A 143,415-nucleotide genomic window follows, 5' to 3' on the forward strand; every position below is an offset into this window, starting at 1 on the left:
GTCATCTCTGTGGTGCAACCCTCAAAGCGAGTGCCCATTTCCCGGCAATGACTATTTGTGTGCTCTTTCTGCAGCTGGTTGGAAAGTGAGGGCTCCTTTATTTATTTTAACCTAATCTCACTTTGGTTTTAAAAAAATAACTATGAGCATTAAAAAAAATAACTATGAGCAATCACACATTTTCCTTCTTCTTCTTCCTCTTCTTCTCCTCCTCCTCCTCTTCCTCCTCCTTCTTTTTTAGCAATCACATATTTTCACTTTTGCATTACCTTCCATGCCAGATCAAAATCAGGATTTGTCCAATTTTCAGGTAAAAATGGAAGTAAGGAATTTTTTTTAAAAAAATGACTGACAGCTGTTTTATGCATCTCGAGTAGTATAAAAAGTTTACAAATTGACTAAGGAATCTGTGTCAAATGTGATATAACATGCAAAGCTAGGTCAACTCTAATCATGGTTGCAAGTATGCAAAAGAAAAACACAGTCTTTCTCTAAAAAGTTCAGACTTGGGGCACATGGGTGGTTCAAGCTTCTGACTTCTGATTTCGGCTCTGGTCATGATCTCAGTGCCATGAGGATCATGCCCCCATCAGGCTCCCAGAGTCAGCTTGAGATTCTTTATCACCCTCTGCCCCTCCCCACATTTGGGTTCATGTGCGCTCTCTCTCTCAAATAAATAAATCTTTAAAAACATATATAGAAAGGCAAGGGGTACCTGGGTGGCTCAGTCAGTTGGGCATCTGCCTTCGGCTTGGGTCAAGATCCCCAGATCCTGGGATCACTGCTCAGCAGGGAGCCTGCTTCCTCCTCTCTCTCTGCCTGCCTCTCTGCCTACTTGTGATCTCTCTCTGTCAAATAAATAAATAAAGTCTTTAAAAAAAAATGCTGGTATCTGGATGTCATTGCCTGAAATGGGCCAGATCAATTTTGTGCTGTAGGATATTTGTAGCTTTGTCCCTGAAATCCATTGCCTGCCTTGTTGGCTGTTTGGCCCAAAATAAAACAAGACAAAAACAAACAAAAACACTGTGACAAATACCTAGGTTAGAACAAGTCACTTCTACCTGGTGAGATTTACTCCTAATACAGATTGCCCTAAATCCCATCTAACCCACCCAACCTTTGGAAAGGGATAAACCTTAAATGGCTATGATCAAAACAGGTAATCCTGTGCCAGAATGCTAAGAAACATCCTAAAGGCATATTACTTACCCTAAAAGTCAACAAAACCAGTTGTTCCATATCATTGCCTAAATAAGCATTGTGTTTCTCATTTTAGCCCTTTCAGTGGGTATACAGCAACTGGAACTCTCAATCAGTGCTGGTGGGAATGTAGAACAAAGCAGTTGCCCTGACACCCGGCAGGCTCAGTCAGTACAGCATGCTACTCTTGATCTCAGGGTTGGGCGTTGGAGCCCCATGTTGGGTACAGAGATTACTTAAAAATAAAATCTTAAAAAACAAAACAAAAACCACAGCAGCCACTTTAGAAAACCAGTTTGGTAGGTCTTCATCCTGTACTCAGTTTACAATCCAGCCATTCCACCTCAAGGTATTCCCAAGAAAAGTTAATAAACCCACAGATTTACACATGAATATTCATAGCAGCTTGACATGAATATTCATAATGGCTCCAAACTGGAGCTAACCTGCCCATCCACAGGTAAATGAAGAGGGGCGCCTGCGTGGCTGGTTGGTGAAGCGTCCAGCTTTTGGGTTTCAGCTCAGGTCATACGTTCAGGGTTGTGGGATCGAGCCCTGTGTGGGATTCTGTGCTGAAAGGAGTTTGCTTGAGATTGTTTCCTCCTCCTTTCCCCCTCCTTCCCGGACCCCCCCCCTGCCCTGCCCAATAGCACTCTCAAATAAATAAATAAATAATAAAATCTTTAAAAAAAAACAGTTAACTGAAGGAACAAAAAGGGAACAAATTATGGGTACATGTACATAAAATCTACATATACATAAAATCTCAAAAACATGTTGAGCCAAGGAAGCAAGACACAAGACTATTGTACTGTATGATTAGCTATAATTTCGTTTATAGTGAAACTACAGAGAAAACTCTAGAAACCACAAATCCACAGTAATAGAAGTCAGACAGTAGTTGCCCAGGGCAAGGGGCTGGGGACAAGAATTGACTGGGAAGTGGTACAAGGGACCCCTTGAGTGATGGAAATGTTCTGTACCTTCCTCGTGGTGATTATTTTTTTTAATATTTTATTTATTTATTTGTCAGAGAGAGAGAGGGAGAGAGAGCAAGCACAGGCAGACAGAATGGCAAGCAGAGGCAGAGGGAGAAGCAGGCTCCCTGATGAGCAAGGAGCCCGATGTGGGACTCGATCCCAGGACGCTGGGATCATGACCTGAGCCAAAGGCAGCTGCTTAACCAACTGAGCCACCCAGGCGTCCCCCTCGTGGTGATTATTACATGGGTGCTACATTTATCAAAATTTATCCAGTTTTGTAGCTAAAAACTATATTTTATAATAAGAGAATTATCATCTGTGAATTAAACTTAATACAGTTTATTTTATTTATGTATTTATTTATATTTTTAAAGATTTTATTTATTCATTTATTCAATTTATTTATTCATTTATTCAATAAAGATTTTATTTATTCATTTGATACAGAGAGAGCACATGAGCAGGGGGAGATGTGGAGGGAGAGGGAGAAGCAGACTCCCTGATGGGCTGGGAGCCGGAGGTGGGGTTCGATTCCAGGACCTAGAGATATGACCTGAGCCGAAGGCAGATGCTTAACCATCTGAGCCACCCACCCAGGTGCCCCAGTTTATTTTTTTTTAAACACCTATAGAATTTATCCCTGTTTTGATCACTTCCCCAGATTCACTGGTGATTATAATGGGTTCCATTCCCTATTCGGAGAGTGAGAGTCCTATGGACAGTATGTATGCATGTATGTATGTATGTATGTATGTATTTTTAAGATTTTTTCATTTATTTGTCAGAAAGAGAGAGCACAAGTGGTGGGGGGGCAGCAGGCAGAGGGAGAGGCAGAGTCCCCACTGAGCAGAGAGCACAATGTGGGACTCAATCCCAGGACCCTGAGATCTTGACCTGAGCTGAAGGTAGACATTTAACCAGCTGAGCCGCCCAGGCGCCCCTCATTGACAGTATTTATTGAGCCATTGCTATGGGCACTGCTCCAAGAGCTTTGTGTGTATAAGCTATTTAACCCACCAACAAGCTCATGGGATGTTGATATCCCCACATTGGAGACAAGGGACCTGAGGCACAGAGAAGTTACTTGCATAAAAACACATGATTTGTAAATGACAAAGAGGAAATTGAACCTACATAGTCAGACTTGAGTTAGGTTGTAGCAACTGCAGTATATTGTTTCCTCCTGGTTTTATTCTATTTTTTTAAAGATTTTATTTATTTATTTGACAGAGAGAGAGATCACAAGTAGGCAGAGAGGCAGGCGGGGTGGGGGGGGGGAGCAAGCTCCCCGCTGAGCAGAGAGCCCGATGCAGGGCTCGATTCCAGGACCCTGAGATCATGACCTGAGCTGAAGGCAGAGAGGCTTAACCCACTGAGCCACCCAGGTGCCCCTCTCCTGATTTTACTTTTTATTTTTTTTTTAAAGATTTTATTTATTTATTTGACAGACGGAGATCACAAATAGGCAGGCAGGCAGGCAGAGAGAGACGGAGAAGCAGGCTCCCTGCTGAACAGAGAGGCCGATGTGGGACTCGATCCTAGGACCCTGGGATCATGACCTGAGCCAAAAGCAGAGGCTCTAACTCACTGAGCCACCCAGGAGCCCCTGATTTTATTTTTTAAAGTAGGCTCTACACCCAACATGGGCTTGAACTCCCCACCCCAAATCAGGAGTCACGTGCACCACTGACGGAGCCAGTCAGGTGCCCCTGTCTCCTACTGAATTTGCTGGTAGGCACTGAAGAGCTAGTAAACTGCGGAAATCAAAGTTTTAATAGGAAACACCAGATAAAGGAGGAACATGGAAAAAGACTAAGAGCAGAACAAGGTTCCCAAATTAGGCAAAGGCCCCCTAGACCTGTTTTTCCTCTTGTAAAATGAACTACTCCACCTAGCAAACTCATTTATTTAGCTGCCTCACTGAAAGGAAGAATTTCATGGGCATACAGTATCTGAAAGTCATAAAGGAACAGCAGTCGCTGCTTTCCTTCTGCCCAGCCCCAAGCCCTCTCTGAGAAGCAAACACCCTCAACCCTTCTACCTGTTTCTTCTATTATTATCCAAATATTCCCAATGAGAGCTAATATGCCTTCTAATTTGTCAGTATCATATATCATTTCTAGACTTCTTGCCCCAGTAGGTAAGGAGTTAGCTCTCCTCTACTCCCTCTCTCATTTCTCCCTTTATCCAACAAAACCGTCCCACAATTCTTTTTCTTAATGTATTCTTTTTTTGAAGACTTTGTTTATTCTTCTAAAGAAAGAGAAAGAGAGAGCACAAGCAGGGGAGGGGAGGGAAAGGGATAAGCAGACTCAGGCTGAGCGCAGAGCCAGATCCCAGCTCCCATGACCCTGAGATCAATGACCTGAGCTGAAACACTCAACTGACTGACTAAACCACCCAGGCGCTCCTCCCACAATTTTTTGATTAAATCAACAGTTGCCATGTAAAGTGCTAGGACAACGCAAACATTGCACACTACTGAACTAGGAAGTCCACTAAAACCACAAGTCTTTCCTTATACAATCTTTCATTTTTCGTGGGGTTAATAATTGCCTCCCCCGCCCCATCATCCTGGTTTCCCATCAGTCTGTCACTATTTTTTCCTAAATTACCAACATCTTTGTCTATCAACAGTATTCCCCATATGCTTAAATGTAGCAATTCAAGTTTCTTCCCGGGGATCTTCCTCCCTATCTTCCTACCCTATCTGGACTGGGAGTTCCCTGGGGACACTGCATAGCAGTTCTCCTGGACTTTCACTGGGCCTTTTGTATTGGACTACCCTTTTCCTGTATGGTTGTTAGTACATGAAAATACGGTAGTGATGGTCACTGTGATAATGCTGTTCACTATGAAAGCTCGTGGCAGGAGTCACTCTATGTTATTTATGGGAAAAGTATTCTATAAGCATAAGTTAAGTTTACAAATCTAATCAGGTATAATTTATACATAGTGATTTCATGGAAAAACAAAGCTGGAGGTAACAAAATTCCAGATTTCAAATTATATTACAGAGCTGCAATGATCAAAACTGTATGGTACTGGCACAGAAGTAGACACGTAGATCAACAGAACAGGAGAGAAATCCCAGAAACAAACCCACAAGTGTATGGTCAATTAATCTTCAACAAAAGAGGCAAGAATATACAACAGGGAAAAGATAGTCCCTTCAACAAATGCTGTTGGGAAAACTGGACAGCCACATGCAAAAGAAGGAAACTATACCATTTCTTACACCATATGCAAAATAAACTCAAAATGGATTAAGGAACTAAATGTGAGACCTGAAACCATAAAAATCCTAGAAGAGAGCACAGAAAGTAATTCTTCTGACACAGCCATAGAAATATTTTTTCTAGATATGTCTCCTGAGCCAAGGGAAATAAAAGCAAAAAAAAAAAAAAAAGGCAAAAACAAATAGCCAAAAAACTACTGGGACGATATAAAAAATAAAAAGCTTCTGCACAGCAAAGGAAACAATCAACAAAATTAAAGGACAACCTAGTGAATGGGAGAATATATTTGCCAATGACATTTCCAATAAAGGCTTAATACCCAAAGTATATAAAGAACTTCTACAAATAAACACCCAAAATCAGAATAGATGTAAAAACAAGATCCATCTATATGCTGCCTATAAGAGACTGATTTTATTTTTTATTTTTTTGGAAAGATTTTATTTATTTGACAGGGAGAGACACAGGGAGAGAGGGAACACAAGCAGGGGAAGTGAGAGAGGGAGAAGCAGGCTTCCCGCTGAGCAGGGAGCCTGATGCAGGGCTTGATCCCAGGACACTGGGATCATGACCCAAGCCAAAGGCAGATGCTTAACAAATGAGCCACCCAAGCACCCCAAGAGACTCATTTTAGATGTAAAGACACCTGCAGATTGAAAAGTGAGGGAATGGAGAACCATTTATCATGCTAGTGGACATCAAAAGAAAGCTGGAATAGCCATACTTATATCAGACAAACCAAATTTTATACCAAACACTGTAACAAGAAATGAAAAAGGGCCTTACATCATAATTATGGGGTCTACCCATCAATACGATCTAACAATGAAAAATATTTATGTCTCCAACTTGGGTACAATTAAATATATAAATCAATTAGTAACAAACATAAAGAAACTCACTGATAATAATAAAATAATAGTAGGGCACTTTAACAACACCCCACTTACAGCAATGGACAGATCATCTAAGTGGAAAATCAACAAGGAATCAATGGCTTTGAATGACACACTAGACCAGATGGACTTCACAGATATATACTGAGCATTCCATCCTAAAGCAAGAGAATACTCATTCTTCTCAAGTGCACATGGAACATTCACCAGGATAGATCATATACTGGGTCACAAAGCAGCCCTCAACAAGTACCAAAAGATTGAGCTCATACATGCATATTTTCAGATCACAACACTAGGAAACCAAGTCAACCACAAGAAAAAATTTGAACTGCGGCACCTGAGTGGCTCAGTGGGTTAAAGCCTCTGCCTTCGGCTTAGGTCATGATCCTAAGGTCCTGGGATCAAGCCCCACATAGGGCTCTCTGCTCAGTGGGGAGCCTGCTTTCCCTTCTCTCTCTGCCTGCATCTCTGCCTACTTGTGATCTCTTTCTCTCTGTCAAATAAATAAGTAAATAAAATCTTAAAAAAAAAGAAAAGAAAAAATTTGGACAGATCACAAATACATGGAAGTTAAAGAATATCGTACAAAAGAATGAATGGGTCAATCAGGAAATTAAAAAATAAACAGAGGCAAATGAAAGTGAAAACATGACAGTCCAAAACCTTTGGGATGCAATAAAGGCAGACTGAAGAGGCAAATGTATTGCAATATAGACCTACCTCAAAAAGCAAGAAAGTGTCAAATATACAACATAACCTCACACCTAAAAAGCTTGAAAAGGAACAGCAAATAAAGCCTAAAGCCAGCAGAAGAAGAGAAATAAAAATTAGAACAACAACAACAACAAAAAAAAAACAATACTGGGGCGCCTGGGTGGCTCAGTGGATTGGGCCTCTGCCTTTCGCTCAGGTCATGATCTCAGGGTCCTGGGATCAAGCCCCTACACTGGGCTCTCTGCTCAGCGGGGAGCCTGCTTCCCCCCTCTCTCTCTGCCTCTCTGCCTACGTGTGGTCTCTGTCTGTCAAATAAATAAATAAAATCTTTAAAAAAAAAAAAAAACCAATATAGAAACAAACAAACAAAAAACCAACACAGAAACAAAAACAGTAGGACAGATCAACAAAACTAGAACTTCTTTGAAAGAATTAATAAAATTGATAAGCCCCTAGCAAGATCTATCAAGAAGGAGAGAGAAAGAACCCAAATAAATAAAATGGTGAATGAAATGAAAAGATCACAACTAACACCACAGAAATACAAACAATTATAAGAGAATATTATGAAAAATTATATACTGAAAACTGGGCAATCTGGAAGAAATGGACAAATTCCTAGAAAAATACAAACTACCAAAATTGAAACAGGAAGAAGTAGAAAATTTGAACAGACCCATAACCAGCAAAGGAATTGAATCAGTAATCAAAAATCCCCCAACAACCCAAAGTCCAGGGCCAGATGGCTTCCCAGTAGAATTCCACCAGACATTTAAAAAACAGTAAATACCTATTCTTCTCAAACTGTTCCAAAAAATAGAAATGGAAGGAGACCTTCCAAACTTCTTCTACAAGGCCAGCATTACTTTGATTCCAAAACCAGAAAAAAAAAAACACTAAAACGAGAACTCCAGGCCAATATTTCCAATGAACACGGATGCAAAAATTTTCAACAAGATACCAGCAAACTGAATCCAACAATACAGTGGAAGAATTATTCACCACCATCAAGTGGGAATTATTACTAGGCTGCGGGTGGTTCAATATTCATAAATCAATCAATGTGATATACCACATTAATAAAAAAAAAAAGGATAAGAACCATATGATCCTCTCAGTAGATGCAGAAAAAGCATTTGCCAAAATACAGCATCCTTTCTTGATTAAAACCCTCAATGAAGTAGGGATAGATAGAATATCAGAAATGAACATTATAAAGGCCATATACGAGAGACCCACAGCAAATATGATCCTCAATGGGGAAAAATTGAGAAATTTTCCTCTACAATTAGGAACAAGACAAGGACGACCACCCTTCCCATTACTATTTACATAGTACAGGGAATCTTAGCCTCAGCAACCAGACAACAAAAAGAAGTAAATGGCATCCAGATCAGCAAGGAAGAAGTCAAACATTACTATTTGCAGATGACAGGATACTCTATGTAGAAAACCCGAGAAACTCCACCAAAAAATTCCTAAAGCTAATATATAAATTCAGCAAAATTGCAGGATATAAAATCAACATACAGAAATCTGTTGCATTTCTATACACCAATAATGAAGCAGCAGAAAAAGAAATCAAGGAATTGATCCCATTTGCAATTGCACCAAAAATAAGATACCTAGGAATAAACCTAACCAAAGAGGTGAAAGATCTGTATTCTGAAACCAATAGAACACTTATGAAGGAAATTGAGGAAGACACAAAGAAATGGAAAAACATTCCATGCTCATGGATTAAAAGAAAGACATTGTTAAAATGTCTATACTACCCAAAGCAACCTACACATTTAATGCAATCCGTATCAAAATACCACCTGCATTTTTCACAGAGCTAGAACAAACACTCCTAAAATTTGTATGGAACCACAAAAGACCCCAAATAGCCAAAGCAATTCTGAAAATGAAAAGCAAAGCTGGAGGCATTATCATTCCAGATTTTCAGCTATCTTACAAAGCTATAGTCATCGAGACAGAATGGTACTGGCACAAAAACAGACACACAGATCAGTGGAACAGAATAGAGAGCCCAGCGGCGCCTGGGTGGCTCAGTGGGTTGAGGCCTCTGCTTTCGGCTCAGGTCATGATCCCAGGGTCCTGGGATCGAGCCCCGCATCGGGCTCTCTGCTTAGCAGGGAGCCTGCTTCTTCCTCTCGCTCTGCCTGCCTCTCTGCCTGCTTGTGATCTGTCAAATAAATAAATAAAATCTTAAAAAAAAAAAAAAAAAAAGAATAGAGAGCCCAGATATGGACACGCAACTCTTTGGCCAACTAATCTTCAACAAAGCAGGAAAAAATGTCCAATGGAAAAAGACAGTCCCTTCAACAAATGGTGCTGGGAAAACTGGACAGCCACATGCAGAAAAATGAAAGTGGACCATTTCCTTTCACCTTATACGAAAATAAATTCAAAATGGATGAAAGACCCAAATGTGAATCAAGAAACCATCAAAATCCTAGAGGAGAAAATAGGCGGCAACCTCTTTGACCTTGGCCGTAGCAACTTCTTCCTAGACACATCACCAAAGGCAAGGGAAACAAAAGCAGAAGTGAACTATTGGATCTTCATCAAGATAAAAATCTTCTTCACAGTGAAGGAAACAAACAACAAAACTAAAAGGCAGACTATACAATGGCAGAAGATATTTGCAAATGACATATCTCATAGTATCCAAAATCTATAAATAACTTATCAAACTCACCCTCAAACCCAAATAATCCAGGTAAGAAATGGGCAAAAGACACAAACACTTTTCCAAAGAAGACATCCAGATGGCTAACAGACACATGAAAAGATGTTCAACATCTCTCATCATCAGGGAAATACAAATCAAAAACCACCATGAGATACCACCTCACACCAGAATGGCTAAAATTAACAACACAAGAAATAACAGATGTTGGCGAGGATGCGGGAAAAGGGGAACCCTCCTACACTGCTGGTGGGAATGCAAGCTGGTGCAGCCACTCTGGAAAACAGCATGGAGGTTCCTCAAAAAACTCAAAAGGTTCAGAATAGAGCTACCCTATGACCCAGCAAATGCACTACTATTTACCCAAAGGACACAAAAACACAGATTCATGGGTGCCTGGGTGGCTCAGTGGGTTAAAGCCTCTGCCTTCGGCTCAGGTCATGGTGTCAGGGTCCTGGGATTGAGCCCCGCATCAGGCTCTCTGCTCAGCAAGGAGTCTGTTTCCCCCTGCCCCCCGAGCCTGCCTCTCTGCCTACTCTGTCAAATAAATAAAATCTTAAAAAAAAAAAAAAAACAGATTCAAGGGGAATACGCACCCTGATGTTTATAGCAGCAGTATCAACAGTAGCCAAACTATGGAAAGAAACCAAATATTCATAGAATGATCAATGGATAAAGATGTGGTGTGCATATATATATTGGATTAGTACTCAGCCACCAAAAAGAATGAAATCTTACCATTTGCAATGACGTGGATGGTGCTAGAGTATTATGCTAAGCAAAGTCAGTCAGTCAAAGACAAATACTGTATGATTTCACTCATCTGTGGAATTTAAGAAACAAAACAGATGAACATACGGGGCAGGGGCGCAGAGAAAGAAGGAAACAAACCGTAAGACTCTTAATGACAGTGAACAAACTGAGGGTTGATGGAGAGACGTGGGTGGGGGATGGGCCAGGTGGATGATGGGGATTAAAGAGGGGACTTATGATGAGTACCGCGTGTTGTAAGTGATGAATCACTGAATTCTACTCCTGAAGCCAATACTGCACAGGATGTTAACTAACTAGAATTTAAATAATTTAAAAAACAAAACAAAACAGAGGCACCTGAGTAGCTCAGCTTTTTAAGTGGCCAACTCTTGATTTCGGCTCAGATCATGACTTCCGGGTCTTGGGATTGAGCCCGTCACCTCTGTGCTCAGCAGGAAGTCTGTTTGAGGCTAGCTGGCTCTCTCGCTCTCAAATAAAAAATAAATCTTTAAAAATAAAAACGGGGGGCACCTGGGTGGCTCAGTGGATTAAGCCTCTGCCTTTGGCTCAGGTCATGATCTCAGGGTCCTGGGATCAAGCCCTGCATCGGGCTCTCTGCTCAGCATGGAGCCTGCTTCCTCCTCTCTCTCTGCCTGCCTCTCTGCCTACTTGTGATCTCTGTCAAGTGGATGGATAAAATCTTAAGATTCTCTTCCCTCTCCACAACTCCCTTTCTCTCTCTGGGGGGAAAGATAGATAAATCTTAGCATTTAGTCTTTTTTTAATAGATTTTATTTTTTATTTAAGATTTTATTCATTAACTTGACAGAGACAGACACACAGAGAGAGGGAGAACAAGCAGGGGGAGTGGGAAAGGGAGAAGCAAGCTTCCCACTGAGCAGAGAGCCCGACGTAGGGCTTGATCCCAGGACCCTGGGATCATGACCTGAGCTGAAGGCAGACGCTTAACGAATGAGCCACCCAGGTGCCCCTTTTTAAGATTTTATTTACCCACTTGAGAGAGAGAGAGAGAGGTCGTGCAAGCACGAGCAGGGGTAGAAGCAGAGGGAGAGAGAAAGGGAGAAGCAGACTCTCCGCTGAGCACAGAGCCCAATGTGGGACTCGATGCCAGGACCCCAGGATCATGACCTGAACCACAGGCAGATGCTTAACCGACTGACCCACCCATGCATCTCCCAAAACCAGGGGCACCTGGCTGGCTCAATCAGTGGAGTCTGTGACTCTTGATCTTGGGTTTGTGAGTTCGAGCCCCATGCTGGGTGTAGAAATAGTTAAAAAAATTTTTTTAAAAAGTAACCTCTCCCAAAACCAGATAAGCAAATTATGTAAGAAAGTGATTTTTTTTTTAGTGTAATTATGTACAAACCTTATTTTAATACCAACGTCAAGATTAATTCCTTCAACAGAGCATCCTGCCAGGTACTAAGGTATTGGGTACTAAGGACCTTGGATACTAAGCATCTACAAAGAACAAGAACTCAGAAGGAAGTTAGAACACAAAGAAGTTATCTTACATACATTATTTCATTTAGTCCTTATAACAGTTCTGCAAGACAGCTACGAATAGGTCCAAATGAGAACAGTAATGTTCAGAGAGGAGTCACCACCCCAAGTAGCTAATGGGTGAACCAGAACCCTAAACAAGTCAGCCTGCCCCTGGGGCTCTTCCACTACACACTGCCTCAAGCCCCCCCGCCCCCCGACTTGGCAGATGACATCATGCTGCCAGCCACATTCAAACACTGCCTGTGTGTCCCCCTGACCCAGTGACCCTTCAGATCCCTTTGGAAAGAACTTCTTTAGAGAACCCAATGCAGGCTGGACCCCCTTCCCCTGGGCATCTACACTGACCTTTCATAGCACTTAGACCACGTGGTAACTGCTGGATCATTGGCCCGCATCCCCACCAGTTCTGAGAGAGCAAAAAGTCTACCTCACACATTTTCCATACCTTCCTACCCGCCCACGTGCCCTTGCCACGTAAAGGGCAGTCTGCAAAGATGATAAAAAGAGAAACCCCAGGGGCACCTGGGTGGCTCGGTCAGTTAAACAGCTGCCTTCAGCTCAGGTCATGATCCCAGGATCCTGGCAAAGAGCCCCAAATCCAGCTCCCTGCCTAACAGAAAGCCTGCTTTGCTTCTCCCTCTCCCTCTGCCTGCCACTCTGCCTACTTGTGCTCTTTGTCAAATAAATAAAATCTTAAAAAAAAAAAAAAGAGAAACCCCAAAACTTTCCGTAAGACATCCTTTCACTTTCATTTTTTCTCTCAGACTTGCATAGCAGACAATCATACTTTAAAAAAGTGTTTTTAAAATGTGTTTCATGGGCGCCTGGGTGGCTCAGTGGGTTAAAGCCTCTGCCTTTGGCTCGGGTCATGATCCCAGGGTCATGGGATCGAGCCCCACATTGGGCTCTCTGCTCAGCGGGGAGCCTGCTTCCTCCTCTCTGCCTGCCTCCTCCTCTCTCTCTGCCTGCCTCTCTGCCTACTTGTGATCTCTGTCAAATAAATAAATAAAATCTTAAAAATAAATAAATAATAAATAAATAAATAAATAAATAAATAAATAAAATGTGTTTCAGGGGTGCCTGGGTGGCTCAGTGGGTTAAACCTCTGCCTTCGGCTCAGGTCATGATCCCAGGGTCCTGCAATCGAGCCCCGCATCAGGCTCTCTGCTTGGCAGGGAGCCTGCTTCCCTCTTCCCCTCTGCATGCCTCTCTACTTGTGATCTGTCAAATAAATAAAAAAGAAAAAGAAAATAGAAGTGTTTCATGATGCAGACAAGATGTGCTCCCAATTTTTAGAGGATAAAAGAAATGATACTCGGTGCAAAAGTATATAGAAAGTGTAGTCTGAAGGAAGAATAAAACTTGAGTTTCTGTGGTTTCAGCAGGAGGAAATGACAGGGGAGCTGTCAGGGCTGAGGACAGAGCATCTGTCAGCCAAAACAATTCTTAGCCCAGTCTCCATAAAATGTCAATCAAGGGATGCCTGGCTGGCTCAGTGGGAAAAACACGTGACTCCTATTTATTTGACAGAGAAACAGCAAGAAAGGGAACACAAGCAGGGGGAGTGGGAGAGAGGGAGGCAGGCTTCCCGCCAAGCAGGGAGCCTGATGTAGTGCTCGATCCCAGGATCCTGAGATTGTGTGAGCCGAAGACAGACACTTAACGACTGAACCACCCAGGCGCCCCTATTTTCTCTAGATTTTTATTTATTTGAGATAGAGAGGGGCCATGAGTAGGGGAGAAGGGCAGAGGGAGAAGCAGACTCCCCACTGAAATGCCTGACTCAGGATTCGATCCCAGGACCCTGGGATCATGACCTGAGCCGAAGGGAGCTGCTTAACCAACTGAGCCACCCAGACACCCCAAATATAATTAAAAATAAAACGTTTTGGGGGGGCATGAGTGGTGAGGGTCAGGGGGAGCGTAGCAGAGAGGGTGTGGTGAGGGTCGGGGGGAGCGTAGCAGAGAGGGAGAGCAGACTCCCCACTGAGCATAGAGCCCAACTCAGGGCTCGATCCCGGGACCATGACCAGAGCCAAAGGCAGACGCTTAACCAACTGAGCCACCCAAGTGCCCCAAGAATCTTTTTTTTTTTTTTAATTTATTTATTTGGCAGAGAGAGATCACAAGTAGGCAGAGAGGCAGGCAGAGAGAGAGGAGGAAGCAGGCTCCCTGCCGAGCAGAGAGCCCAATGTGGGGCTCGATCCCAGGACCCTGGGATCATGACCTGAGCTGAAGGCAGAGGCTTTAACCCACTGAGCCACCCAGGCGCCCCAAGAATCTACATTCTAATGATCACATTCTAATGGCTCCTGAGTTAAGTATCCCCCCCACCCCCACACACACACCAGTTTTTCAATCTGAGTCAAGAGACTTGAACTCTGGTGCTAGTTCTGTCTTTAATGGCACAGTCGTTGAGTGTCTGCCTTCTACTAGACAGTTAAGTAAGAGACCTCATCTGGAACTAGTCTGTATCTGACACATGTGTTGTGCTTTCTAACCTTAAGTGCTACAGACTTTCTATGAATCGAGGGAAAAAAGCCCAGTCGCTAATTATATATAAAGTATTTATTTTTATGCACATATTTACCTACAAAATTTACAGACAATCAAACTGTGCCGAATACATAGCGTACCCTCTGATGACTTCGTAGGAGCAGAGAGGGTCTTATTGCTGCAGTTTTAAGAATAAAATCTCAAATACGTCAACGCCAAGATGGACAGTTAAGTTAAATGGCAGCCTTGTTAAAAAGGTTTTGTCCTGTGAGTGAATTTTCAGCTTCATGTTAAATGGAATTTAAAAGACTGCTCATGAAATAACTTAAACCTTTTCAAAATCATCTAATAAACAGGTAAAAGGCACCTCCAGTTCTTTAAAATACTTACAGCAATCCCAATAGTTTAAGAGTAGGGCAATTATAGTACAGGTGGCTAAAATGCATACACAGTATGTCATTAACACTCTCGGAACAGTGAGAATTGTAGACTCTAGTTTGGGGCGCCGCTCCCAAGTCACCCCGTGATGCAGCGGCTGATCAATTACACCCGTGCCAACACTAGTGTAAAAGCACGCCAACCGTGGCGTTAAGATCCAATGATCTAAAACAAGGACTATCAAATTCCCGGACAGTACATAATTTATAACTAAACTTGTATATTCAGAAGCCTTTGGAGTGTTCTTAAAATTATTAAAAAATATATAAAGTATATTTAGCATTGAAGGAAAACAACAAAGTGGAAATGGTTACCATGAGAGTGGTTGAAGTTCACTATCTAGTTTAACAAAAATGTTTTCTCAGAAGAACATCTATAATTTCTCACAACATAATGGAGATGAGTCTTTCTCAGTTTACACTCGATCCGATGTTTTTCTTGCATTATGATTAGAACAGAGGGGTGTAAGAATGAAAGGCACAGCTGTGCGCGATAGCTGGGTGTTCTTTTGAAGAGCCATGGGGCCAGCCAACGGATGCTCCCACGATACTGGTGCAGGAGAACAAAGTCCACGGAACGCTTCCCTCTTTGACACTGGCATTGATTTGCTATTTACAGTAGTTTGCAAAAATACATTATAAAAACTGGGATGAGGTTCTGTTTCTAAGTTTAACTTAGTAACATCTAGACATACTTCATCTGCAGAAGTCGCTGCAGGGTCTGAAGTACTAAAGTGACACTAACACTGTAACACAGATAATCAAAGGTACCAAGCACGGGGGAGGCGAGTCATCATCATCGAGATCATCTGGGTAAATATTGCACACTTCTTGTCAGTTGTTGCTATGACCTTCACATATCCAACTGTAAAAGGAATCCTTTATGGCTTTTTGCTGTATCACTCATTTGAAGAAAGGCTGTTTTAGGTCCCATAACAATGAGTGCACATTGTCACTGAACATGAGGTCTAGGTTTCAAAATGAGTTTTCCTGTCTGTAAAAATGAAAGAAAAAAGTTTTTCAATACACAGTTCCATTAAAAACATCACCACTTATCCATAAGCCTTGAAGTACATTTGAACGGTACCAGAACATCCTTTATATGAAGTTTAAATATTTTTTTAAAGATTTTATTTATTTGACAGAGAGAGATCACAAGTAGGCAGAGAGGCAGGCAGAGAAAAGAGAAAGGAGGAAGCAGGCTCCCTGCCAAGCAGAGAGCCCGATTCAGGACTTGATCCCAGGACCCAGAGATCATGACCCGAGCCGAAGGCAGAGGCTTTAACCCACTGAACCCACTTTAACCCAGGTGCCCCAATATGTAAAGTAAATATTAAGCAATGAACAGTTATGTTTTCCAAGTTTTGTGTGGAGTTTTCTTCCTAAAATCTTCATTATTAAGATTTTATTTGTTTATTTGACAGAGAGAAAGAGCACAAGCAGGAGAAGTGGCAGGCAGAGGGAGCAGTAGCTGTGGACCAGGGAGCCCCATGCAGAACTCGACCCCCGGACCCAGGATCATGACATGACCTGAGCCAGAGGCAGATGCTTAACGAACCCAGGCACCCCTAAAATCTTCATTACTTTAAAACAACCCATTTGGAGTGCCTGGGTGCCTCAGTCATTAAGCGTCTGCCTTTGGTCAGGTCATGATGCCAGGGTCCTGGGATCAAGCCCTGCATTGAGCTCGCTGCTCAGCGGGAAGCCTGCTTCTCCCTCTCCCACTCCCCTTCCTTTGTGTTCCCTCTCTAGCTGTCTCTCACTCTCTGTCAAATAAACAAATAAATGAATCTTATAAATATATAAATGCATAAATAAACAAAACAATCTATTTGATGAACTCCCTGTCCACTGGCTACCTAAAAATCTGCCAATCAATCCCATAAATAAAATCCCAACATGTATAAATTCATGCTCCTTGTCAAATGAAATTTATAAAACACAAGTATATGTATCTGAGCAGAAACATTTTTCCTTCACTAACATTAAATTTTTACTTTCAGGTGAAAATGTAAACCAATGATTGAGCACTAGACACACACTGCTGATGTTCAGTGTAAGTGGATGTTAACTCTTCTGTAAGGTCAACTGCCCCCCCCCCCCCACCAGCTTTTTCTTTTAACCGAGCTCTAGGGGTGGCTCCGTCGGTTAGGTATCTGTCTCTGGCTCCAGTCATGACCCCAGGAGTCTGGGACCAAGTCCCACATCGGGCTCCCTGCTCAGCAGGAAGCCGGCTTCTCTCTCTGCCTACTACTCGCCCTACTTGTGCTCTGACAAATATTTTTTTAAAAACTGAAGAAACAAATAAATAAATATAGTTCTAGGGGCACCTGGGTGGCTCAGTTGGTTAAGGGTCTGCCTTTGGCTTGGGTCATGATCCTGGGATTGAGCCCTTCTCCCTCTCCCTGCCACTCCCCCTGCCAGTGTTCATTCTCTGTCAAATAAATAAATAAATAAACCTTTAAAAATAAAGTCAGCTCTACGCCCAACATGGGGCTTGAACTCACGTTCCCAAGATCAAGAGTTAGATGCTCCACTGACTGGGCCAGCCAGGTGCCCTGGCCCAACTGTTATTTACCCAAAGAAAAGGTACATGCCATATAGTTCAAGTAACTCCACTTTTGGGAGTTTACCTGAAGGACACAAGCACAAAGCTGTACATAAAGATGTTACTAATTTGGGCACCTAGGCGACTCAGCTGGTTAAGCAATGGAATCTTGGTTTCAGGTCATGTCATGATCTCATGGGTTGTAAGATAAAACCCTGCATTGGGTTCTGAGCTCAGCAATGAGTCTGCTTGAAGAATCTCTCCCTCTGCCTCTACCCCACTTGTGCTTTCTTGTGCATACTCTAAAATAATCTTTAAAAAAATGTTACTAATTCTTTCATTCAACATTTACTGAGTGTCTGCTGTGGGCCAGGCCTTGTGGGAGATACTAGGGATCCAAGAATGAACTAGACACACTCCCTCATCCTCCTGCAGCTTAAGTTCTGGCAGAGAATATACAACATATGCAGTATGGAAACTGCAAACAACTGTATGACCAACAGGGCATTATATCATGAGGTATCCATAAAAGAGGGCAGTGTGTAATTAAACAAAATGGAAGACCCTCCCGCTTTCAAAACAAAACAAGGCTCCATGCCCAGCATGAAGCTCATCATGAGGCTTGAATTCATGAACCTGAGATCAAGACCTGGGCTGAAATCAAGAGCTGGACACCAAACTGACTAAGCCACACAGATGCCCCAAAACAGAAGACCTTAGCTGGTATAGTGTAGATAAAAAGCCCAAGACTTTGCACATGGTTCATGTCCAATAAATGGTGGCTCTTAAAGCCTAATACTGGATCAAAGAAGCAGATCTGAAAAGTCCGTAATACCTAAGAAGCAAATGAGAATGGGCAAAGCAACATAAAACATCTTTGGTTGGTGAGACTCTAGCTGGTTTCATTAATATTTTGTTACTGTGATTCTTGGGTTAAAAGTGCTATCAAGATTCTGATCACAAGGGGCGCCTGGGTGGCTCAGTGGGTTAAAGGCTCTGCCTTCAGCTCGGGTCATGATCCCAGGGTCCTGGGATCGAGCCCCACATCGGGCTCCCTGCTCAGTGGGGAGCCTGCTTCCACCTCTCTCTCTCTCTGCCTGCCTCTCTGCCTACTTGTGATCTCTGTCAAATAAATAAATAAAATCTTTAAAAAAAAAAAAAGATTCTGATCACAAGATTCTCACTTTAACTTCATTTTTAGCCGTTTAACATTTGGTAATTCCCTGGTAATGTTGGTAGAACTTTGATGCTAATTTTTTCGGTTTGAAATACCTCAGTTGAGGTATAACTTATACAGTATATAACTTATATACTGCCTGGGCGGCTCAGCCAGTCAAGTGTCCAACTCTTGATTTTGGCTTAGGTCATCATCTGAGGGTCCTGAGATTGATTCCCGCATCAGGCTCAGTGCAGAATCCGCTTGAGATTCTCTCACTCTGCCTCTCCCCCTGCGTGTGTGCTAAGTAAAAATCTTCACACACACACACATATGCCCACATAGCCATCACCCCGTTCACACTAGAGTATCACCACCACCCAGCAAGTTCTTCCACATCCCTTTCTGGTCAATGGGAGCCCCACTCCTGAAATAGACGTAACTACTTCCCATAAATTTTGCCCACCTCTGGTCTTTAAACACATGCAATCAGAGAGTATGTGCTCTTTCGCATCTACTTTCACTCAATGTGCTTCTGCGATTCATCTATGTTATTATGTTCCAGCAGTATATGCTGTTTTATATTGTTACTACGATACACAATACACAGTATTCCACTGTGTAAACAGACCACTATTTGTTTTACCCAAATTTTTTTTTTCTTTAAAGATTTTATTAATTTGACAGAGAGAGATCACAAGTAGGCAGAGCAGCAGGCAGAGAGGGGGAAGCAGGCTCCCTGTTGAGCAGAGAGCCCAAAGCGGGGCTCGATCCCAGGACCCTGGGATCATGACCTGAGTTGAAGGCAGAGGCTTTAACCCACTGAGCCACCCAGGCGCTCCCCAAGGTCTTAATCTATTTTAAATTACATGAAAAGACATTAATGTAATTTATTAAAAAATCAAATACATAAAACCTGGATGACTCAGTCAGTGAAGCATGACTCTTGACCTTGGGGGTATGACTTTATTTATTTAGTTTTTAAAAGATTTATTTATTTATTTGACAGACAGAGATCACAAGTAGGCAGAGAGGCAGGCAGAGAGAGGGGGAAGCAGGCTCCCCGCTGGGCAGAGAGCCCGATTCGAGGCTTGATCCCATGACCCTGGGATCATGACCTGAGCCGAAGGCAGAGGCTTTAACCCACTGAGCCACCCAGCTGCCCCATGGGGATGTGACTTTAAACTCCATGTTGGGTATAGGGTTACTTTAAAAATAAGCAAACAATTTAAAATGTTTTCAAATATACATAAGCTGAAATTCTTCCTTCCATTTATCTCAAATTCTAGCCCTCTTAAGAGAAGAAACCAGTTTTAGCATGAACTCTTCCAGACCGGGTTCTATGATTTACATCCACATATATAAATAATAAAAATCTGATGTTTCTGAGCCATCCGGCTCAATCAGTTAATCATCCAACTCTTGGGTTTCGGCTTGGGTCATAATTCGGGGTCATGAGATCAAGCCCCTGTGTCAGGCTCTGTGCTCAGCAGGGAGTCTGCTTGAGATTCTCTCTCTCCCTCAGCCCCTCCTCCTTTCTCCCTAAAATAAAATAAATCTTTTTTTTTTTTTTTTTTAAAGATTTTATTTATAGGGTGCCTGGGTGGCTCAGTGGGTTAAGCCTCCGCCTTCGGTTCAGGTCATGATCTCAGGGTCCTGGGATCAAACCCCGCATTGGGCTCTCTGCTCAGCAAGAAGCCTGCCTCCCCCTCTCTGTTTACCTCTCCGCCTACCTGTGATCTTTGTCTATCAAATAAATGAGTAAAATTTAAAAAAGAAAAAATATTTTATTTATTCATTTGAGAGGCAGAGAGCACAAGTAGGCAGAGAGGCAGGCAGGGGGAGGGGGGAAGCAGGCTCCCCGCTGAGCAGAGAGCCCAATGCGGGGCTCGATCCCAGGATCCTGGGATCATGACCTGAGCCGAAGGAGAGGCTTTAACCCACTGAGCCACCCAGGCGCCCCATAAATAAATCAAACTTAAAAAAAAATTTGGTGTTTCTAACATGCTAAAATATTTGAAGGTAAAAAATACGACTTGGGATTTGTTTCAAAATAATCTGATGGAGGAAGGTGGGCAGGGGTACACATGAAATAATGGCCATGAGCTAATTATTGTTGACACTGACCAGTGGGGACACAGTTCATTATACTCTCCATTTTTTTGTCTGGAAATTTTCGTAATTAAAACTTTCTTACAGGGGGCACCTGGGTGGCTTAGTGGGTTAAAGCCTCTGCCTTGGAGCCCCACATGGGGCTCTCTGCTCAGCAGGGAGCCTACTTCCCCACCCCTGCCTGCCTCTCTGCCTACTTGTGATCTCTGTCAAATAAATAAATAAATAAAATCTTAAAAAAAAAAACCTTTCTTACAGATGAAGATGTGATACACACACACAAACCGCGTGCACGCTGGAGTATTATTCAGCCACAAAAAAGAATGAAATCTTGCTATTTGCACTACATAGACGGAGCTCAAGAGTATAATGCTAAGTGAAACAGAGAAAGACAAATACTGTGTAATTCACTCATTATGTGCAATTTAAGAAAAAACAAAAACAAGCAAAGAAAAAAAGACAAATCAAGAAAAAGACTCAATTACAGAGAACAAACTGATGGTTACAGGAGGGGAAGTGGGTGGGGGGATGGGGGAAATAGATGATGGGGATTAAGGGGTGCACTTGTCATAATGAGCACACGGTGATGTACAGAAGTGCTGAAATCACTCTATGGTACACCTGAAACTAATATAACATTGTATATTAACTATACTGGAATTAAAAAGAAAATGGTACTAGGGGGAAAAAAACTACAACAACAGGGGCGCCTGGGTGGCTCAGTGGGTTAAGCCGCTGCCTTTGGCTCAGGTCATGATCTCAGGGTCCTGGGATCGAGTCCCGCATCGGGATCTCTGCTCAGCAGGGGGCCTGCTTCCCTCTCTCTCTCTCTCTCTGCCTGCCTCTCTGTCTACTTGTGATCTCTCTCTGTCAAAGAAATAAATAAAATCTTAAAATAAAAAAAAAAAAACTACAACAACAACAACAAAAAAGAAGATACCAAACGGAGTGTACCATCCAGTAGTTTACTTCTTGCACTTCACGTTATGCCCTGCAGAGCCTTCCATGGCCATACGGACAGATTTACTTACAATTTCCTACAATGTGGCTACACCTCAGCCTGTTTTACCATCTCCTTGTTGGGAAATGTAAAGCTGGTTTCCATTTTTTCCCTACTGCAAAGCATGTTGCAATGACGACCTTGTACCTGCCTCCTCGTGTGCATGTGACTGATGGTCCCCACCAAGGGTAGATGGAGAGAAGTAGAATGGTTAGGTCATGAGACATGCCAATTTTACATTTTACAGGAATGATGAAAACTGCCCTCTAACAGGGCTATCCCAGTGTATATTCTCAACAAGCAGTGCATGGGTTCATCTACTTTACCACAGTACTGGACTTTCAATTTCTACCAATGTAAAGGTAGGTAAGACAAATGAAAACTCAATTTTAGGGGCACCTGGGTGGCTCAGTCGGTTAAGCATCTGCCTTGGGCTCAGGTAATAATTCAGGGTCCTGGGATCAAGCCCTGTGATGGGTTCCCTGCTCAGTGGGGAGTCTGCTTCTCCCTTTCCTTCTGCTTCACCCCATGACCCTCCACTCATGTTCACTCTCTCTCTCTCTCAAAAAGAAAAAAAGAAAAGAAAAAGATAACTCAGTTTTACTGTCCATTTCCCCAATTACAAATGAGGCTATCTGTAGTCCCACTTCTGTGAGATGACTTACCTCTTTCCACATTTCAAATGTACTATTTATCTTTTTTTATTGATTTTTAATAGGTCTTTATTTTATATTTTATCCTCTATTAGATATCTTGCCAATACTTTCTTTTTATATGTTTTTTTTTTTTTTCAGTAATCTCTACACCCAATGTGGGGCTCAAACTCACAACCCTGAGATGAAGAGTCACATGCTCACCGACTAAGCCAGCAAACAATTTCTTCTAATCACTGCTCATTTTCTTGCCTTTTGCTGTATAATATTTTCAAATGTTGGTGCAATTAAAGGTATCCAACCTCTTCCATGATGGTTTTTTGTTCTGAGTCTTAAAAAGTTTTTCTACACCAAGATCATAAACATATTCATCTCTGGGGCACCTGGGTGGCACAGTGGGTTAAACGTCCAACTCCTGGTTTCAAGTCAGGTCGTGATCTCGAGCTCCATGTTGGGCTCCATACCGAGCAGAGAGTCTGCTTGGGTTTCTCTCTTCCTCTACCCTTCCCCCAACTCAAGTGTACGTGCATGTTGTATTACTTATTACACTAATAAAGAAATCTTAAAAAAAAAAACCATTCATATGTACTTTCCTCTAAGGCTTATGAGATACGTATGTCTTTTTAAATATATTTAAGACTTTATCTGGACTTTAATCTTTTTAATTGATGTGAAAGAGATCTAAATTCATTTCTTTCTCAAATGAAAAGCCAATTACCTCAACACTATTAGCCCATTTCTCCCCGTTTGACTTGAAATACTATACTTATCCTCTAATTTAAAAAAAAAATCAAAGTGTTTAGTCTTTATTCTCTTCATTGATTTAGTGGCTTTCCTGGCTTAGTATCTTTTTTTTCCTCTTTATTCTTATTTTCTATACTGGATAAGTATTATTTGATAGTTTTTTTAACTTGAAGGTAAAAATACCTTTATAAATAAAATAAGAAATCAAACCTGTGAGATACTCTAGTATATCAATACATGATTAACTTTTAAAAACAGTCGGTTTGGGGGCGCCTGGGTGGCTCAGTGGTTAAGTGTCTGCTTTTGGCTCAGGTCATGATCCCAGGGTCCTGGATCAAGCCCCCATCTGGCTCCCTGCTTGGTGGGAGGCCTGCTTCTCCCTCTCCCACTGCCCTTGCTGTGTTCCCACTCTGTCTCTCTCTCTCTGCCAAATAAATAAATACATAAAATCTTAAAAACAAAACAAAACAAACAAAACCAGTCGGTTTGTTAAATTTGTATTCTGTCAATTAATTTGAGATCTAATTTAAAATCCTACATACAGGGCGCCTGGGTGGCTCAGACAGTTAAGTACCTGACTTCAGCTTAGGTCATTACCCTGGGGTCCTGGGATTGAGTCCTGCATCGGGCTCCTGGACATTCTGCTTCTCCCTTTGCCCCTCCTCCACTGCTTGTATTCCCCCCTTCTCAAAAATAAATAAATAAAATCTTATTTTTAAAAATCCTATATACAGAATATCATTAGATAAATAACAGTTTACAAATCCAACACCCAACAATCCATTTTTGGCCAATAATGACAACTGTGTATTGAATTTAAGACAGCTTCAATCATAAGACACATCATGATTTTATGTCATTAAGATTAAACTGGTGCCTGGATGGCTCAGTCAGTTAACCATCTGCCTTGGGCTCAGGTTGTGATCCCACGATCCTGGGATGGAGCCCCACAACAGGCTCCCCGCTCAGTGGGGAGCCTGCTTCCCCACTCCATCTGTTCCTCCCCCCTGCTTGTGCGCTCTAAATTAAAAAAAAAAAAAAAAAAAAAAAAAAAAAAGAAAAGAAATGAAAGATTAAACTGGGAGTACCTGGCTGGCTCAGTGGTACAGCATGTCACTCTAGATCTCAGGGTCATGAGTTCAAGCCCCATACTTGGCATACAGCTTACGTGTTTTAAAAAAAAAAAAAAAAAGGATACTGTCAACTCTACCAGTTGACCTGTATGATACTACAGATCATTAGATGCATCTCAATTTTTGAGATGTAAATATGGGTCTTAGGATCAATACTATAAGGAATATCTCCACTATTAATCCATGCAGACAATTTTTTTTAAAGATTTTATTTATTTATTTGAGAAAGAATGAGCACAAGCAGGGTGAGTGGGCCCAAGGGAGAAGCATACTCCCTGCTGAGCAGGAAGCCTGATGTAGGACTTGGGGATCCCTAGGCTCTGGGATCATGACCTGAGCCGAAGGCAGACGCTTAACTGACTGAGCCACCCAGGTGCCCCATGCAGACAATTTATTAATGTCTGCTTTATTTAAGCCAAAACATTTCAGTCCTTTCATGCACATCTACAATTTTCTAATGTAAACAATACTCACATCATCACAAGACATATTGTATTCTGCTAATACAGTTCGACATCGAGCAGCTATGCTGAAAAAATGTGGTCAAAGGAAAATTTATCATATGAAGAATAAGCTTTTAAAACAACACCTAGATGATCAAAAAGGTGCTTTAATTTCATTCAGAGAATAAAAGTCAATTTTGGTAAAGGATACATTGATGGTGCAACGACCCTCTTGTGTATTCCGGCAAAGAACAAGCCTATTAGAGTAATACAGCTAATAGTGAAAAATGGGTGATTCCATAAAGATGTGAAGAAGGACACCTGGAAAAGAAGAGTTTGAAATATAAAAATGTTCAGAATCTCAGAACAATACTAATTTTTACCTCCCCACTTATGTATGCATAAATATATGTAGGATTTTAATCATCTGAAATATGAGGATTTGAAGAACTTAAAATAATCCTAGTTGTTTTGCTGTGCCATGCAAATAAAACCAGTTATCTATTTTGTATCTTTAACGTAGTAAGATAATATAGCAATATTCCCTCCATCAACTTCAGACTTTAACCATTAAAAATTCATTCTTATAATCAAAAACCATCCTACCAAAATGTTTACTAAACTCTCTCTGGTAAAAAACAATTTAAAAAGCAGATGACGAGAGACATCTGACTGGCTCAGCTAGTAGAGCATGTCTCTTGACCTCAGTAGTCATGAGCTCAAACCCCATGTTGGACATAAAGATTACATACACACAGACACACACACATATATAGAAGCACAAGCGCCACAGGAGTAGACGTGGTCCTGTGCATCTCTGTTCTTCCAGTATGTGAAATAGTGCTTGGCAAACGTACATGCTCAATTAATACTGCTAAACGAGTGAAGATAAGGTCTCTGGTCTGAAGTCAATGAAAATACAAGTCAGCAGTGATATAGTTACTCTCCCCGTTGAAAAGCTTCCTTTCAGGACTGGGGCAGCCTCTATCATTCATAACCTGGTCCCAGGCCAACCATTTCCTGCTGCACCCACATACATGCTACTGTACTTCTCCTCTCCTACATGGCCCCAGAAGATTCAGCTCCAGTATAATCCTCCCCTTTCTGTGGAAGCAAAAAGTGAGTTTGGTTTTAAAGCTACTGAGACTTATTTATTTTTAAAGATTTTATTTATTTAGGGGCGCCTGGGTGGCTCAGTGGGTTAAAGCCTCTGCCTTCGGCTCAGGTCATGATCCCAGGGTCCTGGGATCAAGCCCCGCATCGGGCTCTCTGCTTGGCGGGGAGCCTCCCTCCCCCTCTTTCTCTTCCTGCCTCTCTGCCTACTTGTGATCCCTGTCTGTTAAATAAAATAAAATCTTTAAAGATTTTTTTTTTAAGATTTTAAAATCTTTGAAGATTTTTTAAAAAGATTTTGAAACCTTTAAAGATTTTTTTCCTTAAAGATTTTATTTATTTATTTGACAGAGAGAGATCACAAGCAGGCAGAGAGGCAGGAAGAGAGGAGGGGGGAGGCAGGCTCCCCACTGAGCAGAGAGCCCAATGCGGGGCAGGCTCCCACTGAGCAGGGCGCCTGACTTGGGGCACAATCCCAGGACGCTGGGATCATGATCTGAGTTGAAGGCAGATGCCTAACTGACTGGGCTACCCAGGCACCCCTGAAGCTACTGAGATTTAAATGGACAGAGGACACTCAAGCAGGGAAAGATGATTAGTAGCTACCTATAAAGAAGGTAGGTTTAGGGGCATCTGGCTGGGTCAGTCAGAAGAGCATGTGACTCCTGATCTTGGGGTTGTGAGTCTGAGCCCTATATGGGGTACAGAGATTACTTAGATAAAACTTAAAAAAAAAAAAAGGGTGGCAGCGCCTGGGTGGCACAGTCAGCTGAGCATACATCTCTTAGCTTTTATTCAGGTTGTATTTTCAGGGTTGTGAGATCAAGCCTTGTGTCGCCCTCAGTTGGGAATGTGCTTAAGATTCTCTCTCTCTCTCTCTCTGCCCTTCTCCCCCACCACTTGTCGTGCTCACGTTCCCTCTTTCTCAAATTAAAAAAAAAAGAAAGAAAGAAAAAAAGAATGAGCATTTAAGAGAAACAAAGAGCTAATTTCAGATCTGGGCATAAGAGAGGACAGCAGGAAATAAGACAACGGGAGTATGTAAGACAAGAGTCTAGGATCCAGGACTAAAACAAGAGGGGGCACTGAAGCCAGACTACTGGGGGATAGCACTATAGTTTGAAAGAGGAAAAAAGATGTGTTTAGAGTCTGGAAAAAGAAATCCAATGGACCAGGAACTAAATGGGAGCAACAGAACTAAGCCAAAGGCATCTATACTCCACTCATAACAAGAGATGCATACATATTTCAAGACCAAGAACTAAACTTACAAAAAAGACCAGGTAGCTGGCCTAGTATGCTACTGGTTAAATAAATTTGTCAAAAGAAGAAATGAGAGACTGACAACATCAGAAGCGAAGAAGCTCCCAGAAGGATGAAATTCTGAAAAGGTTAATGATCCAGAGGAATGTCTTCTTAAAACCTTCAAGGAGAGCTTAATTCCCACAGGCCAGCTAGATTTCACGTGGCCTGCACAATGTAAGCACGTGTAGTGTCTTATACGTCAATTTTAACTAGATCAGTCAACATCACCCTTCTTTCCTCCACAGCAATGATCAACTGCATCGAAATACCGGTTCCCCCTTTAGATCAGGCATTCATGTACTTTCTAGCTTGCTCTACTCCTTCTCTCCTTGGATTCTTCCAGAAAATCGCGCACTGGCTTTTGAGTCTGCAACTCCTGCTAGAGACAACTGCTGTTTAAAACTCCTATCAGCTTTGAGGTTATTAAATACTGAAATCTAAAGAGCTAACCCTTAGGCTAATAGTTATATTCTCACCTAATTTAGAAAATTACATTAACTACAGAGTTTTGGGTCTATTTCAAATTACATTTAATTCTGTGTTTTATTAAGATCTCAACTAGCTGAAATCAGCTTATATTTTTCCCAATTAGAAGTCAGATTCATTTCCCAAGATAGACCTTTTCAATCTTCTTGCCAGCCTCCTCACTCTTCCCCTGAAGATGAACACCAAGCAGAGCCTTAAGAGCAGACTTTTATAAATGAACACACAAGAGAGTTTCCTATCTGCCATAAAAACCCCTCTATTAATGTAAAATTCCATCACCAGTCTCCCCTACCTCCTATTCTTTTATATCTCCACCCCAATGGATAAAGGCAGGGAGACTACACGCTAAATAATCCCCTGGCTGCCTGAACTGCCATCTGGACTGCTGACAAAAGCTTTGCTATTAGGTTTTCCTTCTGTATAAACCAACAGGTTATAAATAAAGCTACTGGAAGCAGTCTACCTAATTACAGTTTAAAAAGGGATGTGGGCTTGAAATTTGAGAAAAATTAGACCACCACTATTACCTAAATAAAGCTGCACTGAGGCAAAAAAAAAAAAACTTCACTGAAATACTGGAGACTACTGCTTCTCTAATAAAAAAAAAACAAAACTCAGTTTGAAATTAAGGCACAAGTTAGTAGAAAGAAGCAGAATTTTGAGAAACATTCTATCAGGTTTGATCAAAAGGATGCTTCCAGAAATAACATTATGAAATCTTTTATTGCATTTGGTATAGGGATGTTCTTGTACAGTGCCCAATGGGAGTTCTCTCAGGGTTTCCTATATTAAATTTCAGGCAGGAAATTCTTTTGAAGATAAATGCGGAGAACAAAATCTTTGCTAGCTTACGGAACTCATACATGTGTTCTTTTCACAGAGAAGGAAAACCATGGAACCAACTGTGACTTTATGGATTAGGTAACTCAGAGTCTAATTTACAACTCAGTTCTGGCAAGTGTGGTGGCCCATATGACCTTGTCTGTGACCTGGTTTCCCTCCTTTGACCCTCTAGTCTAATCTTTTTTTTTCCCCCCTCGATCTTGATGTTTTATTACATTAAAATTTTGCTGTTTTATCATGTTTCCCGCAAAGACATTTCAAATGCTTTGTGGGATGATGAAAGGTACTACCAAATTTAAGTCACAGAAGAAAATGAAATTTTATACTTTTTAAAAGCTGGCACAGATGATATTAAATGAACAAAAGAGAAGACAATTTTTATACTGAAATATGTACAAACTGTGAATATGAAATGTAAAAAGATACGTAAGAAGTTCAGAAATGAGTAAGTAGTGTAAGTGGGGTATTTCTTAGGTCTTTTTCCCTGTAAAAGATACTTAATCTACAACACACAACCGAAGTTTTTCTTAACCAAATTAATATAAGGCATATATTTAATATAATGATTAATGTCACTACTAGCAATAATAGGTAGCATTTGGGTAATACTTTACAATGAACAAAGCACTGCTACATTATCTCATTTAATCCAGTAAAGATTTTAAATCAAAACTTCTACCTTTTGTGTCTCAGGATCTATTAACCAGTTCCAGGCACCAGTAGCTGTGCAGACAGATACCACTATAAGAAGCACTGATGAAAGATAAACACGAAATTAGTAAGGAAATAAGCTGTTAATACATTTATACTAATACCACCAGTTCCTAATCAATGAGAGCGAAAGGACGCAGCACTTTATTAAATGGAAAATACATTGGACTGAGGAATTAGGAAACTTGCTATATGACTCTGAGGAATTCTCTTACATACTATGAACCTTAGTAATTGAGGATGATATTGTTCCCATTATTACATTACGCAGAACTTACCAAGATCAACAAATTAAAAGCAGTAGGAACTTTTGACATGCTTTGTGCTGATTTTGCAGATCCTACAAATTCAAATTAAAAAACAAAAACACCTCTCATTTTCTACGTAAACAAACCAAACAATGACTCCTTTATGAATGCACTGAGAATCCTGGCTAGAGGATTCTGCCTTTAAACAACGGCTGCTGAAACGGCTGCTATCTAGAATGTGGAGCTCACTGATCAGTGTCAGGTTTTCTTCAGAGACTTAAAGGAAGTTCAGGGTAGAAATTACTGATGGTAGAACTCAGAAAACCTTCTCCTCACTAAGCTAGAATTATTTTAGGAATTCTAAATAGATCCTAAACAAAACTCAAGAATGAATGATACAGAGGTGCCTGGGTAGCTTCACTGGTTGAATCTGTGACTCTTGATCTCAGGGCTGTAGGTTCGAGCCCCAAGGGAGATGTAGAGATTACTTAAAAATAAAATCTTAGGGATGCCTGGGTGTCTTAGTCGGTTAAGCAGCTGCCTTTGGCTCAGGTCATGATCCCAAGGTCCTGGGATCGAGTCCCAATTCTGGCTCCTTGTTTAGTGGGGAGCCTTCTTCTCCCTCTGCCTGCAGCTTCCCCTGCTTGTGCGTTCTCTCTCTCTCTCTCTGACAAATAAATAAATAAAATCTTCTAAAAAATGTTTAAAAAAATAAATAAAATCTTAAAGAAAAAAAGGAATTAAAAAAAAAGGAATAAATGGTACTACTAGAAAATAATAAAGGGGCACCATGACCTAGTTAATATTCTGGATATCAAGGTACTGTCCTTCAGTTAGGACACATACAGTTTTAAAATACAAAGACCAAGATTCAAAGAGCAATAGAAACATAAAACTTTACCTAGAATTCCTGGTGATTTACTTTTAGAAGTGGCAAATCACAGGAAAACAATCTCATTTTAGGTATTTAAGAACAGAATCAAAATTTCAGAATTACATTTTCAGAACAGATTAAAACTTTCTTATAATGCTATATTTCTAGTAAGAAATACATCATACTACACAGATTTTTCTTTTGAAAAATGAAGCAGGGGTGCCTGGGTGGCTCAGTGGGTTAAAGCCTCTGCCTTGGGCTCGGGTCATGATCCCAGGGTCCTGGGATCGAGCCCCACGTCGGGCTCTCTGCTCAGCGGGGAGCCTGCTTCCCCCCCACCTTCTCTGCCTGCCTCTCTGCCTACTTGTACTTGTGATCTGTCTCTCTGTCAAATAAATAAATAAAATCTTAAAAAAAAAAAAAAAGAAAAATGAAGCAAAAGCAAAATCAAACCCACTGGCAGGGACTCAAACACATACTTTTCGCTGGTACATTAACCAAGCTGATGTCATTTGTTTGTAAGCACTGAGACCATGAATCACAGAAAAAGTAAAGTATATTCACTATAAGATACCACAGCATCATATACATTTTAAAAGATTTTCAAGTAGCAGTGAAGTAAGGTTTTAGGGGTAATTTCTCCCTTAAGCCAAAGAACCTGAGAAAATCATTACTTGTAAATTCTGACCAATCAGAATTCTCACAGCATACAAACAGAACTTTGCAAATAGATCGAATAAAAATACCATGAAAAATCCAGACACAGAAAAAGGCTCCTATCTTCAACAGTGCTCTCTGGCCCCACAAACTGAATTACACTTTGAAATAAAACATGTTTTCAACATGTGCTGTTGTACTTCCCTATTGGCAGGAATTAAATTTCAGTAACACACGTCCAAGAAACTAAAACTGGTCCCAACATAAGTTAGCAAAGCATTTTGTTTGCTGAGGTCATCATTTACATATTTATCTGCATTTCCTAAGTATTTCCATGGGGCAATAACCATTTTTTCAAACCCTATTTTACAGTACTCATGACATTTTGAAAAGCCAGTTGCAAGGTGAATTTGTTTGCCATGACAGGCTGCAAAGCAACACATTCCTTGTCTGCTAAAATTGACCCAAGCTGATTTCATAACCTTTGCAGGTGTATGTTAAATACAATTTTCCTCAACAGAATTTTATTTCGATAGTTTGTAGGCAAACTATAAAAATGGTAAAGATCCTCCTGAAGTTTTTGTGTGTGTCGTTTACCAATAGTTAGTATTTAATAAAAAGAAGTGCATGTATTTTGATGGAAAAATGAAAATCCAACCATATGAAATATTGTCCTTTTAGTAGAGCCACTTCCTTTTCTTAAAGATTTCTTTGGTGGGGGTGCCTGCTGGCTCTGACGGTAGAGCCTCCCACTCTCGATCTTAAGGTTGTGAGGTCGAGCCCCACAAAGGCTGTAGAGATGACTTAAAAATAAAATCTTAAAAACTTTTTTCTTTAGGATGCGTTGTTTACTAAGTTAAAAAAATTCAAAAACTGTCAAAACACCAAGGAAATCTTATGGTTTAGTAAAAGCATTTGTTAGTAAAAGAGTTTACACAAAAGCAAATCATTGCCAGGCAGAGATAAAAGTACCGATTGTCAGTTTATTTTCCAAAGAAACGTTCAAGAACTTACTTCTCCAACGTCCAGTGGCAGGTTGCAAACAATGAATATATTCTGTAAGTCTCCTCTCAAAAGCCTTGAGATCTAGGTAAAAAGATTTCAATTTTCCAATTGAGCCACTCTTACTAGTTTGCATCCATTAAGATGAAATTTTAAGATACTCTAACTGCTTCAGGTCTTACACACCAACTTACATGTATCACTGCACTGTTTACTTCGTTTACTAGGACAGCTTTAAGCACTTGACAGAAACATTACGTTTCTTTAATTCCAATTTCACATATAAGGAAACTGGCTGGTTCACTTTTAGGAGCTTCGTAAAATGGTATGTGGAAAATCAGCAGCAGCCTCAGCCGGCGCCAAAAGCTAGAATTTTGGGGGTTGCAAATAAAAGGATCAGAATCAGGTCGGGTTTTAATTCTGCCGGAACCAAGAACCTTCTACTAGAACAACGTATTCCCTAACATCAAAGTCTTCGAGGTCTCTTTGACCGCAACGACCCGATTCCGATTTCTAGCCCTTCTGTGTAATTAATTAATGGCTACGCTTCGCGTCCGGTCTCACTGGATTTCTGATTCGGCTAACGGGTGGGTGTGGAGACACTCCCCTTTCCTCCCACAGAATGGGTTACAGGTGACCCACCGGGCACTCTCAGAGCTCAAGCTCGGAGGCCTTCTGAAAGGGGCGTCCAAAGTGCTCCTGAGTGAGCAAGGTGGGCTAGCTTTCCCCAATCGAGTCTTTTTAAAGTTTAAAAGGAGATCAAGCCACTCCCTTCCTGTGACAGTAAACCAGAAACCACAGCAGGAATTACGGGTCCATTTCCCGGGGCTATCGAAATAAAACTGGGTGAATTAGCATTCACAAACCGCAAAATGCGAAATGCTTGTTAAGGAATAAAAAACAAAAGTTGCCCAGACTAGGGGCTCCCGGTCTGAGCTGGGGAGATGGGAGAGCTGACGCAACGTCCCCCAGCGCCCGCGCAGGCCACGCGCGCGGGAACCAGAATCCGGCCGCCTCTGGCCGCCCCGAGGCCCCCGCGGCCCCGGCCCCTTCAGTCCATCCTTCACGGCCTCCTCTCCCCGGGGCGGGGTCTCCGTGACTCTAGCCCCTCCAGCTTCCGGGAGGAGCCCGGGACCTGCCCGGGTGACCCAGGAAGCCCACTCTACCTTCCGCCTGCTCCAGCGAGTTCATGTCGGGCGGCAGCTCGGGTCACCGCCGCGGCCCCGTCCGCATCGCAGCTCCGCGGCCCCCGCCCGGCCCGCAACGCCAACTCCCACCTCTAACCGCTTCCCTCCGCCCCTCACCGTCGCACCGCCCCTTGCCTACACCCGCTGCGGTCATTGGGCATCTCTGCCAGACCCGACAACTAAGACGGCTTTCTATTGGTTAGCTCCCTCACGGGCCTCGGGGCCTAGCGTTGGACGGTCTGCCGGAGGGACCAAGACCTGCCGGCGGCCGGGCTGGTGTAACGCTGGCGCCGCCTCCTGCCCCGGGGAGGAACTGCAGCCTGTCGGAGCCAATACGCTTGTAAGTGTGTATTCTTAGTTTCCTGCCTGGTTCTTTCATTCCTCAAATATTTATTGAGCGCCCTTTACCTTCTGGGCAGTGTTCTGTTCACTGACGAGGCGTAAAGAAATAAAGGAGCTAGCTCTTCCCTCTAGGATTCGAGGGGATACAAAACTAATGAAAACCCAAATGATGGATTTAGGTTAGAGTACCTCTTTCCTTGAAAGCCCAACATCTTTTTTTTTTTTTTTAAGATTTTATTTATTTATTTGACAGAGAGAGATCACAAGTAGATGGAGAGGCAGGCAGAGAGAGAGAGGGGGAAGCAGGCTCCCTGCCAAGCAGAGAGCCTGATGCAAGACTCGATCCTAGGACCCCGAGATCATGACCTGAGCCAAAGGCAGCAGCTTAACCCACTGAGCCACCCAGGCGCCCTGAAAACCCAACATCTTAAGGAAGCATTTCTCCCTTGGTTACTTTTTTCTCATGTTACCCAATTTTCCCAAAGTTTACCAACTTTCATAAATCATAAAGAAGGCAAAGAAAGTATGACTACGTTTATATTTAGTTAAAATGTTTCTTGCTAATTTCCTTGTGGTCATTCATTCATTCAAGAACTATTTATTGGGAGATGTTCTAGGCACTGTGTTTTAGCAGGATACACTTATGAGGGGCGCCTGGGTGGCTCAGTGGGTTAAAGCCTCTGCCTTCCGCTCAGATCATGGTCCCAGGCTCCTGCGATTGAGCCCCGAATCCAGCTCTCTGCTCAGCAGAGAGCCTGCTTCCCCATCTCTCTCTGCTTGCTTCTCTGCCTACTTGTGATCTCTCTCTCTCTCTGTCAAATAAATAAATAAATAAATAAAATCTTAAAAAAAAAAAAAGATACACTTATGACCAAGACAGAGGAGATTCCTGTCTTATTAGAGCAAGATAGAGGAGATTGTTGTCCCATTACAGCAGGTGATAAATATGCAATAAGTAATGTGACTCTTGATCTTGGGGTCCTGAGTTGGAGTGTGCCCCTAGGTGTTAGGCTTACGGTTTACTTAAACACACACACACACACATGCAAATAAGTAATTGATTTCAGATAAAGATAGTTGTATGAGGGAACTAACAGAGTAATTCCATATGATGAGCCAAAGGAGGGGTAAATAAGTAAACAAACAAATTTAAGCCATAAGGCAAACTCTCCATTTTCACTTCTTGATCAATGTTCCATTTCTCCATCAGCAAGTCTTGTTAATCACCCTTCCCTTTGGGACCCAGCAGTGTTAGAGAATGGTTATTGAATATCTGTTATATTACAGACTCTCCTGGGCAAGATCTCGGGGAGGTGAGGAGTGAGACAGACGGCTGAATAGGACAGTCCAAAGCACTGTGATAATGGGAGATTTGCTAACTTGCCTTCAAAGGAGACCTGATGGGGCACATGGTGGGTTCTGTAGGTGGAGCCTGTGACTCTTGATCTCAGCTTGTGATTTTGAGCCCCATATGGGGTATAGAGATTACTTAAATAAATTATTTAAAAAAAAAAAAAAAAAGCAAGACCTGCTAATTGCAGGTTAGCCTGTTTGCCTGATGGGGTAAGCAAGTTTCTATTTCTAGCAAGATCTTGGGACAACAGAAGGAAGACCAAGAACTACCTCCTGGGTACTCCCTGTCCTCTCATTTTCAACTGTGCTCAAATAAATGTTGAACGTGTCTTTGAAAGAGTATACATTCTTAGTGTGTCACCAGCATCTGCATGTATGGGTTCTGGGTGTTCAGAGGCAGTAAGGGAGGAGAGCAGCAAAATGGGCCTCATAGGTTAGGAAATTTGGAACCCCAGGTATTGGGGAGACCAAAGGATATAGATTTGTAAAAGCATCGTGTCAATGAGATTTGGCAAGAACACAGTCAACAAGAAGTCGTAAATGTTCAGGCACTGGGACATAAACTGGGAATGCAAAGATATCTACAACTAATTCCTACCTTCTATAAGGGTAGAACTCAGTGTGAAAACAAAATGAAACACCAGCTGAAAACATCAGGGATGAGATGAAGATCCACTTTGAAGAGGGCAGTCCAGGACAATAGCTAACGATTGTTATATTTTTCCAGGGGGTTTGGCACGACACCTTTTATACTTCAGGACTGCTATAGCTCCTTTAAACCCTCCATCAACAGCTCTGAGTCCAAGAGTGTCTATCACACCCGTTGCGGAGATGAGTTTATAGATGAGCAGGTGAATTGATCAATTCCAACCCTGTGGCTGGAGTTACTATTGACCTTTCTCTCTCTCTTCTTCCACGAAGTACATCAGATCACTTGGCAAATCTTATTGGCTTTGCCCTCGGCATGCCTCTACCCTGAGATTATGACCTGATCCAAAGGCAGATGTTAACCAACTGAGCCACCCAGGCGCCCCTTCATGCATTTTTATTTATTTAAAAAATTTTGGGGTGGGGGGGTGCCTGGTGGCTCTGCTTGGCAGAGAGCCTGCTTGGCGCCCCTTTGATGGATTTCTATCTTTGTTGTTTTCCGTCGATGTCCTCTACTAACTACTTAAATTACAATATTTGGTAATTCCCCCCTTATAAAACTTTTCTATTATTTTCCATGGGTTAAAAGTGGCAGGGCCTTGGTGCCTGGGTGGCTCAGTGGGTTAAGCCTCTGCCTTCGGCTCCAGTCATGATCCCGGGGTCCCGGATCAAGCCCCACATCGGGCTCTCTGCTCAGCAGGGAGCCTGCTTCCCCCTCACTCTCTCTGCCTGCCTCTCTGCCTACTTGTGATCTCTGTCAAGTAGATAAATAAAATCTTAAAAAAAAAAAAAAAAACGTGGCAGGGCAGTAGGCAAACTTCAGGCCATATGACGGCTCAGCCCAGGTGGGGAATTTCAGTCCCTTCACTGGGCACCCATTCGCAGCCTAGGATGCGGTGGGGGAGGGGACGGACACAGGCATCCCTCCTATGGGGGCTTTTAGGGCAGGAATGGTGATCAATAGTGATTCTGAATCTTTGGGGGATTCCTCCAGTTGCTTTCGACACCCTGGGACCTCTGACCTGTCCTGAGTGGGACGCCACCCAGGACTTAGGGGTGGGATACGGTAATGAACCTTCTTTACTTTTCTGGGAGCATGGCCTCAATACTAGGCTTCTTCTTCGGTTCCCTTGGGGTAACATTTTTTAAGAGTGAAAGAGAGAGAGAGGAGGAAGAGAGGGAGAGGGATAAGCAGGCTCAGCGCAGAGCTGGACGCGGGCTTGATCTCATGACCCTGAGATCATGACCTGAGCTGAAATCAAGAGTCAGATGCTTAACGGGATGGGCCACCCAGGTGCCCCTTGGGATGTCTTTTAACTCACTGGAAACAACTCAGATTGCAAAATTTAGGAAAGGACTGATCTCCTGTAACCCTTCATGGCCACAGTGGGATTAGTCAGTTGCATCTCACCCGCAGGAAACAGGGCAGAAAGTATTTGCCGAAAGGTGTCTGGCTAGTAAACCCTTTCCTGAGATGCTGGAAGATAATCATCTAAACAGGCCTCCTCCAGATAAACCCAGGGTGCTGGAAACACAGGCCCTCCCTAGCGAAGGGGAACCGGACTCTCTTGTCAGTGTTCCTCCTGCTAATAGACATGGGGGCTTCTCCCTCACTTATTTCTTAGGTTAATGGCTATAATTGGAGTCAACTGTGGTTGGTCTCCCTCGGGATGGGGACTTTCAGGAATATTCTCAAGCAGCTGCTGGAAACTCCCTTTGTTTCAGGGAAATTCCATCTTCTCTGGCCCGACATGGACTGACTAACCCTTCCCCCCTTGCTGGTGGGAAAACATGGCGTCTGCTTCCCTGTTGGAGCTGATGAGCTCTAAAACCGGGAACCCTTTCTCAGCCTTCTGGTAACATTTTGCCTGTTCTGTCTCCCCCCACTCCTTCTCCTGTTTCTGCACCACTTCTGGCACGGCCTTCATAACTGGTTTCTAGACCATCCTCAGTGCCTCAGGCACCATGCCCCTTCTCCCCTCAGGGTTCCTTCTCCCCTTACTGTCAAGGAGCAAGAATAGCACCCCCTAGACCTAACACCACCCACTCCAGAGTTCCCCAGCAGTGTCTCTGGTAAAAACAACAATGGGGAAGATCCAGGTGGAGCAGAATTCAGTATGTAAACTAAGTTTAGTGGTTTAATTAAGATAAGTCTTTAAAGATACCAGGACTAAATGAGAAACTTTGATTTTATCAAGGTTTGCTGAAGGTCAAATAAGCTCATATTATCTGTTGCAATTTGTTAGCAAAAAGACAACTTAAAAGGATGGTTAATCTTGTCTGCCTCAAAGTTTTCAAAGGGTAATTAAGGTAGCTTTCAAAGTCTTTGGGAACCTGAAACTTAAAATAGTTTTGCTTGGACAATAAATGGGATTAAATTCACTGCACATCTAGGTCTTTTCCAGGTAGGATAAAGTGCTAACGCATCAATTACTGGATATAGGTTTATGCTTTTGACTTCTTCTTACAAAAAACAAAGGATATTTGGGTCTGTTGGTAAACATGCTTTGTGCTTAATGGGTTCATAAATTTGCCATCTAAAGAATTCTGGTGTGGGGCACCTGGGTGACTCAGTGGGTTAAGCTGCTGCCTTGGGCTCAGGTCATGTTCCCGGAGTCCCGGGATTGAGCCTTTCATTGGGCTCCCTGCTCAGCAGGGGAGCCTGCTTCTCCCTCTCCCTCTCTCTGCCCCTGTTCCTGTGCTCTCTCTGGCTGTGACATCTGTCACCCCAAAGATCGCCAGGGTTGATTCGGCTGATCTGGCTGGCTAATGTCCCCTTCCTCCCTCACCGCTCCATTTGCGTCCCTCCCGAAGCTACGCGCTCGGTCGAAGAGGACGACCTTCCCCGATAGGAGGAGAGGACCATTCTTCGGTCAAGGGTATATGAGTAGCTTTGCTCCCCTGCTAGAACCTCCAAACAAGCTCACTCACTCTCTCAAATAAATAAAATCTTTAAAAAATTATAAAGAATTTTGGTGTAACAGTTCACAATTGGTTAGTAGTTTGTCTTCACTGGAGATGAAGGTTTCTAAGAGTGCAAAATTCTACTAATGTAGAATGTAATTAAGACTGACGGGAATTAGGGAAACAACTCTATGTAGAAAAGTAGGAGATACGTAAGAAAGATACAAGGAAAGGGACTGCATTTTTGTTGAAGGTAAAAGAAGGTAATTTTGTCCTACATGAGACTGGTTGTTTGGAAAGAAATGACTTGGGACAAAATCCGAATACAAAGGAAAGTTGTACAAGCTTTCTGAAGGGAAATCCTTGGAGAGGAATTTTGGTGTGGTCAGGACAGACGAAGATTGAAATGAACAGATCTTAAAGTACACTGGTATAAGACTGAAAGTTTGCTTTCTCTCAGTTCAAAAAGACAAGTTTTCTTGAATTGTTGATCTGCTCTTGATAACAAAATGTCAACAGTTGTTTTCTCTTTGGCCGCCCAGAGAAACCAGTTTCTATCTGTTGCCTTTATAGTGTCTTTAACATTCCTAATTCTAGCTGGGCATGTCCTTTAAAACTTTGAGGTTTTAACGAACTTCCCAAGAATAAAATTATGATCAAAGTCTCATTGACTAATCAGGTTTGTTTGTTTGGTATGTTACCTTCTGGGATAAGGTCATCATCACTCGATATTCTGTCTTGAAGTGTTACGTGTCACAGAAATAACCAAGTTTCCTTGTCAATTGCATCATAACAAACTCTCAGATCATTAACAATGTCAATATATGAGTTTTTGTTATTTATAATTTTTCTCAGTCTCTTGCAGAATGAATTTCCTGGGGTGCCTGGGTGGCTCAGTCATTAAGCATCTGCCTTGGGCTTAGGTCATGATCAGTGGGAAGCCTGACTCTCCCTCTCTTACTCCCCCTGCTTGTGTTACCTCTCTCGCTGTTTCTCTGTCAAATAAATAAAATCTTAAAAAAAAAATAAGTTTCCTCTTGAAGAAGATTCATAAAAAGGACTGTTAGGACAAACAACAAGTAAAGATATTCAATATCTTTAAGATCAAAACTGAAATAGGTAAAAATTTCCAGAACTAACTAAACGTTGCATTTGAACTGAACGAGAATTAGTAACATGAGACTAAATGAACTAAAGGGATGATTATACTATCGTGACTCTTGTTTGAAACACTGCTAGTTCTCTAATGTTTGCTCTGCAAGATTAAAGAAACTTTGTCTTAAGATATCTATGACTTACAGAAACGTGATGAAGTATTTATTTGTGAACAAATCAAAGCATTTAACTTTCCTACCTGAACCCTCTGAAATTAAAAAGGTCTCAGTAAGTATTCTTTCCTCCATGGCAATCGCTGTCATTTGCATAAATTTGATGAGAATCTGTTCGCCTTGTAAGAGATGATCTCTTTAGTTCATTTAGTCCCATGTTACTAATTCTTGTTCAGTTTGGATGCAGCTTTTAGTTACTTCTGGAAATTCTTACCCATTTCAGTTTTGATCTTAAAGATACTGAATATCTTTACTTGTTGTTTGTCCTAACAGATCTTTTTATGAATCTTCTTCAAGAGGAAACTTACCATTTTTTTTTTTAAGATTTTATTTAGCTATTGGAAACGTTGGTTGTTTTACCAAGGCTTTGACTGGAGTGTCATTTTTTTTTTTAAGATGTTTATTTATTTATTTATTTATTTGACACACAGAGAGAGAGAGAGAGATCACAGGTAGGCAGAGAGGCAGGCAGAAAGAGGGGGAAGCAGGCTCCCCGCTGAGCAGAGAGACTGACGTGGGGCTCGATTCTAGGACCCTGAGATCATGACCTGAGCCGAAGGCAGAGGCTTAACCCACTGAGCCACCCAGGAGTCCCCTGGACTGTCTTATTTGAGAGAGACATGCATAGACTCAGATATGACCAAACAGCTTTAAGGAAGTGAGGTTGAATTTATGAAACCTGGAGCCAAAAAGCACCCTGGAACTGTTGGCCTGGTACCTTGCTTACAGGTTCCCAGCAGCCTCACCGGGTGAGTGAAGAATGTCATTTCCGGACAGGTGCAGGAACCTCGGAATACACTGGAGACTTCATGAAGAGGAATCTGCCCACATCGACCGGTATTGCCGACATCTCTGATGGCGAGTACTTGGCTTGCCTTCTGGCCTGGAGAGGCTACTAAAAATTCAACCTAGAGATCCCTTACAAAAGTTCCAGCAAAGCAGATTCTAAAAGATCTATATGATCAATCATTATTCTTGCTGACCTTATCTAAATTAGGCCAAGTCTGTCAAAACTGACCTTGTTTTTCAAATAAATTAGTCCTGGTTTGGCTATCTCTGATTAAAAATGAGGATTATTTTAGAGAGAAAAATTATGTTTCAATAACACACCTTTGTGGATGTCAAATTCTAGATCTGATTGTCTTTGAATGTTTGCTGTCTACTTAAGCTAGAGAACTTGAGGTAAACTTCAGAGAAATTACCACAGTAGCTCATGTATAGACAATCTTCTTGGTTGTTATTCTGTGGGGATAATAACAGGACCCCATGGGCATATGATTATTTGAACAACTGGGAAATGGGATCAATTCCCTAAGGATTGTATAACTCAACTGGCACCTTGAAGCATTCTAGGTGGCTGGGATGATGAATTTTTTTTTCCTAAAAGAGCATACCCAGTCTATCGGCTTAACTATGGACTTTGTGGAGATAATGATGACCCCACTTTCCCTATGATTGGACTTGATGATGCATCTGGGGATGCCCTTATCTCCTGAGACAAGTCTTCTCCCACTTGCCAGTGATTCCTCATAATTAACATACTGTTAAGGCTGGACCTCAAACAAAGAAGTCTTCTTGGTGGTATTATCCCTTAGTTATATTTATCCTAAAAGCCACCTCTCTTGACAATTGCAAACAAAGGCTTTAGCCAAGCATACAACAGTTCTCCTGGTTGGAGCTTCAAAGCTCACTATGGGACCATCCCTGATTGTAATGACTTCACATCAGGTCCAGAGTGTCTTAGAGACCAAAGGCCACCAATGGATGATGGGAGGCAGACTTATTAAATACCAGGCTACACTTACAGATATGCCTGAAATAATACTTGAAACCTGTCAAACTTTAAGCTCCACTACCCTTATGCCTGGACCTGACCATCGTCCTTCTATAGAGCATAAGTGTTCAGAGGTTACTGGTCTTGTTTTTGCTAGTCAACCAAATTTAAAAGATGCCCCTATTGAAAATACAGATGACAGTTGGTTTACTGATGGCAATGGTTTCATGGAAAAAGGAATAAGAAAAGCTGGGTATGCTGTAGTGTTCACTTGTGCTTTGCAATCACCAAAGCACTAAAAATTAATATTTATTCTGACTCCAAATATGCTTTCCTAGTCCTACATGCTCACAGAGCCATTTGGAAGAACAAGGGATTATTATCAAGCCATAACTCCCCAATCAAATAGGGGCCTGAAATTATTACTCTTCTTAAGGCTGTACACCTACCTAAGGACAGAGCTATAATTCACCTCAAAGAACATCAAAGGATAGGACCTTAGGATCTAGGGGAAACAATTTGGTAAACCGTGCAGCCAAGAACGTAGCACAGAATAAACAAATATTAAGTCTAAGAGAAATTGTCCCTATATTTGGACTACCAGTGTCCCTGCAAAGTAACAATGGACTGTCTTTTATTACACAAATTCAAAAGGTGGCCCTCCAAACTGACTAGCCCTTGACATCTTGACTGCAGTTAAAGGGGCCCAGAATTCTATGACTATCTCCTAATGGGACAATGGCTATGTGGCTCTAACTTGTGTTCATGGCTTCCCCCAGGCTGCACAGGCCCCTGTACCCTGGGTTTTGCCTAGAGGCACGGATGCATTATTAAGACCATTATCAACCTGGTTAACCATCCAAAGTGAAAATAATGTTGGACAAGTTCTATGTCTCATTGGTATGAACAACTAACATCCATTTTAGTTCCCTCTATGGGACTGGGGAATGTTGTTCGGCACATGGAAACTCTTAATAAGTACACAAAGCCCTCAGTGACGCTCAAAATAGCATTTCTCTACTAAATACTGAACTAACACAAATGTGTAAAGCAGTTTTACGGAATAGAACATTAGATATTTTAACTGCTACACAAGCTGAAACGTGTGCTGCTATCATAAACACTGAATGCTATGTGTATGTTCCAGATTAACACAAAATATTTCTGGGACTCTGACATGAATACTCAAGGTGTTGCTTTAAAGGTCCCTGGGTTGCTCTGTCGTTAAGTTCTGCTGTTGGCTCAGGTCAGGATCCCAGCATCCTGAGATAGAGTCCCACATCCGGCTCCCTGCTCAGCGGAAAGCCTGCTTCTCCCTCTCCCACTCCCCCTGCTTGTGTTCCCTCTCTTGCTATCTTTCTTTCTGTCAAATAAATAAATAAAATCTTTTAAAAAGTGGGTGCTTTGAACTATCCATCTCTTTCCTTTAATGATTGGTTAAACTCTTGGACTGGAAGAGGATTTTTGTCCGCTACCAAAGGACTTTTTTTTTTTTTTTTTTAAGATTTTTAACCCACCAAGACATCCATTGGTAATTATCTGGGGTCTCATGACTGAGGTTTTCTTAGACGATAACAAAATGACCCTTTCCCAGTAATAGCTAGCCCCTCAGGGTCCTGGAAACCTTGCTTCCAGAATTCCTTAGAGACTTACACTATCCCTAACCCCCTCCCAACTTGGAAGGATATAATGGGTCACTCTTTAATGACCCCAGTGTAGCTCTTTCTGCCCAGGGGTCCTGTCCCTGTGTTTCAATAAAACCAACTTTTTGCACCAAAGATGTCTCAAGAATTCTTTCTTGGCCATCGGCTTCGAACCCTAATGTGTTTCCTACATCAATAATCTATCATCAAAAAATATTTTATTGCTCTCTCACTAGATTAGGTCCTTCTTAGGACTGTAGCAACTTTCACTTCTGCAAAAGGATGTCTTACTCTGTCCTCAGACCCTCCCATCTCCTGAGTTTCTGGAAAGTATCAGAAATGTTTTAGCAAGAGTTATCAAACGAGAGCTAATTTTGTGTGGTCCTCTTTTACTTAGAGACAACTTGCTGAACCCAACACACTCAAAAAAAACAATTGGGAAACACTGTAATGTTAGTAAATTTAAACACATCTTTGCTAATTTTTTTTGCTAATAGTTTTTGTAAATAAAAAGGCTTTTATCTTATAACACAACTTAGGGGCACCTGGGTGGCTTAGTCTGTTAAATGTCTGCCATGTTGGCTCAGGTCATGGTCCTGGAGTCCCAGGACCAAGCCTGGGATCCCGCTCCCTGCTCAGCGGGCGGTCGGCTTCTCTCGCTTCTTCTGCCCCTCCCCCTGCTTCGGCAATCTCTCTCAAATAAGTAAGTGAAATCTTTTTTTTTTTTTTTTAAGATTTTATTTATTTATTTGAAAGACAGAGATCACAAGTAGGCAGAGAGGCTGGCAGAGAGAAAGAGGGGGAAACAGGCTCTCTGCTGAGCCTGATGTGGGGCTCGATCCCAGGACCCTGAGATCATGACCTGAGCCGAAGGCAGAGGCTTAACCCATTGAGCCACCCAGGCGCCCGAATTTATAGACATTCTTAACTGTCTACTCTAGTTGCCCAAATTGGTCCTCATTGTAAAACCAATCAACGAAATCACACTTTGTTTCTGCCAGAAACATTACTTTTTTTCAATGCAAATCCCTGAGAAAAACAACAGGAGCCAAAATTGCTTGTATCCAAAACTGTACTTCACTCTGAACAGAAATCTGTGCAAGATAAGAAACCCAGGAGTGTAGGATGGATTTAACGTGCCCTTTTTTTTTTTAATTTATTTATTTAACAGAAATCACAAATAGGCAGAGAGAAAGAGAGAGAGAGAGAGAGAGGAGGAAGCAGGCTCCCTGCTGAGCAGAGAGCCTGATGTGGAACTCCATCCCAGGACCCTGAGATCATGACCTGGGTCGAAGGCAGGGGCTTAACCCACTGAGCCACCCAGGCATCCTGACGTTCCTGGTTTTAAAGATTTTTATTTATTTATTTGACAGAGAGATCACAAGTAGGCAGAGAGAGAGGAAGCAGGCTCCCCGCCGAGCAGAGAGCCCGATGCGGGGCTCGATTCCAGGACCCTGGGACCACGACCTGAGCCGAAGGCAGAGGCTTTAACTCACTGAGCCACCCAGGCGCCCCAACGTTCCTTGTTTTAAGAGACTTCCGAGATGCCTCATTTTCAAACAAGGAGCCCTGGTAGCACCCAGCTGTCTCAGTTAGTGGTGTATATGACTTTTGATCTCAGGGTAGAGATTACTTAAAAATAAAATTAAAAAGAAAAGTCTTTAATTAAAAAAAAAAAAACCAAAAAACAAAGGTGCCCAGACTGGTTCCCCCGCCCCCGCCCCCGCCGCCCCCGTCTTTTCCACACCCAGCCCGCTCCATTGTAATTCAGAGTGGCTGGAGATGGGCCTTTCTTCTGTAAAGTGAGCTTTGGTGTGGGGGTGGGGAATCTCCGGAGAGGAGACTGCAGTCCCAGAATGAGGGAATGGGCGTTCAGGTTCTTTGGAGCCTCCCCTCCCTTGCTGTCTCAGTCTGGGCGCTGGGGGACTGCTTGGAGGACGTGCACTCACTTGGATTCTCCCCCAAACCTGCTGTTCATCCATCGTCACTGTTTTAGTAAACGGCCCAGCATCCGCCAGGTGTTCAGCCAAGAACCTGTGGGTCAGCTTTGGTATTTCTCTTTTCCCCTCCCCCAACACTCCTTAAAGCCCATCCATCATGTCCCATCACTTTTTTCCCAAACTGAATCCCAGATTTTCTCACTTCTCACCTTGACTTCTGCTGCCCAAGTCCGGGCCACCATCACCCTTGCCTGCAAGATTGCAAGATCCTCTCAACTGTTTCCCTTTCTCCTGCCTCCCATCCTGCTAGTCTTCCTCCAGATGTAGCCAGGGCTCCTGTCTCTCCCTTATGTAAAATTTTCCATTGTTTTCCTTTGCACTTAGCATAAATTTTGAATAATATTACTTATTAGGGTGACCAGTTTGTCTTGGGCCGAACCGGATAATTGATCACTCACAAGGCTTAGCTCAGTGGGTTCTGTCTCTGACAGCCTCTGTCACTGCTTCTTACAAGATTTTCCTGCCACCTATGTCTCCTCCCCCATTCCCTAAACTTCCCTCTTTGGTTTATTTGACTCCAATCACGTGGGCACTTTGTTGTTCTTGAGAGGCCCAGGTGTCTCAGGACCTTTACACTTGCTATTCCCCCGTCGTGGAGCTCTTTTGCTCTTGGCTTGCTCTTGCATATTGGCTTCGGCTCAATGTTCCCTCCTTCAGGAGTCCTTGGATCACTCCAGCTTTTACCATGATTGTCAGGCCCCCACGCCTTCCTACTTATTCATTGTGGAATTTGAGGCTCTCTGTGCTTCACTTCCCACAAAATAGAGACGGGCGTTATCCTCAAAGGGCTGGAATGGCGGACATAGTAAGATACCCCTTGCTCGGGCCTCAAATCGCTGCTGAAACAAAGTAAAGTCTTCATAGCAACGGTGATTATCGCCCTGTCCTGTTTTCTTCCTAGCTCTTGTCAATATTTGATCCAATTACATTTATATACTTACTAATTTCACGTTTATTGTCTGCCTTTAACTAGAATGTTGAGTTGCATCCTGGTGAAGATCAGGTTTACCTCCTCCAGTGCCTAGAATGGTTGCCTGGCACATATCAAAAGCTCAAGACGTGTTAAATGTGAATGAAGCTTGATGTTTGCTCACAATGGGAGTGTACCTAATGCTACCCAGTTGTACACTTAAAAATGGCTAAAATGATGTATTTTACCAAATAAGAAAATGTATAGTGCGGTGCTTGGGTGGCTCAGTCGATAAGCATCTGGCTTTGGCTTGGGTCATAATCCCGGGGTCCTGGGCTTGAGCCACGCGTCGGGCTTCCTGCTCAGCGGGAAGTCTGCTTCTCCCTCTCCCTCTGCCCCCATTTTTGTTCCCTCTCTGTGTTTCTCTGTCCAAATAAGTAAAAATTAAAAAAAATAGAAAATGTACACTAATGCCACGTAATACATACTTGATAGCTTTGATGGTTACAAAAAAAGAAAATGGAATGACAAAGCATCCCAGGAATGGTTAGCCCCTCCGAGAGGGGGACAGTTTGGGATTGCAGGTTTCAGGGACTTTTTTTTTTTTTTTTTAATTAACATAACACTCCTCCTTTTCATTTGTTCATCAGCATGCGTGCCCTCCTGGGGAGGTGAGCGGGAGGTGGGGACAGGAAATCCCAGGAGTCTTGCCTCCGAGGTTGAATTCTCCTAAAAGAACTTGGCTTTCTTCTTCCTCCTAGTGCTTTTGGAACCCCTCAGCCTGTCACTCACCGGTTTCGTCACTCTTCGATGGACAGAGTTTTTGCAGCCGAACGTGCCACTTACCGGCCGCTGGATCTCAGGTAAGTTCCTCTGCTGCTGTTTTTCCCTTTTAAATGTTAACAACAATAAGAAAAGCTCCCTTCCAGGATTGGTGTGAGGGCTGAGCACGATAAAGTATGCGAAAAGCTTAGAGAAGTCCCCACCTTCTTCATCGTTAGTGTTACGGAAATGTTTGCTGTTAATATTTTTATTATCCATCCAGATACTTAAGCCAAAAATCTAGGAGTTGTTCATACCCTTTCCGCCATTTCCAGTGTTCAGAATGGATCTTGGAACCATTCATTTTTCTTCTAAATATTCTCAAGTTTTGCCTTTCCTACTCGTCTTTATCCCGTTCAGAGACATATCCAATGTGTCTTCGTTTCCATGTGGTCTACCAGTTGTTCCAGCGCTATTTACTCCTAGTCAACCTCTTCCCTGTTGGTCTTCCTGGAGAGTGCTGTGATGTAAAAGTTTCTGTACGTGCAGGGGTCTGTTTTGGAGTCTGTTCCATTGGCCAGTGGTTAATGATTTTCCTTCCTCCTCATTCCTTATGGGCACTGCATCAGCAAGTCCGTGATACCTTCAAAACACATTTCAAATCTGTTTCTTTGTGCATTGCCACCCTGCCATCATTTCTCAGAAACAATCGCAATGGCTCCGATCTTACTGCCTACCTGCCCCTTTTTCCGGTGGAACTCCCCTATCTCTAGCCATTTTCCTTAGTGATGTAGGAAAGATGTTGGGGTTTGAAGCCCACGGCCAGGAAAGAATTCTTGAGATATTTTTGGTGCGAAAAGGCGGTTTTGTTAAAGCACAGGGACAGGACCCGTGGGCAGAAAGAGCTGTACTGAGGTCAGGAGGAGTGGCCCATTGTATCCTTACAAGTTAGGAGGGGGTTAGGGATAGTGTAAGTCTCTAAGGAATTTTGGAAGCGAGGTTTCCAGGACCTTGAGGGGGCCAGCTATGTTGAGAAAGGGTCATTTTGTTATCGTCTAAGAAAATCTTAGTCATGAGACCCTTCTTGTGCATATGGGTGGGTTCTATACTTGGGGGGAATGATTGCCAAGGTAAATCTTGGGGGAGGGTAGAGATGAAGGAAGATTCTAAAAGAAGTTTTTCTATGTTCAAGTAAACTTACAGGGTCCTGGGGGTAGGGCTAAGATTTCCTTTTGCCCTTAGAAAAGTATCAGTATCAGGCATTGAGTCTCTAGAGGAAAGTCACACTGCCTGCTTCAAGGACTTGTCAATGGGCAGTAAGGGAATTTAATAATTTTTCTTCTGCCTTTGTTTCCCACATCGCTTAGTGCAATCCAGGAGACCACATTCTTCTTTAAAATGACATAATGTTTGATATGTACAAAAATACAGAAGGATGCCGGTGAAGGTTAAGAAGCATGACCACAGAACAGTCTGTGAGCCCACCTCACCACCTAGGAAATGGAAGAGTAGTAAATTCTTTGATGTCCTGAATGACCTCAACACTACCTGGGACCTTGTTCTTTAAAAAAAAAAAAAAAAAAAAAAGGTTCTTTTAAAACTATTCCTTTGCTTTCTTTTATCTATCTGTCTATCATCATTAATCAAGTAATCTCTACACCCAATGTTGGGCTTGAAGTCATAACCCCGAGATCAAGAGTTGGTTGCTCTTATGACTGACCCAGCCAGGCTCCCCACCCATGCTTTCTTCTATAGTTTTACTACATGTATATATATTCCTAAGCAATTTATTATCTGTTTTTGCTTGTAAATTTTACAAAAATAGTGTCCCATTGTGAATACTCCTCTGAGAATTGGTTGACTTGTTTACTAGTACTGATAACTAAGATCCATTTGTGTTGGTGGATGTAGCTACTGGACAGTCATTTCTTTTCTTTCTTTCTTTCTTTCTTTCTTTCTTTTTTTTTTAAGATTTTATTTATTTGTCAGACAGAGAGAGTACAGGCAGGCAGAGGCAGAGGGAGAAGCAGGTTCCTGAGGAGCTAGGAGCCCAATGCGGGACTCGATCCCAGGACGGTGGGATCATGACCTGAGCCGAAGGCAGCCGCTCAACCAGCTGAGCCACCCAGGTGTCCCTGGACAGTCATTTCTGTTGCTACTTAGTAATCCAACGTAGGATCCATTATTTGCTGCTAATAGGCATTTGATTGCTACTTTGCTTTTCTGTCTTATTCCTGTTACGAACGATGCTTGTGCGTGTCTCCTGGTGCACTCCCATAGGGGTTTCTTCTAAGTACTGGCCTTCATCCCCCACATCCCCATTCCTCTCTGTGCTTTGTCAGGACCCAGTACACTAGACACATACATTTATCCTGCTTTTAGTGGTGCAACTTGGCATTTTCTATACTATTCTATTTCATTAAAAAAATTTTTTTTTTATTTTGGGGCGCCTGGGTGGCTCAGTGGGTTAAAGCCTCTGCCTTCTGCTCAGGTCATGATCCCAGGGTCCTGGAATCAAGCCCCACATAGGGATCTCTGCTCAGCAGGGAGCCTGTTTCCTCCTCTTTTGCTCTGCCTGCTTCTCTGCCTACTTGTGATCTCTGTCTGTCAAATAAATAACATCTTTAAAAAAAAATTTTTTTTTATTTTTTAAAAAGATTTTATTTATTTATTTGATTTGACACAGAAAGAGAGATCACAAGTAGGCAGAGAGGCAGGCAGAGAGAGAGAGGGAAACAGCTTCCTGCCAAGCAGAGAGCCCAATGCGGGGCTGGATCCCAGGACCCTGGGATCATGACCTGAGCCGAAGCAGAGGCTTTAACCCGCTGAGCCACCCAGGTGCCCCTCTATTTCATTTTTTTAAAAAAGATTTTGTTTATTTAAGAGCAAGAATGAGAGCATGAGCAGGGGAGAGACAGAGGGAGAGGGAGAAGCAGACTCCTGCTGAGCAGGGAGCCCAACGCAGGACTCGATCCCAGGACTCTGGGTTACTGACTCGAGCCAAAGGCAGATGATTAACCTACTGAACCACCCAGGTGCCTCTGTTCTAGTTCATTTTTAAAACAGAAGTTGAGGGATGCTGGCTCTGTCAGGTTTAAGCGTCTGACTTCCACTCAAGTTACGATCTAGGAGTCCCGGGATCCAGCCCCTCATGGGGCTCCCTGCTAAGCTTCTCCCTCTGCCACTCACCCTGTTCCTGTTCTCTCTCTCTCTGTGTCTCTCAAATAAACAAATAATTTTTTTTATTTTTTTATTTTTTTTATTTACACAGGTCACAAGTAGCCAGAGAGGCAGGCAGAGAGAGAGAGGAGGAAGCAGACTCCCTGGCAGAGACCCCCATGTGGGGCTGTGGGGCTCGATCCCAGGATCCTAGGATCATGACCTGAGCCGAAGGCAGAGGCTTTAACTCACTGAGCCACCCAGGCGCCCCTAAATACATAAAATCTTAAAAAAATAAATAGAGGGGCGCATGGGTGTCTCAGTGGGTTAAGCCTCTGCCTTCGGCTCAGGTCATGGTCTCAGGGTCCTGGGATCGAGCCCCGCATCGGGCTCTCTGCTCAGCGGGGAGCCTGCTTCCCTTCCTCTCTCTCTCTGCCTGCCTCTCTGCGTACTTGTGATCGCTGTCAAATAAATAAATAAAATCTTAAAAAAAAAATAAATAGAAAAGAAGATGATCCAGGGCGCCTGACTGACAACATCTGCAGAGCATGTGACTCTTGATCTCTGGGTTGTGAGTTGGGTCATGAGTTTGAGCCCCATGTTGGGCCTAGAGCTTACTTGAAATCAGGCAAGCAAGCAGGAGGATGGAGAGCATTTCGTTCTGAATGCCTAAAAAGATTTTTTTTTTAAATTTTAAAAAGCTGTTGATCTGCAAAATGATTAAATGACCAACCAATCCACAGTGTGGAAAATCCCCTAGTCTAGGGGAGCCTGGCTGGCGCAGTCACTAGAGCATACAACTCTTGATCTCGGGGTTTGGGGTTCAGGTCCCACGTTGGGAGTACAGCTTACCTAAGAAAAAAAAAGAAAGGAAGAAAAAGAAAAACCTGTGGTCGATTTTGGGTATGTACCTAGAGAGAGATGCTGGGTCAGGGAGCGTGAGCATAGTCAACTTTATCAGAACAAATTGCTCTCCTAAGTAGCTAAAATAATTGACCCCTCACCAGCCCCATACTAGAATTAAACATGGTAGTTTTATTTTATTTTTTTAGATTTTTATTTATTTATTTGACAGACAGATTGTAAGTTGGAAGAGAGGCAGGTGGTAGGGGCGGGGAAGCAGGCTCCCTGCTGATGCGGGGCTGGATCCCAGGACCCTGAGACCATGACCTGAGCTGAAGGCAGAGGCTTTAACCCACTGAGCCACCCAGGCACCCCTATAGTTCGTACTTTTTGAATTAAAAAAAAAAAAATTCTCTCTTCTGAACTCATAAAGATAGCCTCCAAAATTTTCTGCTTAACAAATTTTGAAAATTTAAATCTTTAGTCACCAAGAACTTGGGCAGTTTTTCTTTATTGCCCCTAGTAGTCCTATTTTTTCTTACAGATTTTAAAATGTATTTGAAAGAGAGTGCAGGGGGATGGGGCAGGAGGGGGGAGAAAATCCCAAGTGGACATGGGGCTTAATCCCATGACCCCAAGATCAGGAATAGGGCTGAAACCAAGAGTCGGATGCTCAACTGAGTCAGCCCCCAGGCACTCATGGTAGTTCTATTTTCAATTTTCTTTCCTTTTTTTTAGAGATTATTTATTTGACAGCCAGAGATCACAAGGAGGCAGAGAGGCAGGCAGAGAGAGAGAGAGAGAGGAGGAAGCAGGCTCCTTGCTGAGTGAGGCTCAGTCCCAGGACCCTGGGATCATGACCTGAGCTGAAGGCAGACACTTAACCACTGAGCCACCCAGGCACCCCCAAACCAACTGTTTTTAAAACTTAATCATGTATTGACATATTAAAGTATCTCACAGGTTTGATTCACTTATTTTATTTATAAAGGTATTTTTACCTTCAAGTTAAAAAAAAATCAAGTAATACTTACCCAATATAGAAAATCAGAATAAAGAGCAGCAGACAGAGAGGGAGAAGCAGGCTTCCTGCTAAGCAGGGAGCCCGATGTAGGGCTCAATCCCAGGACCCTGGGATCATGACCTGAGCCAAAGACAGATGCTTAACTGACTGAGCCACCCAGGTGCCCCCTTTTTTTCTTTTTTTAATTAAGTAGTTTCCATGCTCAGCGTGGAGCCCAGCTCAGGGATTGAACTCATGACCCTGAGATCAAGACTTGAGCTGAGATCAAGAGTTGGATGCTTAACTGACTTAGACACCCAGATGCCCCTCTGTACACTTTTTTTTTTAAAGATTTTATTTATTTATTTGACATAGATAGAGAGACACAGCAAGAGAGGGAATACAAGCAGGGAGAGGGAGAAGCAGGTTTCCTGCGGAGCAGGTAGCCTGATGCGGGCTCCATCCCAGGACCCTGGGATCATGACCTGAGCCAAAGCAGATGCTTAATGACTGAGCCACCCAGGCGCCCCCTCTATCCACTTTTTAACCAGTTTTTTTTTTTTTCCCCATTGAGTTGTGTGAGTTCTTACACATTTTGGATATTAACTGCTTATCAGATACATGATTTGCAGATATTTTCTCCCACTCCATAGGTTGCCTTTCCATTTTGTTGTTTTTCTTTGCTGTATGGAAGCTTTGTACTTTGATGTAGCCCCACTTCTTTCTTTTTGCTTTTATTGCCTTTGCTTTTGTCAACAACTCCCAAAAAATCATTGCCAGGACTGCGGTCAGGGACTTAACTCCTTATGTTTTCTTCCAGGAGTTTTATGGCTTCAAGTCTTAACATTCAAAGCTTTAATCTATTTTGAGTTGATTTTTGTGTAGCATAAAATAATGGCCCGGTTTCATTCTTTCACAGAGGCTTAACCCACTGAGCCACCCAGGCCCCCCCTCTGTAGGGTAGATTTAAGAGAGGGTTTAAAAAAATTGTAAGTTAGGGACTCCAAGGTGGCACAGTTGTTAAGCATCTTCCTTCGGCTCTGGTCATGATTCCAGGGTCCTGGGATCGAGTCCCACATCAGGCTCCCTGCTGAGTGGGGAGTCTGCTTCTACCTCTCTCACTTCCTCTGCTTGTGTTCCCTCTCTGGCTGTGTCTCCTCTCTCTGTCAAATAAATAGATAAAATCTTTTTTAAAAAAATGTAAATTAGATCTTCTCCCTTCCCTGGTTATAACTTGATAATCCTTTTCCATTGCCCTTCAAATAAAACCCAAATTCTTTACCTAAACACATACAACCTAGTCCTGTCTCTTCAGTTTTATCTTATAAAACGGGCACCCTCACCCAGAACTGGCCAGTGTCACAGTCTTCTGGTCAGTTCCTCTTGCTTACCTCAGCAATAGTCAGCCAGTGTTTCACTTCTGCTAGAAGACTTCCCATTGTCCCACTGTCCACCTTCTGCCTGGCTAGCATCCAGCTCAGATCTCTACTTCATAGATACCTTTTTTGAACCTCTTACTCAAAATCATTCAGTTAATGCCCTTTTTTTTCTCTCAAAGATTTTATTTATTTATTTGACAGAGATCACAAGTAGGCAGAGAGGCTGGTAGGGAGAGAGGGGGAAGCAGGCTCCCCGCCGAGCAGAGAGCCCGATGTGGGACTGGATCCCAGGACTCTGTGATCATGACCTGAGCCGAAGGCAGAGGCTTTAACCCACTGAGCCACCCCGGCGTACCAGTTAATGCCCTTTGATAGCCAAACAGAGTGCTCTGTTTTCCCTTCTAACTCTATTGTCTTTGGCAGTTGTTTGGTTCATTTGTCTCTGCCTGATGTCTGGTTTCTTGAACAGCCTACAAGCTCCCTGGGAGACCTTGGCTCTTTGGCTCACCATGGCACCTGGTGCATTGTTTAGTACATAATGCATACTCAAAAAATGATTGTCAAAGGACCAAAGGCAAGGAAAGAGGAAGGGAGAGAGGGACTTCTATCCTATAGCTTGGAAAGCAGAAGCAAAGCCAAATAAGGGATGCAAGGGGTCAGAAGTAAGTGGGCTGGGTTTCAAGAAGGTCGTAGAGGGGGCCCCTGGCTGGCTTTGTCGGTAGAGCATGAGACTCTTAATCTTGGGGTCCTGAGTTTGTGACCCATGTTGGGTGTAGAGTTTACTTTAAAAAAAGGCCTTGATGGTTTTATTTATTTATTTATTAAGATTTTATTTATTTATTTGACGAGAGAGATCACAAGCAGGCAGAGCAGCAGGCAGAGAGAGAGGGGGAAGCAGGCTCCCCGCTGAACAGAGAGCCCAGTGTGGGGCTCCATCCCAGGACCCTGAGATCATGACCTGAGCCGAAGGCAGAGGCTTAACCCACTGAGCCACCCTGGTGCCCCGGCCTTGATGGTTTTAAAAATCATGTCATTTATGCCGTATAGAATGTATTATAGTTGTCAAAGCTTCAAATGATACAGAACTGTAAGGAATATACTTTTAAGTTTATTTTTACCACCCACTCTTCAGACCCACGCCCCATCTCCAGGGTAACCACATTTATTGCTGGTTTGGTAAATATCTTTATTTTATCTACTTACACATTTTTGCATATATACCAAATACATTTATATACATACAGGGTTTTTCTTTTAAAGATTTTATCTATTTATTTGACAGAGAGATCACAAGTAGGCAGAGTGGCAGGCAGAGAGGGAGATGCAGGCTCCCTACTGGGCAGGGAGCCCAATGTGGGGCTCGATCCCAGGACCCCGGGATCATGACCTGAGTGGAAGGCAGAGACCCAACATACTGAGCCACCCAAGTGCCCCAGATTTGTTTTTCTTTTTTGCAGTCATGTATAGCATCCTTTATTGTGTGAGATGCTCGCTTCATTTAAAAATAAGACATGGAGGGGCGCCTGGGTGGCTCAGTGGGTCAATAAGCCTCTGCCTTCAGCTCAGGTCATGATCTCAGGGTCCTGGGATCGAGCCCCGCATCTGTCTCTCTGCCTGCTTGTGATCTCTCCCTTTGTGTCAAATAAATAAATAAAATCTTTAAAAATACGACATGGAAATCTTTCCATTTCAGTTCGGGTAGATATTTAACCAGCTCACAATTGGTGGACATTTAGTCTGTTGAAATAGCTCACAAGTATAAACAGGGTTCAAGTGAAAGTGCATTGTATCAGTCAGGCAGATGCTTAACAACTGAATCCACCCAGGTTCCCCAAGTTTCACCTTTATAAGAAGAAAAGTGTTCTTGGGGCACCTGGGTGGCTCAGTGGGTTAAGCCTCTGCTTTCGGCTCAGGTCATGATCCCAGGGTCCTGGGATCGAGCCCCGCATTGGGCTCCCTGCTCAGCTGGGAGCCTGCTTCCCTCTCCCTCTCTGCCTGCCTCTCTGCCTACTTGTGATCTCTCTGTGTCAAATAAATGAATAAAATCTTAAAAAAAAAAAAAGAAAAGAAAAGTGTTCTGGACGGTGGTAATGGTTGCACAATATTGTGTATAGGCTTCATGAGCCAGAACTGTATACTTAAAATCTGTCATAGATTTTATATTATGCATACTTTACTGTAAATAAAAATAGTAATTAAAAAACCCATACCAAGAGCATACAGATTCCCTTGTATTCAGAGTGTTGGAGGAAGAGAAGGTTAAACTTATAAAAAGAAAAAAATCCATACAGATGAATTTGAAATAGTTCTGGGAACATATAGTCCCAGACTTCCAGATCTGTATCAAAATTTTATTAAGATTTTCTTTTCTATTTATTATTTTTGAAAATATTTATTTATTTATTTTAAGGGGTAGAGGTATAGAGAGTCCTAAACACACTCTGCACTGAGCAGGGAGACCGACAGAGGGCTTAATCTCATGACCAGAGCTGAAACCAAGAATTGGACTCCTGTGCCACTCTGGTGCTCCTTTAAGAGTTGATTTGATCTGATTTTTTTTTTAAAGATTTTATTTATTTGACAGAAGGGAGACACAGACTCCCCACTGGGCAGAGAGCCTGATGAAGGGCTCAATCCCAGGATCCTGGGATCATGACCTGAGCTGAAGGCAGACGCTTAACCAAATGAGCCACCCAAGTGCCCCAAGATTCTATTTTTATGCGATCTCTATAACCATCGTGGTACTCGAACTTACAACCCCACGATCAGGAGTCATATGCTCCACCGACTGAGCCAGCCAGGCACCCCTAGATCTGTATCAATTGGTTCGTAGATTGGTTAGGTGCTTGGCTGCAAAAATTGAATAGAGGGGCGCTTGGGTGGCTCAGTGGGTTAAGCCTCTGCTTTGGCTCAGGTCATGGTTTCGGGGTCTTGGGATTGAGCCCTGCATCTGGCTCTCTGCTCAGCGGGGAGCCTGCTTCCCCCTCTTTCTCTCTGCCTACCTCTCTGCCTACGTGTCAGATCTACTTGACAGATCTCTGTCTGTCAAATAAATAAATAAAATCTTAAAAAAAAAAGTTACAGTAAAGAAGTCCCATTGTCTTAAAAAATGAAATTGTCATCAGTGATTTTACTAGCCAAAATGGACTTATTTGGGAATAGCAGGGAATTGCAATTCAGGACAAACAAAATAAAGCAAAAAAAAACAAAAACAAAAACAAAAACAAAACCTAGCCCAATAAATAAAGGAGAGAAATGTTATTTTATGGGGAAGTAGGAGTAAGTGGGGAGGAGTTGTTTTGAGTGAAATCCACTGGAGAAACCCACATGTTCAGGGTAACAGTGGTTTCTCATTGGTTGAGTTGCTGGGGTAGTCGATTTCTTGTGGGAGATGCAGTGTACATCTTCTTCCTTTGGGGGTTGATGATTCTTTCCTAAAATTGACACTGAGTGTATGGCTCCCTATTTTAGCCTCCTGAGTTTATTTTAGGGAGGAGTTTCTTTATTTTCACATTTCCTCCTTTTGATCCAGATACTTCTCTGAAAGCATCACTGATCAAGAGTCATGTTTTCTTAATTCCCTGGCCTTTTGTCTTTGGTGCCAAGAAGGGCCTTTCTTGGGTGTCATGTCCCAGGCTGGAGGGAAATTGTACAGATTAGAAACCTGCTGTCACCAGAGGTGCCTCGGTGGCTCAGTCAGTTAAGCTTCTTACTTGGGCTCAGGTCACGATCTCAGGATCCTGGGATCAAGTCCCACATCAGGCCCCTTGTTCAGTGGAGAGCCTGCTTCTCCCTCTGCCTGCTGCTCTGCCTGTTTGTGCTCTCTATCTCACACAGACAAGTGAATAAAATCATTAAAAAAAAAAAAGAAACAAGAAACCTACCATCACCTTTGTGCAACAAGGAGGGGTAGGGGGAGAAGTCAGGCACTTACCATGTATTGTCCATATTTATTAAGATCGTGAGCATTGGAGATCATCATCTTGGGCCCATCATTTGTACAAAGGTTTAATAGGCAATAAGTACAGAATGAAGATAACATGACAATTCCACATCATACTGTGGTTCTAAGCCAGGACCCAGGGTCTGAAAGTAGCCAATTGAAAATATTCATTGACACTTTTCCTGACTTAGAGGACAAAAGTTCTCCCTCTGACTCCAGGCAAACCTGGAGTCGACTTTGCCTTCTGGAAGTCCCTGTTTAAAGCAGCCATGGAGGCAGAACCATGGGTATTGCAGAAGCACAGCTGGAGAGTTGAGCAAGGGCAGTTGGGAAGACGCGGTGCAGGTGTGAACAGGCAGCATTAGCTGATGAACCTTTTGCAGAACATCAGCGCTTCACAGACATGTTAACAGCATTGTTAGCTCAAAATAACTGGAATCAAAGGTGGGATCAGTAATACAGCCTGTAACGTTGTAAATTTAGAAATCAGGAACTCAGATAAGAACCCCAAATCAGGAGGCACCTGGGTTGCACAGTCAGTTAAGCATCTGCCTTTGGCTTAGGTCATGATCTTGAGGTCTTGGGATGGAGCCCCATGTCGGGCTCCATGCTCAGTGTGGAGACTGCTTCTCCCTCTGCCTTTGCCCCTCACTGCCCCCTACTCTGACCTCATGCTCGCTCTCTCGAATAAATAAAATCATTTTTTCTTTATTAACATGTAATGTATTATTTGCCCCTGGAGTACAGGTCTGTGAATCGTCAGGCTAACAAATTTTTAACACTCACCATAGCACATACCCTCCCCAATGTGCATAACCCAGCCACCCTATCCCTCCCCCCTCCCCCAGCAACCCTCCGTTTGTTCATTGAGATTAAGAGTCTCTTATGGTTTGTCTCCCTCCAGAACCCATCTCTCTCTCTCTCTCTCTCTCTCTCTTTTTTTGAAGACCGTGTTTATTCATTTATTTGACAGAGAGAGAGGGCACACCAGCAGGGGGAGCAGCAGGGAGAGGGGGAGGGAGAAGCAGACTCCTTGCTGAGCAAGGAGCCCAGTGCAGGACTTGATCTCAAGATGTCAGGATCATGACCTTAGCCAAAAGAAGGCACTTAACCGACTGAGTCACCCAGGCGCCCCAACAAATGAATAAATAAAATCTTTAAAAAAAAACCCAAAATACAAAAAACCCCAAAAATGAACCCAGGATCAGCTAATAGTCCAGTTGAAAAAGACAGACTTCTTTGAGTCCTAAACCTTATAATCGGCCTGGCCTGGACGTTTTGGGAAAACTATTGTCAGATGTCCTCTTACAGATACCTTTTTTTTTTTAAAATTTATTTATTTGTTTGTTTGACAGAGACACAGAGAGAGAGGGAACACAAGCAGGGGGAGTGGGGGAGGGAGAAAGAGGGAGAAGCAGGTTTCCCACTGAGCAGGGGGCCTGATGCTGGGATCATGACCTGATCTGCCAAAGGCAGACGCTTAACAGCGGAGCCACCCAGGCTCAAGTAATCTGTACACCCAATGTGGGGCTCAAACCCAAAACCCCAAGATTAAGAGTTGCACACTCCACTGACTGAGCTGGCCGGGTGCCCCGTCATCAGATGTCTTCAATTCTGGAACATATACTTGAAGGTCACCAGATGGTGTGCAGGCCCAGTCAGGATTTGGTGCTTTCTTTAAATGTGTCATGCAAATCCCAGAGTCTAGTTCCTGGAATTTGGTCACATGGGATTGGTTAGCAGTACCTGATGGGGCCTTTCCAGTGAGGCTTAAGAGAGTCTTTTGGAAGTGTATGTGTGTGTTTTTTTTTAATAGATAAAATCTTCAGGTTGCAAGATGTGATGCTTTAAGATCTCCATCTTCTGAGCACACACTGTAAAAAGACTGCTCTACCAAAGCATTTTTTTTTAAAGGAGGCTTCACGACCCTAAGATCAAAAGTTGCATGCTCAAGGGGGCGCCTGGGTGGCTCAGTTGGTTAAGCATCCGACTCTTGATCTCTGCTCAGGTCTTGATCTCAGGGGCGTGAGTTCAAGCCCTGCATTGGGCTCCATGCTGGGCGTGAAGCCTACTTAAAAAAAAAAAAAAAAGTTTCATGCTCTACCGACTGAGCCAGCCAGGCATCCCAGCATGGCTATTTTTAATAGAAGCAATTAGGCCTTTACACTATTGAAGTATATCCTTTATCAGCTGTGGCTCAAAGGAGGCAGGGACCAAATGCAATGGGCGTCCTATGACTGTCTCAAAGGATGAGACTCGGTGAGTTAGAAAAAGGTGGATCTGAGATTGAGAAGGACCAACAGCAATGCTTGTGGTCAAAGTCGTTAGAGGATTTCTTTCTTCCTTCCTTCCTTTCTTTTTCTTTCTCTCTTTCTTTCTTTCTTAAAGATTTATTTATTTGAAAGAGGAAGAGGGCTGGCCAGTTGGGGGGGAGGGGCAGAGGAAGAAGTAGACTCCCCACTGAGCAGGGAGCTGGAGGTGGGGGATCCTGGGACTCTGTGACCATGATCCGAGGCGAAGGCAGATGCATAACCCAGGTGCCTCAAAAAGTATTTAGGATTTCTACAAATTTTGCCAATTGAATCTTAATGGTGCCATTAGCGCTCAACTGAAGGATTAAGGATGGGGTGCACGGTGAAAGTGTTGTTACTGGCTGAAGAGTACAGATTTATTGAAGCCCCTCACCGGGAAAATGGGTTCGTTGATCATTAGGAAGTCCAGGAAGGATTCCCCAGGTACGTATAATCTTTTTAAACAGAATTTTAGCCACACAAGAAGTAGTGGCCCATTTACAGATGAAAGCCTTAGACCACTGAGAAAACATACAAACCATGACTGAAACATATCCCATCCATGAGATGGGAGGAGCTGTATGAAACCGATTGGCCAGACCTCCAGTGGGCCATTGGCAGTTCACAGGGTCTGGGTGCAGACCGAGCACGGGTCCTTGGACTGGACTTTGGACAGGTGGGACACAAGAGGTAGGCACTTTGTAGCCTTATTAATATTCCTCCGCCATTATTTTTTCAGGAGTGCTGTCCCTTTGCTTTAAGGTACATACAGTAGTAAGTAGTTGGAATTTTAGAATTTCTGGAATGGCTGGAACAGTATTGGGTCCAAACCAGAGTTCTCTCTTTTTTATTGAACCAACATTTATTAGATTTCCAATATTGTTTTTCCTTTTCTGGGGCCAATTGTTCGGTGTCTTTGGTCAATTTTTTCAAATTGTCATTTGAGAGAACATCCCTCTGGACCATGACAGAGGTTTGACTATTGGTTTCCTTGAGAGAGAATTTTGGCTGGAAATAATCCGTGAGGTGGTTTCCGCTGGCCTCCAGGAGGTTGAGTCTGGAATGCCAAGGACATTTAATAGCCGGAGTAGCTGGCAAAATTAGGGCATCAATCAATTTTGGGTATAGAAGCCATTTTAAATTTCATTCCCATTAGAGGTAAGGAAACCTCACTGTTTCCATGCCATTCCCACGTTATGAGCTACTTCAAAGGGATATCAGTTATCTGTATGAATGTCTGCGGTTTTACCTCTGTCTGAGGTACAAGCCTGAGTAAAGGCGTATCACAGCCCATTGGGTGAAGGAACCAGAGGCAAACACCCTGCTTCACCGACACCAAACAGTTGCAGTAGCATGCCCAGCACAATATTTAACATTTTCATCCTTTAAATAACATCCACCAGGGGGCCCTGGCTGGTTCAGACAGTGGACTGTACGACTCTGGATCCCGAGGTTGTGAGTTCGAGCGCCATGTTCGTGTAGGGATTACTTAAAAAAAAAAAAAAAAAAAATCTTAAAAAAGGACCCATCAGTAAGCCATGAAAAATCTTCAGCTAGAGAAGTTTTCTATAAATAGTCACGGGGAGGCAAGATCAGTCAGTGTGAAGCAGTCATGAGGGGTCTCATCTGTGGAGGCAGGGGGGGCGGTGTGGTGGGTAGAATCCGAGCAGGGTGGAGGTTATTGCTTCAAGAAGTTATAGGAGGGGTGCATGAGTGGTTCAGAAGGTTGAGCATACGCTTTCCGCTCAGGTCATGATCCTGGAGTCCTGGGATTGAGCCCCGAGTTGGGCTCCTTTGCTCAGCAAGGAGCCTGCTTCTCCCTCTACCTCTGCTGCTCCCCCTGCTGTGCTCGCTTGCTCGCTCTGTCAAATAAATAAATAAAATCTTTAAAAAAAAGTTATAGGAGGAGCAGTTAGTGGAAGATGTCATAGGAGGTGAGGTGATTGGCAGCAAAGGATTGAGTGATGGAATTCAGGAGGGCTTTTGCTGCAGGATTTCCTTGGCAGTTTCTTCAGTCACCTTAACCGATAGGGCAGTGGCAGGAATGGCTCTAAGGCAAGGGGGATGTCCCCAAGCCCCAGAATCCACTTGTTTGCTATAATGCCCTATGGATTGTTGATGGTCTCTCTGTTTTGGGGCGAGCACTCCAAGGGATGTCCTTCCCTCTCACATACAAAAAGGAAATAGGAGCTGATAGGATGGCCAAGGGCAGGGGACTTTATTTTAGGCTTTTCTTTAAAGTCCCAAGAGCTATGTTACCCTGATCTTTCTAAATAATAGGGTCAGTTTTTTTTTTTTTTAAGATTTTATTTATTTATTTATTTATTTATTTATTTGTCGGAAACAGAGAGAGAGAGAGAGAGAGAGAGCACAAGCAGGCAGAGTGGCAGTCAGAGGCAGAGAGAGAAGCAGCAGGCTCCCCACTGAGCCAGGATCCAGATGTGGGGCTCGATCCCAGCCTGAGTCAAAGGCACCGGCTTAACCAACTGAACCACCCAGGCGTGGGTGTTGGTTGTTTCTTAGTAAAGTGCATAGAAGTTGAGCCATAAGAAAAGTTCGGAATCCAGTTTTGACAGTAGCTAGCTAGTCCAAGAGAAGCTTGTAATTACTGCTTAGTTTTAGGTTTGAGGAAGTTCAGGATGCCATGAAATCTACCTGGTCCCAAATGTAACTGTTGTTCTGAGATCAGGTGCTCTAAGTATCAAACCTGAGCTTGAGCAGGTTTTTTTTTTTTTGACTACGATTTTCTTTGAAGACTTTATGTGCTTTAATGTCCATTTATTTTTTTATATTTTAATTTTTAAAGAGTTATTTGTTTATTTTAGAGAGAGAGAGAACCAGAGAGACAGAGCATGAGCCAAGGGGAGGGGCAGAGGGAGAGGGAGAAAAGCAGATTCCCCCCTGAGCATGGAGCCCCATGCAGGGCTCAATACCAGGCCCCTGGGATCATGACCTGAGCTGAAATCAAGAGTCAGACGCTTGACCAACTGAGCCACCCATGCGTCCTAAGGCCCAAAGTTTAACAAGTGGACTGTCTTCCTGTGAAGAGGTTTGAAGAGTGGAGAAGAGAAGCAGTCTGTGCGTTGAACAAAGTAGAGGCTGCAGAAGGCTTTATATCCTGCAAATCAACTTGTAAGATTTGTGGAAAGTAAGGGCTCTCTGAAGCCTTGAGCCATCACTGTGTAGGTATGTTGCATTTCTTCCCAGGTGAAAGCAAAAAGAGGTTGACTGTACTTAACCAGAATACTAAAACATGTCCTGTGTCAACCAGTGACAGCAAAAAATTTGCTTTCAGTGGTAGTGGTTATCAATAGCAGATGGGGTGTAGGAACAATAAGGTGCCAAGGGATAACAGTGTTATTTATTCCTTGAAAGTCCTGGACAAAACTTCATCCTCAGTCATTGGGTTTTCTCATGGGTGAAGTTGGGGTATTAAAGGAATGAGTGCAGGGGATAATGAGGCCCTGAATCTTGTAATCCTCTATTATGGGCTTGATACTATGAAGGGCTTCTTTATTTATAGAATATTGACTAGTTCTGGGGAGGGGTTTTGAGTGATCTAGGGGAGATGCACTGTGGATTCTGCCAATATCAGTTAAAGATTTTGCTCCTAATGAGGTTGGTAGCTTATCCAGTAAGGATACACAATCAGTGTCCCCCACTCAAGTGTAGTGGTGTCAGAGATAGAGCAAATCAGAGTTATCGATGCGTCCTTTAATTCACCCAGTTGGCTAGTTTGATTACTGCTGTCAGTTTCTGGAATTATTTAACCCCTTTTGGGAAAAAGAAATTCCAGCATGATATTTTTCTAAGAAATCTCTGTCCAGTAAAAATAGGGAGGAAGGGGGGGGCGCCTAGGTGGCTTAGTGGGTTAAAGCCTCTGTCTTCAGCTCAGGTCATGACCTCAGGGTCCTGGGATCGATCCCTACAAAGTGCTCTCCGCTTAGCAGGGAACCTGCTTCCTCCTCTCTCCCTCTCTGCCTGCCTCTCTGCCTACCTGTGATCTCTGTCAAATAAATAAATAAATAAATCTTTAGGGGCGCCTGGGTGGCTCAGTGGGTTAAAACCTCTGCCTTCAGCTCGGGTCCTGATCCCAGCGTCCTGGGATCGAGCCCGGAGTCCGGCTCTCTGCTCGGCAGGGAGACTACTTCCTCCTTTCTCTCTGCCTGCTTCTCTGCCTACTTGTGATCTCTGTCAAAAAAAAAAAAAAAAAAGAGGGAGAAAGGAACTAAGGGCAAAAGGGTGGGTAAGTAAAGGGGCCTAAGCAAAATGGAATAGTTCAGAAATTGGAATCTGTTGAGGTTTGTTAGAGAACCACACTATTTGAACTATTTTAGTACTCTGAGCCAAGGCCTGCTTTATAGCAGTGGGATTAAGCGCTGATGGTGTAGCGCTGGTGTCAGTAAAGACACAGAGAGATTTCATTCCTAATCTGGAGAGTTTTTTCTCCAGGCTGAATAGAAGGGAGGATTGGGAAGATCCTCGATAGTTTCTTGGAATGCCATCTTTGGGAATTAAGAAGCCATTGGAAAAGGCTGGCTGGTGGGCCGAAGGTGCCTTAAGTTGGTAACGATCTTTTTCCCAGTGTTCTGGCTCTTTGCAGTAACAGCAGAGACCATGAGGTTTTGGGTTTTGTTTAGGAGCCTCCATTTGTCAGGATTCAAAATTAAGAATCTTAGTGGTTTGTCTTTTAGGTGACTCACCTAGCATGCAGGTGAGCTGGTTTGCCACATTAACTCAATGTGGAGCAGACAGAGTTTCCCATTTAATCCTTGTCCTTTATTATTTTTTTAAAGTTTTTTTTTTTAATTTACTTATTTTTAGGGGCGTCTGGGTGACTCAGTGGGTGAAGCCTCTGACTTTGGCTAAGGTCATGGTCTCAGGGTCCTGGGATCGAGCCCCGCATCGGGCTCTCTGCTCAGCAGGGAGCCTGCTTTCCCCCTCTCTGCCAGCTGCTCTGCCTGCTTGTGATCTGTCTCTCTGTCAAGTAAAAAAATAAAATCTTAAAACAATATATTTATTTGAGACAGAGAACACAAGCAGGAGGAGGGAGAGGAAGAAGCAGAGTCCCCGTTGAGCAAGGAGCCTGATGTAGGGCTTGATCCCAGGACCCCATTATCATGATCCAAGCCGAAGGCAGATGCTTAACCCGCTGAGCCACCGAGGCACCCCCATCCTTGTCCTTTAAAAGAGAAATTTCCTGGTTCAGGCCATTAACAAATACGGAGTTAAAGCCTACCCAAGTGGATTCAACATCTGAAGGAAGCCCAGAATTTTTTTTGAAAACAATCTGTAGTATAAGAGTCATAAACAAGTTCCTCAAATCTTTGTGTGCAAGCCTGAATTTGTTCCAGTCAACAGGCTGACCAGACGCTACCACAATTGCTCAGTGGAAGTTTTCCGCATGTGTTTTCAGCATTTACCAAAAGTTAGGGTTTTGTTTTTCTAAATCCTGTTCAGCATGCTCCCATGGACAGATGTCATCCAATGTTTGGCTTGGCTGTCACCAACAAGCATGTGGGCTCAGTGATACAGATCTGAGAAACCAGGTGGGTCATTTTGAATAACTGTTAAATTCATCAGCAAACCTATGGAGGTCCTCAGTCACTTTAGGAAATTCTTTTTTCTGTGGCTCACAATCTGGCTTTTGTGCTGGGAATGTAAGAAATTTCAGATTTATTTGGTCCCCCAGAAACCTGTTTGTCTTTTTCTAATTGTTTGCCTCACTTAGCCTGGAAATTGTAATTTGCAGAGGGGCAACTTTATTTTTTATTTTTATTATTTATTTTGAAAAAAGATTTTATCTATTTGTCAGAGAGCACGCACATAGGGGAAGCGGCAGGCAGAGGGAGAAGCAGGCTCCCTGCTGAGCAAGGAGCCCAGCACAAAGCTTGATCCCAGGACACCGGGTTCATGATCCCAGCAGAAGGCAGGTGCTCAAACGACTGAGCCACCCAGGCATCCCAGAGTGGCAATTTTAGATTCCTGATAATATTTGGAAGCTTCATAATACTTAACCAAAATAGGCATCCATTTCAGCTTTGACAACTCTAAAGCCATGGTTGTGCAATTTGGTTTTGAGAAAAGTACGTTTGGGGAGATTGAAAGTTCCCTATAATGGGCATTGGTGTTGGAATTATTTCTGGTTACGTCAGTCCATTTAGTTAGAAAATAGTTTCTAGTTATTTATTTATTTTTGTAGTTTATTTTTTTAAAAGATTTTATTTATTTGAGAGAGAGACAGAGTGAGCAGTAGGAGAGAAAGAGGGAAGCAGACTCCCTTCTGAGCAGGAAGTCTTATGTAGGACTTGATCCTAGGACCCAGAGAGATCATGACCCGAGCTGAGGGCAAATGCTGAACCAACTGAGCCATCCAGGCCCCCCCATATTTATTTATTTATTTATTTAAAAAGTTGGTTTATTTTTAAGTAATTTCCACACCCCACTGTGGGACTCGAACTCAAAACCTTGAGATCAAGAGTCACACACTCTCCTGATCGACCCAACTAGGCTCACCAAGGGATCAGAGTTTTTATTTTCATTCATTCATTCATTCATACATGCATTTATTTTTAAAGATTTTATTTGTTTATTAGAGACAGAGAGAGAGAGGTGGAGGGAGAAGCAGGCTCCCCACAGAGCAGGGAACCCATGTGGTACTTCATCCCAGGACTCTAGGATCATGACCTGAGCTGAAGGCAGACACTTAACAACCTGAGCCACCCAGGCATCCCAAAGTGTTTATTTTTATTTTTAGTCTTTTAAAATTCATTTTTTAAAATTTTATTTATTTATTTGACAGAGAGAGATCACAAGTAGGCAGAGAGGCAGGCAGAGAGAGGGGAGGAAGCAGGCTCCCTGCCAAGCAGAGAGCCCGATGTGGGGTTCAATCCCAGGTGGGATCATGACCTGAGCCAAAGGCAGAGGCCTAACCCACTGAGCCACCCAGGCGCCCTTTTAAATTCATTTTAAAAAGATTTTATTTATTTCAGAGAGTGCATGTGAGCAGGTGGAAGAGGGAGAGGGAGAGGGAGACGCTGACTCCCTGCTGACCAGGGAGCCTGTCCTGGGGGCCTGATTCCAAGCGCCTGGGATCATGGTCTGAGCTGAAGGCAGATGCTTAACCGACTGAGCCACCCTGGCACCCCAAGACCACAGTTTTTAAACATAAAACTGGCAGGAGTCCCAGAAATAGTGTGTGTGGGGGGTGACTCAAAACATTTTGATGACTGGAATCCCATTTCTTAGAGGTTTTTTTTTTTTCTTTTTTTTTTAGGATTTTTTTTTTTTAAGATTTTATTTATTTATTTGACAGACAGAGATCACAAGTAGGCAGAGAGGCAGGCAGAGAGAGAGGGAAGCAGGCTCCCCGCTGAGCAGAGAGTCCAATGTGGGGCTCGATCCCAGGACCCTGGGATCATGACCTGAGCTGAAGGCAGAGGCTTTAACCCACTGAGCCACCCAGGCACCCCTAGGATTTTATTTTTAAGTAATCTCTACACTCCATGTGGGGCTTGAACTCACAACCCTGAGATCAAGAGTTACATGCTCTACTGACTGAACCAGCCAGGCGCCCCTTAAGGGTTTTTCTCTAGAGCAAAAAGAAAAATTCCTAAACTGCTATTCTAATAGGAATGGCCCAGTTCCCAAAAGGAATTGGGCTAACAGCCAGCACAATCATGATAGGAACAGTACAGTTCCAAAATGGAGTCAGACTAAAGGCCAAATGAGTACTCTCAGAAAGGAAAACCCTTTAGACAGATCCCAAATAAAGGCCAGGGAGCTTAAAATGTAGAGAGCAGAGTTAGAAATTCAGGAGAGACAAACGTCACTTCAACTCTAGAGTCATCAAGAAAGCAATGAGCTCAGTGGGTCCTTTGGATACCAGCTCCTGTTTGCTTACCAGTCTTGGAGTTTGTGTGTGTGTGTGTGTGTGTGTGTGTGTGTGCGCGCGCGCGCGTCCTTGCTGGATTCCACTTATGACACCAAGTAATGTCCCTAATCATAAAACAGTTACTTTACTATCAAAAAATGGGTTTATTTGGGAATATCAGAAAATTGCAATTCTGGACAGACCCACTGCAGCAAAATCCATAGGCTAGTACAACAAAGAAAGAGAAATGTTATTTTATGGAGAAGAAGGAGGAATCTGGGAGAGGTTGTTTTGAACAAAAGTCCCCTGGAGAAAAGCAAGATTTCAGCGTGATGATGGTTCTCATTGGCTGAGTTGCTGGGGTAGTTAATTTCTTAGAGGAGATAAAGTGAACATCTTTTCTTATTGGGGTCTGTAATGATCATTCTTTCTTGTGATTATTCTTCTGCTGGGTCTGTAATTGACCATTCTTCCTGTGTTTGACATCAAGTGGTATGGCATAAGACCTCCCCCTTCTGGCCTCCTGGCTTTATTTTAGTGAGATTTCCTTTTATTATTTTACACAACCCTGAAGATGACCTAAAAGATCCAAATTGTATTGGAAGCCAGAGGGGTTTAGTAAAGCTGCAGATGTTTGAAAAGGTGTTCTAGAGACAGTTTCCTGTGAGCATAGATTAGATTCTTATCCTGAGGGCGCCTGGGTGGTTCAGTCGGTTATTCCGCTGCCTTCAGCTCAGGTCATGATCCCAGTGTCCTGGGATCGAGTCCCGCATTGGGCTCCTTGCTCTGCAGGGAGCCTGCTGCTCTCTCTGCCTCTGCCTGCCGCTCTGCCTGCTTGTGCTCTTGCGTGCTCGCTCTCTCCCTGACAAATAAAATCTTGGGGGAAAAAAAAAAAGATTCTTACCCTGATACAAGAGCAAGAAAGGTGAATTTATTGAAGATGTAAAGGAAAGACTCTCTTTTTTTTTTTAAGATTTTATTTATTTATTTGATAGAGATCACAAGTTGGCAGAGAGGCAGGCAGAGATGAGGAGGAAGCAGGCTCCCTGGTGAGCAGAGAGCCCGGTGTGGGGCTTGATCCCAGGACCCCGAGATCATGACCCGAGCCGAAGGTAGAGGCTTAACCCACTTGAGCCACCCAGGTGCCCCAAGGAAAGACTCTCTAATACTTTTTGGGTTTTATTGCCCTTTTAAATGTATTTTTTATTATAGTAAAATAAACAGAACAACATTTACTATTTTTAAAAAGATTTATTTATTATTTATTTATTTGACACAGACAGCGAGAGGGAACACAAGTAGGGGGAGCCTGATGTGGGGCTCCATTCCTGGACCCTGGATCTACGACCTGAGCCAAAGGCAGAGCTTTTTTTCTTTTTTTTTTTCTTGTAAAACTTTTTTTTTTTTTATTTGAGTTTTTTTTTTTTTTCTTTTTTAAGATTATTTATTATTTATTTGACAGATCACAAGTAGGCAGAGAGGCAGGCAGAAAGAGGGGGGGAAACAGGCTCCCTGCTGAGCAGAGAGCCCAATGCGGGACTCAATTTCAGAACCCTGAGATCATGACCTGAGCAGAGGTCTAACCCATTGAGGCACCCAGGTGCCCCCAAAGGCAGAAGCTTAATGACTGACCCACCCAGGCACCCCAACATTTACTATTTTGACTATTTTTTATTTTAATGCTTTTAAAAAGTTTTATTTATTTATTTATTGGGGCGGGGGAGTGAGCTTAAGTGGGGAAAGGAGCAGAGGGAGAGGGACAAGCAGACTCCACACTGAGTATGGAGCCTAAGGCAGGGCTCCATCCCAGGACCTGAGATCATGACCTGAGATCCTGACCTGAGCTGAAATCAGGTGTCAGACGCTCAAGTGACTGAGTCACCCAAGTACCCCTTATTTTAACTATTTTTAAAAAAAGATTTTATTTATTTATTTAGAAAAATATTTCATTTATTTATTTGAAAGAGAGAGAGATTGAGAGTACATGATCAGGGAGGAAGGGTAGAGGGAGAGGGAGAAACAGGCTCCCAGCTGAGCCAGGAGTCCAATGTGGGACTCAGTCCTAGGACCCTGAGATCAAAACCTGAGCTGAAGGTGGACACTTAACCCACTGAGCTACTCAGGTGCTCCAGAGATTTTATTTATTTACTTGAGAAAGGGAGAGACTGTATGAGGTGGGGGGTGGGTGGGGGGAGGTAGAGGGACAAGCTGGCTCCCAGCTGAACAGTATACCCAACTCGGGGCTTGATCGCAGGATCTTTGGGATTATGACCCAAGTTGAAGGCAGACGCCCAACTGACTGAACCACCCAGCTGCTCCTATTCTAACTATTTCTAAATGTACAATTCTGGTGCATTAAATGCATTTACATAGTTGTGTAATGATACTACCACCATGTCCAGAATACTTTTCATCTTGCAAAACTAAAACTGTACCCATTAAACACTCAGCTTCCCTTCCCCCAGTTCCTGGTGACCACCATTCTGCTTTTTGTCTCCATGATTTTGACTTTAAGTACCCCATGTCAGGAGAATCGAATAGTATTTTACTCTTCTGTGAATAGCTGATTTCACTTAACATTTGGTCCTCAAGGTTCATCACGTCATGAATGTGTCAGAATGTGTCAGAATTTCCGTCCCTTTGAAGGCTGAATAATACTCCAGTATATGTATCTATCACCTTTTGTTATCGATTCATTACCTTTTGACAATTGGGCTGCCATCTCAAGATTCTCGGATTCCTCTAGAAGCAAGCAGCATGAGAAGAAGAACAGCTATTCCAAGGTCATCAGACCAAGTAGATGAAATGAAGAATACTTTACAAATTCTGAATCAAACTCTCACCTTGTCTTCTGGTTTTGCTCTTGAGATCTTCGTAGGCTAATTCTAGTCATGCTCCTCTGCATTCTCTGCCTATTTACTGAACCATAAGGATGGAAAGAATTGCTTTTATGTTAACCTTTTTTTAGTTTTATCATTTTTTTTCTGGGTACGCTATTATAGCTGGTTACAAAGGGCTCATTCAGTATCTAATCTTTGGAAAAAAAGTGATCACTATGCATATTTCCAATTTTGCTTTGTATGCTGGTCACTTTCCAATATTCCCCATTTCCCAGACAAAACGGGTAAAACACCTTTTCAGAGACAAAAGCACAGGGGAATAGGACTTCTTGAAAATCAGTACAGGGCGCCTGGGTGGCTCAGTGGGTTAAGCCTCTGCCTTCAGCTCAGGTTATGATCTCCGTCCTGGGATTGAGTTTCCCATCGGGCTCTCTGCTTGGCAGGGAGCCTGCTTCCTCCTTTCTCTCTCTGCTTGCCTCTCTGCCTACTTGTGATCTCTCTCTGTCAAATAAATAAATAAAATCTTTAAAAGAGAAAAAAAAGAAAATTGGTACAGTCATAGACCTAACAAACACCAACCTAATTCATGTTATGAAATAGTTTGCAGAAAAGGAAAATGTATTTGGAAAGACTGGACCCAACTTTGAGACCCAAGGTTGGCACTAGAAAGTGTTAAGAGAAGTTATATTTAGGCTTCCTTGCCAGAAAGAAAGTTTATTTCATTTAAAAAAATTTTTAAAAAGATTTTATTTATTTGAGAGTGAGAGAGAGTGTAAGCAGTGGGAATGGCAGGCACTGGGAGAGGGTGAAGCAGGCTCCCCACTAAGCAGAGAGCCCAACACGAGGCTCAATCCCAGGGCCCTAGTACCGTGACCTGAGCTGAAGGCAGATGCCCAACAGACTGAACCACCCAGGTGCCCCTCATTTAAAAAAAAATTTTTTTTTTTAAAGATTTTATTTATTTATTTGACAGACAGAGATCACAAGTAGGCAGAGAGGCAGGCAGAGAGAGAGGGGGAAGCAGGCTCCCCGCCAAGCAGAGAGCCCGATGCGGGGCTCGATCCCAGGACCCTGAGATCATGACCTGAGCCGAAGGCAGAGGCTTCTAACCCACTGAGCCACCCAGGCGCCCCGATAAAAATAATTCAAACTTAAAATTTATTTAGTACATAAATATCAAGGAAATTACATTTAACATTTCTTTCAAACTAGGAGAATGAGTAACCTGGGTGGCTCAATCAGTTATGCGTCTGCCTTCAGCTCAGGTCATACTTCTGGGGTCTTAGGATCAAATTCCACATCTGACTCCCTGCTTGGCGGAGAGCTGCTTCTCTCTCTTTCTCCGTCTGCCCCTCTTCCCTGCTTGTGCTTTCCCTCTCTCTCTCCCTCAAATAAATAAATAAAAATAAAATTAAATAAGAGGATGTTTTTCATTAAAGCTATATATCATCGGGTGCCTGGGTGGCCCAGTTGGTTGGGCGACCTATTCTTGGTCTCTGCTCAGGTCTTAATTTCAGAGTCGTGAGTTTGAGTCCCATCTTGGGCTCATCTTAAAAAAAAAAAAAAAAGGGTGGGGGCACGTGGGTGGCTCAGTTGGTTAAGCATCTGCCTTTGACTTATGTCATGAGCCCAGAGTACTGGGCTCCTTGCTCAGCGGGGAGCCTGCTTCTCCCTCTCCCGCTGAATGCTGCTCCTTCTGTTTGTGTTCTCTCTCTCTCTTTGTCAAACAAATATATAAAATCTTTATTAAAGAGGAAGTTCCATAGCCTTTTAAATTCAATAATTGATAGCCAATAAGCTAAAGGAAATAAAATGTCCTTTTAAAATTCAATCTTTCTACCTGCTTTGCAACGTCTTTCCTGCCTATTAGGTCTTGTTTTGAAAGACCTGCTTGAACTACCCAAGCCCAGACCCCCAACCCTATAAATTTCCTTTCCTTGTCCCCCCTTTCTGAGATACTATTGAGACTGTCAATGTAGAATTCTCCATTACTGCAGGAAGTCTGACAAAGTTAGATGTGCTTGGTCACAAGTTTTCTGGTTGTCTTTTGACGAGCTGCCCATCAAGTATTACTTTGTGAAACTTGAGTTTTAGTTTTATGGGTGTGTGTGTGTTTGTGTGTGTGTATACACTGGAAAGGGATGTAAAATGTGTTGCATCTGTGGGTGGGGATAACAAAGTTAGAAAGTCACTCATTTGTTGTCATCTTCTAGAATGTAAGCTGATGGGCACAGGATTTTTGTCTTCCCTGCATTCTCCCCAGTGAGCAATTTCTGGAGCACATTTAATTGTTTTGTTTGGTTGTTGTTGTTGTCTGTCTCTTTTGCACATACATAATTGTTAAATGTTGGAATGAGTGAAAGAACGACTGTGTGATTGAAAACATGAAAGGCAGGGGCGCCTGGGTGGCTCAGTGGGTTAAAGCCTCTGCCTTTGGCTCAGGTCATGATCCCAGGTTCCTGGGATCAAGCCCCACATCGGGTTCTCTGCTCCACGGGAAGCCGCTTCCTCCTCTGTCTGCCTCTCTGCCTACTACTTGTGATCCCTGTCTGTCAAATAAATAAAAAAAAATCTTAAAAAAAAAAAAACATGAAAGGCAAAGGGAAGGGCAAGGAGGGATGTGCAAGGAAAGGGCAGAGGAAAAGGAACAAGAAAGACCAGTCAAGAAGACAGTGTGTGGGCCTACACCTCCCAGCCTGCAGGGGCGCTGTGGGCCGATTGCCCGCGAGGTGTGGGGGGGCGGGGCCTGTTGGGGGGGCGGGGCCGCAGGCGCGCAGGCGCGCAGGGAGAAGTGAGAGTGGAAAGGCTTGAGGAGGAAAGGCGCGGGACGCTGAGTGAGGGAACCTTGGAAGAACACCTTGGTCCGGCCGGGTAAGTGTCCCACCAAGGGCAGAGGGGCCCCGGTCTTGCCTCCCTGCAGTCCTTGTGCCCCTAACCACCTCCCGACTGGAGAGCCTGGGGAGGCGGAGGCGGGCCGGTGCCTCAGAACCTATGTTCTGGCTCCTTGGGGACCTCAGTTTCTCCAGTTGAGAAGTGGGCAGGTGGGCCTGGTTCATTACCTGGGGATGAACCGGGAACCCCCGGCAGCCTCCCCTGCCTCCGTTACAGCCTGCCTGTGCATCCTCTTGCCTTCCCGCCTTGGCGTGTCCTCGTCGTCAGCAGCAGGTTGGTGCTGTCTGGATTAGCCCTGCCTTGGCCTCCCTTTACCTCCTTGGGAGTTGGGGGTGGGCTCTTGCTAATGTGCTGTGACTGTTTCCAGTTCATTCTTTCTGCCAGTATTTACCGAGGCAGCGGATTTGGTGATTGCACCAGGCTTCTGCGGTCGGACGCGTGTGTGCATGTGGGTGGACCGCTGACGAGCTGTGTGTCCCTGGGCAAGTTATCTTAACCTCTCTGTGTCCACTTAAACATCCCCAAAATAGGGTAGTGATAGATCTTACTTTATAGGATCTTTTGATGGTTCGATGAGTTAATATGGATAAAAGTTTAGAACAGATACATTCTGTTGCACCATTTCTAAAGTGCCTGTGCTTCCCTGCCTATTACCATACAGTTCTAATTTTGCTTCAGTCATTATTTAATAACCGTTCTGATTGCGTAATGCTTGATTAATAAATTATTCCCAGGAGAGCAAGACAGTGTTCTTACCTGCTTGCCCTGTATCCCCTGCACTAAGCTCCATGCCTGAGTCGGGGAGTCTGAGGCCAAGGTTGGCTAGGCTGGGAGTATGGAAGTGATCAAGAGGGTTGTGCCCTGTCTGAAAGAGGCATTTGATCAAGTATGGCATGTTTGGGTCTTCTGTGGGAGTTTGGTGACCCAGAAAGAAATGAGTTAAGGTCAGTATTACTCTAGAAGGAAGGGTGCCTGGCTGGCTCAGTGGGAGAAGTGTGAGACTGTTCTTGGGGGTCCTGAGTTTGAGCCCCCTTTTGAGTGTAGAGATTCCTTAAATAAATAAAATAACAACTCTTGAAGGAATTGAATGTTGAAAGCTCCAAACTGAGGTTTATGGTTTTGTTTTGCCTTTGGTCATCTTTGTAATTCAGCTTTATCCCAGTCCCAGCGGCAGTGGGGGCCAAGAGGCTACCTATTTTGTTTTTGTTTTTTTGTTTTTTGGTTTTTTTTGAGGCTACCTATTTTGCAAGGCAAATGCCTCCGGCCATGGCTCTGCCATAATGGGGGAGTGGGAGCAGACTAGAGGCTACCTGCATTCAGTGTTGGCTTTCTAATCCTGCCCTTAGCTAAGTGTTGAGAATGCTATTGTGTTTGGGTGGGTGACCACTCGTCTCTAGGATGAGGTTTTATTTTGCTAGTTCCCATGACAGGCTGACCTGTGGGGTGACCCTCTTCCAAGCTCATGGTGGAAAAATTTATCTCCTTCTTACACACTTGTAAATTGACAATTAACGTATGTTTTTATTATACTTCTAAGGACTTGTAAAGGGTATCATGACCATCCTATGCTGTGGTTTTCATATGTATGTTTTAGTCCTATTTTGAGTAAAATCCAGGAGGTGTAGATTGCACTCATTTGGTTTATGGAAATTAAATGGCAAAGCACCGATCAGGCCAAATTGATCCTCAGTGTCCAACCGAGAAGTCTGAGTTCACTTTTTTTTTTTAATATTTTATTTATTCATTTGACAGAGATCACAAGTAGGCAGAGAGGCAGGCAGAGGGAGAGAGGAGAAAGCAGTATGGGAGTGATCAGCTGCAAGATAAGTAGATCTCTACACCCACCTGCCAAATCTTAACCAGTTTCTATAGAGATCTTAACCTGCATTCAGTCATGTGCTGTCCATATGGTCTCAACATCACATCGCTCCCTGAAGGCTTTGTTCTAGGGCAGCCTCTGGGAGTAGGAATGGCGAGGTGGATGCATAGTCCAAGGACAGAGAAGGGGGCAAGGAGCCTCCTGTTGCTGAGATCCTGCTCACAGGTCATGTCCTCTCAGTGACCTCCTCCACCAATAATATGTAACCTTTGGTGACTGGCTTCCACTGTGGTGTGCTGGTTTTGGGATTCATGCATGTTGTAGCATATCTCAGTACTTAATTCCTTTTTATTGCTGAGTAGTATTTCATGGCATGGATATCCCACATTTTTTTCTTTTTACCGGTTCGCCAGTTGATGGACATTTGAATTGTTTTCGTCATTTGGTTCTTGTGAGTAATGCTTCTGTGATCATTCGCCCACAAGTATGAGTGTGGACGTGTGTTTCATTTCTCTTGGGTAGCTGGGTTGAATGGCTGTTCATGTTTAACTTTTTAAGAACCTACTAAACTGCTTTCCAGAGGGGCTGTACCATTTTACATTCCCAGCAGCAATAGATGAGGGTTCCAGTTTCTTTACCTCCTCACCAGCCCTTGTCCTTTTTGTAAGGTTTTATAGGTGAGATACACCACACCAGGCGAGATAGGCACAAGGCAAGGTTTATTAAAGGCACCCTCGGGTGAGGTTCTGCGACTCTCCTAGGAGAGGACAGTCGGTGAGGTAAGGGGTTAAGTGAGCTTTTACGGCTCAAAACCATATTTGGTAAGGTTAGAGGTTGGGGTTGGAAAGTCCCAAAGTGGCTGGTTTCTGTTTCTGGTATAGGTTTTAGTTTACTCAGGGTGACGAGTCCTTGACAGATGTCCTTCTGGTGGGAAAGTCCTGGGTAGGGGAAGATGGCAGCCTGGAGGCCATTTTATTTGTTCTCCTGCATTCCCAGGGCCGCTCACCCAACACTTTCGGTGATACCCATCCTAGTCAGTGAAGTGCTGTCTCTTTGTGATTTAAACTAAAAAAACAAAACCAAGACTAGAACCAGTGGTACTGTAATAGCGCTGTGTGTGACAGATGCTGGCGACACTGTGGTGAGTACAGTGCCACGTATAGACTTGTTGAGTCACTAGTCACTGGGTGGCACACTTGAAACGAATGGGATGTGTGTCACTGGTACATGAATTTTAAAAAATTGTGGTAAGACACACATGACAAAATTGCTGTCGTAACCATTTTTTTAAAAAGACATTCATTTATTTTTATTTTTTGTCTATGTATTTATTGATTTTGACATTCATTTATTATTTATTTATTTATTTATTTATTTAAAAGATTTTGTTTATTTATTTGACAGAGAGATCACAAGTAGGCAGAGGCAGGCAGAGAGAGGGGGATGCAGGCTCGCTGCTGAGCAGACAGCCCGACGCGGGGCTCGATCCCAGGACCCTGAGACCATGACCCGACCCAAAGGCTGAGGCTTAATCCACTGAGCCACCCAGGCACCCCAACATTCATTTATTTTTAGAGATCAAGAAAGAGAGTGTATGCGTGGGGGGAGGGAGAGAGAATCTCAAGTAGACTGTCTGCTGAGTGTGGAGCCCCACGTGGGTCTCTGAACCAAAATCAAGAGTCAGATGCTCAGCTGACTGAGCCCCCTGGGTGCTTTTGTGTGTCCAGTTCAGTGGTGGAAAGTATGTTCACGTTATGTGTAACCAGTCTCTGGGACTTTTTGCAAAACTGAAACTTCTTGCACATGAAACAGCAACTCCCTATTCTCCCTCCTCCTAACCTCAGGCAACCTCCATTCTGCTTTCTGTTTCTATATATTTGACTCCTCTAGATAATCCCATATAAGTGGATTCATAAAATGTTTGCCTTTTGTAACTGGCTTATTCCATCTGGTATAATGTCCTCGAGACTCAAACATGGTGTAGCGTGTGTCAGAATTTCGTTCCTTTTTAAGGGTGACTATTCCAGTCTATGTATATACCACATTTTGTTCATTCACTCTTCCAATGATGGACCTTGGATTGCTTGCATCTTTGGGCTGTTGTGTGTGAACTGTGCTGCCATGAATATGGGTGTACAAACGTCTCCCAAGACCTTGCTTTCAGTTCTTTTGGGTATATACCCAGAAGTGGAATTAATGAATGATAACGATAATTCTATTTTTTTTTTTTTCTGCATCTTGGTGATCACATTTATTGAAAGCATTGGAAAAAAAAATTAAAATGCCCGTTAGCTTAAGAATTTTTGAGTTATCTGTAAATCAACTTATTTCAGGAGTGGAAGAATCCTTGGTCACTTCTTAATATCAAAATTTACGCAGGTTTCTTTTTTGAATGTCTTCTACATTTAAAGAGGCAATCATACAAAAACTCCTATATTCCAGACACGATAAATTCTTTGTTTCAGCCAACTCTTAATGGAGGGGCAACTAGTACAACACCATCTCCCCGGACAAAAAGCATCGGAATATTCGTTTTGTTGATTTATATATCTCTTCATATGTTTCCTCATCAATTTCTATAGTAGTCACAGTTTCTTCCACATCTCCCAATATCATATTAAAGATTTTTTTTTTTTTTTTAAATTTGACAAACAGATCACAAGTAGGCAGAGAGGCAGGTAGAGAGAGTCAGGAGGAGGAGGCAGGCTCCCCGCTGAGCAGAGAGCCTGATGTGGGACTCGATCCCAGGACCCTGAGATCATGACCTGAGCCGAAGGCAGAGGCTTTAACCACTGAGCCACCCAGGCGCCCCCCAATATCATATTTAAATGCTGATCATAAGCATGTAATCTGCCTCGAAGCTCTCTGTCATTTCTCATTTTCACATAAATTCGCTCATCCAGGCTGAGCCTGATGAGATCCAGGGGCTCTTCTACGGTGTTGGTGGTTTGTTGCTGGTCCACATCGTCCGCCATGTTTCAAACCCTGCGCCCTTTCCCCCGATAATTCTATTTTTAATCGAGGAACTGCCATTCTGTTTCCTATAGTGGCTGCACCATTTTACATGTCTGCCAACAGTGTGTAAGGGTTCCAATTCCTCTACACATCTACCAACATTATTTTCTGTTTTTTGATAGTGGCCATCCTTATGGGTATGATATCATTGTAGTTTTGATTTGTACTTTACTTATGACTGATGATGTTGATCACCTTTTCATGTGTTTTGTGCCATGTGTACATCTTCTTTGAAGAAATGTCTACTTAAATCCTTTGTCCATTTTAGGGGCACGTGGGTAGCTCAGTCAGTTGAATGTCCAACTCTTGGTTTTGGCTCAGGTCATGATCTCAGGGTCTTGGGATTGACCCCCTAGTTGAGCTCCATGGCCAGTATGGACTCTGCTTGATTCTTTTCCTCTGCTCCTCCCCCTTCTTGTGCTATTTCTCTAAAATCAATCAATCAAATCAAATAAAAAAAATCATTTGCCCGTTTTACTTATTTAAAGATTTTATTTATTTATTTATTTATTCGTCAGAGAGAGAGAGCGAGAGAGCGAGCTCCTGCGAGGTAGAGCGCACCAGCAGGCAGAGTGGCAGGCAGTGGCAGAGAGAGAAGCAGCCTCCCCACCAAGCAGGGAGCCCGATGCGGGACTTAATCCCAGCTGGGATCAGGACCTGAGCCAAAGGCAGCAGCTCAACCGACTGAGTCACCCAGGCTTCCCCATTTGCTCGCTTTAAAATTGCATTATTTTTCTTTTTATTATTGAATTGTAAGAGTTCCTTATATGTCCTGAACACAAGGTCTTTATCAGATACAAGATTTACAAATATTTTTGTTTTAAAGATTTCCTCTTTGTATTATCTTTCTTCCTTTTTTTATTTTTTAAGATTTTATGTATTTAGGAGCAACTGGGTGGCTCAGAGGGTTAAGCCTCTGCCTTCAGGCTCAGGTCCTGATCCCAGCTGAGATTAAGTCCCGCATCGGGCTCCCTGCTCAGTGGAGAGTCTGCTTCCCCCTCCCCCTCTGCCTGCCTCTCTGCCTAATTGTGATCTCTCTCTGTCAAATAAGTAAAATCTTAAAAAAAAATGACAAGTTGATTTTTATCAAAACTTTAAAATTTTGTGCCTTAAAAGACACCATTAAAAAAAATATTTGTAGGGGCACCTGGGTGGCTCAGTAGGTTAAACATCTGCTTTCAGCTCAGGTCACCATTCTGGAGTCCCCAGATGAAGCCCCACATCGGGTTCCCTGCTCAGCAGGGAACCTGCTTCTCCTTCTGCTTCCCACGGCCCCCCCCTTGTGCACTCGCTCGCTCTCCCTGACAAATAAAATATTTTAAAAAGTTAAGAATTGTATACTTTTGACTCTTTATTTAGGTCTGTGATCAGTTTTTAGTTGATTATTGGTTATGGTGTAATCAAACATGTCCATCTTTATGTTGAACATTACAGTCTTCTAGGATGGACAGTGCTAGAACCATGCTGGGAATTGGATGAAATAAGACTCTCGTTTCCTTCAGTATGTCTTGTTGAAATTATTTGCATTGTTCTGCCTTCTCCACTTACTTTAATCTCATTCTGAAGTTTTTACACTGGGGTAATCCACTGGATCAAGTGAGATTCTGGGTTGTGGGCAGTTGGTCTGTCTTCTGTGTGGTGGGATAGCGTGATTGAGGGAGAGTAGAGGAGAAGGAGGTTACAGGGCTTTCCTCAGCCTGTTAGATCAAGTCCGTGTAAGAAAGAGTACTTGTGGAAGCTGGGGGCCTGCAGTTGTGTTGAGAGTAGCTGTCATGCTCGTGCTTATGATCCGCACAGAATGTCTTCCTGTTTAAGGTTGATGTCAGGTGTTGGCAAGGTTGGGGAGAAATTGAAACTCTCATGTACGGTATTACTGATGTAAATGTAAAATAAAATAGTACAGCATATGTGGCCAACAGTCTGGCTGTTCCTCAAAAAGTTAAACATAATTACCCTATCACCCAGCAGTTCCACTCCTAAGTGCGTACCCAAGAGATTGAATATGTGTTCACACAAAAATCTGTTACACATATGTTCATAGCAGCATTGTTCATAATAACCCAAAAATGGAAGCAACCCGAAGGACCCTCCACTGGTGAATGGATGAACAAGGGTATATCCAAACAGTGGAATAGTATTTAGCCATAAAAGGAACAAATACTGATGCATCCTACAACAACCCAAAGCATGCTATATGAAAGAAGCCAGACAGAAAAGAGGACATTCCATATATATCACAGTCTGAAATAACATAATTCCGAAAAGACTGGAAGTTCATGATTGGTTACCAGAGGCTGGGAGGAGGAGAGTATAGAGAGTGACTGCTGTTGGAATTTTTTTTGGTGGAGGGAGAATGCTGAGAATGTTCTGGAATTTCAGAAGTGGTGATGGTTGCACAACTTTGTGAAGGTACTAAAAAACACCATAAAATTTAACTTTAAAAGGGTGAATTTTATGGTGTGTGAATTATATCATTTAAAATAATGGAGGGTTACCTCGGTGGCACAGACATTTGAGCAGCTGACTCTTAATCTCATGTGCCATGGAGCCCCACATCAGGCTTCCGTGCTTGAGGTGAAGTCGGCTTGGGAATCTCTCTGTGCCCCTCCCCCTCACCGCGCTTGTGTGCGCCTGCGCGCATGTCTGCGTGCGCGTGCACATGTGTGCTCTCCCTCAAATAAATCTTTAAAAAAATAATAGAAAAGTTCGTTATTTTGGTGCTTCTTTTTCTCCTTATTTTATTTTATTTATTTATTTATTTTTAAAGATTTTATTTATTTATTTGACAGCGATCACAAGGAGTCAGGCAGAGAGAGAGGAGGAAGCAGGCTCCCTGCCGAGCAGAGAGTCCGATGTGGAGCTTAATCCCAGGACCCTGGGATCATGACCTGAGCCGAAGGCAGAGGCTTTAACCCACTGAGCCACCCAGGCGCCCTTTTTCTCCTTATTTTAATGGTTTATTTGTTCTCTCTTTAGTCATAGACATCTCAGCATCTTTTCAGTGTAGGTAATGCACAAATCAGTTCATTAAGGAAAAGAAAACTATCCTTTCTGGCTCCAAACCTGGACTGTGTGTTTTGTGGTCGTTTGCCTTTGCCATGTCTCCTTGTCAAGCATCACTGGTTCTAAAGGAAGACAGGACACCAAAGTGGAACTGAAATCAGTGAGATCAAGTTTGTTTCATTTGTTTATTTCACCTTGCCACTGTGCATTTTAAATCATACTTAGTTCTTTTCCTTTCCTCCAATCTGTGAGCATTTTTGCCAGTGCCCCTTGTAACTTCCCTAGATGATGTGTTGACTTCGACTTTTTCTTTAGCTGAGAAATAGAGTTGGGAGGGTATTTTAGGGTTGTGATTAAGCTGGTCTTCATTATTGTGTTTGCTTGAAGAGTTGTTATGGGTGGAGGTTGGAAGCAAGCACTGCTGCTTGTGAATGTTTCACACTGCTATTGATTGTAAAATGGTTTTCTGATTTAATCCTAAAAAAATCCTCAATTTATTTTCCTAGGACTTAAGATGTCTTCATCTGCCAGGCTTCACAGAAGACAATATGGAAGATCTTCGGTAGCTAAAAGGTAAAGTGAAATATTTTTTAAATACGTGTATTGGTTTTTACGTGTTCCCAGGGTAAAATAGCAAAATTAGATGAAGATGTCAAGATTTAATTTTAGAGGCGCCTGGGTGGCTCAGTGGGTTAAAGCCTCTGCCTTCAGCTCAGGTCATGATCTCAGGGTCCTAGGATTGAATCCCACATTGGGTTCTCTGCTTGGTGGGGAGCCTGCTCCCCCCCCGCCGCCCCGACTGCCTCTCTGCTTATTTGTGATCTTTCTCTATGTCAAATAAATAAATAAATACAATCTTTAAAAAAATTTAATTTTAGCAGTTGTTGCTGATTTTACTTTTAGTTTATATAACTTACAAAATGACATTTTTTTCAGTCTTCTAAGAGCAGAAGTAACACGTTCTTTAAATTTTTTATTTTGGAATATAGATGCTTAAGAAGTATAGTAAATACTTTTTAATTTTTCAAACAATACTGAAATGTATAACATTCATTTAAGTTTTGGTAAGGTAACATTTGGTAAGGTAACATTCGTTACCTTAAAAAAAGTGCAAATCTTCTGTAAGCCCACTCTTGAGCATTTCTTGGTACATGCTCTTAATGCTCTTTATTATGTTGCTAGAGAAACTTGCAAACCAACTTCTCTCTTTTTTTTTTCAATAAGATTTTTATTTATTTATTTCTCACACACACACACACACACACACACACACACACACACACACACACAGTAAGATGGAGCACAGGCAGGGGGAGTTGGAGAGGGAGAAACAGACTTCCCGCTGACAGGGTGCCCAGTGCGGGGCTCGATCCCAGGACCCTGAGATCATAACCTGAGCCGAAGGCAGAGGCTTATCGCCTGAGCCACCCAGGCGCCCCACAAACTAACTTCTTAATTTTTACATGTTTGAGGATAGTCTGTAAATTTAATTGTATACTCCGCATTTTACCTCTTCAGTCACCAAAACAGTTACTGTTAGATGTTTGTATTTTTTTTTCCCCCTGAACTTTTGGGGTTTTTTTTTTTTTTTTTTTTAAAGATTTTATTTATTTGTCAGAGAGAGAGAGAGAGAGCACAGGCAGACAGAATGGCAGGCAGAGGCAGAGGGAGAAGCAGGCTCCCCGCCGAGCAAGGAGCCCGATGCGGGACTCGATCCCAGGACGCTGGGATCATGACCTGAGCCGAAGGCAGCTGCTTAACCAACTGAGCCACCCAGGCGCCCCTGAACTTTTGTTTTTAGACAAGTTTTTACTTACCGACTTTGCAGCCCTTACTCAGCCTTGTTACTCCCAGAAAAATGGAGTTAGGCCCCCAGACTCCACTGTGGCTTGCTTCTCAAGCTTAGGGATGCCTAAGAATCAGTCGAAGAGCCCGATAAAATGCAGATTCCCAGGCCACATCCCTGCTGGTTTTTGAAGTCTTGGGCCAAGGGAGATGCACATTTAACTACGCAGCTTGTATGTCTCCTGCTTTGGGTTTTAGAACCAGCAAATTGCTGGTACCAATTATCTGAGAAACTTTGCAGCCTGAGAAGACTAGCTCCACCCAGCACTCATGGCTGATTGTGTTTGGTTGGAGTCTGGGTGCTGTAGATGAAGCCAGTGTGGGTGCCCCTGTAGGTCTGGGTACACACACCAGTCTCTTAAGCTGGTCCCCATGACAGCCCTAGTGTCCAGCTTGCCGCCTGCTTGATACAGAGCAGGGACTGCTGGGATAGCTGCTTATTGGTGTTGACTGAATGAGCGAACGTGTATTTGCTTCCCACTGCCATAGTACATATGAAGTGGTGAATAAGCAGCAGTCATAGCCTATAGCCTTACACCAAAGGACAGTAGGGAAAAAATGTAGAAAGCAGACGGAAACATTAAAAGTCAGAGACATTTGGGGCGCCTGGGTGGCTCAGTAGGTTGGGCCTCTGCCTTCAGCTCAGGTCGTGATCTCGGAGTCCTGGGAATGAGCCCTACATCGGGCTCTCTGCTCAGAACGGAGCCTTCTTCCCCCTCTCTCTCTGCCGGCTTCTCTGCCTACTTGTGATCTCTCTATCTCCATGTCAAATAAATAAATAAATAAATAAATAAAATCTTAAAAAAAAAAAAAAAGTCCTAGATGTTTTGGACCACGTGTGGCTTTCCATTTCTGCCATGTCAGATTAGCATACATTTAGCAGTTTAAAAGAACACATTCGTTACCTTACAGCTCTGTAGGTCAGAAGCGGAACCTGGGTCTCTCCAGCCTAAAATTCAAGGTGTCAGCAGGCTGTGTTCCTCTCTGGAGAGGTTGTAAGAGACCGCACACATCCTTGCTTGTTCAGAGTGTTGGTAGAATTTAGTTCCTCGCAGTTGTAGGACTGAGGTCTCCATCTCCTTGCTGGCTTTCAGCTGAGGGCCATTCGCAGCTTCCAGAGGCCACTGGCATTCCTGGCTCGAGACCCCTTCCTCTGTCTTTAGAGCCAGTCCCTGTCATGCTTCAGATCTCTCCTCCAACTCTTCTCTCTTAATTGCAGACCAGAAAGGTTCTCTGCTTTAAAGGACTCTAGTGATTATATTGGACTCATTCGGATATTGCGGTGTGGTACCCCCAGGTCGAAGTCTGTGTCCTTAATCATGTCTCTAAAACCCCTTTGGGACATAAACTAACCTGTTCACAAGCTCTACTAGTTTTGATGTGGATGTATCTTAGGCCATTCTGCCTGCCACAGGACATTAGGACCAGTGGTCTCAGTAGTACCCGAGAGCATTGCTCCGTGATGGGATAGCACTGTTACTGTTTCTTTAATTCAAAGATGCCATTCGTTAAAAACAGAAAACCAAAAAACCCCTTTTTTTCAAACATAAGCGGAATTAGAGAAACAGGGTAATGTACTGCTCTGAACCCATCACTTTTTCTCCAGTATTACTGACCCTTAGCTAGCCTTGGGTCTAGTCTTGGTCCTCACCCCAGCTTGAAATTATTTTGAAGCCAATCTCTGAGAACATGTTTATATATTTATATTTCAGTATGTGTTTCTGGAAGTTAAGAACTCTGTTTTTATTACATAGTCACTGTTTACTAATATAACTCCCCCAAATCAATAGTTTAATATCATTAGATATCTAGACACCATTTATATTTTCTTGATTATCTTATAGTTATTTAATTTGAATTGAGATCTGAATAAAGCCTACATATTAGATTTAGTTGACTATCTCTCTTACTGGGTAAAATATGTATAATATAAAAATTACCATTTTAGCCATTTTTAAAAAAAAGACTATTTATTTGAGAGAGCTGGAGAGCACAAGCAGGGGGAGGAGCAGGGGAACAGGAAGAGGGAGAAGCAGGCTCCCCACTGAGCAGGGAGCCTGATATGGGGCTTGATCCCAGGAACCTGGGATCATGACCAAAGCCAAAGGCAGACACTTAACTGACTGAGCTACCCAGGTACCCTAAAACTCTGTACCTATTGAACAAGTCCTTTTGCCCTCTTTTTTTTTTTTTTTTAAGATTTTATTTATTTGACAGAGATTACAAGTAGGCAGAGAGGCAGGCAGAGTGTGGGGTGGGTGGCAAGCAGGTTCCCCGCTGAGCAGAGAGCCTGATGTGGGGCTCGATCCCAGGATCCTGGGATCATGACCCGAGCTGAAGGCAGAGGCCCCAACCCACTCAGCCACCCAGGCACTCCCCCTTCCCAGCTTTTATTAACCATCATTCTACTTCCTATTTCTAGAAGTTTGACTACTTAAGTGCTGTGTTCCACCCCACCTCTTGATGGTGATTGGTGTCAGCTAGGAATACCTGAGGCACTCGCCTGGGCCTCTCTGATGGCCGGCTCCACTGATACTTTCCCCGCGGGGGTTCGGGGCTGTGACTGTTTTTTTTTTTTTTTTTTTTTAATTCATTTGACAGACAGATCACAAGTAGGTGAAGAGGCAGGCAGAGAGAGAGGAGGAAGCAGGCTCCCTGCTGAGCAGAGAGCCCGATGTGGGGCTCAATCCCAGGACCCTGGGATCATGACCTGAGCCGAAGGCAGAGGCTTTAACCCACTGATCCACCCAGGTGCCCCTGGTTTTGGTTCTTAATCATCACAGGATGCACCTAAGCAAAAACAAATCAGGGAATTTTGAGGAACAGGATTTATTACTTCAAGTCCTGGAGGGTACATGATACAAGTTAAGGTCCCAAGCAGACAGAGATGGAGGAGCTGGGGCTCTGACTTCATTAGGGTCTGCAGGTGGAATGTCTGGGGTTTTGAGGGGTCTCTCATTATTGGCTAATTTGAAGCATAAGAGCAGAAATGAGGGCATGGGAGAGTGGAAGCAGGATCATTTAAGTGGTCAGTTATCTACGTCACCCAGCATTTTTCTATAAGGGGAACTTCACTGGTGACCTAGTTCCTAATCTGGTTGCTTTACCTAATGTCTGTGTCATATACCTTGGCAATATGTTTATTCAAGGTGGTATCTTTGAAATGGATGTCTTGGCAATCAGAAGCTTAATGTCAGGCACTTAACCTGCATTTAGTTACCTCATATTTTAAGTGAAATCCTATCATTGTACTTTTGTGACTGATTTATTTCACTTAGCATAATGTCCTCAAGGTTCATACATGTTGTGGCATGTGACCAGATTTCCTTCCTTTTAAGACAGCATAATACTCCATGGTATGTATGATGGTTAATTTTATATATTGGCTGGATCATGTGGTGCTTAGGTATTTGGTCAAACATTGTTCTGGATATTTCTGTGAGGGTGTTTTTGGAGGAGAGTAATATTTAAATTGATGGGCTTTAAATAAAAGAGATTGCCTTTCAAAATGTGAACGGGCCTCATCCAATCTGTTAAAGCCTGAAGAGAATAAAAAGGATCCACCTCCTTCAGCAATTGAGAATTCTCCGGTAGACTGTCTTTGGACTTCATCTGCTACATCAGCTCTCGCTAGTTCTTCAGCAGACTACCTTCAGACTCACATTTTGGAACATTGGCTCTCTTGGGTCTCCAGCTTGCCAGTCTACCCTGCATATTTTACACGTGCCAGCCTCTGGAGTCAAATGAACCAATTACTTACAATAAATCTCTATGTATACGTCCTATTGGTTGTGTTTCTTTGGAGAACTAACAAATACAGTATGTGTAAACCACATTTTGTTTCTCTCTTCTTCCATTGATGACATTTGGATTGCTTCCACTTCTTGGCAATTATGAATAATGCTGCTATGCACATGGATATGCGAATATCTCTTTGATATTGCAGCTCTTTTGAAAAATACCCAGAAGTGGGATTGTGAGATCATATGGAAGTTCTAATTTTAAATTTTTGAGGAGCTTCCAGACTATTTTCCATAGCCGTTGCACCATTTTATAATCCCTCCAACAGTGCACAAAGGTTCCAACTGTTCTCCAACCCCACCAATACTTTTTTTTTTTTTGATAGTAGCCATCCTAATGGGTGTGAAGTGATATCTTACTGTGTTCTCTGTTTCTTTCTTTTCTTTCTTTCTTTTTTTTTTTTTTTTTTTTTAAAGTAAGCTCTATGCCCAGTGTGGGGCTTGAGTTTTAAACTCAATTTAAACTCAAATCCCGAGATCAGGGGTTGCATGCTCTACTAACTGAGCCAGCCGGGCATACCTTATTGTGGTTTTGATTTGCATTTTTCTGATAATTAGTGAAATAGAGCATCTTTTTAGGTGCTGAGTGCGTATTGTGTATCTTGTTGGAGAATATCTATTCAAGTCCTTTGCCCATTTTTGGATTGGGTTGGGTTTTTTGTTGTTGAATTGTGGGATTCTTTATGTATTTGGCATATAAGACTCTTATCAGATATATGAATTGTAGATATTCTCTCTCATCTTGTGAGTTGCCTTTTCACCCTGTAATAGTGACCTTTTATGTGCAAAAGTAATTTTGGTGTAGTCCAGTTTATGTTTTTTTCTTTTGTCATCTTTGCTTTTAGTGTCCCCTTCAAGAAATCATTGCCAAATCCAGTGTCATAAAGCTATGCCCCATCTTTTCTTCTAAGGCTTTAATAGTTTCAGGTCTTATATTTAAGTCTTTGATACACTTTGAGTTAATTTTTGTATATGGTGTAAGGTAAAAGGGTCCAACTTCATTCTTTTCCATGTGGATACTAGTTTTCCCAGCCCAGTTTGTTGAAAAGACTCTCCTTTTCCCATTGAATGGTCTTGGCACTTCCTAAAAAATTATTTAACCCTCATATTTGAGGGTATATTTCTGGACTTTCGGTTCTTTTGGTCTGTGTATCTGTTTTTATAACAGTACCACACTGTTTTTATTACTGTGCTTTGTAATAAGTTTTGAAATCAGGAAGTGTGAAACTTCCAACTTTGTTCTTTTTTTTTCAAGATTATTTTGGTTATTTTGGGTCCCTTGGAATTCCATATGAATTTTAGGATGGAATGTTCAGCTTCTGCAAAAAAGTCATTGGGATTTTGATAGGAATTACACTGAGACGGTACATTGTTTCAGGTAATATTGACATCTTAATAATACTAAATATTCCAGCTCGTGAAGATGGGATATCTTTCCACTTATGGTGTCTTCTTTAACTTCTTTCAACAACACTTAATAGTTTTCAGTGTACATAGTCTTTGACCTCCTTGTTTAAGATTATTCCCAAGTATTTTATTAGTTTTGTTCTTACTGTAAATGGAATTGTTTTCTGAATTTCCTTTCGTATTGTTCATTGGTAGTGTATAGAATTGCATCTGTTTTTTCCAAGTTGATTTTGTGTCCTACAATTTAGCTTAATTTGTTTATTATTCTAACAGGTTTTTTCTTTTTTTTAAAGACTTTATTTATTTGACAGACAGATCACAAGTAGGCAGAGAGAGGGGGGAAGCAGGCTCCCTGCCAAGCAGACAGCCCAATGTGGGGCTCGATCCCAGGACGCTGGGATCATGACCTGAGCCGAAGGCAGAGGCTTTAACCCACTGAGCCACCCAGGTGCCCAATTGTTTTTTTTGTTTGTTTGTTTTTTTAATTTTTTATTTTTTTATTAACATACAATGTATTATTAGCCCCAGGGCTAACAGGTTTTTTTTTTTTTTTTAAGTTGTTTTTGGTGCAGTGCTTTGTAGGGTTTTCCCTACATATATAACATCATGTCATCAACAGAGATAATTTTACTTCTTTTTCAATTTGGACGCCTCTTATTTCTTTCTGTTTCTTAATTGCTGTGTCTAGGACTTCCAGTCTTTCGTTGGAAAGAAGTGGTGAAAGTGGGCATCTTTGGGGTGACTGGGTGGCTCAGTGGGTTAAAGTCTCTGCCTTTGGCTCAGGTCATGATCCCCGGGTTCTGGGATCAAGCTCCACATCGGGCTCTCTGCTGGGCAAGGAGCCTGCTTCACCCCCACCCCCTGCCTGCCTCTCTGCCTACCTGTGATCTCTGTCTGTCAAATGAATAAATAAAATCTTAAAAAAAAAAAAAGAAAGAAAGTGGGCATCTTTGTCTTGTTCCAGATCTTAGAGGAAAAGCTTGCAGTCTCACCATTGAGCATAATGTTAGCTTTGGGCTTTTCATATATAGCGTTTATTATGTTGAGGTAGTTTACTTGTATTTTTAATTTGTAGTTAGTTGTAGAGTACTTTTTTTTAAATCATGAAAGGTTATTGAATTTTGTCAAGTGATTCCTGCATCAGTTAAGATCATATGAATTCCTGTATCCTGTTAGTGCTCATTGATTGATTTTCATATGTTGAACCATCCTTGCATTAAAGGAATAAGTTGTGCTTGGTTATGGTGTATAATAATCATTTTAATGTTCTTTTGAATCCTAATTGTTAACTATCTTTGGAAGATTTTTGCAGCACTGTTTATAAAGTACATTGATTTACAGTTTTCTGGTAGTGTCTCTCTGGCTTTGGTATCAGGGTAATGCTGGCTTCATAGAATGAGTAAGAAAGTGTTCCCTTCTCTTCAGTTTTTTGGAAGAGTTTGAGAAAGATCTGTTACTTCTTTAAATGTTCGGTAGGGTTCACCAGTGAAGCCATCTGGTTTAGTGTTCTTTATGGAAATTGCTTGCTTGCTTGTGTTTGTTTCTGTTTTACCTCTTGCTCTCCCAAAGGATAAGAACAGTCAACAATGGCAAAAGGCAGCTGCAGAAGCAACAGCCAGAGCTGGCTTCATGCTCAGGAGAGAATACTATGCCCCTCCTCAGTGTATTCAGTACTCCACACATTCAGAGAAACTTTTCTAGTAACAAACTATAGAAATGGTCCCGGGAAGTATAGTCTTTTATGGAGTTTTTAATCTTCTTACTAGTTACAGATTTTTCAGATTTTTGTTTTTTAAAGATTTATTTATTTATTTATTTATTTATTTATTTGACAGAGATCACAAGTAGGCAGAGAGGCAGGCAGAGAGAGAGAGGAGGAAGCAGGCTCCCTGCTTGAGCAGAGAGCCCAATATTGGGCTCGATCCCAGGACCCTGAGATCATGACCTGAGCCGAACACAGAGGCTTTAACCCACAGGTGCTCCTAGATTTTTCAGATTTTTTATTTGTTCATGATTCAGTCTTGGTAGGTTGTGTATTTCTAGGAATTTGTGCATTTCTTCAAGGTTATCCAATTTGTCGTGTATCATTACACATAGTCCTCTCTTTTTATTAATACTTGTTTTTGAGAGAGAATGCCTATGAATGGGAGAGGCAGAGGGAGAGGGAGACAGAATCCCAAGCAGACTGGGACTGAGCCCCACTACTGTGCTGAGCCCCATGTGGGGCTCAGTCCTGCAACCCCGAGGTCATGTCCCTGAGGTCACGACATGAGCTGAAACCAAGAGTTGGACATACAGGTGACTTCACCCAGGTGCCCTCATAATACTCTTACAATCCTTTTTATTTATGTAAAAATGGTAGTAATGTTTTCTCTTTTATAACTGATTTTAGTTATTTGTGTGTGTTTTTTTTTAATCCTGATTAAAGGCTTATCAATTTTGTTGATCTTTCCAAAGAACTAACTCTTCATTTTATTGATTTTTGTCTATTGTTGTTTTTCTAATCTTTATTTATCTCTGATCTAATCTTTATTATGTCCTTCCTCCTGCTAGCTTTGGGTTATCTGTTCTTCTTTTTCTAGTTCCTTAAGTGGTAAAGTTAGGTTGTTGATTAGAGATCTTTTTTAAAAGATTTTATTTATTTATTTATTTGACAGAGAGCACAAGCAGAGGGAGTGGCAGGCAGAGGGAGAGGGGGAAGCAGGCTCCTTTTGAGCAGGAAGCCTGATGTGGGGCTCGATCCCAGGACCCTGGGATCATGACCTGAGTGGAAGAGAGACGCTTAACCAACTAAGCCACCCAGGCGCCCGGATTTGAGACCTTTTTTCATGTAAATGTTTACAGCTGTACATTTTTCTCTTAGCATTACTTTCACTGCCTCTCAGTTTTGCTATGTTGTGTTTTCATTTTCATGGTGTCAGGGTATTTTCTGATTTTTCACTGGTTTCTTTGACCCCTTGGTGTTTAAAAGGGTATGAATTTCTCCATTTTTATTGTGATCAGAAAAAGATACCTTTTTTTTTTTTTTTTAAGATTTTATTTCTTTATTTGACAGAGAGAGATCACAAGTAGGCAGAGAGGCAGGTGGGGGTGGGGAGGGGGAAGCAGGCTCCCTTCTGAGCAGAGGGCCTGATGCGGGGCTTGATCCCAGGACCCCTGGATCGTGACCTGAGCTAGAGGCAGATGCTTAATGACTGAGCCACCCAGGCGCCCCAGGAAAAGATACTTTTTATGATCACAATGTTTCTGAATTTGTTAAGACTTGTTTTTTGACCTAACATGGTCTATCCTTGGGAATGTTCAGTATACACTTGAAAAATGTGTTTTCTGCTGTTGTTGGGTGGAATGTTCTTTCTGTAGTGAATCAACTTTCTTAGGTAGCACCCTTAAGGTTTTTGGAAGAAGATAGAGTAAAAAACAATAAGTAAAATTTTCCTAAGTCTGTCTGTTTTGATATGCTTGAAGTTCATAAATTTTCCCAGAATACGGGTTTGGCAGAGGACACTTCTGTGTATCTAAAGAGTATTTGCTTTAAAGCTGATATATGCCTGGAATATATAGAAGAGTAGAAGCACTAGAAATAATTTTTCCATGTTTATGCAGCATTCTTTTTTTTTTTTTTTTTTAAGAGAGGGTGAGGGCAGTGGCAGAGGGAGAGGAAGAAAGAGAATCTTAAGCAGGCTCCACACCCAGTGCAGAGTCTTACATGGGGCACAACCCCGAGATCATGACCTTACCTGAAATCAAGGGTTCGGTGCTTAACCAACTGAGTCACCCAAGCGTCCCACATATTGTTCATTTCTGATAAAGTTTTGAATCACTTGACTTTCATGTGTTCCATAAGTATTTATTTAACACATGCTATGTATTGGGCTCTGGGTGAGTTGAGAAAGTATATATTTGAAGGTTTTTTTTTTTTTTTTTTTTAAGATTATTTATTTATTTATTTATTTGACAGACAGAGATCACAAGTAGGCAGAGAGGCAGGCAGAGAGAGAGAGAGGAGGAAGCAGGCTCCCTGTTGAGCAGAGAGTCCGATGCAGGGCTCGATCCCAGGACCCTGGGATCATGACCCGAGCTGAAGGCAGAGGCTTTAACCCACTGAGCCACCCAGGCACCCCTATATTTGAAGTTCTTGCTTAGCGATTTTATTCAGTAATTACTGGATTCCCATTTGGTTATCACTAAAGCACATGTTGAAAGGTTGCAAAACAGGTATTATGAGTGGGGAGAATCCCTGACATCTTTTCCTGAAAAGATACTTAAGAGGAAGGAATGAGTAAAAAAATAGAACCGTCTGTCTGTTGTGCAGGAATTCACGTCTCTCCATTTACACACTGTCATTCATAGGGTTTTCTAGCACTTGGTGCTGGTTTTAGGTGATCATCCAAGGCCTGCGCAGAATCTGATTTGACCTAAAAGATTTCATTCCTCTTTGTCATCTGCTAGATGACTTCTCCTAATTACCGGTGTCAGCAATTTTTTCCCTTTTGTTTTTTTTCACTTACACTTATAAAATAATAAGGGCAAAAATGCAGTAAAATATTCAAGTCATTGACCTAAATAAACAGCATTATGCAGAAAAAGCTGTCGAGATTGCTGAGAACGAGCATCAGCTCCCAAGTTCCCTGTGCGTAACACGAGGTGTCAGATAGGCAGTGGTTGAGATGTCTTTGTGTACAGTGAAATACCGGTTTTCTGTGTGTGGCGGTCACAAAAGGTCGAGGAAATTCCAGTTCTGGTTCCTGTAACTAAAAAGTTAACCTTTGCCTGGGGTGCCTGGATGGCTCAGTTGGTTGAGTGTCCAACTCTTGATTTTGGCTCAGGTCATGATCTCAGGGTGGTGGGATTGAGCCCTGTGTCGAGCTTGGGCTTGGCAAGGAGTCGACTTGAGGATTTTCTCCCTCTCCCTCTGCCCCCCCCCCCCCGCTGTTTGCATGCTCACTCACTCTCCCTCAAATCCTTTTTTTTGGGAAGATTTTATTTATTCATTTGACAGAGAGTGCACAAGCAAGGACAGCTACAGGCTGAGGGAGAAGCAGACTCCCCACCAAGCAGGGAGGCTGATGCAGGGCTCAACCCCAGGACCCCAAGATCATGACCTGCGCCAAAGGCAGGCTCTTAACCGACTGAGCCACCCAGGCGCCCCTCAAATAAATAAATCTTAAGAACCAAAAGAAAGTTACCTATCCCCTCAAGACCTAATTGTCTTCATGTGCTAAATGAGAAGGGCTGGGCTTTATGAAACCTGAAAGTCTAAGGAGTTTTAGAGTAAAAAAAAAAAAAAATTCATTTTAGCAAATTCATTGATTCCGTAATTCTTCATTGAACAGCTTACATTGTGGCAAGCCCTGTTCCAGTTGCTGGGGAAACTGTAAACAGACAGACAAAAATCTTCTAGAAGATTACCTTCTAGAATCTTACCTTCTATCTTCTAGATATCTTCTATCTTCTAGAAGCTTACCTTCCTTCTTGGGATGAGATAATATCCAAATAAGTAAAAATATGTAGTATGTGACCAGTGTTCCTCCACACTGTTGAGGTCATCAAAAACAAGGAACGTTTGAGAAACTGCTTCAGCCAAGAGGAGCCTGGGGAGACATGACCAAAGAATGAAATGTGGTATCCTGGACCAGAAAGAAAGATAGTAGGTAAAAAGGGAGAAGATCAGAATAGAGTATGGACTTCTTTTAATAAGAGTGCATCAGCACTGGTTAACTAGTTGTAATAAATGTAGTCCAATTTAAAAGATGCTAATAATGGGGGAAACTAAATGTAAGTTATCTGGGAGATTTCTTACATAGTACTGTCTTTACAATTTTTCTGAAAATGTAGAAGTGCTATAAAAAATAAAGTTTATGTTTAAAACTTGTGTGTGTGTGTGTGTGTGTGTGTGTGTGTGTGTGTGTGAATGACAGAGAGAAAAATGAAGCTGGGTCAGAGGGTAGGGAGCACAGGTGGTAAGGATGGTGAGGGAGGGCCCGACAGAGAAGGTAACATTTGGGCAGAGCCCTGGATGGAAGCCACGTGGGTGTTTGCAGGGGTGGGGTGGGGTGGTGGTGTTTAAGACAGAGAGACCTGAAAGGTGCAAGGCCCTCCTGGAGGGAGCAACTAGAAGGCATAGCCCTCCAGGAGTGCAGGTGGAAGTAGAGAATTAGGTGAGACCGGTTGGGGGGCTGTGGCAGGGTGGGGGCTGGGCATTAGGTATCTTTTAAGTCCGGATCAGAACTTTGGCATCGACTCTGGACCAGATGCGGGCAAATCCGTGGGTCTGGCCGCCTTCCCTGTGGCACAGATCCCACATCACATGGCCCTCCTTTCACAGGCTTCTGAAAGTTACCACTTGAGGGCCTCGTTAGGCTTTAGAGCAAGGGTTGGAAAACTACAACCGCGGGTCAAATCCTATCCCACCGGGTTCTCTGCAAAACTGTACAAAGGTGAGCTCCTACCTTTTCCCTCCCTCCCTTCTGTGAGGTGGTTTCATATGTTCATAGACAATTTCTAATTGTTTTGTTACATTCTGTATTCCATCCTGGGGTTCTCTCGACTTCCTAAATGATTTGTTAAAATCTGCATACATTAAGGTTCACTCTTTATGCTGTGAAGTTCAGTGGGTTTTGACAAATGCATAGTGTCATGTATCCACCATCACTGTTTCATGCAGAATAATTTCACCGCCTGGAAAAAACCCCGGTGCCTCACCTATTCAATTCCATCCTGTCAAACCTCTGGCAACCACTGATCTTTTCACCCATCTTTATAGTTTTGCCTTTTCCGGAATGTCATGTAATTGGAACCATACAGTATGTATCCTGTTTAGACTGGCTTCTTTCACTTAGCAATATGCATTTAAGATTAAGCCAAGTCTCTTTGTGGCTTGATAGCTCTTTTCTTTTTATCACTTAATAATTCTCATTGTCTGGATGTGTCAGTTTATCTGTGTCACCTACTGAAGGGCATCTTGGTTGCTTCCGGTTTGGGGCCATTATGAATAAAGCTGCTGTAAACATTCATGTGGAGGTTTTTGTGTGGACATAACGTTTTCAAATCAGTGGGGTGTGATTGCTGAATCGCATGGTGACACTGTTCAGCTGTTACTCACCCTGTTTTTTTTTTTTTAAAGAATATTATAGAGGAAACCTATGACTTTCTTTGATTTGTGTCCTTTGACAGTGCCATGCTACTACTCTTTTCCTATTTCTGGAGGCTTGATTGAAATTTCTCCAGAGGAGTGTTAAAATTCAAATTGTTTTCAGTGAAATTTGAAATTATGATGGAACTTCTAAGAGTAGATTCTTAAAAATCTTTTTAATTTTAAAATTTATCCCCAGTGGGTCCTACCCTGAGAACTTAATAGATCAGCTGTCTAATAAGTTGAAGTAATTGAGATACAATAGTAACAAGTTAAAAATAATCGTACTAGCATTCCTGGAGGCTTTGGGAGTGACATGTACATTTAATTTGAAATAGTGAGGAAGTGTTTCGATGGACTCTCTTCCCATAGATGTGTAAGCTTCTCTCCATGTAAAGACATCAGAATCTGCATGATTCCTGACTGGTGCTAAAACTTGAAACATTCTGAAAACACACTGATGTTGAGGTGTGGGGCTGGCTCATTCGGAAGACTGTGTGACTCTTGATCTTGGGGCTGTGAGTTTGAGCCCCACACTGGGTATAGAGATTACTTAGAAATAAATAAACAAACTTAAAAAAAAAAAGAAGAAAGAAAACACAATTGATGTGACAGAGGGAAGGTACAAAACGGGAGAAAGGCTTGGATTTTTTTGAGTTTTATTGGTGTATGGTTATTGATGTGTAATGATATATAGTAAATACCCTGCACATTTTTAAAATGTACAGCTTCAGTTCTTGACATGTGGATCACCGACCAGCACTACAATCAGAGGTAATGAACACGGCTCTCACTCCCCAAAGTTTCCTTACTCGTCATTGTCATTACCCTTTGTCTTGGCAACAACTAGTCTGTCACTTTTATCATGATAGATTAGCCTGCATTTTCTCTCTCTCTCTCTTTTTTTTAAGATTTTATTTATTTATTTGACACGTGAGAGAGCACAAGCAGAGGAAGAGGGAGAAGCAGGCTCCCCACTGAGCAGGGAGCCTGAGCCTGACACGGGGATTGATCCCAGGATCCTGGGATCATGACCCGAGCTAAAGGCAGCTGCTTAACTGACTGAGCCACCCAGGCTCCCCTAGCTTGCGTTTTTTATGTTTCTGTATATTGTATATATAATTTATGTGAATTTAAATGGAATCATACAGTGTATATTTGTATGGAGAAGTTTCTGCTTTCCCTCAGAGTAATTATTTTGAGATTCATCTGTATTGTTGGGTGGATCGGTACTTCCATTTCTTCGGTGCTGAGTAGTATTCCAATTTATGGTGCCATGGACTGAATTGTGTTCCTTATAATTGCATTTTGGAGCCCTAACCCCCAGCGTGACTATTTGCAGACAAGGGCTATTAGGAGCTGAGTAAGGTTAAATGAGGTCAAAAGGGTGGGGCCCTAATCTTGTAGGACTGGTGGCCTTATAAGAGGAGGAGGAGGAGTCTTTCCTTCTGCACCATTGAAGGACTGTGTGAGGGCACAGCAAGGAGGTGGACTTTGCAATCTAGGAAGAGAGCTCTCACTAGAACTGGACTATGCTGACATCCTGATCCTGGACTTCTGCCTCCAGGACTCTGATACAATAAACTTCTGTTGTTTTAGCCACCCAGACTTTGATGTTTTTGTTACTGTGGCCTGGGCAGGCTAAGACCTATGGATACACCATAGTTTGTTTTGTTATCTTCCTGTGTTTAGACATTTCTAGTTTTTGGCTCTTTGCAAATCTGCTATGAACATTCCTGCACAAGTTTTTGAGTAGATCTGTGCTTTCATTTTTATCTGGTAAATATCTACTGGCTTGATTACGTGTTTCACCTTTTAAGAAACTGCCAGATGATTTTCTGAAGTGATTGTACCATTCGTACTAGCAGCATATGAGAATTCTGGTTCCTCTATATCAGTCTTGAGGCTTGAATTTTGAATCGCTCATCCTTAGGTGGTCCACCCAGATGCACGGAGGAGGCTCTCCAGCTGCTAGCGCACGTGGCAGGCAGCCATTTCCCTGGGGAGCCTGCTGCCGTACTCTCTAGAGTGTTCTCAAATGGGAATTTATGCCCACGTGAATTTACATTCCATAAAAATACAGAATGACTTAGTATCTTTATTCGTTAAGATTTTATCCTTCTTTCATGGCTTTTCCTAGTTTTATTTTGCTTGCAGACCTTCTGTGTTAAGCCCAGACTTTCTGGGCTATGAGGTTTTAGAGGGAGCCTGGGTTTTTGAGTCATACACACCTGGATTTGAATTTGGGCTTTATGGCTTAGCTGTGTAGCAAGTCGTGTGAACTGACTCTCTGTTTCCTTATCTCTTTCTAAAAAGTGTTGGGAGATTGGTAATACCCAGCTTGATTTGTTGTTATAAGTCTTTTCTTTTTTTTTTTTTTTAAAGATTTTATTTATTTATTTGACAGACAGAGATCATAAGTAGCCAGAGAGGCAGGCAGAGAGAGAAGGAAGCAGACTCCCCGCCGAGCAGAGAGCCCGATGCGGGGCTCGATCCCAGGACCCTGGGATTATGACCTGAGCTGAAGGCAGAGGCTTTAATCCACTGAGCCACCCAGGCGCCCCTGGTTGTTATAAGTCTTAAGTATAATGCATTGAAAACATTTTCATTGAACATCTTGGAAACTATTCATTTCCCAAGATATATTTGTAATTAGAAGTCCCATTTCTGACTGACCTGCTACCCACGGAGTTGGAGAGGAATTGAAGTTTTAATGGGTGCCACCAGTTAGAGGGCGGCCCAGAATACATGGCAAAATGCCAGGGCTTAAGATAACCTTGCAGCATTTAATAACATCCAGGCCTTCCTTTGGCCATTTATGGATTTATCTCATGTTCCTATTTATGTACTTACACAAAGACAATTCCTTCCTGAGTGTGATTCCTTTTAGTAGCCCATTTGTGAACCGCCAGCATCCACGGTACTTAGGGAATGTTTTTAAGGAGGAGAAAAGGAGCACACCGTGGCTCTGGGAGGGCTGTTTCTCAGGCCTCTGGGATCCCAGCCAGTGCACACGGCTGTCTGCCTTTCTCAGAGCTGGGGCTGCCGTGTTTGAGTGCGGGCCTTTTGGCCTGCGGACTCCTTTGTCCAGCTGGCTGAGGTGCGATGAGTGCTTTGGGCCTTCTCTCCCACAGAGAAGTGGGAGTTATTCTTTGATGGCTGGGCCAGACTGCTCATCTGATGTTACTGGAGTTTGAAAGGTTGTCCTTGTTGGCATTAGTGTGGCCAGGTCGGTTAGAGTGGGAACTGCAGGGGAAAGGGAAGGTCCCGATGAGGTGGGAAGTGTGGGTGTCAGGCAGCGCTGGATTTGTTTTGCCAGGTGAGGGTGTCTGGGGCCTTCTCTCCCCTGCCCAGCCACTGGGTTCCAAGTGTCCTGCAGTGTTTCTCCTTAGAGCCGGCTGGCTTTCTTGGCATCATTCAGTCTAGTTGCTAGGAAGCCGAATAAGGCAAATGCAACTTCCTTTTGACTTACTCACATTGAACCATCTGCTTATTCCTTCTCATGGCCTTCAAACTTGGCTAGGATCATTGAGAAGAGGGTCGAGTGGAGCATCTGTGCTCCTGCCTTTTTGGAAAAGGAAAGCTTTCTAATAACTCTTTAACCCTCTCGGTCCAAATTCATCGTAGTTCCTCTTGTTTAGCCCCTTGTTTCTTTCAGCTAACAATTTGGAGCAGGCATTTTCTTCTTAGGCTTTGCCCCTTGTTTTTTTCTTAGATTTAGATCAGTGTTAATTCATTAACCACACCACTTCTAAATGAGGAAAACGTTGTCGACGTGCATGGAATGCATTTGGCATGTAAACCTAACAGTGGTTTTAATCGAGGACTTCGAGTGCTTAGAATTGATGCACACGAATGATTCAGGAACGTTCTTGATAAGTGCCATTGTGGGGTTGGTGTCAGATACATACATTAAAGGTGCCTGATAATTTGTGAAAATTTATGGTGATGTTGGTGGAGCATCTACCAAAGAGAAGCTTTAAAAAAAAAAAAGGATTTTTAAAAAATTGCCAAACACCACTAGCATTGCATTCTTACTTCTATTTTGGTTTAATTCCGCTCATTTGGGTAAATCTGATTCATTATGTTGAAGCCCCTTTCCTTTGGTGCACTTGTAATGGTTTTTTCTTGTGAGAGAGCTCTGCCTTCAGTTGTCAACTCTGGAAAAGCATTGAGCAAACAAACTAGACAAAAATAGAAATAAGCATTACAAAATAGAATAGAGATTCTGGGAAAAAAAAAAAGTCTTCAGAAAAGCATTGTTCGACTTTTAAAAATCCAGTCTCACTGAAGATTTAATCACCTTTGAGTGTACCAGAACTGTGGAAACTAACATGTGGGCTATGGGAAATAATTTCTTCTTAAGTGTAATTTTGTCTTTGTTGGTTTTTTAGCAGCAAGCCATATAAACCTTTTCTGCCGACTTCTTATTCTCCCCAAGAGGGCTACTTAAAGGAGGGTGAAGACATGCTAAGGTAAAGTTTTATTGTTCTGGCTCAATTTGCTAAAAGCTTTAGTAGTAATGTAGATGTGTTCTTACTGTGCAGACTTACGTGTTTGTTAAAATTGATGCTATTAATATTTGCTTTTTGGGAAGTCCCTCAGGTGCGCTTGATCATATTAAGCCATTCTGCTTTAACTTCTCCCTTCCCATAGCCATTTGGACTCTAGTAACTAAAACAGACTTACGGACTGAAGGGACTCGAACACCCAAGCCCCTTTGTGAGCTCTGCCTGGGTGACCCGCTGCAGCAGGCCCTCCACTCCCTTCTTCCACACCTCCCCACCTTTTTTGTGCCACCATCTGGCCATGGGTAGATGCTCTAAAAATGCGAATTTATTTTAGTTAGGAGGTGAATCAGTATTCCAGTACAAATAAAGTCCCTGAAAAATGGTTTGGAAGGGAAATGAAAGGGAAAGGGCACCTGGGTGGTTGGGTCAGGTAAGCGTCTGACTGTTGATTTCTGCTCAGGTCATGATCTCAGGGCTGTGCCATGGAGCTCTGTGCCCGGCTCGTGCTTAGCATGGAGTCTGTTTGAGATTGTCTCTCTGTCCCTTCCCCCTCCCGTTTTCTCTTTCTCCCCAAACGGATAAACAGATAAAACAGTGATACTAAAAAATAAAAATCCCTTTCAGAGTCTTCCCCACCCTTATTTATTTTGAGTCCGCCCCACCCTTCCTCATTTATTTATTTATTTTAAAGATTTTATTTATTTGACAGAGAGATAGACAGTGAGAGAGGGAACACAAGCAGGGTGAGTGGGAGAGGGAGAAGCAACTCCCCGCGGAGCAGGGAGCCCAACACGGGGCTCGATCCCGGACCCCAGGATCACGACTGGAGCTGAAGGCAGACACCTAACGACTGAGCCACCCAGGCGCCCCACTCTGCCCCTTATTTTTAATTGAAATGGCTCATCCTGGTATATTATTCTAGAACTTTCTTTCAAGTAACAATGTCGCGGAGGATTATTGATCATCGGTTTTGACCACCATGTAGGATTCCAAAGTCTGTAAACCAGTTTTAAAGGTGATCTCACGTAGTTTAGTCTGTCTTTCACATTCAGCAGTGGAGTTCCAAGTAACTAAGGAGGTAAATCAACACGGCACTACAGGACTCCTGCTTTGGATCTACCTCTGTAGTTTTGGTAAAAGCAGTTTTCCTTGAACTGTATCTGAATTGATTTTTATATGTATGAAGCTTGACAGGGCCTCTCTCTTGCCTGCGTTAAAGATGAGATTTGTGTCAGATTAGATTAATAATTCAAAATTGAAAAATGCCTTCCTCGACTGCGGAAGCACTTGGAAGTATAGAATTCAGGAGTGACTGTTAATAGGGGTTAGTCTCTCTCAGGTAACGTTTCCTGACAATGAGACTCCGAATACTTGCACCAGTAGGCAATCTTCTGAAGGAGGGATTTTCTTAGCTCTGGTGTGAAGGAAGCCTAAAGGCAGAGATGGATGATAATGGCTGCATCTGTTGAAGGCCTGTCCTGCATCAGACACCGTTCTAAGGGCTTTACCTACTTTAACTCATTGAATCCTCATAACAGCACTTCTAGGGAGGTTCCAATAGCCCCATTTCACAGGTGGGGAAACTGAGGCATAGCAGTGTTAAGTCGTTCAAGCTTCCCAGTTAGTAGGTGACAGCACTGAGATTCATACCCAGGCAGTTGCAATTTCAACATCATGCTGCCTTTCCTGGATGGCCACATACCAGCTTCTGGGGTGCCTCTCCAACACTGTCTGATTACTTAGAGTGGTGGTGAGCCGTTTTCAGACCACTTTGTAAAAGATTCTGAATAAACTGTGAGAGAAAGCCAGCAAGGACACAGCCTAGCAAGGGGTAGAGAAAGCCGGCCGCTTGAGGAATGGCCTCGGGAGCCAATGGCTAGTGTTTGTCGGAGACAGTACACAAAGATGAAATCCGTGTGGGGGAAGGAAGCATTCTCGGGGAGCTCACGGTGCTCAGGCAGTAGGGGAGGCCTGGATTCAGGCAAAAGCTTTGCCTCTTAAGAGTCTGGAGCCACGTCTTTGCTGTGTCAGGGAATTGGATGTGGCCAACAACCCAAATGAAAATCGTACAGTGGACGAGCAAAGGGATCGACGTTTGCTGGCAGCTCGCTGAGTAGTTGCGGTTTGAGCGTGTTCCGGGGCCGCTTTGCCATGCGGCGCGACACCTCTGGTGAGAAAGGAACTGATGGCTGCCTGCCCAGGTGGTTCTCTCCCTGGCAGGACCCTCCTTGCGGACAGACACACTGGTGTCTGGATGCTGGAGAGCCGCAGTAAAAATGCCTGATTTAGGGTACAGAGTGCCTCGAATTCCCCCCTTTCTTCTGTTAAATCACAGCAAAGGGGACTACTTGAGATGGCTAATAGATTACCCAGCATCTGTGCGCTATTTTGCATGCCTTCAGCAAGGGAAAATGACTGGCTCACAGGGGCTGTAGAGTGTTTAGGAGTAAAGTGAGCAGACCTCACTGCCTTATTTTTTACCCATAGCCAGTGAAGACCTTCAGAGGTAAGCACCTCTTCTTCAAATGGCGTACACGGCTGCTAGAATTATCTCCTCTTTAAAATAAACACCTTCATGTATGGGCTTCTGTCTGTATCAGTCTGTCTTGACAAAGATCAATGGCTCCATGTAGTACTTCTCATCATAACAGGCAAGAGGAAGTGAATGGGGAGAGAACAGAAAAACTCCAGAAACTCGCCATAATTCTAAAATGAGAATGGATTATTGAGCATGTTTCTGTCCCTGTGTAGACACGGCCCTTCTTTCGGTGCATACGCATTGTGCCAGGTGACCTGGTGTTTATTTCTCGGCTTTTGGGGACACATTTAGAGGGAAACTCAGTTTGCACAAACTATTATGTTTTCATGCATCCAATAGTGTTAAAGAATTACGGCAGAATGTGGCTGATTATTCAAAAAGGCACGAAGAGAACCACGAGCGGCCCCAGTCCACTCAGTTCGGTAAGAGTCTCGCTGAGATCCTCCTGTTTTCCTCATCTATTCTTTATAGAGCTGTTGCCATTCATTTTCACTTTTGTAAAAAACCCTGAAAACCTTCAGTGATTGCTTTTGCCCTTGCAAGAGCATGAACGCGTCAATATTTTTCAGGTGATGCCGGTGGCAGGGACACTCGGAAAGAACGGCTTTTCCAGCACTTTTATCAAGTGGTTCAGAAAGAACGTGATCGAGAGAGGCCTTCAGATTGTGTTATTGTTTCTATCAACAACGAGCAAAGGTATATTTATTTTTTTTTAGCCTGTCGAATGAGAATGTGTACAAATGGAATAGTTAAGTATTCAGCCTCACATACATAAGTCACTAAAAGAGAATGGCAAGACTCAGGAAATGCTGTTAGAACACTGCTCTAGGGGGTGCCTGGGTGGCTCAGTGGGTTGGGTGACTGCCTTCGGCTCAGGTCGTGGTCCCAGAGTCCTGGGATCAAGTCTTGCATCGGGCTCCCAGCTCCATGGGGAATCTCCTTCTCCCTCTGACCTTCTCCCCTTGCATGCTCGCTCTCTCAAATGAATAAATAAAATCTTTAAAAAAAAAAAAACAAAAAACAAAAAAAACACTGCTCTAGGAATTACAAGAATGTGCTGTTGAGTTTACCATCCTGTGGCTGGGGAGGTTTCTGATGATAATTTTTTTTTTTTTTTTTTTTTTTTTGATGATAACTCTCTTACTCGATTTTCTGCATTGCTCGAGTTTTCTACAATGAGTAGCCATCGATTTCGTAACCAGGAAAAAAAAAAGGCTATTTTCAGACTGGGTTCCGTGTGCTGGGCACTGTCCTAGGCTCTGGGGGTACTTGAGTGAACGTAACAGATGAACCTTTGCCTTGGGGTGCTGACAGTCTAGTGTAGGACCCACAAGTTGGCCTCACTGATAATTTCAGAGATGGGTTCCTCTCATTTCTTAACTGCTTATTGAATTCCTTTCAGCCTTTGTCCTTGTTATTTTTCCTTCGATGTGGAATGCCCGTTCCCTCTTCTCCATCTGTAACTCGTGCAGGCTAATAACACTTGTAACTTGTATAGGCTACGTAACACCTGTAACTCATCCAGGCCACTTTTGGCCTGTTTTGGCCCGGTCTCCTGCCCTCTTGACTGTCTCCAGCTCGTCCTTTGGGTCCGCATAGTGCCCTGATCTTGTGCACCATTGGCTGTCACTTGAAGGCAGACAGGAGAATTAATGTGTGATGATAATTGTCTCTGGATTCTGTCGGGTTTCGTAGTGCTTGGCGAAGACCATGTCGGCAAATGGTTGGTGGGAGGCATGCGCACGTACCCCAGGCTAGGTGCTGAGTGAGTGATCTGCAGACTCAGACATGAGAACTCATTCCTGAACAGGAGACCAGGCACGCACAAAACATAACTCAGCATGAAGGCAGCACTGGTGTTCTCACTCTGTGTGAAAATCGACAATCTTGAAATGACTCAGAATTCTTACTCTGTGATACCTGCTTTACAGAAACCTAATGTATTTGTAGGTAGCATCTTTGCTGTTAGAGTTTGTGAAAGCAAAATTATAGCTTCATCTCATTTGGAGGGTATTTGGGTTGGATCTTGGGAGAAAACATCCTGGAAGAAATGAGGTCAGTCACAGCATGGGGAGGGTGGAGAGGCCAATTCCTTTTACATTAGAAAATTATGGGATTTCCCTTTAATAATTGAAAGACAAGCAGACATGCCCTGGATTAATTTGATCATGTGGTAATTTAAACCAGTTTTGAACCAGAGGCCGCAAAGACTCAGCATGCATAGTGGCTTGGTTTTTCCTCAACATTTAGCAACTTTGCTACAGTCATTTGCATCAGCCAGGGAAACTGCATTAATCTTTGACTAAATTGGCTTTCTTAGAACTTGTAGCAAGCATCACATCAGATCTGTAGCACCTTGTAGCTCGTTTAGAGCAGTGATGGGCTCCAGCGGCCGTTTGACTCCTGCACCCGGATGCCCTTGCCAGTCTCCCAACTCGAGTCAGGCTGGCTGGTGTGGACTGGAGTACAGTGCTGTGTGGTGGAGAGGAGTCCTTGAGATTGCTCTTCTGCTCCCCCACCATCTGGGGTGGTATTCGGAAACCTCTCCTCTGCCCGACGTTCCGCAGTTCTGGCATTTAGCCACGGATTAGGACCCTCGGCGGGTGCAGCTTAGGAACTCCTCGGCCGAGGGCAGGCTGCATCTGCCAGAGTCAGTGAACTGGGCCTTGCTGCCTCCTCTGTTGTCACTTTGATGTCGGAAAAGATTTGTAGTGATGCATTGGTTGGCTAATTCATTCCTTTATACTCCTAAACAGTAATTAGTTTTCAAATCATGTCCTCCAATGTGAATTATTATTGTGATAGGTTTTTTTTTTTTAATTATTGTGAGAGTTTTGACTCATGGGCTATTACTCTGTAAATATGAACTATGTCTTGTTTTTCTTGTTTTCCTCTTGAATTTGTTTTCTGAAATCATCATTTATGTTCCTAAATTGCCTAGAAAGCATTTTTCCGGCCATCATTTTAGTTTTTAATTCACAGAACATGGCACTTAATGTGTACCTGTTATGTGTGCTATGTTCCTCGCTGAGGAACATACAGGTAATTAAGTGACAGTTCCTCTTCTGTACCACAGGCAGCCCGATAAGATAAAACACGCGCATAACTAACAAGTGGAAGATGCGATATGCTGAGTCGTTCCTGCTCTAAGCAGAGGATATGTAAGAGGAAGAGCAGACTACCACTGTAGGGTCCAAGGAGGTAAATCAGGGAGGTTTCAGGGAATCATGTCATTTGCGATTTTAAGTTTCTGTGTAGGTTTCTAAGCAAGTATTGGGCAGGAAGGGAAGCAGAAATGCAAAGGAGAGTTCTGGGATAGATTCTCTAGGACTTGAAGACCCAAGGCTGAGAAAATGGGAGATGAGAGGACTCTGGGGTTTGATCCAAGGTTGGTTATGGGATGGTTGGTGTTGACTGAGATGGCTAACTCTAGTATCACCTGTTTACTCTTTTTTGCATGTTTGTTTGGCTATACATTTACTTATTTGTTTGTTTATTTACTTAAGTAAACTCTACCCCCAATGTGGGGCTTAAACTCAAAACGCCGGAATCAAGAGTCGCACACTCCGCTGTCTGAGCCAGCCAGGCGCCCCTCATCCATTCACTTGTTAGCAAGGAATTGTCGCAGTTGCAGTGACCTCAACAAATACTTGTCTGTCCCCGGAACTAATTGTAGATGAGCATTCTCTTATTTTTTCTGAAGATACTAGTCTTAACTGTTCTTTCAAACAATCTTACATTTTGTTTCATCGTCTTTAAATTGAAATGATTTCATCAAATAACATTTGAATGAGTCCATCTTGAAAAATGCTGGCCGCGTTTATCTCACTTACCCAGTGTATCACGCCACCCAAAAACACGGCTCTCACCTACTCTGCTTCTTTTATAAAATTCTGTATATGGTCAACCGTATGAGGACACCACATTTTCAGAAAAGTAAGATTCCTTTGGTTAGAGTTGCCTCCAGTTCTCTTACTGATTCCATCAAAGGGATAACATACTACTGAAATTTTTTTTTAAGATTTATTTATTTATTTATTTGACAGAGAGCTCACAAGTAGGCAGAGAGGCAGGCAGAGGGAGGGGGAAGCAGGCTCCGCGCTGAGCAGAGAGCCTGATGCAGGGCTCAATCCCAGGGCCCTGGGATCATGACTTGAGCCGAAGGTAGAGGCTTTAACCCACTGAGCCAGCCAGGCGCCCCTCTATGTTTTCAGTGTGTCTAAGAATGAAAACAAGTTGTGGGGCCTGCATGATTTTTTAAAAAATACAACATCTTCCACTTCACTTCCCAAGTACAGTAATAGTATAATATCTTACACCTTACTTAAACTTGTCATCAAAATATCTGTGGAACAACCGCTTGGTGATGAAGGTTTTTTGTTTTGTTTTGTTTTGTTTTGTTTTCCTCTCGTTTGATTGACAATAACCTTACCTTTTTCTTGTGTGTGTGTGGTATGTGTGTGTGTGTGTTTTTTTTTAAAGGGAATATGCAACAGGCATAGGTCATCGGTTACAGGATCACGGCCTTGTGGTGGAAATGATTCACCTCTCCTCCGAGTCAAGTCTTATGAGAGCGCTCCAGGAAGTTAAGGATGATAGGTCGCCATTTTGCATTCTTGTTGAACAGTCTAATGTAAAACTTTCCTCTTGCACTGTAATTATACTTCATGAGTCTATCAAAAGTAAGTTTAGCTCAATCTAGAACTATCATTTAAAATGGATCCTGCTTTAAAAATATAATAGTTTTTTTCTTTGTATGCTGGTATATTTCGAAGGTTCATATTTGTCAGTAACTAACCTTGATCTAGTTGAGTAAATGGTGACTTGAATAGGTATCACAAAGTACTCTCCTGTGTATTAGGGTAATTGAAACTTAAATCATCTTTATTGCTTCTTACTTAAGAATCCAGAATATTTTGTCCAAAATATTATGTAACAAGTCAGTTCTCTTATGTGGAAGAAGTTTTGACCAAATCTCACCACCATCTTTTCTGCCCTCCGTGGTAAGTCTAAAATGTTCATGCATTCTTAGACGACCCTTCTTGCCAGCTTTGCCTCTCTTGCGATACCGGAGACATTTCATTATTCTTAGGCTCATGAGAGTGCCCCAAAATGAGCCCTTCTCTACCCTAAAATACATAGCCTCAGGCAGACGCACACATCCTAGACCATTCTCCTATTTGCCTCCTGGGTGGAGTTGCTGCTTCCAGAGAGGAGAGTCTGCCTTGTGTAGGGTCCCTCAGAGGCCCCCTTGGAGTCAGACCCACACAAATCTGGGTTCTGTAGTCCTCTTGGCTCTGTGGAAGCTCTTGGTGCTGTTCTCTGCAGTCCACACTTCCTGAGTTCCTCATGCGCACCAGGCACTGTACGAGATGCAGGCCAGCCCTGCTTCCTTCCTCTGCTTAGGTAGGCAGCAGCCAGGCTGCTTCTCCAACAGGCACATTATCAGCTTGAGTTGCCCTAACAGTGTAGGATTTTCACCCTGAGTTGGGAGACCTTGCCCCTGGTCAGATACATAGTGGAGCACTGGTAGTTGAATTCATATCCTGCATGTGGCTCCTGGGACCTTCACAGAAGTCGGTGTCAGACTGATGTCCTAGAATCCAGCTATAGTGTTGGGTCCGGAAAAAACAGTAGTGAGGAACACTTGGCTTCCCAATAATCTGGGGGATGCCAGGACATCTTCTGACCATTCCATTTGCTTTGCTTCTGTATAGTGACCTATACCCACCTAGCCAGCTCTGGTTCAGTACTATTCCCAAGAGGATGAAACGATGGTTTTTCTCAACATAGAAAATGTCTAATTTATTTTAAAGAAATAAGACTAAACCAAAGTGTAAAAGAAAAGGCATCCTCTCAGAAATTACAATTCCCACCTTCCTGGGGATGGGGGTGGGGGAGTTTAATTGAACAGGTTGTGCCGAGGACTAATCACATCTGTTTACATTCATGCAAGATCATTGAGGAAATAACCACTAAAGTAAGTAGGCCTCTCTTTGACATTGCATTATTTCTGACAGTGTTGTTTTATACCTTGCTCACAGCCATTATGCAGAAGCCTGTGGAGCTGCTTCTGTGCTGAGACAAACATGTAAGACAGACAGACAATGAAACTTCAGCACCTATAGGCAAATATACATTCATTTCTTCCTAAATGTAACCCTAATAAACAGTTTAAGATTTAACCAAATAACCATCATTGCCGCTGTAGCTCCGTAGTGCCCCTTGGATCCTAAATTTGTTCAGATGTGATACATGGAAGACAGGGTAGGGGCCTCTCATCTAAAATGAAACTTTCATGAAGTCTTATTCTCAGTAGGTAAACCCAGGAGAGATTAGGAGACACCTATGCATTGACTGTAGCCATTAAGTTATGTAAAAGCCATTCCTAGTGTCTAGAATTTATTTTATATGTAGTATTTAGGGCCTGGAGCACTCCTGACCTGACCTGGAAAGGCTTTTAACATGATTTAAGATCCCAGAGGCCTGAGCTAAAGATTGCAGAGCCACGCAGAGGATTGTGGGTTACTCCTCAGCCTACAGTGACAGAGCCTAGAAGTCCTGCACCACATGTCTGTGTGTGTGTCTGCCTGTTATCAAAGTATTACATATACAGAGTGAAGAGATTAACGCTAAAAGGTGTGTAATGAAAACCAGTAGCCCCATGTCTCACCTGCTCGCTTCTTTGAAGGCTCTGTTCTCTGCTTCTGCTTGTTTCTTCTGTGAATCACTCTTGTCTCAGGTTATCCACGTGGTTTGCTGGAACCAAATCAAACACCTTCACTTTTAGGGTTTTTTTTTCTCCTTTAAACATTCCCAGTAGCCAGCGATGGGTGAAGTTGCATTCTGCCTTTTTTTAGGCTAGATTTGTTTAGCATTAAGAATTCCCATTGATACACATGGCACCTATTTCCATTCTCTTTCTCTCTCTCAGTATAGCGTGGAGTTGTCCAGTTGGGAAAAGCGGGTCTGTATGGAAAAGGGAAATCAAGCTGCACATGTTACAATTTGGAAACAACGTAATGTTTGATTTTGAAATCGACAGGCACCTGCTTTGGAGGGTCCCAGGCCAGTTGGATCAGTAGACAGTCACATCTGTACTGAAAGCTGACACAGCTTAAACAACATGTAGTTGGATTAACTATGTTACTTTCTGATTTTAAAAGGAATCAGGGCACGCATTTGATATAAAGCAGGCTCTTTCTCGTCCCTAGTACATCGTCATATGCCCCTGGAAGATGCCCTGGACCTGGTGGCTAAAGAATACAGGAGATTTTTCTCGAAACGGGAGCAGCAGGAACGGGCTGGAATTGCTTTGCAGGCCGGAGATCTGGTGGATGACTTCTTGGCCCGGGAGCGCCTGACCAGCTACTCCGTCCCTTCGGGCATTCAGCACCTCCTCTTCCTATTGAGTGAGGGAATGCATTTGTATGGGAATGAGTTGAATCTGCTCATTGACTACCTGAACACCAGGAAAGGGCACCTGGAAGGTATTTGGCACTATTTTCCCTCCCCATTTTTTTTTTTTTTTTAAAGATTTTATTTATTTATTTGACAGGCAGAGATCACAAGTAGGCAGAGAGGCAGGCAGAGAGAGAGAGGAGGAAGCAGGCTCGCCGCAGAGCAGAGAGCCCGATGCGGGGCTCGATCCCAGGACCCTGAGATCATGACCTGAGCCGAAGGCAGCGGCTTAACCCACTGAGCCACCCAGGGGCCCTCCCTCCCCATTTTTAAACCCCAGGAAATCCTATTCTGCAAATCCATATGTGAAAGTAAAACTAAGAATTTTTTATTTAATTGAGAGACTATACATCTGTAATGTAAAGGTGTCTGATAGGAACATGTTCCTCACAGGAATTACACAGTTTTTTAATGTGTAACCTTTATAGACTAAAATGCTTTTTTTTTTGAAGCTAAATTTCCTTTTGAATCAGATTTTTAATGTATAAATAGGATGACTTATCTATATAGATGGACAGGTGGGAAATAGTTTCTGTTCCTTGTCGGTTTACTTTTGTGATTCAAAAGTTTCAGCTTGTTAATTGATACATTTGTAGATTATTTTTAAGTGCATCGTAAACATAAAGAAGTAGTTCCTAATCTTGAAGATTTTAAAGAGCATTCCAGTTACGAGCCAAACTCGTTAAGATGGTGACTTTTCAGTTTATTTGTTTTGAGTTGAGTAGGTGAGAAGAAAATAATAATCACTTGTCCCTGTGGGGAAACATAGCTGAACTTCTAGGGCCATGTTAAAGCTTTAAAGAAATCGTTCATCTTATAAAATGTAGAATGTATTTTATTTAAGATTTTATTTATTTATTTGAGACAGAGAGCACAGAGGGAGAGGGAGAAGCAGACTCGCCTCTGCACAGGGCTCGATCCCAAGACCCTGGGATCATGACCTGAGCTAAAGGCAGACACTTAACCGACTGAGCCACCCAGGTGCCCCAAAATGTATTTTATTTTTGTACATTTTTTGGTACCTTCTTCTCAGGGTTGTGGGTGGGGGGTGGCTCATAAACTTGAAACACAATTGTTTTTTTCCGAGTGCTTATGTCATTTATTAATTAATTGATTAAGTATAATTGACATATTCTATTGCTTTCAGGTACACAGTGTAATGATTTGATATTTGTATATATCATCTAATGGTGACGACAACAAGTCTAGTTAACATCCTGTTTCTCTTTGATCGTAGAAACCTCTAAGTCAGAAAAGTTATGGTCTTCTTTGACTTCCCCAAGTTGTTCCTTTTGCAGCTCGAGCCTCTGCAGCAGACTTCTGATGACCATTCATTTTCTTCATTTTTCCAGGCTTTGAGACACTTGAGTCTTTGGCTACCAGTGATCATTCCTCATTTCAAGGAAGGAATACCCCTGTTGTGGGCAAGCTGCCTCCGCTTCTTCCAACCCCTGGAAAGCCCTCCTTCTCGGGCCCTCATCTCCCACTTCCTGCCAAGTCCCCATTGTTAGGGGACAGACCGGGAGGGGGTCTCCTTCCACCACCAGGTCAGTGCTTCCCTCCAGGAATAAGAGCTCACGGTGGCTCTGCTGCCTCTACGCGCATGGCTCTGAGAGAGCAGACAGTTGAGAACAGTTGCAGTGTCTTTTGGCATAGTCTCAGCGAATGCTAAGATTTCAGAAGACCAGAAGAGACATCTGGGGTTTCAGTGGGTGCCATTTCTCTTGAGTGAATTGCTTAAGTTTTAACATGGGGGACGTGTAGAGGAGCTTTCTTATCAAGGTTGGTGGCCACATTGAGGATGGCTTAAACAGAGTTCCCTTAATATGCACTCTGAATTCCATAGTGTTTTCCAGGCTTTTCTGAGTAGTTGGCATAAATAGTATCTGACATCTGCCTAAAATGAGGTTGTATTACTGTGGACTCCTTCCATTGTAAGTGACAGGGACCTAACTCAGCTTAAAACAAGGAGACCTGACTGGCTTACATAAATGAAAATGCCCAGGGTTGACTCACTTCCAGCCAAACTGGATCCTGCTGCTCAAGCCTGTTACAGACATCCATCTCTTCACTCGGGGAGGAGACTTGGGTGTGGCGCTAACCACTTGGGGTACCAAGTTCCAGTCAAGCCCAGTGTCCATTATGCCTCTGGTTCCTGGGGTGGCTGGTATCTGAGCCTTTCTTGCCTCTTGAGGGTAAAGAGGTTTTTTGTTTTGTTTTGTTTTAAGACTTATTTAATTATTGAGAGAGAGTGAGATTGAGCATGTGCGAGCAGGGAGAGGAGTAGAGGGGAAGGGAGAGAAGCAGACTCCTTACTGAGTGGGGAGCCTGACACAGGGCTTGACCCCACGACCCCGAGATCATGACCTGAGCCGAAATCAAGAGTTGGCCACTTAACTGACTGAGCCCCCCCCCAGGCGCCCCAAGGTTAAAGAGTTTTAACTCCTCTGTAGGCACCCGGAATGCAGTCCCACTCCTTCTGTTCTCATCTTCCAAATATTTGTTGGTACACTCTGTCCCCTCTCCTGTGTTCCTTGTGTATTAACAGTGGGAGCAGAGAAGAGGCTGGATGAGAGCAGGTTTTCAGTCTGCCATGTTAAAGACAGAAGTTGGCAGTGAAGTCTTCATAGAAAGGCGGCTTTTCTCCTGGGTCTCAAATAAAACTTGGACCTTGGATGCATTCGTGTCTAAGAGTCAAATATTCCTTTGGTCTTTCATGGGAGCGGGGATCATTTTAGCCAAAAACCTTATGAGCACATTATTTCCACCTTGGCTATTACTGTGGATCTAAATAGAGAGAACGTGTCCTTTTGCTTTGGTCGCTGTACATGTGTATGTCATTTATTAGCGAAGTCAGTGTGTGTTGAAGATCACAGCCCTAGGGGTGAACATTTCTGAGCCCCCTCCCTTTCTGACCTGGTGACCTTTGGGATGATTGGGAGTGTAGTTCCATGTCTTCTCTGTTCCTGTCACAACTGGGGCTCTCCTGCTGTACCCTGTGCTTGTTCCTTTCCTTCTGCTGCACTCAGCCGCGCTCCCCTGTGCCTCAGCCCAGTCCCTCGGTCCACCCTGGGCATTATTACACCTGGTTCCCGTGAGAAGCCAGTGAGTTAAGAAAAGAAAGGCTCAGGGGGAGCTCTTTTTGCTGTGAGTTGCTTCTCATCCTTGCTGAAAGTTTAAAAAACAAAATTCTTTCGGACCTCAGAAAGGGCTAGGTGCTTGCTTCAGGGCCTTGGCATGAACTGTGGAAATAAATGCCCTGTTCAACAGGGTGAGGACAGCAGGGCAGATCGACTGCCCGAGAGAGAGTGACCGGTTACTAGGCCATGTGGGAGACCCCCAGGACCATGTCCAGGCCGATGTTCCGGGGGGACGGATGTTAGATTCTTAGGAACAGAGTGCTTCAGGTATGTTACGGATCTGCCTTCATGACCTGTCTGGGAAAATGTTCGATGTCTGAGAAAATAACATTCCAAGTATCAAAGAGAACATTTGGAACAAATCCCACTTGGTGGAAAGGTTAGGGTGGAGAACCGGGATGTCAAGACACACACACACGCACACGTGGACTAGATGAAGGGTTCGCAAACTTCTAAGGGCCAAATAGTAAATATGTTATTTTTAGTGTTTACAGGCCAAGCAGCAAAGTTAAGGATACTCTGTATGTACTTCTATAATCATTGAAAGCATAATTATTTAAAAATGAGAAAACCGTCTCAGCTCATGGGTCGTACCCAAACAGACGGTGGGCTGATTTTGGCCCCCAGACTCTAGTTTGCCAGACCCTGGATAAACACTGAGGCCTAGTCAGGGCCCAGAGGGGGCTTGGTAGAGCTCAGAGGAGTTGAGATTTGTGTGTGTGGCAGGTGCTCCTGCTCAGCCCTTCTCTAAAGATTAAGGAAAAGTCCCTTTGTGGGAGCAGCTGAAATCAGCTTCATCATGTATCTTCTGGTTTATGTTTTGTTTTTTCATTCCCTGCAGGACTGGGCAACCCCAAAGGTCTGTTTGCCCCTCCCCTGCTCCCAGCAGCCCCCTCCAAGAGACTTGCTCCTTTGGGATGCCTACCCCCCAAGAGTGCCAAGCGCCCACTGCTTGGGGAGAAACCAGGCCTTCTAGTACCACCTCCAGGTGAGTAGCCAGTGAGCTGGGAGTGACATTCTAGGCTCATGCTGTCCAGTGGCGCTTTCTGCGAGAGAGGAGATGTTCTGCAGCTGTGTGGTTGGATGTGACAGCTGTGGGCCGCATGGTGGCTGTTGAAACGTGGCTGGTAAGACCGAGGAACTGAATTTTCAGTTGTGTTTAAGTGGAATTAATTTGAGTGAGTATCATCCCATAGTAATTACAGAGTAGTCACATGTGGCTAGGGGCTGCCTAAGTGGTCAGTGTGGTTCTAGGCTACTGGATGTGATAAGAGGCTATAGCAGTAGGCAAGAAAGTGTGTTATGTTTTTACCATGTAGAAATCTATTTTCCTCATCCCCCCCCTTTTTAAAGCTGCAGATGTACTTAAAAAGGGAAAGATATTTCTAACATAAATGGACATTATTGTCAGTCGCTGTAAAATAGAAGGTAACCCTAATAAGGAGACCACAGAAGAGTATTTCTGCTGGGAACTACTGCCGGTCTCAGTCTCTGAGCGTGGGACTTTTTTAGCTTCAGGTTAAGAAAGGAGATTACGGAGGGCCAGGGAGGTGTTAATGGGAAACCAGCACTACTAGAAAAAGAAACTCTCCTTGACCGTGACTCTCCAGGAGGATTGCAAGAAGTGGGCAAAGGGAGCATATTCTCACGAGGTTGGATGTCATAGAATCATGTGCCCGCGTATTGCTGACATCCCTCGGAGGGGTGCACTTTGTTTCTGCTTGGCGCGGGGAGGCACACAGCCCCCCTGCTGCCTGGCAGGGCGCCGGGACCCGACCTGTCATACTTAAGGTCGTGACTGATTGATAGGCAGCCGTGACCCCAGGTCTGCGCAGGAAGGCAGGCTTTTCCTCTCTCTTCCTTCCAAGTGCAGGCCTGGCCAGCTCTTCTCTGGTGCTGCCTTTCCTCCTGTATGGCTGGGGGAGATGAGGCCAGAGGCCCCGAAGCGGCGCACAACCCCAGCAGGGCACAAAGGTGGAGGGGAGAGCTGCGATGCTGGGCTGGAAGGCAGCCAAGCTGGCGTTTTGCTGACTTCATCTCTAGTCACTCAGGCTTTCCGAGCATAAGTAAAGGCGCTGCCCGGAGTTCCTCTGGGTTCACTGTTAGGTTTGAGTTCTCTTCTGAGATTTGATGCCTAAACCCCAGCTCTTAGGAAAGTGAGCTTTTGTCCCTCTCTGCTCTTCATGCAGGACACATTTTTCATGATAATGACTGCCGTTTTAAAGTCTCAGTCCTCGGGGACCTGGCTGGTTCTGTTGTTGGTTGGTCTCGAGGTCGTGAGTTCGAGCCCTACATCAGAGGTAGAGTTCACTCTAAAAAAATAAGTGAAGTCTCATCTTCTGTGTTTTAGTCAAATCTGGTTTTGCAAGATGTACCTGCTGTGGTTGTGGTATAATGGATGTGTGTTTATGAAACGGTGACAGGACACGGAACACGTATAGGTTCGTGATCCCTACCCTCCTGGGAACCTAAACAGTCTCTTTCATTCTGAAGATCCTCCTCTGATAGACCTCATTTTGGGGAAATTTCGAGAATTTTCCTTACCCCCAAAGATGGCCCTCTGTGCCCCAAATTCCAGGACTAATAGAGAAAACATTTTTAAAAAAATTTTTTAAAGACATTTATTTATTTATTTATTTATTTGACACAGAGGGAGAGAGATCACAAGTAGGCAGAGAGGGGGAAGCAGGCTCCCCGCCGAGCAGAGAGCCCGATGCGGGGCTTGATCCCAGGACCCTGAGACCACGACCCAAGCCAAAGGCCACTGAGCCACCCAGGCACCCCCGAGAAAACATTTTTAAAAAACCAGTGAAAACATGGAGGCTGCCTATACAAGGCATAAGGGTAGTAGTTACCACGCACTGAGTTCTTGTCCTGGGGCAGGCATTGAGGTAATCTCATTTAGTCTTCAAACAACCCTGCGAGGTACATAGTGAGATCATCTCCCTTTTCCACATGAGTCACTAAGGCTCAGAGGGTGAGGAGCCTGGCCAGGGTCACACAGTGGTACTGGTGGGGCCGACACTGCGCAGCAGCCATGGGACTCCATGCTCAGTGCTCTTACCCACCACACAGTCCAGAAAGTTGTCAAGTTTTGCTTGGATTTCAGCCACATCCTTCCCTTCACGGTGGGAGGACTGCAGAAATTTTGAGGGAAGGAGTGGTTGTAGTTTGTCCAGGGCTTCTGGGAAGCCAAGAGCTGGCTTTGGAGGAAGTCGGGTGTTAGCGTGTCTGGAGAGGGAGAGGTACCAGGATCTCCTGTGGATAAAGAGGGACCTTTGGGTGAAGTGTTCCTAACTCAGCGAAGGTGGTGTTGGGGGCAGGTGTCCCCTAGTGCTTTGTAAGACAAGGTCTAGCACCAGCCACCAGGATTAAGTGAGATAATATGCATGAAAAGCTTTTAAGATGCCCCAAGCATGGCACAGATGTCCGCCTGCTGAGGTCGCAGCTAGGCGGGTGTGCTTCTGCCTGCAGAGGTGGGTGCGGCTGGAGGGCTGTGGGTCAGCTGGGCCTCTGCAGACCAGGCAGGACACGTCACTGAAGCGGCTGGTTCCTCCTCTTTGCAGCTCTTCAGTCAGTGCTGCACAAGCAGACGGCGCAGCCCCCATCTCTGCTGAAATAAGAAAAGCTCCCGGAGCCAGGAGAACAGAGTGGCTGCTGCCCAGATGGTGGCTTCACCCTCCTTCAAGGACCGAGGCCCCTGTCTGACCCCACGGCACTGCTGTCTGGGCCGTGGGTGTGGATGTGCGTCCCTTCTGCCCAGTAACGTGGTCCCCTGGAAACGTGTTTCCTGTTTGGAGTCTCTGTGCCAGGTAGAGATGTGCGGAAGGTCATTGTTGTAGAAATTGGATCTTGAAGTTGTTCAATTATATACATACTAAAATAAAAACTTTTAGCTTTTACATACCAGTTGCCACTTTTTAAGGACTTGTTATTTTGGAATGAGTTCAGATTTATAGAAAATTCCCAGGAATAATAAAGGGAGCCCCCTTTATCCAACTTGCCCTGATGTTGACATCTTATAAAACCATGGTATCTTTATTGGGAAATTTGCATTAGTACAGGAATATTCACTATATCGTAGACTTAATTCGTACTTTACCAGCTTTTCTGCTAATGTCATTTTTCTGTTTCAGGAAGGTGCCCCATTACGTTTAGACTTTGACTTCATTATGTTCCACTGTTTTTATTATGAAACATTGAAGTATACAGAAGATTTGAATAACATATACAATGAACACCCATATATCTGTATCAACACATTCCCCTTTTTAAAAAATTTGTGTGCATTTCTTTTTTTTAATTTAAATTTAATCAACATATAATGTATTATTGGTTTCAGAGGTTAGAGGTCAGTGATTCATCGGTCTTATGTAACACCCAGTGCTCATTCCATCAGGTGCCCTCCTCAATGTCCATCACCCAGTTAGCCCATCTCCCCACCCACCGCCCCTCCAGCAACCCTCAGTTCACTTCCTGTGATTAAGAGTCTCTTAACGGTTTGTCTCCCTCTCTGATTTCCTCTTGTTTTATTTTTTCCTCTCTTCCCTATGATCATGTTTTGTTTCTTAAATTCCACAGATGAGTGAGATTATACGATGATTGTCTTTCTCTGATTGACTTACTTCGCTTAGCATAATACCCTCTAGTTCCATCCACATCATTGCAAATGGCAAGATTTCATTTTTCTTTTTATGGCTGAGTAATAGTCCATTATATATGCATATGTATACACCACATCTTTATCCATTGATCCGTCAATGGACATCTGGGCTCTTTACTATTGTGGACATTGCTGTTATAAACATTGGGGTGCAGGTGCCCCTTCGGATCACTGCATTTGTATCTTTGGGATAAATACATAGTAGTGCGATTGCTGGGTCATAAGGTAGCTCTATTTTCAACTTTTTTTTTTTTTTTAAGATTTTATTTATTAATTTGTCAGAGAGAGAGAGACAGCGCGAGCGAGCACAGGCAGACAGAGTGGCAGGCAGAGGGAGAAGCAGGCTTCCTGCCAAGCTAGGAGCCTGATGTGGGACTCAATCCCAGGACACTGGGATCATGACCTGAGCCGAAGTCAGCCGATTAACCAACCGAGCCACCCAGGCGTCCCTATTTTCAACTTTTTGAGGAACTTCCATACTGTTTTCCAGAGTGGCTGCACATGCTTGCATTCCCACCAACAGTGTGGGAGGGTTCCCCTTTTTCCGCATCCTCTCTAACATCTGTTGTTTCCTGACTTGTTAATTTTAGCCATTCTGACTGGTGTGGGGTGGTATCTCATTGTGGTTTTGATTCGTATTTCCCTGATGCTGAGCGCTCTGCCATTTCTTTTCTTGTACATATGTCTGTGTAAATAAAATTTTTTTCTCTACTATGAAAGTAAGTTCCAGAGTTCATGACATCCTGCCTTTAAATACTTAAACCTGTAGCATGCATTCCCTAAGAATGGGAACATTCTCCTATATAATTATGATACTGATATCACACCTTAAAAATTAATAATAATTGTGTAATATCGAATATCTGGTTCCCAGATTTGAATTTTCCCATTTGTCCCCAAAGAGCTTTTATGGCCTTAAAACAAAACAAAAAAAGAGTTTTATTTTAAAGTAATCCCTACACCCATTGTGAGGCTCAAACCCCAAGATCAAGAGTCTCACATTCTACCGACTGAGCCTGCCACTGCCCCTTTCATGGCCTTTTTTTTTCCCTCTTCACCCAATGTGAGGCTTGAAGTCCTGCTCCTGAGATCAAGATTCCTGTGCTCTACCTACTGAGCCAGCCAGATGTCCACATTTGGCTTTTTATGTGTGCTTAGTTTCTTTTCATCTAGAACAGTCTTCTTACACCTCCCCCCTCACCCCTCAGTGATGCTGTGAGTCCAAACTGCTTGTCTGTTGTAGAGTATCCTACATTCTGGATTTGTCTGATTTTCTTCCTGGTGTCACTGGATTGTTCCTCTGTTCCTTATATTTTCTGGATACTGACAGTTTGGTCTAGAGGCTTGATTTGATTCAAGTCCTACATTTTGGCAAGGCTGTTTCACAGGGGGTGCGAATTCCTATTGGATTGTGTCGTAAAGCACGTAAGAGTTGTCCTGCTGGGAATGCTGCTGCGCCTGGTCCCTCGGGTGACCACGGAGCAGGTAGGTTTTTCCCTTGAGGCACTATACTTTGGTGTCAAGCAAATGGCCTGTTCCCCAACTTTTACCCTACTGTTTTAGTGTCCATTGATGATTCTTGCCTGATTCAAATATTATATTGTATCCTCCCTTTTTTTTTATACAAATTTTTTTTTAAAAGATTTTATTTGTTTATTTGACAGAGAGAGATCACAAGTAGACGGAGAGGCAGGCAGATAGAGAGAGAGAGAGGGAAGCAGACTCCCTACTGAGCAGAGAGCCCAATGCGGGACTCGATCCCAGGACCCTGAGATCATGACCTGAGCCGAAGGCAGCGGCTTAACCCACTGAGCCACCCAGGCGCCCCCGTATCCTCCCTTTTAATTAAAGTACAACATCTTAAATGTTTACTGAGTTTCAGTAATTGTACAGACCCTGGTAACCAGCACCCAAAACAGGGTATAAACATTCCCATCACTCAGAACATTCTAGGCATTGCCCCCCCTTTCCCCAGTGACTTCTGTCATCTTAGTTTTGTCTGTTTTTTTTAGTGTAAATGGAATCATTTAGACTTACTGCGATGATCATTTCACAATGATTAGTATACAGATACTGAATTGTTGTGTTGTACACCTGAAACGTATAATGTTGTAGATCAGTTATACCTCAGCAACAGAAAATAAACTAGAAATAGTTCTTATGGATATTCAGGTAAACTCTTTCCAGTAGAGCTTTTATCGACTTCCTTCTCCAGTGTAGAAGGATCCAGTTTTGCTTTGATTCATACATTCATTTCAATATTCTGATTTAAAAACGTGACTGTAGGGGCGCCTGGATGGCTCAGTGGGTTAAAGCCTCTGCCTTCGGCCCAGGACATGATCCCAGGGTCCTGGGATCGAGCCCCGCATTGTGCTCTCTGCTCAGCAGGGAGCCTCCCTCCCTCTGTCTCTCTCTCTGCCTGCCTCTTCTACTTGTGATCTCTGTCTGTCAAATAAACAAATAAATTCTTTTTTTTTTAAGAGATTTTCTTTTTTTTTTTTTTTAAAAGGTTTTATTTATTTATTTGACAGACAGAGATCACAAGTAGGCAGAGAGGCAGGCAGAGAGAGAGGAAGGGAAGCAGGCTCTCTGCCGAGCAGAGACCCCGACGCGGGGCTCGATCCCAGGACTCTGGGATCATGACCTGAGCCGAAGGCAGAGGCTTAACCCACTGAGCCACCCAGGCGCCCCAAGATTTTCATTTTTTTTTTTTAAGATTTTATTTATCTATTTGGCAGACAGAGATCACAAGTAGGCAGAGAGGGCAGGCAGTGGGGGCGGGTGGGGGGAAGCAGGCTCCCTGCCAAGCAGAGAGCCTGATGTGGGGCTCGATCTCAGGACCCTGAGATCATGACCTGAGCCAAAGGCAGAGGCTTTAACCACTGAGCCACCCAGGTGCCCCCAAATAAATAAATTCTTTAAAAAAAAAAAAAAAAAGTGACTGTAGGGGCACCTGTCTGGCCCAGTGGGTGGAGTGTGGGACTCTTGATGTCAGGATGGTGAATTTGGGCCCCACGTTGGGTGGAGAGATTACTTAAAAAGTCTGGGGGCGCCTCGGGTGGCTTAGTCGTTAAGCAACTGCCTTCAGCTCATGTCATGATTCCAGGGTCCTGGGATCACGCCCTGCATCGGGATCCCCGCTCAGCGGGAAACCTGCTTCTCCCTCTCCCACTCCCCCTGCTTGTGTTCCCTCTCTCCCTGTCTCTCTCTGTCAAATAAATAAATAAAATCTTTAAAAAAAAAAAAATCTTAAGAGTACCAGTTGGTTAAGCATCCAACTCTTGATTTCAGCTCAGGTCTTGATCTCGGGGGTCACGAGATCAAGCCCCACACTGGGCTCTTTGCTTAGCTCGCCGTCTATTTCAGATCCTCTCACTCCCCCGCCCGCCTCCTGCTCATATGCGTGCACACGTGTGTGTTCACTCTCTCTGTGTGGAAAAAAAAAAATTCACTTAAAGAGAAATAAAAATGTGGCTTTGTTTAGATTGTTGTTTTAACCGATTGCAACACCTTACTGGTTTCCTCCTTAATAGTCATTTAAATAAAATCTTCAACCCCTGTTTATTTTTAAAAACCAGAATCCAGCAATCTTTGTTCTATTTTTGTTTTTTTTTTTATTTATTTGACAGAGAGAGGGAGATCACAAATAGGCAGAAAGGCAAGCAGAGAGAGAGGGGGAAGCAGGCTCCCCGCTGAGCAGAGAGCCCGATGAGGGGCTTGATCCCAGGACCCCGAGATCATGACCTGAGCTGAAGGCAGAGGCTTAACCCACTGACCCACCCAGGTGCCCCAGCAATCTTTGTTTTATTGAGACTAGCTTCTTTTGCTTAATAGAATGCTCTAGAAGGTCACCCTGACTGTTGCAGGAGCCCGTAGATTATTCCCTTTTGTGGCTGAGCAGGAGGTCATTGTATGGCTATGCCACAGGCTGTCCATTTTTCAGATGATGGACTTTTGGGGTTGTTCTCAGTATTTGACTATTATGAGATTGATTATAGAGGTCCTCTTATAGACCTATATTTTCATTTCTCTTGGGTAAATACTTAGGAGTGGAGTTGCCGGGCCATAGGATAGACGTATATTTAATTTAGGAAGAATCGTCAAAGTGACACTCCCATTTATGTGGCTCCCCACAGTGGCTGAGAACTCTGGGTCCCCCACGCCCTCTCTCACTTTGAGTGTTGTCAGTCTTTTGGAGGAGTACGAAATGTCTGTCGTTACTGTTTTAGTGCAGTTCTTTGGTGACCGGTGATGTTGAGCACTTTTTCTTTTTCACTTTTTATCCGTTTTAGGGAAGGGACTAGTGAAGACTCATGGAGGCTTTTTGTCAGTGTATTTGTTTCTGAGGGCTGCCATTTAGTAGTAAAAAAGGGCCACACTTTGGCTTAAAATAACAGAAAAGTCCCACAGCGCTGGAGCCTAGAGGTCCGAAATCAAGCCAGGCCATCCATGCTTCCTTCTGAAACCTGTTAGGGAGAATCCTTTGTTTTTTAAAGTTTTTTTTTGTTTTGGCTTGGTGTTTGTTTGTTTGTTTGTTTGTTTGGTAGGGGGGGAATACTTTCTAGATTCTTCTAGCTCCTGGCATTTGGCAGGAGTCTTTGGTGTTCCTTGGTTTGTAGAAGTATCCCTCCCGGCTGCCTCTGTGGTCATGTGGCCATCAGTCCTTGCGTGTCTCCAAGTGGTCTGTCCCCTGTGCATGGTTTTTCCTTCCACAGCTTTACAAAGAAACCTTTTTTTACTTTGTCTCAAGGCATGTCCTTAAATGACAGGAACTTACAAGTCTTGTCTTACATAGTGTGAAGGCTTACATCCTGGCTGGGGGTTTCTTCACTTGCTCTGTTGACATTCAGTGTCTGTGCCCTATCAAATGGGTGACATGGGGCCAGTTGGAAGCCCTAGTCAATGGCCCCCTACCAGGTAGTAGAGGGACAGGAGGTTGAGAAACTCATCCCTGTAGAGCCCTTGTGTCCTGCCCTATGAGTCTGCCTCAGGTGCTGCTGGGTTAGTCACGAAGCCCTCATCCCATCTTCACGAGACTTCCTTAGGGGCGCCTGAGCTCTCTCTTGCACATAAATATACATAAACTTTCTGGAGATGATCAGGGTTCTTAGATGAATCACCAGCATCTACAGGGGAAAGACTTTATTTTCTTTTTTTTTCTTTTTTAAGATTTTATTTATTTATTTATTTGACAGAGATCACAGGTAGCCCGAGAGGCAGGCAGAGAGAGGAAGTGAAGCAGGCTCCCTGCTGAGCAGAGAGCCCGATGCGGGGCTCGATCCCAGGACCCCGGGATCACGACCTGAGCCGAAGGCAGAGGCTTTAACCCACTGAGCCACCCAGGTGCCCCAAGACTTTATTTTCTTATAGTGACGTAAATAATTGAGTAGAACGAGATTAGAACAGTAACTTGTGTTAAGGTTTTGAAGACAGTCTGTATATTTCTTGAAAGCAAAGATTTTTCTGAAGTTGGCTTATTCTTTTTTAAAAATTAGTGTTTTAGAAAAATAGATCATAAACAGACACACAATACAACATTCAGAAGAATCAAAAAGTAAACAGTAGGGGTGCCTGGGTGGCTCAGTGGGTTAAAGCCTCTGCCTTCGGCTCAGGTCATGGTCTCAGGGTCCTGGGATCGAGCCCCGCATCGGGCTCTTGCTCAGCGGGGAGACTGCTTCCTTCCCCCCTCTCTCTGCCTGCCTCTCTGCCTACTTGTGACCTCTCTCTCTGTCCAATAAATTAATAAAATCTTTTAAAAAAAGTAAACAGTGAAAAATAGTTCTCCCACTTCTGTTTCTTAACTTAGTATTGGGTTCTCATAATTATACAGATATTTATTCACATGAAAGCAAGTATATACAGACTTACACTCAGATGGTAACATCCTGTAAACAGTATCTTACCCCTTTAGATTTTCATTCTATCTTGAAAATGATTGTAAAATCAGATGTATTACTGCCTCTTTACAGTGATTACTCATCGTTCTGGAGTATAGACTTGCCTTTGTTTACTTCATCAGATCTTATCGATGGGCATTGTACGTCATTTCTAACCTTGCGCTCCTTAAGCAACAAGTTTTAGAGCCAGTTTCACATATTCCCAATTATTACTCAATAGGAAATGACAGAAGTGCGTTTCTGCCATTAGGAGTGTAAAGAAACCTCATGTTGTAAATTTTACAAACTATATCACTTTGGCTAAACATTTACGCTTATCTTCGGGCCATCGCTTAGTAGGATAGGATCATATTTGGAAAGAAGGTGCAATGAGGTATGCTTTCTCACATTACAGTAGGAAATTTGGGGTATAATGATAGACGCTGATTTATCCGCACACTGGATTTTGGATAAAAAATGTTGACTAGATTGAAACAACTTTTTAAAAAAAATTTTTTTTTAAGATTTTATTTATTTGACAGAGATCACAAGTAGGCAGAGAGGCAGGCACAGAGAGAGAGGAGGAAGCAGGCTCCCTGCTGAGCAGAGCTGGATGTGGGGCTCCATCCCAAGACCCTGAGATCCTGACCTGAGCCGAAGGCAGAGGCTTTAACTCACTGAGCCACCCAGGCGTCCTGATTGAAACTTCTAATACTGTTTTTTCTCCAGTCTGCTAAATACGTTTCTATTTGCCACTTCGGTCTGTGGTTTTTGTTTCAAAGCCCTTGGGAGCAAAGCAGGTCTGTCTGAGCTCTTGTGTGAGCCAAGACAAGAACTGGCTGAAGGCTTTGCCTAGGTTTTTTTTTAGGGTCTTTTGATATGCAGTTTCTTCCTGCTGTGTAAAAAATTACCACCAACTTAGGAGCCTGAAACAATTCACATTTATTGTCTTGCAGTGTCCGTGGGGCAGGAGTCTGGGTACGCGTTAGCGAGTTTGTCACCAGACTGAAAAGCAATGGATGGGCAGAGGCGGGTCTCATCTGAGGCTCATGGTCCTCTTCCAAGTTCCTGGCTGTTTCTTATTTTTATTTTTATTTTTTAAGATTGATTTATTTGAGGGAGTGGGAGAGAGCAGACCCCGTACTGAGGGAGGGGCCCAAACTGGAACTCAGTTCCGTAACCCTGAGATCATGACCTGAGCTGAAATCAATAGTCAGACTCTCTCTCTTTTTTTTTTTTTTTTTTTTTTTAAGATTTTACTTATTTATTTGAGAGAGAGCAAGGGAGCAGAGGGAGAGAGCACAAGCATGGGAGAGGGAGAAGCAGGTCTCCTACTGAGCAGGGAGCTGGACCTATGACTCAGTCCCAGGACCCTGGGATCATGCTCTGAGCCGAAGGCAAACACTTAACCAACTGAGCCACCCAGGCGCCCCTCAAGCTCACTGGTTGTTGACAGAGTAATTGCCTTGTGACTCTATGACCAAGGGCCCCATTTTCTTACTGGTTATCAGTTAGAGGCCACCAGCTGGAGACCCTTCTCGGCTCCTGGAGATTCTCAGGAAGTCATTGCCGTGTGGCCTCTCCTCAGATAACACAGCTTTTGCTTTCTCCAGGCCACTGGGAGAGCCTCTGAGGCTTCTGAGGCCTCTTTTTATTTTTTTAAACTTCTAAAAAATTTTTTTAAATGCTTTATTTTTAAGGAGATGGAAGTGTACTGAATACACGGCCAGGGAGCAGAGGGCAGGACAGCAACGGAGAGACTGTCTGCCAGGAGGCACTTGTGGGGGTGCTGCACTTAAGAGGGGCAGGTGAGGAGGTATGGGGATGTATAGAAATTTTCTTTTTTGGTACCTGTGCCTAGTTGTAAGTAGCCCCTTGGTCAGCTAGGGCTTATGGGTATTTTGAGGTGGGTCCCCTGATGGGCCTGTTTGCATTCAGCCCAGTGGCCGCCGTGGGCCCTTGTGTCTTACTCAGGCTTCCGTTTCTCAAGCCTTTGGCCTCTGCATTCCCCCTGACACATGGATAATGACAAATCTTTGGCCTTTGGGTGGAGGTCTGGTCTTCAGTATCTGCCTTGTGCTGGTGAGGGTCCTTGCTGGCCCTGCCTAAACTTGTCGGTCCATCAGGGGTTCTGTGCAGTTAAGGGATCAGAGCATGGTACTAGAGTAAAATGCTGATGGGTGATTTGAGTAAAACTCCTTGGGGGCCAAGTCCAAGGGATTGGGGTGTGTGTGTGTGCGCACACTTGCTCAGTCCCAGGACCCTGAGATCCTGACCCTAGCAGACACTTAACCAACTTAGCCACCGAGGCCCCCTGGGAGCTTCCTTTTAAAGTGCTTGCCTGATTAGGTCAGGCCCACCCACCTAGGACAGTCTCTCATTTGGTGAACTCAGGGGGATCTCCCATAATATTAACTGGTCCCACCTACACTCAAAGAGGGTATTATGCAAGGCATGTGTACCAGGGGACAGGAATCTTGGGGGTCATCTTAGATTTCTGCCTACCACAGAGCGTGTTTGTGAGTTTTGAGTGCTGCAGTCACAGGGGAGGTGAGCTAGAATTGTTACACCTTTTTTCCTATACAAAGAGTTAGTAATTGGGCAATAATGAATCTTTACCTTTTTATGTGAGACAGTCCCTAAACTCCAGTGGATACGTGAGCAATTCTGCTCGTCCCCACCTTGATTACATCCATTTTATTCAAAACCACTGGGTTTTCAGAAGGGATCTCTCCTGTTAGAGTCTTCTCTGTTTCTCTCCTTCAACCCTAAAACATCATGTTCTTTCCTTAATAGCTGGCTATCTGGGCTGCTAATGGTTCCTAACACTATTGTCCAACAACAGAAAGGAGTTGTCTCACTACAAAGTCTGTACAACAATGCTGGAAACTTACTTCCCTCCACTACCATCCGCATGTACCCTCTGGGATTCTTTAAACTCTTTTTTTTTTTTTTTTTAAGATTTATTTATTTATTTGACAGACATCACAAGTAGGCAGAGAGGCAGGCAGAGAGAGAGAGAGGAGGAAGCAGGCTCCCTGCTGAGCAGAGAGCCCAATGTGCGGCTCGATCCGAGGACCCTGGGATCATGATCTGAGCGGAAGGCAGAGGCTCTAATCCCACTGAGCCACCCAAGCACGCAATTCTTTAAACTCTTAACTCTATCCCTTTCAAAGGTCTTAAGGAATCTAAGTTGGGGGCTGTTGTGGGGAAAGCCCTTTCCATCAGTCTATAGGGACGGTCTCTGAACTTGTGCTTGGGGCTCAAATCTTACCAGGCCTACCAAAGGGAAGCTGCAGAGCCTAGTTAGGATGCCCTCAAGGAAGGATACCAGGCAGATGAGAAACTGCGGGTAGCAAAAGCCGCCTGTCCCCAGCAAGAGCGGGTACAGATGTCTGTAGACTAAAAGTTGAGGGTGGTTTCATAAGGGAAGTATTTATTACGCAGGATCCAGCCAGAGGAAAGTAACCTTTAAAAGCAGTTTAAGAGTTTGCTTTTCTGAATGGAGAGAAAGTCTGCCTGCTGGAACCATCTCATGGCACCATACTTCACCCTGACTTGTGCTTTCAAAGAAGGGGGATTAGAAGCCGGGCCCTGGGGAGGGTGGCAACAAAGCGGGGTGCCCTGGGGTTTCCTTGAGTATGTCTGGTGGAAAGCACTGCGCTGCTCCGTGAGCACTCAGGAGAACCTGTAGACTGGCCTCCACAAGCAGGACCTGCTCCTTTAATTTCCAGCACGTTCCATGGAAGCTGTTTTTCTGCTTCTGTGGACGGTGTTTTCATGTCCCAATTTTCCAAGCTTTAATGTCTTAAGTTCTCACTCGCCTTAAAGTCTTTACTGTGGGGAGTGGGCTCGTTGTTCAAAGGACAGTCTGCCCTTCGTAGAATCCTACTTTTTCTAGTTTTTGTTTGTTTTTCATAGGCTCCATGCCTAGCACGTGGAGCCCAACACAGGGCTTGAACTCATGACCCTGAGATCAAGACCTGAGCTGAGATCAAGAGCTGCACACAGAGGCGCCTGGGTGGCTCAGTACGTTAAAGCCTTTGTCTTCAGTTCAGGTCATGGTCCCGGGGTCCTGAGATCGAACCCCGCGTCGGGCTCTCTGTGCAGCGGGGAGCCTGCTTCTCCCTCTCTCTCTGCCTGCCTCTCTGCCTACTTGTGATCTCTGTCAAATAACTAACTAAAACCTTTAAAAAAAAAAAAAAAAAGAACTGGACACAACTGACTGAGCCACCCAGACACCCCGAATCCCACTTTCTATGATGGACTTTTTAACTTTGTTTTGTTTTGTTTTTGTATGTATGTATGTATGTATGTATGCATATATATATTTATATTAAGGTGTGATTGACATTAAAAAAGCTGTGCATATTTATGTGCCAGTCTTAATGGGTCTAAAAATGGGACTTCTGGGTGTCTAATTTGGTTAAGCATGTGCCTTCGGCTTGGCTCGTGATCCCAGGGTCCTGAGATCAAGTCCTGCGTCAGGCTCCCTGCTCAGTGGGGAGCCTGCTTCTCCCTCTGCCTGCCGCTCCCCATGCTTGTGCTCTCTCTCTCTGACAAATAAATAAATAAAATCTTTAAAAAAAAAAGTCAGATGCTCAACTGATTGAGCTACCTGGCGCTCTGGTATTTCCTTTTTTAAGGAAAAAAAAATATATATGCATATACCACATTTTCTTTACCCATTTATCTGTTGACAGACATTTAAGTCGTTTTGTTGTTTTGTTTTGTTTTTAAAGATGTTACTCCTTTATTTGACAGAGAGAGAGCACAAGCTGGGGGAGCAGCAGAGCGAGAGGGAGAAGCAGAGCGAGAGGGAGAAGCACACTCTCCACCAAGCAGGGAGTCGATTCGGGGCTCGATCCCACAACCCTGAGATCATGACCTGAGCTGAAAGTAGGTGCCCAACCTACTGTGCCACCCAGGTGCCCTGGTTTTTTTTTTTAATGATTTATTAGATCTTTTGTCTTAAATCTTCATCTAGCCTCCCCATGTTCTAGGAGTCAGGTACCCATTCTCTGCAGTCTCCATGTTTGAGCTTCTGGCCTTAGAATAGAAGATGTTCAGGAAACGTAGTCTCCTTCTCCATTCTCGATGCCTCTGGGGCTGCAGGTGCCCCCCACTGGTGCCCTCCCTGCAGCCCTCCTGCCTGCTGTCAGCGGCATTGTTCTGTATCACTGAGTGTTAGGAAAGTGGTGGAAAGCTAATGCAGTCCCCATTGTGCTTTTCCCCACCCCAAATATATGCTAAGAACTTTTCACTGGGGCACCTGGGTGGTGCAGTCAGTCAAGCATCTGTCTTCAGCTCAGGTCATGATCTCAGGGCCCTGGGAAACCAGCCCTGCATCAGGCTCTCTGCTCAATGCGGAGTCTACTTCCTCTCCATCTGCCCCTCTCTCCTGCTTATGCTCTCCCTCTCAAATAAATAAAAAAAATTTTTTTTTTAAGATTTGATTTATTTATTTGACAGAGATCACAAGTAGGCAGAGAAGCAGGCAGAGAGAGAGGGGGAACAGGCTCCCCGCTGAACAGAGAGCCCGATGCGGAACTCGATCTCAGGACCCTGAGATCATGACCTGAGCGGAAGGCAGAGGCTTAACCCGCTGAGCCACCCAGGCGCCCATAAATAAAATCTTTAAAAAACAAAAAAACAACAAAAAAAAACTTTTCAATGCCCATAGGAGTGTTTTTCAAATTAGAGACACAGACCCCTGGGGGTCTTTAAAATTGTACCAAGATGACTGTGAATTCTATGAGGATATTTTCATTTTGTGTTTCAGTTTTCATGATAATCTTCAAGACATTTTTAATAAAAGCTTACACTAGATTATCTGGATCACTACTTTATAATTGATCCTGTTGTGAGATTTTAAGTGCCTGAATTTCTGTTTGGTTCGCTTTGGTGCTGAGAGAACATCCAGAGTGATAGGGGTTTAACTGTTCATGCGGTGTTTTTCTCAGTGTGTGTGTGTGTGTGTGTGTGTGTGTCTGTCTGTCTGTCTGTCTCTCTGCCTGTCTGTCTGTATCTGTGTGAGCTTTGAAAAGCACTGGGTCGTGAGCTGAAGCCAGACTCCTATGCCCAGCTTACAGGGACCTCCGTGTGCGGGCTCACGTTCATGTCCTGTCTCTGTCCCCATGAATCCTGTGCTATGGCTTCTACCCTAACTCCTTGACCCTGAGCCTTTAGTGTACCCACCCAATTCCTTTCTACCTTCTGGACTCACCTCGATGTTCCTTCCTCTCAGAAGCTGCCTCAGACATCCAGGGTGACATCTCTTTCCTAGTTTCTGTTCTAGGAAGGCCTTTGGTGACAGCATTTATCTCGTTGATGCCATCAAGGGTCCACCTGTCTGTCTCTGCAACAGACTATGAGCCCCCAGGAGACAGGACCGAGCTCTCTGCCTTTCTCTGCCTGGAACCCAGCAGGTGCGTAATACACACTGTCACATGATTTTGTCTATGCCCAGGAGCTTGTGGTCACACCAGATACCTTTCAACTTTGTTACCAGGTTGGCATTGGATCAAGTGCCCTAAGGAGCTGGGAGGTTTGCTGTTGTCCAGCATCCTGCCGTATGTATCGTAGATGCTCATTTAACCTTCCGTGATTACTCTGCTCAAGATGGATCGAGGATAATTTTCTTCCCTTACGAGCAAATGGTTTGCAAAAGAAAAAAAAAACAGATCTGAGAAATAAGATACTAAAGAAGCATTGCTTGCATATTATCTTGCAGTTTTCCTTAAAATCTGCCTCACTTGTTTATACATCTGAGTGTTCGCTGAACTGCATTGCACGAGCCGCTTACGGACAATTGTGGACACACCAAAGTTTTCCTTGAATTATTTTCCCATTATTTTCCCTCTCGTGCTCACTTGGCTTCTTACTCTTTCTGGTGATGACTCTGGTTATACTCTGGTTAGTCTACAGTATGTTTTGTAGCCAGCCACCAAATCTGCTGAGTTTTTCCGGCCAGCTAAGCTCTTTGGCCATCAAAAGGAACCACCCCTGTGGCACTTTGTGGTCGACTCACTGTATGATGCTCGTGTTCCCTGGGGCAGCTGGGCAAATGAATTGGCTTGAACTTGAACCCTTCTTCTCTCTCTCGTGCGTGTTTGTGTATGATAAACTTTCTGAAGATGTTTGAAAAGTAAATGTTTGAATTGCGTATCCGTATTTGATCGACCTTTTGCACTCCCCAGCACTGTCGGACCTGAGAGGGGCTGCTGGCTGGCTTGCCGCGCGGGGAGACACTGAAGGTACCGCAGCATCAAATGTCTCCTGACTTTTTCCTGATATTCTGGCAGAAGCTGGCTGTTTAGGTAGAAATTAATTTAATTTATTATTATTTTTTTCACTGGTAGAACCCTGCATCGTGTCTCCTGAGAGTCCTAGTGAAGGCGCTGTAACCCCCGGGGACTCTGTTGCCTCAGATCTGGTATTTCAGCAGGGTAATAGTGACAACCATTTTATAAAAATAACAGTTTTTGCTACTATAGGGGTAAAACGCACACAAGGCAGGAAAGTTGGAAGAATAAAAAAAGGCACCATTTCAACACCCCGAGGTGGTTGCTGGAGCTTTTTCCCTACGTTTCCCCCCACACATTTCCTCTACATTTATGGCTGTATCTCACAAATGTAGCTCGTTGTTTCTTGCACTCCTCAGTAGAGCATAAACATCTCACTATGTCAATATTTATTCTTTTACCATATGCAGATAGCACATTTTACTTCACCAGCCCCTTGTTGGACATTTGGGTTGGTTCTAATTTTCTGTTATTACATTTATCTTGTGATATGCATCTTTATTCATGCGTCTTAGCTGGCATTTCCTTTATCCTGTCCTGAGGATGAATTCTGAGAAATGGAGTTCTTTTTTAATTTTATTTTATTTTATTTTATTTTATTTTATTTTATTTTATTTATTTATTTGACAGAGAGAGATCTGTCTGGCAGAGAGGCAGGCAGAGAGAGAGAGAGGAAGGGAAGCAGGCTCCCTGCTGAGCAGAGAGCCCGACTCGGAGCTCGATCCTAGGACCCTGAGATCATAACCTGAGCGGAAGGCAGAGGATTTAACCCACTGAGCCACCCAGGCACCCCAGAAATGGAGTTCTTGAATAAAGGGAATATACACTTTTTAATACCAAAGAAAGAACAGATTTGACGTGGAGTGCCTGGCTGGCTTAGTCAGTGGAGCATGTGACTCTTGATCTTAGGTCATCGAGCCCCATGTTGGGTGTGGTATTTTATTTTATTAAAAATCTAAAAAAAGGGCACCTTGGTGGCTCAGTGGGTTAAGCGTCTGCCTTCGGCTCAGGTCATGATCCCAGGGTCCTGGGATCGAGCCCCACATCGGGCTCTCTGCTCAGCAGGGAGCCTGCTTCCCCTTCCCTCTCTGCCTGCTGCTCTTACTACTTGTGATCTCTCTCTGTCAAATAAATAAATAAAATCTTTAAAAAAAAATCTAAAAAAAAAAAAAAAAGATTGACTTAACAAATGTCACTCATGTAGAAAACGAAATATTGGGGCGCCTGGCTGGCTCAGTTAAGCGGCTGCTTTTGGCTCAGGTCATGATCCGGGGGTCCTGGGATCAAGCCCCACATTGGGCTCTCTACTCTGCGGACGGCCTGCTACTCTCTCTCCCTCTGCCTCCTGCTTTGTCTACTTGTGCTCTCTCTGTAGCTCTCTACCAAATAAATAAGTAAAAATCTTAAAAAAAAAAAAAAAAAAAAAAGAAATAATAATCTACAACTGCCTCTCCCAACTTGCGAGGACTCTTTCTCTCTCAAATGAATAAATAAAATCTTTAAAATAAAAAACACAGGGACTCTTGAGTAGCTCAGTTGGTTAAACATCTGCCTTCAGCTCAGGTCATGATCCTAGGGTCCTAAGATCAAGTCCCACATCGGGCTTCTTGCTCAGTGGGGAGCCTGCTTCTCCCTGTCTTCCAGTCTCCCTGCTTGTGTGCTCTCTCTGACAAATCTTAAAATAAAAAAAAAAAAATAAAATAACACAAACTCTAGGTCCCAATCCTGTTCTACTGCTTACTGTTACATGACCTTGACAAGTCATGTTATCTCTTTGGCTTTGTTCCCTTATCTACAAAATGGGGACAATAAAAGTACCCATCCCAAAGTCATAATAAAAAATGAAGTACTGGGGCTCCTGGGTGGCTCAGTGGGTTGAAGCCTCTGCCTTTGGCTTGGGTCGTGGTCCCAGGGTCCTGGGATCGAGCCCTGCATTGGGCTCTCTGCTCGGCAGGGAGTCTGCTTCCTCCTCTCTCTGCCTGCCTCTCTGCCTGCTTGTGATCTCTGTCTGCCAAATAAATAAATAAAATCTTAAAAAAAAAAAAATGAAGTACTGTATGTAAAGTGCTTAGAAGAGCCCTAGCACATAGCAAGTGCCATGCAAATATTTTCTGTTTGATTTATATCTAGTTTTTTTTTTTACTTAACAAGTTGCTCTGCATATCAGTGAATATAAATCCTGTTACTCTTTTTGGTGGCTTTACAATATTCCATTATAAAAATGTGCCTGTGTGTTTTAACCAGTCTTGTGTTCTTGCTAGTTACCTTTTTTTTTTTTTTTCTTTTTAATATTTTATTTTTGGAGCGCTTGGGTGGCCCAGTGGCTTAAAGCCTCTGCCTTCGGCTCAGGTCATGATCCCAGAGTCCTGGGATCGAGCCCCACATCAGGCTCTCTGCACATTGGGGAGCCTGGTTCCCTTCCCCTCTCTCTGTCTGCCTCTCTTCCTACTTGTTATCTCTGTCTGTCAAATAAATAAAATCTTTAAAAAAAAAAAAGATTTTATTTTTGAGTAATCTCTACACCCAATGTGGGGCTCAAACCCACAACACCGAGGCCAAGAGTCTCATGTTGCACCGACTGAGCCAGCCAGGCATGGGGCTAGTTCTCTCCTTGTGATACATTCATAGCGCTGGGGTTGATAGGGGCTCACTTTTAAAGGCTTCTAGATACGCATATCCGTATTTCCAAATTGTATCTTCAGAAAGAGGAGCCGGCACGCCCGCGTGGCAGCGAAGGCTCTGTTTACTGGGACCGTGTGTAAAAGAACGTTGTGCTTTGCTGCCCAGCTTCATCTCATCGCCTGGGCATACACAGAATTTGGAGAACAATGGAGACCATAGTCTTTGTTGTTAAACTTGAAGGGCTGAGACCGGCACAGCTGTTGGGAAGAGCTGCCCCTTTAGAGGCCAAATGCGTGTCAGCAGCCAGGGATTCCCAAACAGCCTTGTCACTGTCACCACCTTGGCCCCTCTCTTACAGTCAGATTCAAAGAAGGACTTGTTCTATTTATGGCTTTTGCTTGTTTCTGTCCTAATTTTCCCTGTTTTAACTGGAAGTGTAATTCATGGAAAAATTTGCACCTGGTGTGAAAAACAGTTCAGAATGATAAGTACATCTCCCTCTGCCCCCAGACCCTAGTCTTCTCCCAGAGGCAGCTGATGTTAACAGTTTCGTGTGTGTGTGTGTTCTTCTAGAAATATTGTATGGCTGTGCAAACATATAGCTATGTCCTTACTGTTTTCCTAGGAATAGAGTGTCCTAAAGCACTGTTACGTGCTTTGCTTTTTTTCACATAACGGCCTGAAAGATTTTCATTCGTCTCCACTTGATATCTGAAGGGTATCTGGCATTCGTACCCTTTCAGTGTTGAAAGAGCAGGTAATTGGGATTGGACAGGATGCTTCTCCTAATGTTTGGGGGGCAGTTCTTTTCTGACCAGCTGCCAAACCTCTCTAACAGAGTCCTACAAAAGTTAAATGAAACAGGGCCACCTGGGTGGCTCAGTTGGTTCAGCATCCGACTCTTGATTTTGGCTCAGGTTGTGATCTCAGGGTCGTGGGATTGAACCTCGTGTCAGGCTCTGCACTCAGCGGGGAGTCTGCTTGAGATTCTCTCTCCCTCTCTCACTAAAACAAATAAATCTTAAGGCAAAAAAAAAAAAAAGTTCCCTTTCTCCCTCTACCCCTCCCCACAGCGTGCATCCTCATGCTCTCTCTAAAACGAGAAAAAAAAGTTAAATGAACCAGTTGCCTCTGTCTCCTGTCCATCACTGAGTGCAGACCAAACCCGAAGCAGAGCATGGAAGGACATGGCATTTCAACACCAGTGGCTTGACTGACTACGTACGTGTGAATCTCTGACGGGAGGCAGTCCCTGTCCAGGACCCCAGTTTCCTCGTTGTTAAAATGCAGAATTAGGTTATAGGATCTTAGGTGAGCCTGACATGGTCAAGGTCTCGTTTCATTCCCCACTGTATGCCCCACTCCTAGAAGACCCAGGGACGCAGAGGGTCGATGAATACCCGCTCCCTTCCAGGTCCGACACCACACCCTTCTCTGTCATCTCCGCCATATGCAAGAGTCCTTCAGTAGGGACACCTGGGCTCCTCTGGAATAGGGGTCCCTAACGTCATGGAGTTCACGGTCACTGACAGATCCAGGAAAGGAGGCCTTCTTAGAGTCCATTCTTTTTCCTCCACAGCAGCAAGCTGGCTAATTTCTGTATCTTCATAGTTCGTTTAAGTGGCCCATTGTAATGCTAGGGGAGGTGTCTCGGGCTGGTCGTTCTCACCCTGCAGCTGTCAGACCTCGCCACCAAACTCTTGAGAGCCACGACCGCTGCAAGTTATGTGTATAAATTGCGTTAACTGCTTAGGTGTATCATTTCATTTAATCCCCACCCGTAGTTTCTGAAGCGAGTACACGTTATCATCTCAGAGAGGCTGGGTCACTTGGGCAAGGTCACACAGCTGAATAGCAGAACTGCAAACCCACTGTGTCGGTCCTGTGCCCCGAGCAGGTGGGTTCACTTCTCACTCTGGCTTTACCTTGCGAATTATACTGTCTGACCAGGACCGGTCCCTTCTCTGGTCTGCAGTTTTCCCATTTGAAGCAGCGAGAAAAGATAACCCTCTCGAAGACTTGCAGAGCTCTGCATGTTAGAATTCCGGGGTGTTTGAGCTATTTTGATGTCAGGAGACACATACATGGCATATTGGAAGGGTTTTAACTCAAGAGCGGCTAATGGGGGGGGTTGGTTACTGAGATGTGGGGACCCGGTAAAGCATAGTGAGGGCTCGGGGACTAGGAACACACAAAGCCATTACCGCCGCACAGCCTGGAGGGGCCAGGAGAGGCAGTGCAGTTAATGGAGCTCAGCCAAAGCTGGAGCAGTGGGAGAGAAATGGCTGGGAGCTGTGGCCTTTAAGAGAGACAGCCACCGCCAGAGCCCAGAAGTGCCCCCTGGCCATCCCCTCCCCCCGCCCCCGCAGCCTCGCGCGTCTGTTCCCCCCTGCACATGTAGGAATGGCGGCTGGGCCGTTGAACATGCAGGGGAGGGGTACCATGTGTTCGCTCCCAGGGCACAGAGCAGGCTGGTAAGTGGAGGAGGCAAGCAGAGAACAAGCAGCTCAGGCGTCTTGCCGGACTTGCAGCCCGTCCTTTGAGGGAGGAGTGCAGTGACAGTGCACAGGCACCTGCTGAATGGGCGAGAGCCGTAAGAGCCCTCCTGCTGCCTGCCACAGGATTGAGGGAGCAGCAGGCACCCCGCGTCCCAGGCTTTCAAAACAGGCAGTGAAATGAGGGGGCTCAGTCCTCTGATTCATGTGGGTAGTTCTGATGTTTCTGAATGGCCTTCAACGTTTCCCAGTATCCTTTCCTTCCTGCTGCATTTGGCTGAATGACTATTGCATCTAGACGCTTCCTAGAAATGAATGTCCTTGCTCACTGAGAGTTCGTCTTTGGCTCTTGATTCTAGGGAGAAAAGGATTCTGGGCCACTCCAAACACTGAGCAAGAGGGGTTAGTAGAAGAGAAATAACCATTATGGGGGTGGGGCAGGGAGGTTAGGGAGTGGGACACACAATAGTGACTGTTAGCCCCGAGTGACTTGCTGAATGGGTTCCTGGCAGCTGTCACCTTCTGGTACAGCCTGCTTGCTGCCCCTTGTGTGTGTCTTACTGTACTGTGACCCAGGCATTGCTTCAAGGTCCCAGGCTGCAGGGTCCCTTCACACCCAGCCCCAGGTGTTGGCTCCACAGTCCATCCCCTGCATGCTGGGCAGTTGGAGGCCGAGTGTTCGGCCCACGCCTCCTTCGGCAGCGGCATCCATCATGGTTGTTTCCAAACATGCAGAGGTCACGCTGGGAGCACAGTGCGGCATCTCTCCCTACTTGGGAAGGGGGGATCAGTTGTCAGACTGCCTGGAAAACAATCTGTCAGTACGTGTTAGGAACTTTATTTAGTTTTTTTTTTTTTTTTTTTTTAAGATTCTGTTTATTTGACAGAGCGCACAAGGAGGGGGAGCAGCAGAGGGAGAGGGAGAAGCAGACTTCCTGCTGAGCAGGGAGCCTGATGCAGGACTCTATCCCAGGACACTGAGAGCATGACCAGAACCACCCAGGCGCCCCCATATTAACAGCTTTAAAAACACTCTGCTTTGGGGCACCTGGGTGGCTCAGTGGGTTAAAGCCTCTGCCTTCAGCTCAGGTCATGGTCCCAGGGTCCTCGGATCGAGCCCCACATCAGGCTCTCTGCTCAGCGGGGAGCCTGCTTCCTCCTCCTGCTCTACCTGCCTTTCTGCCTACTTGTGATCTTTGTCTGTCAAATAAATAAATAAAATCTTCAAAAAAAATAAATAAAAACACTCTGCTTTGATCCACAATTTACACTTTTGGGTCCATCTTTTAAGGAAATGAAGGATTGGCATCGTGGAAAAGTATGTGTCTGACAAATAATCCAATAAGACTTAAGGTCAGGAACCCAACTCGAAGTGACAGAATGGGAATTTACTAGCTCATGTGATTTTAAAAAAAAGAGGGGCGCCTGGTGGCTCAGTGGGTGAAGCCTCAGCCTTCGGCTCAGGTCATGATCCCAGGGTCCTGGGATCGGGCTCTCTGCTCAGCGGGGACCCTGCTTCCCCATCTCTCTCTGCCTACTTGTGAACTCTGTCAAATAAATAAAGAAAAAAAAGGGGTGCCTTGGTAGCTCAGTGGGTTAAGCCTCTGCCTTTGGCTCAGGTCATGATCCCAGGGTCCTGGGATCGAGCCCCCCATCAGGCTCTTTGCTCAGCAGGGAGCCTGCTTTCCTTCCTCTCTCTCTGCCTGCCTCTCTGCCTACTTGTGATCTCTGTCAAATAAATAAGTAAAATCTTTAAAAAGAAAAAAAAAAAGGAGCACCAGCATTAGGCGCAAATGGTTGCAGGGGCTCACGTGCTGCTTTTGCTCTTCCCTTGGTGGAAAGATGCACACCGGCATCTCCCGACTTTCACCCTAACGTACCAGGAACAGCGGAGAATAAGCACGCCTCTCTTTGCAAGAGTTGTCAGCCGTCCGGATTTGATGGGGCCACATGTTCTTTCTGGATCCAGTCCTGTGGCCAGGGGTTGGGCAACGCCGACTGGGCAGCCCTCAGTCACGTCCTCTCCCGGAGCTGGATGTCAAATAAGGCCCTGTGCACCTGCACCCCTCGGGGGGAGGGGGCGGAGGGCTCCAGGGCATTTGGGCGGATGTGGTTTTGCCAAAAGAAGGATGGGTGTTGGGCGGGCAGGCTGCAAAGCCCATGACTTGCTTACAACCTCACACGAAAAAGATGCCAAACAAAGGATCAGCTCTGGAAGAATGGCTTAAATTGTGGCGTATTCATAAGATGGAATATTAGAGAGCCATTAAAACATACGTTAGTATTTATGGAGAGAATTTAATGATAGTATTCATGCTAGAATGCTTTGGAAAAAATAGGTTGTAACATACATGTGTCATATACTTTCAACGGCAAAATATTTGTGCTTTGAAAAATGCTGAAAGAAAATACACAGAAATGTTCATAGTAATTATGTCCTGGAGATACGGGTGAATTTCATTCTGTAATTTCTTTCTTTTCTTCCCCTCCCTCCCTCCTTTCCGTCCGTCCATCCATTCATTTTAAAGTGTGCATTTTATGCATGCCTAAGAAGCAAACATTAACTTTTAAAATCTGAGCTGCAAGATGATTTCCGCTTGACCAGCGTCTGGCTGTGCTGTGGCCAGGTGTGGATGACAATGGTTGCAGGGGTGGGGGGGTGGGGGTGGAGACGGGTGGGGGTGACAAGAAGGGAAGAGGAGGGAGGCAGCTCTGCCAAGCCCACCGTGTTAAACCTTGAAGAAAGCTGCAAGCAGGTTTTGGCCCAGTCCGAAGCGACCTGTGGGAGGTGTGGTTGGGGTTGGGGTAACCCTTAGTTCCCTTAACAGGCAGACGGTGACTCAACTCTTAAGACCTTGTCTGTCCATTTGTTCGTTCATCCTGTCGCTCGTGCATTCAGCAGGTGAGTGCCGGTATGTGCCGGGAGCGGCAGCAGGTAACAAAGGACGTCCTTGTGCCCCTGAAGCCCACAGCCCTGCCTGATGACACGCAGGCACACAGACAGCTTACCGCTGCCTAACCATGTATCTCGGGCCTAGGTGATACGTAATCATTGGCAGAAGAGCTTTTGAGAGGAAGCCAACACCTGGTGAGGACCCAGCAGCTCCTGTGGAGGGCAGGACAGTGGGGTCTCTGCGCATGAGCACAGCAGGGCCGGGATCATGCTTGGCAGGAGAGGGGGTGCTGGGCAGTACGCCCGGGCACTGGCTCCCCAGCTCTGAATGAGGGCCTGTGGCTACCGAGCCCTAGAAGGAAATTGAGCGCTTGGGGGGCTGGCCGGACAGTGTGGGATGGGATGTGGGTGAGCCCGAGCAAAGCTGAAGGAAGCATAGGGACCAAGGGAGGTGACTGGCTCTGGCTTAGAGCAGGTGAGGCAGAGATGGCCCAGCAGGGCGAGGGATGGGGCCTCACGCTCAGGTGCCAGATGTCCTAATCAAAGCAGCTCGAAGGCCTGAGCTCTAAGACCTGGCGAGCTCCAGGGTCCTCCTGTGGAAAAGAGGAGGTACTCCTTAGGGAGTACCATGGGACCAGGGCTGATGAACCAAAGCTGGCCAGGAGAAAGGGGAAGTTGGGGGCAGGGCAGGGCAGGGGCTGAGAGGGCCCCTGGTAAGGCCACACTTAGCAACCTTCTAATTGGTGACCAGGCCAAAACCACCTGGCAGAAGGCCTCTCTGTGACCTGAACGAGGATTTTTTTTTTTTTTTAAGATTTTATTTGACAGATCACAAGTAGGCAAGGAGGCAGGCAGAGAAAGGGGGGAAAGCAGGATCCCTGGTGAGCAGAGAGCCGGATAAGGGGCTCCATCCCAGGACCCTGAGATCATGACCTGAGCCAAAGGCAGAGGCTTTAACCCACTGAGCCACCCAGGAGCTCCAGGATTTTTTTTTTTTTAATGTACTTAAAACTCTTCACATTAGGAAGGCTAGAATTTAAAAAAATTAAGATTTTTTAATTTATTTATTTGACAGAGATCACAAGTAGGCAGAGGGGCAGGAAGCAGTCTCCCCGCTGAGCAGAGAGCCTGACTCGGGGCTCGATTCCAGGACCCTGAGATCATGACCTGAGCCAAAGGCAAAGGCTTTAACCCACTGAGCCATACAGGCGCCCCTAGAATAAAAATCAAAAAAAAATCTAAAAAGGAAAATAACAACCGTTGGTGAAGATACGGAGAAACTGGAACCCGCACGTCACTGGCGGGGGCGTGAAATGCGGCGCCGCTGGGGCAGCCGACCGGCCGTTCCTCCGAAAGTCGCGCAGCGTCACCAGAGGACTGGGCAGCTCCACTCCTGGGTGTGCGCCCCGCGGAGCTGAAAACGAGTGAGCGTCCAGCAGAGCCCGGCACACGGGAGTTCGCAGCAGCGTGTTTACCACAGCCGAAGCGGGAAAATGACCCAAACGTCCATTAACGGACGAAGAGAGAAACAAAATGTGGTCTCATACAGCAGAACATTATTTAGCCTTAACAAGGAATGCAGGATGGGTGCAGGCTACGATTTAGATAAACCTTGAAAATATTAGGCGACACAGGGGTGCCTGGGTGGCTCAGTTCGTTGGTCCTCCGACTGACTCTGGGTCACGTCATGATCCCAGGGTCATGGGATGGAGTCCTGTGTCAGGCTCCCTGCTCAGCGGGGAACCTGCTTGTGTGCACAGGCTCGCTCTCTGACAAATAAAATCTTAAAAAAAAAAAAAAAAAGGATTGCACCTTTGATGTTTGAGTTAATTTCTGTGAATGGTGAAGGTCTGTGTCACATTTTGTGTGTGTGGACACATGGTTGTTCAGAACCATTCGTTGAAAAGACTATCTTTTCATTGTACTGTTTCTTTGTCAAAGATCTGTATTTATGTGGGTCTGTTCCTGGGCTCTCCATTCCGTTCCATGCATCTGTGTGTCCATTCTTGCCACTCATCTAGATCACCGCCGCCTCGTGGTATGTCTTGAGGTTGAGTCGTGTCAGTCCTCCAGTTTCATTCTTCTTCCTTCAGTATTGAGTTGGCTATTCTGGATCTTTTGCCTCTCCACATGAACTTTAGGATCAGTTTGTTGGTATCCAGAAAAATGCTTGTGATTGTATTGAATGTAGAGATCACGTTGGGAAGAACTGACATCTGGACAATGTTGCCTCTTTCTGGCTATGAACATGGACTGGCTCTCCATTTATTTAGACCTTCCTTGATTTCTTTTGTCAGTGTTGTGGTTTTCCTCAGACAGCTCTTGTCCGTGTTTTGTTAGGTTTATATTGAGGTATTGCATTTTTGGAAGTTGCTAACAAGTTGTTCTTGTGTTTTTAGGTTTGTTGCTGTTTTAATGTAAGTAGGCTCCACACACAATGTGGAGCCCAACGCAGGCCCTGAACTCACGACCCCGAGACCAAGTACTGAGCTGAGATCAAGAATCGGACACTCAACCAACTGAGCCGGCCCAGCGCCCCTTTGTGTTTTTAATTTTAAATTCCCTTGTTTGTTGCTGTTACGGAGGGAAATGATTGACTTGTATATTAACCTTGTATCCGACAACCTTGCTATAATGGTTTATCAGTTCCAGGAGCTTTTTTTTTAAAATTTTATTTATTTATCTGATAGACAGAGATCACAAGTAGGCAGAGAGAGAGGGGGAAGCAGACTCCCTGCTGAACAGAGCCCGATGTAGTGCTCGATCCCAGGACCCTGAGATCGTGACCTGAGCCAAAGGCAGAGGCTTTAACCCACTGAGCCACCCAGGTGCCCCTCCAGGAGCTTTTTTGTTGATTCTTTTGGATTTTCCACATAGAGAAGCAGAACAATCAGTTTTAAAAATTTTTTTAAATTATTCGCTACTTTGGTCACCTACCTCAGGAGAAATTTGGGGAGACGAGGTTCTGAAAGACGCATGATAATGTAAAGCGTATCCTAATTTCATATACTTAGTATATCTTGTGAGAAAGCATGCATCGTAGATCATGCTTTTTCCTAGAAGCGCAGTGTACCCTGCACTGCTTCTTGGAGTAGAAGATGTCTCAGTGTTGGCGCTGTGGTCTCAGGATGCCAACCACGGGTCCTGGCAGCTAAAACCTACTCAGTCTGCGGGGCCATGGGTGTCATGGCTGTCCCCGATCTGTGCGAGGCAAAAAGCCTGGTGTTTCAGGACCGGAGATTGAGCGGCGGCAGCTCCTCTCCACCCTGGAGGCTTTTCCAAGCGGCCACTACAGGAGCCTTGAGTAGCTCCAGTCTGGTGCTGATAACTCTGCTCTATGTTTGGCATAAAGTAGCAGCTTTTGGGCATGAAAGCAAGACAGAGGAAAAAATAAACCCCGAGCTAACAGAACCCGTCACGTTTGCAGTAGACGACAACTGCATGCACCTGGGGACTCCGCCTTGATAACCCTTTGGAGAACCACTTCTTCCCAACTCCCAGCCCAAGGGACCGGTTGCCCAGCTCAGCGCCAACCGGTGGGGGTCACGTGACCGGGGCCGGGCCAATCAGCATTACCCCCTGGCCTGACCTCTGTGATTGGTTCAAAGGCCGGCTTGGACTCCAGCTGGTCCAATGAGAGTCCTCCCCAGGACTTCCGGAAGAACTCACTGAGAACCAACCGCTTGAGGCGGTTTTGATGGGGTTGCCAAGTGTGGGCGCCAGGTGTAGGCAGACTGTCGTCCTGGAGCTGGGATTAGGAAGTAGCACCCGAGGGAGGGCGTGGGATGCTCGAGAATGAGCCACCGCGCCACCGCAGAGAGCCCAGGCCAGAGGTGGCAGGGAACCTGGGTCTGACGTGACTGCCTGAAGCCCTGAGTGGTACCTGGAGGGCAGCCATGCCCTGGCATTTTCAGTTCCACGAGCCCGTAAATCTTTTACCCTTTTATACTTAATCCAGTTTGAGTGGTGTCACCCCAAAGTGAATGAGGCCAAACTGGCATCCCCTTAGGAATGGCAGAGGGCTGTCTGCTCAGGCCTGGTTCTGGAAAGGCAAACTCCAGACGCTCAGGAAAGAGGATTTTCTCTTCCCTAAAACCCCAGCCTTGAGACGCCTGGGTGGCTCAGTCGCCTAAGCCTTCTGCCCTCGGCTCAGGTCATGATCCCACAGGCTCCTGGGATCGAGTCCCGCATTGGGCCCCTTGCTCAGCCTGCTTCTCCCTCTCCCTGCCTCTCTCCCTGCTTGTGCTCGCTCGTGCTCTATGACAAATAATTTTTTTTTTTAAGATTTTATTTATTTGACACAGAGATCACAAGTAGGCAGAGGCAGGAAGAGAGAGAGGAGGAAGCAGGCTCCCTGCTGAGCAGAGAGACTCCCCCACGCCCCTCCATGTGGGCCTCGATTCCAGGTCCCTGGGATCATGGCCTGAGCAGAAGGCAGAGGCTTTAACCCACTGAGCCACCCAGGCGCCCCAACTGACAAAATCTTGAAACTCCCCCCAAACCTGAACCTTTCCCATTACTCCCTGCTAACTCCCAACACTCATCCCTGGGGCTGACCTTAAAGCCCTCCAAGCCCCATTACCCACCTGTGGCCCTGCCTTGGTATCTCAGAGTAGGGCCTCCCAGGAACACGGCTGCTTGGGCGTCTGTCTGCCTGTCTGTTCCCTTCTGGGAAAGTGGGGGTCTAGGGGGAGCGGGAGCCCAGTTGCCCTTCCTCATAGGCTCTGGTACCCTGCCTGCCACTTGCCAACTGCTTGGTGAGCTGAATGGAAAAAGGAAAACAGCCCAGCAGGAAACAGGATCACCTGGAAATCTGGACAAGGGAAGGCTTGGGACAAGGAG

General features: G+C 43.9%; 2 protein-coding genes and 3 pseudogenes across 4 annotated transcripts; 1 reads left to right on the forward strand and 4 right to left on the reverse strand.

Moving 5' to 3' along the window:
- Positions 1 to 38, reverse strand: part of LOC116865507 — an 836-nt pseudogene extending 798 nt beyond the window's left edge.
- Positions 39 to 15,532: 15,494 nt separating this feature from the next.
- On the reverse strand, positions 15,533 to 33,275 carry CNEP1R1 (CTD nuclear envelope phosphatase 1 regulatory subunit 1). 3 transcript variants are annotated; one of them, XM_032854536.1, is made up of 8 exons: positions 33,141 to 33,270; positions 32,169 to 32,340; positions 31,987 to 32,058; positions 29,162 to 29,235; positions 25,524 to 25,637; positions 24,947 to 25,056; positions 24,767 to 24,821; positions 15,533 to 15,940 (listed from the first exon to the last, which is right to left on the reverse strand). In XM_032854536.1, coding segments are annotated over exons 3-8 (396 nt in total). In that variant the 5' UTR covers positions 31,988 to 32,058; positions 32,169 to 32,340; positions 33,141 to 33,270; the 3' UTR covers positions 15,533 to 15,898. The 3 variants fall into 3 exon arrangements, with proteins under 3 accessions (XP_032710427.1, XP_032710425.1, XP_032710428.1); XM_032854534.1 differs by lacking the exon at positions 32,169 to 32,340 and having other exon boundaries at positions 33,141 to 33,275; XM_032854537.1 differs by lacking the exons at positions 25,524 to 25,637; positions 32,169 to 32,340.
- Positions 33,276 to 46,866: 13,591 nt separating this feature from the next.
- On the forward strand, positions 46,867 to 116,404 carry LOC116865898 (nuclear receptor coactivator 5-like). The gene is made up of 10 exons (XM_032854538.1): positions 46,867 to 46,926; positions 81,392 to 81,458; positions 99,464 to 99,544; positions 102,459 to 102,541; positions 102,689 to 102,815; positions 106,602 to 106,801; positions 109,316 to 109,609; positions 110,933 to 111,127; positions 113,562 to 113,708; positions 116,287 to 116,404. Exons 2-10 carry the CDS (start codon positions 81,400 to 81,402, stop codon positions 116,340 to 116,342), a joined length of 1,242 nt encoding a protein of 413 aa, XP_032710429.1. The 5' UTR covers positions 46,867 to 46,926; positions 81,392 to 81,399; the 3' UTR covers positions 116,343 to 116,404.
- Positions 77,121 to 77,861, reverse strand: LOC116865899 (annotated as a pseudogene).
- Positions 89,478 to 89,676, reverse strand: LOC116865996 (annotated as a pseudogene).
- Positions 116,405 to 143,415: the final 27,011 nt, after the last annotated feature.

This window comes from Lontra canadensis, unplaced genomic scaffold (assembly GCF_010015895.1).
Source record: "Lontra canadensis isolate GAN:19392208 unplaced genomic scaffold, GSC_riverotter_1.0 scaffold8, whole genome shotgun sequence".
In the NCBI taxonomy this organism is placed as follows: Eukaryota; Metazoa; Chordata; class Mammalia; order Carnivora; family Mustelidae; genus Lontra; species Lontra canadensis.

Bases quoted from the DNA above. Each gene is read 5' to 3' on its own strand.
- CNEP1R1 (XM_032854534.1), bottom strand. From the start codon at position 33,165: ATGAACTCGCTGGAGCAGGCGGAAG. The intron at 29,236-31,986 runs GTAAGTTCTTGA...ATCTTTCATCAG, and splicing joins TGCCACTGGACGTTGGAGAA to TGCTTCTTATAGTGGTATCT. The intron at 25,638-29,161 runs GTAGAAGTTTTG...CATTGACTTCAG, and splicing joins TAGATCCTGAGACACAAAAG to ACCAGAGACCTTATCTTCAC.
- LOC116865898 (XM_032854538.1), top strand. From the start codon at position 81,400: ATGTCTTCATCTGCCAGGCTTCACAGAAGACAATATGGAAGATCTTCG. The intron at 106,802-109,315 runs GTAAGTTTAGCT...GATATAAAGCAG, and splicing joins ACTTCATGAGTCTATCAAAA to GCTCTTTCTCGTCCCTAGTA. The intron at 111,128-113,561 runs GTCAGTGCTTCC...CATTCCCTGCAG, and splicing joins GGGTCTCCTTCCACCACCAG to GACTGGGCAACCCCAAAGGT.